At 46.2% G+C, this 121,896-nt stretch overlaps 1 protein-coding gene and 1 non-coding gene across 19 annotated transcripts; one reads left to right on the top strand and one right to left on the bottom strand.

The window, feature by feature from the left end:
• Positions 1-214: 214 nt before the first annotated feature.
• On the bottom strand, positions 215-76,715 carry UBE2F (ubiquitin conjugating enzyme E2 F (putative)). Of its 18 annotated transcripts, none has more exons than XM_065526357.2 (11): positions 76,609-76,715; positions 76,053-76,219; positions 70,202-70,335; positions 55,345-55,374; positions 48,300-48,365; positions 25,911-25,978; positions 17,467-17,537; positions 12,223-12,280; positions 10,582-10,614; positions 6,876-6,938; positions 215-1,519 (listed from the first exon to the last, which is right to left on the bottom strand). In XM_065526357.2, the coding sequence occupies exons 3-11, from the start codon at positions 70,317-70,319 to the stop codon at positions 1,469-1,471; spliced, it is 558 nt and encodes a 185-aa protein (XP_065382429.1). In that variant the 5' UTR covers positions 70,320-70,335; positions 76,053-76,219; positions 76,609-76,715; the 3' UTR covers positions 215-1,468. The 18 variants fall into 18 exon arrangements, 13 of the variants coding, with proteins under 13 accessions (XP_065382429.1, XP_073866748.1, XP_065382430.1 ...); XM_074010647.1 differs by lacking the exon at positions 76,053-76,219 and adding an exon at positions 29,394-29,506; XR_012421633.1 differs by lacking the exon at positions 25,911-25,978.
• Positions 13,501-13,602, top strand: LOC123568127 (U6 spliceosomal RNA). The gene has a single exon (XR_006691352.2). It is a non-coding gene; the product is annotated as a U6 spliceosomal RNA (small nuclear RNA).
• Positions 76,716-121,896: the final 45,181 nt, after the last annotated feature.

Here is a 121,896-nt window from a genome sequence, read left to right as displayed (position 1 = left end):
GGCCCGTTAGCCAGGGGCCACCCTCAAGTCTAATGGGTGCAAAGACAAAGCAAGGCCTACATTCCTCACCTGCTGGGTCTCCGTGACAGAATCTCCGTGACTCAGAGATTCTATAAATTAAGAAAAACAAACTAAACCCAGTAGATGGCAGACAGGGGAATCTAGAGGTCTAAGGAAGCTGGCAGTTAAATCTGAGCGTTAGGCAGGCAGCAAATGAAACTAGACAGACATTTATTTTGCGTTTGATTTCACTGGTTCAAATGTCTACATGCTGGAGTAAATCCACTTGCCTCTCTTCAGGGCTCTTCCTCTGCAGTACATTAACCTGGCCGAGGATGGCATATGCCACTGTTGACTCTTGGTCCTCCAAGGCCTAGGAGGCTCACCCCACAGGCAGGGCCTGGAGCCATAGCAAACTCAGAAGAAGGCCATAGGTACAGTCTCAGTGACATCAGACATTAGGCTGATTCCTGAGGCATCGCTCCTGTCTCCCAGGACAGCAGGGTCTGATGCTCTGGTAAGTAGCTACCAGGTCACAATCACATGACCACTGCAGAAACATCAACCCCAGCTGGTCCAGGTTCCAGCCAGTTTCCTCTGGGCAGCATGTTACAATGGGCTCCCTGCCTTTTTGTTTTGATCATCCAAATCTAGCTTCAAAGGGCTCCAAAACGTCCTCGCCACATCTGGACCTGAAAGCAAGAGCTGATTTTTAAGAGTGAGATTCTCATTGCATTTGGACAAAATGAATAATGTGCCTTTCATATTTTCTTTGTATTTCTCTTCAATAGTTGCTTGACCCAACATCTTTCTGTCTGCTCTATACAATGAAAATACAAACTAAATGAGAATAGAAAAAATAATTAAAGCATTAAATTGTACAAATTACAAATCTGTTCCAAAATATACTTACATTAAATAAAATACGCATTTCAATAAGAGATCTACAGTGAATGACTATGCATTCTGGGAAGCTTCACAACATCTAGGCAGGGCCAACATTCGTGAAAAAGCTAAGAGATTTTGCATCCAATCACAGTTTGTAGCGGGTATCTTATTGCCAATCTGCAAGTTACACTGAACACATCATTAGCATCGCTTGTGCAGAAAACCAATTTTGTTTGGGAAAAGGGAAAGCAAGCTCTGGCCTCAATTTTGAGTTCATTACAACTTCTTAAAAATTTCACCAACAGCCTATACAGTACAAGTTCAAAAAAGTAAACATGTTAAGGTAAGCAGACAACTCTTCAGAAGCCCAAACACATTTTCTTGCTGTATTTATGTTGAATTCTCCATCTACAATGAGCAGTCATGAAGATGGTCTTCTTCAGGGCAACATGGTCACAGGACTGGGGCAATCCAGGGGACTGAGAGGGAGCATGAGGACGGGAGAGGGGGCTACCTCTTGCTGTTTCACGTTAGAGACAAACTGTAACACAGTCCATGGGCCTGCAATCGTCCCCTTTTATCATCTGGCATAACGCTTGATGTAGTCGTCCACTTTATTCCGGAAGTCCTCCTGTGTAGTAAGAGCATTGGGGACAGAAAGAAGAACAGGAAGAGTGAGTGAGTGAGTAAAGCAGCGCTTCAGGGACAAGTCAGATCCACCAGCACCAAGGCCCCCTGTGGTCGCCAAGGTGGTAGAAGGACTGGGACCTTGCGGAGTCTGAGTGCCATTTGCCACGACCTAGGTGCCTACTGCATGCAAGACACAGTGCTGGGTGTGCTGAGCAGGGGAGCATGCGGAAGGCCTGAGTGGGAGGGACCCTCAGGGGGCACCTATCCCTCCTCATTTCCAGACGGGCAAAGTGGAGCCCAGAAAAGTGTGGTCAAGGTCACAAAGCCAAGACTTCTTTGGCCACAATGGGTCTCAGCCACAGCTACTGCTCTCAGGAAGACCCTTGTTTCTGTATTTGTCTTGCTAGAATGATTTCCCTGGATGCTGCTACCTATTTAAAATGTGCCTGCTCTTCACAGCCCATGTACAGCCCCCCATCTCTTCTGGGCAGGATGACTACACCCTGCCCAGAAGAGAGCTGGGTGTGCCACAGAGCTCCATCCTCATGCATTGAAGTACAGGTGGCCAGTGATCAAAGGCGGTGTGGACCTAGGAATCACCCCAGGCCAGTATGGGTGGAACAATCTCAGATCTGGGCCACTGTCAAGTTTATCCCTGAATCTGGTATCCCCAAGGTTACGAGTAAAATCCCATGGGATTGTATGAGCCATAAGAGTGACTTGGAGCTCTTAACCCTCTCACTCCTACAACACAGCTGCTGGGTCTCGGATGTCCCCGCAGGATCACACTGCTTCAGTCACATCAATGCCATGCAGCCCCCACTGCACAGGGAACACAGCACAGTTACCACAGTTCTTAGTGGGCATGAGTTCCATTTCCTTAGCTAAGCCTCAGTCCTCCTGTCTAAGCCTCAGTCTAGCCTCTTTGCTGATTCCACTGCATAATCCCGACACCTGGCAACGTGCAGGGCGCACCCAGGTACTCGGTGTATACCTCGCTGCTGCCACGATGCCCTCTCGCAGGGGAGACCCTGCCTGGAGCATGGTCCTGGCCAGCTGGGCACCAGGTGCCTGCCCTCCTGCCACACCCTTAATTAGCACAGTGACCCTTTCCAGGGCCGGCAAGTTCCCAATTTGAAGCTATGGATATGGTCCCATATTTTCTCTGGTCTCAGGGTGAGAAAGTGGAGTGCTCTGAGTCTACCCAGGTGCCTCTGCCCTGCCAACTTCCCTATTTATCTACAGGATGGCGTTTGGAGCCTCCCACATGGGCCTTCACCCCGCAACAAAGGGGAGCTGTGCAGAAACCCTACCTGCCCTTTTACAAAACCTTCTCAAGGCCATTTCCACAGTCCCCAGAGCCAGACAATACTGTCAGCTCACAAGGACCCTGCAAAAGCTTACAGGATGTAAAATGAAGATCCCATAAATGCCCCGCCTCTCCATGTTTCAGAGGACAAAAGACGCCATGTACTCTTAGTTGCCCTGTTCACCTCACCCAGCATAGAGCCCAGCATCCATGCCTGCAGCAGGCCCCATGCTCCAGCCTCTGCTGCCTCCCTCCTCCTCTTCTACTGCAAGGGACACAAAGCACAGGGCCCAAGTGAAAACCACAGACTCTGGAGCCACACAGAGGAGGATCCAAGTCCTGGGCTCTGCCTCTGACAGGCTACTCAACCATGGCGAATCTCAGCTTCTTGGCAGCTGTGTCCTCAGCAGCAAAACAGGGATCATAATGGTATCCGGCCCAAGGGGCTGTTGTGAGAAACAAGTGCACTCTGTGTCAAGTGCATGGAAGCACGCCCGGCTCCTACTATTCCATTCCTCTGACCTGCGCCAGTCATAATGGCCTCTTTTCTCTGCCCTGACCTCTGCAGCACGTTCCTGCCTCAGGGGCTTTGCACTAGCAGCCAAGGTTTTCTGGAGCGCTCCTCTCTCACCACCCGGCCCTCTGTGGCCCGTTCTCCACCTCACATGCTATGTTTGTTCACCTATTTTTTTCATTTTAATTTTCATCATTTTTTTTTTTTTTGAGATGGAGTTTCGCCCTTTTTGCCCAGGCAGGAGTGCAATGGTGCAATCTCAGTTCACTGCAACCTCCGCCTCCTGGGTTCAAGCGATTCTCCTGACTCAGTCTCCCAAGTAGCTGGAATTACAGGTGCCTGCCACCACGCCTGGCTAATTTTTGTATTTTTACTAGAGACGGGGTTTCACCACGTTGGCCAGGCTGGTCTTGAACTCCTGACCTCAGGTGATCTGCCCACCTTGGCTTCCCAAAGTGCTGAGATCACAGGCGTGAGCCACTGCATCTGGCCGTGTTTGTTTGCCTATGCTCCGCGTCCTCCTGCTGGAATGTGTGCGCCACAGGGACAGGGACTGTCATTCCCAGTCATCCCGAGCACTTCGCACCTCCCCTGGCATATAAGTGGCCACCAGCCAAACAGGTGATGAACGAGTGGACATAAGGAAGCGGCGCTCAACAACTGTGACTATTACTCCGCATGAAGACGTGGGTGGGGCTGCGGCACTGCTTAGGCTTCATGTGGAGGCATCACTGGAGATATTAGGTCCATTTTACTGGGGCTAAAAGTGTATCAGTTGCAAAGTCTTATTTCATACAAATCAGGAATATGAAATCTTATTTCATACAAAGAAAGGTAAAATGGAAGACATCTCTCCACCTGGAGCTGTGGGAGTGCCCCTATTGCCATCACTTTCTATCTGACAAGGCTTGGTCCACAAGGGCTAGTCATCGCCAGCAACAGCAGACAGGAGTGCAGCCACGAATGCCTGCAAGGGGTGGGCCAAGGGGCACATTTGCCCAGGGCTTGTCAGTGCAGCACCAAGCCTAAGGCTTTGCTAGACAACACAAGCCCATCAGAACCACTGACAGACGGCAGGAGTCAGGGACTGACTGCTCTCATGGGGAGCTGTGGGCACAGGGCTGCCTTATACCACTGTTATTTCTCTTGAGGACCCCTGCTGCCCCAGCCCTCAAGACAGAGCTCGCCTCCTCGGCAGAACACCAGCCTCAGTAGATGGTCTGCTCTGCCCGCCTGCTTGTACTGTACCACTCCCTGTGCCCACTGTGCCTGCCACTTGTTTTGTGAGTCTCAGCAGGATGCATGCTGGGTGGCACTTCTCTCGCCTCCCTGTCGGAGGTGCTCCTGCCCACTCTTTGGGGCCGTGGTCAGGCAGCACCTCCTGGTCTGAACTTAGGCTCAAGACTATAGCAAGGACTTGGCAGGGCACATTTCAAATGCCCTATTCGGTCGTGCCACATAGTAGGTCTAACTAACATTAACGGAAGCCAAGGCGCTGAACATTCTGCACGATGTCTACAACTAGCTAGGGGGGTTTTAGAATGGTGTTCAAAGCTACATCAGGTCGGGTGCAGTAATCCCAGCATTTTGGGAGGCTGAGGCGGGTGGGTCGCTTGAGACCAGGAGTTTGAGACCAGCATGGGCAACATGGTAAAACCCTGTCTCTACTACTAAGAATACAAAAATTAGCCCAGTGTGGTGGCGCACGCCCATAGTCCCAGATACTCGGGAGGCTGAGGCACAAGAATTGCTTGAACCTGGGAGATGGAGGTTGCATCTGGAGATAGAGGTGAGCCAAGATTGCACCACTGCACACTCCAGCCTGGGCAACAGACTCTGTTTCAAAAAAAAAAAAAAAGCAACTTCAGCCAAACGAACAACAGTGGCTGACTGACTGCCACAATGGCAAGGCTGCCACAATGGCAAGGCTGCCATAGGGAATCTGGTTCAGGTAATGGAATGTGAGGTTCTACCACCAAATCCAGCCAGAACCCTTCACCTAAGCTGAGCTACCTTGGTGCCAGCCACACATGACCTGCCTCTGCAGGCTCCTGCTCCATGTGCTTTGCACTGGGCCAATGTTAAAGTCATTTCAGACCCCCTTTCCTGACAGCACTTCCCCTCCTCAAGGCTTGTATGCTTTCTTTTATCAGACAGTTAAAACCACTGCTGCCTTGCTACTCAAGCACAGTGGAAAGGTGACATTCACCGACTATAACTCTTTCAGCTTGGTTTTGTTGTATTTTTTTCTTCCCAGTGAGTTTTAATATATTGTTTCTAGGTAAACTGTCTTCCTTAACAGGTGTCTTACTGGAAGACCTCAATGTGGCTCCTGAAATGAATGACCAATCATTTATGCACTGCATTAGAGGAAAAAACCTTTTAGAAGAGGAATTGAAGATTAAAAGTAATGAATAGGGGGAGCTCTCTGAACCTTTACAATCTCAGGGTACTGCCCTAAAAATTAAATAAATAAATAAAAATTAAAAACAATAATGAATAGGATCTCATTATTTTTGGGTAAAAATCAAAGTCAAGTTTGTATGAATGTGTATGAGCTCAGCAAAAGGTGTGGAAGGATAAGGTGGGCCACTGGAGGTCAGGAGGGTGCTGGTGGGTGTGACACCGTCCATTCTCCTTCTCTGTTCCTACCATTTATTTATTTATTTAAAGATGGGGTCTCACTCTGTCACCCCGGCTGGAATGCAGTGGCACAATCTTGACTCACTCAACTTCCTGGGCACAAGCAATACTCCCACCTTAGCCTCCTGAGTAGCTGGGACCACAGGCATGTGCCACTATGTCTGGCTAATTTTTGTAAAGACAGAGTTTTGCCATGTTGCCCAGGCTGGTCTCAAACTCCTGAGCTCAAGCAATCTGCCCACCTTGGCCTCCCAAAGGTTGGGATTACAGGTGTAATCACAATGCCACCATGCTAGTGCTATATCTGTTTTAAATTACTCATACTAAATTCTACTAGGAAATCACATCAAATAAAAAGCATTTCTCAGCTGGGTGCCGGGGCTCATGCCTGTAATCTCAGCACTTTGGAAGGACAAGGCAGGAGGATCGCTTGAGGCCAACAGTTCAAGACCAGCCTGGGCAACAAAGCAAGACTCTGTCTCTACAAAAAATAAAAGTAAAAAAATTAGCTGAGTGTGGTGTCATGCACCTGTAGTCCCAGCTACTCGGAAGGCTGAAGTGGGAGGATCACTTGAGCCCAGGAGGTAGAGGCTGCAGTGAGCCACTAATACAACACTGCACTCCAGCCTGGGTTACAAAGTGAAATCTTGTCTCAAAAAACAAAACAAAACAAAAAACAAAAAAAACAAACACACACCAATTCTCTCTAACCTTGGGTAAAGCATTTTCCTGAGGTTACATACATTTACTATACCATATTGTTTACAAACTGCTTTGAATTCCAGCTTTGCATCCCACCACTCTCAATTTCTCATTTATCCAATCAAGAAACAGTAGTAATCATCTTTGTGACAAGTACATCAACCTAGAATAAGCCTGTTCCTGGCTCACCTTGTCCCGCAAATGATGTTCTGCAGCTTCAATATTCAGTGGATCATCAAAATTCAAAAGATCCTTAAAAAGAGAGAAACTTAAAGTAAACACTGGAAGAATTGCTTTTCTGCTGTTAAAGTCTTCTTTTCATGGCACAGTAAGAGAAGTCTAATTAGCAAATGGCAGACCAAACTGAAGAGCTGAGAATCCCACTAAGAACTCAAGTGCTTGTGATATGGAAGTATCGAACATGTGGGCATTTTTCTCAAAATGGTGACTGACAACTGACTGAAAGAAGTCAGAGATATGTTGACATGCAGTTCTACAAAGTTTGGTGAAGACGGAGTAAACTGCAATCACATTCATTTCTGATGCTATTTGTGATAACTGGAGAATGAAAACCACTCTCATTAAGCATTTCCAAATAAAAATCCCCTTCTTTTCCATAAAAATTATATTTTTCTTTTGTTTTGTGATTAACAGCTTTGACTCTTTGAGCCCATGGGTTCTCTTGGGGCCTTCCCTGGACTTTCCTTTCTCTGCTTCACCAAGCCTCCCATGCACAGTCAGTAGGGACGTCTGGAACCCGAGCAAATTGCATGGCAGTGTCACTAGGCTCATGTCCCCAGACTCAGGAGGGGGTGCCAGACCCATTCTCCCCTAGAAAAACACTGCAACGGCTATGCCCCTCAGCCCCAAGAAGCACTCTGGACTTTGGACCAAGGCCGCATCTTATCTTCACCCTGCTCACCCCTCTTGTTGAGAATCAGAGGGGCTTGCTTGGCCGGGCATGGTGGCTCACGTCTATAATCCCAGCACTTTGGGAGGCTGAGGCGGGTGGATCACCGAGGTCAGGAGTTTGAGACCAGTTTGGCCAGCATGGTGGAACCCTGTCTCCACTAAAAATACGAAAATTAGCTAGGCATGGTGGCGCATGCCTATAATCCCAGCTACCCGGGAGGCTGAGGCAGGAGAATCGCTTGAACCCAGAGGAGGATGTTGCAGTGAGCCGAGATGGCACCACTGCACTCCAGCCTGGGCGACAGAGCAAGACTCGGTCTCAAAAACAACAAAAAAAGAAAAAATCAGGGGGCCTCAATTTGTCCTTATGATGAATCATGGCTTTCTAACGCAGGCTATAGGATGGATCATCGTCAAGACAACCGTATTTCTCTTCAGGAAGGACGTTAAATTTGGGGACAATGTTCCTGGAGATTAATATGGCTGTGACCATTAAAATGTTATAAAATAGCAAAAAAACCCTGTAAATCTCTATAGTCATTCACAGTTGGAAAATTAGATTCCAAGTCCCAGAGAAAGGCAAAAATGTAAAGTACATTATTAGATAGACTGTATCAGACACACAAAATTTCTTATCTTCTTTACTGTATATTAGACCTAAGATAAATGAGTTGATCAGAATAACCATTAAAGACTTAATTAGCAATTTTGATTGGCTTTTTTAGAATTTACTGAGAGCACTTAGAGATGGGAAGTTAGTGTGGCTATAGCAGATTTCTCTTCAATTTTTTTTTTTGATTTGAGATGGAATTTCGCTCTTGTTGCCCAGGCTGGAGTGCAATGGTGTGATCTCGGTTCACTGCAACCTCCGCCTCCTGGATTCAAGCGATTCTCCTGCCTCAGCCTCCCAAGTAGCTGAGATTACAGGTGCCCGCCACCATGCCTGGCTAATTTTTTGTACTTTTTTTTTTTTTTAGTAGCTGTGAGATTTCACCATATTGTCCAGGCTGGTCTCCAATTTCTGACCTCAGGTGATCTGCCGGCCTCGGTGCCTCCCAAAGTGCTGGAATCACAGGCATAAGTCACCGCACCCAGCCAAAAAATTTTTTTTTAAGTCCAAGGAGTCAGTGTTTCTTTCCTCCCATTAATTCCCCTGCAGCAAGTCGCCAATCAAAACCTACTCAGAGCCAAGGAACCTGGGACAGACATGGTGGGCTCCAGAAAAAAATCATCATGGTGGCTGATGATAATGACGGCACGTGGGCCCCTAGAAGCGCCTGAGTTCACACCTGTTCTCTTTGGCTCTCTCAATCAAATCTAGAGATGCCAAGGCTCAATATTACAATGGAGCACAACGGCCAGACAGATTTCAAATTAGGCTCCAGAAATAAAACTTCATTCACTTCAATGAAAAAGCCAAAGACAGAAGCAGAACAAAGTGGCTGAGAGCAGCAGAAACTGAAGTCCAGGTCTCCATCAGGTATGACCTCCCACGGAGATTCAGGGAGATCCTGAAATCACTGGAAGTGCGTGGTTTCTCTGCTTGTGTGACAGACATTCACCAGCTAACATCAGACAGAAAGACAAAAGGTAGGCAGGGACTCAGTTTAGTTTGAGGCTCTGCTTTTGCTGAAGATAAGAACACTGTGCCCTCAGATGATGGGACAAGGAAGAGCAGACCCGCCCCTAGTTTAACTGAGTCCTGCAGGTGCCTCTGCTGTAGGCAACAGCCAGTGACCCACATGACACCGGCTAGGAGGATGCTCCTAAAACAGCCCCCTGGCCTGGGTGGACTATCCAAGATCATAGAGGCACCTTAGGTTTTATCAAAATAGCAAAAACTTTTTTTTCACAAACAGATCTCTGAAGCTTATTTCTTTAAAAGCACCTTTATGAATTAAAAAGTAAAAATTCAAAGGAATGTATAATATTGTATTAAAAAAATCCAACCAACAGCTTTTAGCTGAGTCCATTTAGCCACTTCCTGCACTAGGGCCATTGTCTGAGAAATGCTATTTCCTGAGAACAGCAAACTTCAGCAGCTCATCACTGACAAAAAGACAACAACTCTGAGGTTCTGGACTCGTGAAAAAGCCTTCAAGGCTGGGTAACCACAAAATCATCCACCCCAACCAGGACACCTGGGAGGTGACAGGGCCACTCCTTGGGCTGGCTAGTGTACCCACAGGCACAGACATGGACTGGGCCAAGTGACCCCAGGGTAACAGCCACCCTGCTGGAAGGGGCTAAGGCAAGTGGAACCAACCTCATCCCCTAGAAACTGGGGTCAGCCACCTAAGCAGGGCAGAAGTGAGACTGCTGTGGCCCCTGCCCCAGATAACCTCCCCACGTGTCACTCCAAAGGCCCTTCATTCCCTACCTCACTGTTCTACTTCTGACTCATAAAACAGAAACAGAAAAAAGGGGGGTTATTTTTTCATTTATTATTTTTTTTAGAGACAGGTCTTGCTATGTTGCCCAGGCTGGTCTTGAACTCATGGGCTCAAGTGATCTGCCTGCCTCAGTCTCCCAACGTGCTAGGATTACAGGTGTGAGCCACCATGCCCAGCAAGCATGTTTTTTGGGGGTTTTTGTGTGTATCTGTCTGTTTTTGAGGCAGATCTCTGTCACCCAGGCTGGAGTACAGTGGTGCAATCTCAGCTCACTGCAACCTCTGCCTCCCAGGCTCAAGCAGTTCTCCCACATCAGCCTTCCAAGTAGCTGGGACTACAGACGTGTGACACTATGCCCAACTAATTTTTCTATTTTTTGTAGAGACCGGTTTTGTTACGTTGCCCAGGCTGGTCTCGAACTCCTGGGCTCAAGTGGGGATCCGCCCAAAGTGCTAGGATTACAGGCGTGAGCCACTGTGCCCAGTCCACATTTCATTTTTTAACATGGTTTTGTGTTAACATTAATGTAATATCTAAAACCAGCAACAAGGAAATCGAGAAAAACTTGGGATTTTGATCACTGTACTTACAGTAAACAAAGAGTTTAATCCCCAAACGACATCCTGAAATAAAAAAGAAAACAGAAAACAAGTTTCAGGCCATTGTGCACCTGTATGCATGTGTAAACCCATGATCAAGAAATATGCATTGTACTGTATCAAAACCTGTCTTCAACATGGCTTGTTTTTCTCAAGATAGAAAATTAAAATAACTTGTCTTCAAGTGTAACAACAAACTCTGGAAAATTCAAAGAGGTGAGCAGTCTCAGGTAGTGAATATAAAATCAAAGACAGCATCAGCTGCCCTCCCAGTCAGACCTGACAAGCCTAATCCTGCACGACAGGGCCCGCAGGCCAGTGTCTGCATAGGGGCTCTACCTTGAATCACCTCTTAGCTGTTACCACCAAATATGGTTCTGACTTCTAAAAAGTCACCTTCAAAATAAAGTCTGTTGTTTTTACATCTACTGCCCCTTGCGGTTGTAGATAAGTTAATTACACCTTATCCTATTAAGTTTTCTTAATGATTTTGCATTATTTAAAGAATAATGGAAGATTCACAATTCAAGGATCAGAGATTTTCATTAAATAAAACTGAAAGCCAGAGTTGTTCTATCTGTACTGACTTGCCATCTGTGAATCACAAATTCATTCTCCATTTTCCTCTTCATCAACTCAAGAGTTTCGTCCTTTTTAGGCCTGTTCTCACGCTCCTCCCCTACTCTTTGCTAGTTGGTAATTTTATTTGCCCTTCTCTGTTTTCTCTAGTCCATCAATCCATCCACCCACCCATCTCTGACCTTCCGATGTGAGCCAGGCTTAGGGTTGGAGTGTGGGTGAAGGTGAGCCCTCAGCCTGAGGAAGGGGGATGGACAGGTGGGCAGGTCAGCAGGCCAGCAGGCCAGCACTGCTCACGAGACGTGTTCCCCAGAGCACCCACCCTGGGAGGAGAGGCTCCAGAGGCAATGACAGCCATCTGAGCCCCAGGGAAGCAGGAGTCTGCCAGGGAGAGGGCTGGAGGAGAGGGCCGCCTTCCAGGTAGAGACATGGCCTGCAGAGGGAAAGTTTTGAGAGGGAAGGACATTTCTAGAGCGTGGGGAGAGGCTAAGAAAAGGGTGTGGGTTGCCCATGGTGGCAGAGACTACAGCTTGGAGGAGCTTGGTCAGGACTGCATGCAGTCTGCAGTGTTCCCTGATGCAGGGCCAGGGCCAAAAGCCCCTTCCTGTGCTGTTCCCCTAGGGTCCCTGCTTGGTGTTAGGTACCCAACACCTGACAGTCTTCTCTGGCCATAGGGAGTGGTCTGCACATCAATTTGCTGCTCTTCTCCAACACCTAGTGGGCCAGAAGAGCTCAAGACATTCCTGTTGAATGAATGGTGGCCATGAGGTTTCCTATGTGGCGAGTGGTTTGGCGGTGAAGCTTGCAATTTGGGCTCCTATCTCTGGTTCTAGAATGGTGACTGGCAAAGCCAACAAGGATGCTCATCCGGCCCAAACTGACTGAGGTCAGTGACTGGCTAAGTAGCCCAGGCAGCAGGGAGAAGAGGAGGCAGGCTGTGTCTGGCCATTGGTGTGGATGTGACAGGCAAGGACATGTGCTGCTTTCTCAGGAGGCTGGCTACTGCAGGGAGAGGACCACAGGGACAACTTATGATCAAGGCACAGACTCTACCTTTAATGTTCTTGTGGGAGCCCAGCCAGTGCCATCAATTGAATGTTCTCTCAGTAAACTGAAAAAGACAGACACACAGTGGTTAGTGAGGAGCAGCCACAGGTGCCTACACACTGCCGACTGGTCCTCTCGGTGCGTATTTTGTCTTTAGGCCATGCAGGAGAACTACTTTTTATTAAACCCACCTTTTCCTCTGTGGCTTCTCAGTTTCCTCTTGCTGAGGAAGGCATTTCTACCTCCAAGGTTATATACATTTTCAAGTATAACGTCTTGTGTTATGTTTGTCTATTTGTTGTAATACTTGACATGGAAGTTTTAGGCAGAGGAAAAGCATGTTTAAAACAACACACAAAGAACATCTGTCAATTTAATGTTCAGAAAATGACAATGGTGGCTGGGTATGGTGGCTCATGCCTGTAATCCCAGCATTCTGGGAGGCCGAGGTAAGGTGGGAGGATCGCTTGGGTCCAGGAGTTTGAAACCAGCCTGGGCAACACAGTGATACCCTGTCTCTACTAAAAATTAAAAATTAGCCAGGCATAGTAGTGCACGCCTGTAGTCCCAAAGGCAGGAGGACTGTTTGAGTCCAGGAGTTTGAGGCTGCAGTGAGCTGTGACGGCGGCCCTGTACTCCAGCCTGGGAACAGTGTGAGGCCCTGTCTCCAAAAGAAAAAAAAAAGAAAAGAAAAGAAAATGACAATGGCAACAAAAGAAAAAAAAAAAAGAAAAGAAAATGACAATGGCAACAAAATGACAACATGACAACAAGAGTAACTGAAGCTTAGAGCTTATTATGTGTATGTCAGGCACAATCCTAGGTGCTGTGCCATTAAATTCACTTAATGCTTTTAACCACCTGTGAAGGAAGGATCACTGTTTCCCTGTCTTATACAGGAGGAAACCAAGGCACAGAGAAGACAGGCCCAAGGGCACATGCCTCATGAACAGTGTTGTTCTTCCAACCCAGGCAGCTCACGGGCACCGACATTCTGAAACACTGTTGATGCAGGTTAACAACAATGGGAGCTCTCAGCGTATGACATTTTAATAACTGGGTTTTTTTTTTAAGTTCAAAAGAAAATGCTTGAGGATAAAAGATTAATGCACAATTCTGAATATCAATCACTTCTTAGGTGAGGGGCCCATGCTCAGGGAAGGCACACCAGGATTCAGAGGTCCGGTGAGGCCCCATTTCTGAAGCTGGTACCTGAGAGTCCTGGTCCTGACTGTCTATCAGCTGTAAGGCACACCATATACTCTCATGGAAATGATCATTCCAGTGCTCACTTCCGCAGCACATATGCTCAAATTGGGATGATACAGAGAAGATTGGCATTTTCACAATAATCTCAAAAAGTTAAAAAAAAAATTAAATAATTTTTTTTTTTTTTTTTTTTTTTTTTTTTTGAGACGGAGTCTCGCTCTGTCACCCAGGCTGGAGTGCAGTGGCCGGATCTCAGCTCACTGCAAGCTCCGCCTCCCGGGTTTACGCCATTCTCCGGCCTCAGCCTCCTGAGTAGCTGGGACTACAGGCGCCCGCCACCTCGCCCGGCTAGTTTTTTGTATTTCTTAATAGAGACGGGGTTTCACCGTGTTAGCCAGGATGGTCTCGATCTCCTGACCTCGTGATCCACCCGTCTCGGCCTCCCAAAGTGCTGGGATTACAGGCTTGAGCCACCGCGCCCGGCCAATTAAATAATTTTAAAGAGATTAAATGATCATTCCATACTTCGAAAAAGTATAATTTATTGCCAAACCTCCTTCTGGAGATAAAATTACTTTTGCATTTGTTGAATTATTGTGCTGTGGCTTTGATCTGCACATAAAATATCAGGCTGTATAGGCCATAATTGTTACCTCTGATAAACTTTTTTTTTTTTTTTTTTTTTTTGAGACGGAGTCTCGCTCTGTCGCCCAGGCTGGAGTGCAGTGGCGCGATCTCGGCTCACTGCAAGCTCCGCCTCCCGGGTTCACGCCATTCTCCTGCCTCAGCCTCCCGAGTAGCTGCGACTACAGGCGCCCACAACCGCGCCCAGCTAATTTTTTGTATTTTTAGTAGAGACGGGGTTTCACCGTGGTCTCGATCTCCTGACCTTGTGATCCGCCCGCCTCGGCCTCCCAAAGTGCTGGGATTACAGGCATGAGCCACCGCGCCCGGCCTGATAAACTTTTTTGAATTAGAGCATGTTTAAATTCATGAAAGTCAATTTAGATCAGAAGAAAAATATGTAGAGTTTGAGTCAAAGCTATAATCTTAATTGTCTATGAAGAGCAGTTAAAAAAACAAATAACTAACCTTAAATTGACCATTAAAATTTACTTGTGCCTTAAAAAGAAAAAAGGAAAACTCAAATCACATACCCTACCAACTGGATGGATGTCTTTCTACCCGATAGAGGTACTGGTGACTTGTGGATGTGAATCGTCAACTTCTGAATACCTTTTTTGGGAATCAAGTCAAATCCTAGTGGCTACATTTTGTTACTAGAGTGGAAGAATTATTTCTGATCTAGCTAATAATTTTCTTATATAGATCTTAATGCAACCTTCAGTTATATATTTGTCATTTATTTGTTGAATGCCCGTTTCATCCATAAAAGCAGGGAATTCTAATTCCTCTGCCAGTGCCTAAGCTCAATCAACATTAGCTGAATGAAGGAGAAGGAAGCTCACCCTGAGCTTTGCTGTCAACAACACAGCCAGAGCAGGAGGGCTTTGCATCTGGCAGGGTAGGGAATGGGGAGGCAAGGCCGGCCCCAGCATGTGGTAGCCACTGGTCTGGGCAGCAGTGAGGCCCATCAGGGGTGCAGTGCCCCCAGTCACTGAGGAAGTTCTAGCCTGGCCTCACAGAGGACAGTCCCAGCAACAGCTCAGGAGACAGAGACACTCGGCTATCAGAGATGTCATTAAGCAAGGAGACAGAGGACACCCCAGGAACTGTAATAGAAGCTTAGGCTCTAGGAGAAGCTTTGACTGAGCTCTTGACCTAGGCCCTCCAATCCCACAGACATGGAGCCTCTGACCTTGTGTCAGAGCAGGGGAAGTGTCCCTGCTGGGACAACAAGGTGGAGCCAGGGCAAATCTCTCTAAAAGAGGACGGTGCTTCTGTGTGCCAGAAATGAAAGGCCCGTGGAGCACCAGGCATCCATCAGTCCTGCTGTGGGAAGGGCCTGATTAGCTGCTGTCCAGTGGTCACCACAAACCAGAGGTGTGGCTGGGCTTTTCTTTCCCTTTATTCAGGACACACCATAAAGCTGCCACTGGACACTGTCTGCTTTTCACTAACAAGGTGGTCCCTGTACATCAATCTGACACATTATTTCCTTAGATTAAATCCCTAGAAGTGCAGCTGACAAGTCCAAGGGTACATTCGAGTTAAAGGTAGTCTACATGGCTGAAGGACCAATGAAAGGTGTGCAAATACACACACCCTCCAACGAGAGAGCCTGCTCGCTCTCTATCACACACTCCCCGCCCCACCACCAAGTATCTACCTTTGTGCCTGCCAATCTGATAAGTGGTAAGCCACACCTCATGGTTTTCTGCACCTTTCTCTGGTTACCGATGAGAGTGAACATCCCCTTAGATATTTACTGCCCACTTCTATTTCTCCTTTTATGAATCACCTGTTTGTAGCCAATGCCACATTTTTCCAGAGGAAGTATCCATCTTTTTTTAATGAATAGTAAGGACTATTTACATACCAAGGATTTTAATCCAGTTGATCATTTCTCCTTCCATTTTGTGTTTTTAATTTTTATGTGGTCAAATCTGGCAATCTTTTTCCTTGAGACGTCTGGCTTTTATATCAGAATACCATCTGTTTATCCTTATCAGGCTTTGCTAATCATCTGATTTCCCAGAAGATGGCAAAAAGGACAAGAGAGCTTCCTATTCTGCACCCAATTCTGACTGAGGCAGGGGCAAGACAGGTAAGTAGAGTATGGCCCCCCAGAAAGTGAGCCAGGTGTCCTCACAATCACAGGAGGAAGCGGGGCAATGGGGGCCTGGGCCAAACACATTTATAACCTGCAACCAAAGATGGTGGAATTTTAACATTTCAATACGCAAAGGACAGATACTTCAAAGAGAAGATGCTTTTTTAAAAAGGCATGCCTGGTAAAATGTATAACTATCTGAAAAATGAGGCTGATACTGAAGAAAGGGAGCAGTATATACAAAAATGAAATGGACAAATGGGCACTAACTGTACTTGTGAAGAGAAAGGCATCCTGAGGTAAGATTTCCAGCAGCCACAGTTTACACATTTCCTTTCAAAGGTGATTAGTATTTACTAAGGAGAGAGGAACGAAAGAAAAGAGATACGGAGGTTGAGCATGAGAACTGACTTAGGCCACTAATTGCATTTCATGTCAAAAGTAGGAGAAATGTGCTAAGAAAACATGTTGTGCCGACTTTCCAGACTGGCTAAGTGTGAGGCACATACGGGTCAAATACCTAGCCTAAAGTCCCACAGCTGCCCCGGGTGGCGGGGCGGGGGCAGCAAGCTGGACTCAGGTCCAGGTGGTCTGATATCAAAGCCCCTGCAATCAATCTCGCTGCCTTAAAGTGATGAAAGGGACAAAGCGCAAAAAAAAAAAAAATAAAGCCCAAACGTGAAACTTACTTTAAAAACCAACCAATCCACCCATACATCTTTTCCAGCAGCCTTAGGAGGAGAAATCACTGATCCCTGATGTTCTGCCCAGGCCAGGGATCGGGGACACAAGTCACAGTGGACACGAAGCTCTGAGAGGCTGCCTGCCCTAAGTGCCCTGACACCTATTAGGACCATTTTGGTAGAGAGAAGGCAGCTTAAATACAAGTGCCCAAGGTTGTCTTAAGCCTGCTATCTACATTTTTTCTCCTGGGTATCCATCATTAATCATATTTTCTCATCTTAGCTAAAATCAGCCACATGGAGGGAATGTGGTCTCTCATTTAAATAGGGGGGAACAAGGCAAGGGACCCCAAGGGTCCATCCTGGGCAAGCAAGGAGGCTGCACTAAGAACTTGGTAGGGCTGTGGCCCCCAGAGGGCCATGAGAGGACACTGGTCTGGAGGCAGAAGGTAGGGTAGGGTTTGGGAGCAGGCAGGCAACCGCAGCTACTTCAGCTGAGTTCAAGCTCATCCTAATCTTGGGCATGCCTCAAAATCCTCTCTCAGAGGAGACAACATGTTTAAAAGCCCAATGCTCACACGTGACACTCACGAATGTAGAAGAAAGAAAAGACAAGAAACTTACCTCAGACATATTTCCCCTGTCTCTGTGATGTTGGGGTGCCAGATCTTGGTCAGGCATTTCACTTTGGGAGGCTGCAACACAGAAAGAATGAGAGATCACGCTGACAGTCTCTGCAAATCACATATCCAGGCCAGAGCCTTACCACATACCCTATCTAGACGCTTGTTTCATGGCTTACTCAGTATGTAGTTTGACTCGCTGAGCATGTGTTCAACCTTGAATACTGGCTCACCTCACCCACGAGGCATGTGTTGATGGGCTGCGTCCACAAGGGCTAGTCTCAGCAGCAAAGTCTACCCCATGGGCTTCTGAGCACCTCTCTACAAGCCCCAAATGTCCTGCCAGCTGACAGTGCTGGTGACTGGACCTTTGTCACCTCCCACATCCCCTGGGTTTGGGACTGCAGGTATCCACAGTGCACTCTAGGGAATAGTTCTGCATCCTCTGGGCCCAAATCCAACCAGAAGCCCCAGATTCCTTTGCACTACAAGTTACTATGGCTTAAAGTTACTGCTCCTTGCAAGAACAGCCTGTTCCCTTTGCTGGATTTTTCTGAAGATGCTACTGTCACATACGTTTTCCTAGATGAAAGCCCTAGTCCACTTAATATTTAAAGGAGAGAAAGAGAATGAAAATGAACTTGTGGGGATAAAGTATATCAACATCATTTATGACTTGGCATGTTTGGATAAAGTTCTTTTAAGATTTTTCTAGGTCAGGCATTGTGGCTCACTTAGGGAGGCCACCTAAAAGAAGAAAATATAATTAACAATAGATGCCCAGGAGAAAAAAAATCTCAGCACTTTGGGAGGTCGAGGTGGGAGGATCGCTTGAGGCTAAGGGTTTGATATCAGCCAGGGCAATATAGCAAGACCCTGTCTCTCCAGGAAAAAAAAAAAAGAGCTGGGCATGGTAGCTCCTGCTTGTAGTCCCAGCTACTCAGGAGGCGAGGTGGGAGAATCACTTGAGCTCAGAAGTTGTACGCTGCAGTGAGCTATGATCGCACCATTGTACTCCAGCCTGGGTGACAGAGCGAGACCCTGCCTCCAAACCAGAAAACCAAACCAAACCAAACCAAACAGATTTCGTTGTTACAAAGGCAATCCATACTCAAGAGAAAAGGACAACAGAAATGAAATATGTAAATATATAATAAATTATGCTGTCTTTCACATTTGCTTTTTATGTAAGAATATATACAGTCCATCAAAATGCTACCCAGAAATTATGTGACACCTGAAGTACATGTGTTTTATGCCTCTTTTCTAGGCCACACACATAGTGTGCATGCAGCATACTCATTTTTCTTTATAGAAGAAAGCTGTGCTACATATGTTTTAGCTATTTCTGCCATTGTTTCAGATGGTGTCCTGCATTCTATGGTACACCTGCCCGAGTTTAACAAGCACTTCCCTACCTCTGGGCCCCCAGGTTGCTTCCTCTTCTCCCAACCCTGCTCTATCAATGCAGGGTTCATCCTGGATGAAATGTTTCCTCAGGATGAAGCCCAGCAAGAGGATTTGCTAGTCAGAAACCCTAGCTTCTGATACACTGCTCATGTTCTTCAGAAGACGTGACACCCACCACCCCCACAACCTGCAGTGAGGGAGAGGGCCTCTTCGCCAGGACTTCCCACAGCAAGGTACCCTTGGTTAACATGCAGAAGTGTCAAATCACAGGATCTCATCAGAAAGGTCATCTCAAAAAGGAATCAACCCTTTGTGAAATGGGTAACATTTTCCCCGTGTATCATTTGCTATTAATTTTTATTTATGATGTTTTCTGAGGAGGTTATTTTTGTAATCAAATTTTTATCTTTGATGCCATACTTAGAAAATACTTCACCATCCAAATATCCTCTTTAACTTTCTAGTAAACTTTTATAGTTTCATCTTTTTATTTATTTCTATAAACCAAAAATACTTTTTCAACACTCTAACGAGCATTGTTTCTAATTTCAAAATACCACAAAATCAGTAGACTCCAAAAAACTGATTAAACTGACTGTGCAAATCCACGTGTCTGAGGACAAAGAATTTAGGTTCAGAATGAGTTTAAATAAATTTCACATTGTGCTTTTCTATAAATAAATGGGAATGTATTTAATAGAAAGGAGCAACTGCATCTTTTCCTTCCACTGAGGCATTTGGGCTGCAGAGGGAAGGTCAGACTGCCATGAGGGGCAGGGCTGTGTGCCCCCGCCTGGGTCATCGGATGGTGGCAGTCTAGTGCTAGGCCGAGTCACCAACTCTTTTTGCAGGAACCTAGAAAATTGGCAAACTCACTCTCCCTCCCAAGCAGGTGCCCCTTCTGTGGAGGCCCTCACACATGACCACCCAGCCTGGTGCTACCACATCTCCCAAAGGCTTGGGGGTATTCGCCCTTCCTCCTGTCCCCTTTACACCTTCCATAGTTTGATGTTAACACAGGTACCTACTTTTGTCAATGGTCCTCTTAACTGTGGTTCCAGAACAGAGGGCAAAACTCTGCACCTGGCTTCTCACACACATACTTTCCAAACTGAATTAGGCCCCAGCCCCTTCCCCCCAACCCCAGTGGCCCACAGCTAGACAAACAATGCCCAGCCCTCCCACATTTCCCCTCAGTGCTTGGCATGGCCACCATCACTCACCCTGCCAGGAGTCTAATGTATGACAAATCTGGCCTTTCAAACCAATAGAGAACTGGGTTATTTGGTGGGCCACTGGCTACCCATTTGGAAAAACACAGTGTTCCAGATGCATTTAAATTAAACATAAAAGAGAATTATAGGAGGACTAGAAGAAAATGTAGATGACCATCTTGGGGTCTGAAGGCTGCTTTAAGCATTTCATAACACACAAAACTCAAGCAGTGAAACAAAAAAACAAAACTTGTATAGAACAACAACTAAAGATGGCAAATGCAAAACAAAGAATTTATAGCATAGCTAAAAAACCTAAGAAAAAAGTTTCACATACTTTGCATGTAAGGACTCTAGTAAACCTAGAAGAAAAACAAATATCCCCAATGGGAAACATGGGCAAAAGACATAATAGCAGCTCATAAAAAATATAAACAGCTAATTAGTGGGAAATACTATTCAGCATCCGACTTAAGAAATGAAAATGCAATTGCTTGAACCCGGGAGACAGAGGTTACAGTGAGCGGAGACTGTGCCACTGGACTCCAGCCTGGGGGACAGAGCAAGACTATATCTCAAAAAAAAAAAAGACAACCGGATATTAAATGAGATACCATTTCCTCCCAAAATGGCAACAACAACAAAAAAAAGGCAAACATTCTACCTTGGTAAGTGTTTAGGGAAAGGGAATTTTCAAACACTGATGGTGAGGATGCCAACTGACATTCCTCTTTGGAAGGTAATTTAATAGGATTTATCCAGAACCTTAAAATGGAGCATCAATTACTTAATACCCACAATGCCATGTCTAGGAACTGATCCAGAGGAAAGAGGCAGACAGACATAAGATGCATGCCCCAGACTTACCTCACAGCCCTATTTATTCTGGGGCAGCAGACCACAGCCTACAGACCAAATCCAGGCTGGGACTGTTTTCACATGGTCAAAGACTGGTTTTCACATTTCTAAAAGGTTGTTGAAAAAACAAAAAAGAATATGGGACAGAGACCATATGTGGTCCACAGAGCCTAAAATATTTATTGCTTAGCTCTTTACAGAAAGTCTGCTTTATACTACAAAAGGTTGGTCAGCCAGTGACCAATGATAAAGGACTCGTTTAAATGACACATCATACAAGGAAGTACTCCTATTAATGATGATGCAGTCGTGCACTGACTGACATGAATGTGTACGTCCATCATATTATGATGGGAAAGCCCCGAGTTACCAGACTATGTGTAGCATCACCCCACTGGTATGTAGGATTTATACTGTCTGCAACAGACATTAGAGAGTCATGGTGATCATCTCTGGGTGGAGAGATTACGGGTGATTATTATTCTATTTTTGCATGGCCGTGTTGTCTCAATTCCCTACAAAGTCTGATAATTTCATATGAAGAAGGTGAGTGGGAGTTCAGGTGTCACTTGTGGTCGTCATCACTGCTATTCAACAAGTGTTTCTGGTTCTCCTCCTCCAGGGCCCACGGCAGGACAGTCCCTCCGGGCTGGCCATGGTCATGTTATCTGATTTGGCCAAAAACATGTGAGGAGACGTGGTGTCTTCACTTCCAGGAGGAAACCAGAGCCAAGAACAAAGAGCAGTAATCCTTTCTCCTGCTGCAGCACATAGCTTCCTCCAACCAGTCCTGACTGACACATCCGTGGGCTGTGTGACACCACAGGCCAGCTAGGGTCTGGGCTAAGGCTCTCTCCTCCTCCAAGGCATCCCCAGGCCACATCATGTGCTCCTCCTCTGGGCATCCCCACCAGCCTGAGGAATAGCCGTCGCCCACATCACTACCCGGGCTCCTCATTATCATGTCAGCGTCTGTCTCCCCAGAGACTGAAATTCTTAAAAGGTCACCAAGTTCCCATCCTTGGCCCTCCAGTGTCTGACATGGAGCCTGGCACAATGTAGGAGCTCACTCAATGTCTCTACATCCGTTTGGCCAGTTTCTAAATTGACAAATTACAAGGCAAGCTTTAGGCTGGGAGTTAAACTTCAGAGGCAAAGGGACAAAAACACACAAAAAATTTGAATTTTAGCTGCTGGGATATTGGGTGGGGTGGGGGATTCCAAATAGACATTTTTCTTTTAAAAATTTATTCTGAAATGACGATCGACTTTATTAAAGGTTTTCCACATTCACAGTCTTAATAGACCTTCACTGCAGGAACTATAACTCTTAGGAAAAAAGTCCTTATGAAGTACAGAAATTGTGTCAAGTCAGTCGTGGCAGTGAAGCAGAGAAGCATCTGAGAAGTGCCAGCCCACCCCTAGGCTCCGCACTGGCCGCCGCTGTGTCCGCTCTCACTGACCCACGCGGCGCCTTCAGAGTGTGCCCTCATACTCTGTCCTGAATGCCCGTGCCTATGTGATCTTCCTATGCTGGCTGAATTATTTCATCTCTTTTCTACACTGTTAAGTTTGTGGGGGGCAGAGAGAGGGGCAACCAAAACAATCTGTGTTTTTGCCTAGCATGACAGGCTACACATTGGAAATAGTGTGGGCAAGACGGCTGGCACTCCCTCAGGGCTCACAGCCCACTGGGAAAGAGATGCTCGGGAGAGTCTGTAAGCAATGATTCATTATAAACATGGCAAATGCAACTACTTTTGTGTTCAACCAAGTACTGCACCCTAATGATCTTCTGGAGGGTCCCTGATGGGGACACCAGTGATACACGCTGGCCCCTAAGGAAGTTGCCCCACGCTTGCCTGAATGAGAGGCAGATAGGAAGAAAACATGAGAAGGGGACAGGAGGCCGGGTGCAGTGGCTCACGCCTATAATCCTAGCACTATGGGAGGCCAAGGCTGGTGGATCACTTGAGGTCAGGAGTTCGATACCAACCCAGCCAACATGGTGAAACCCCATCTCTACTAAAACTACAAAAATTAGCTGGGCGTAGTGGTGGGCACCTGTAATCCCAGCTACTCGGGATGCTGAGGCAGGAGAATCGCTTGAATCCAGGAGGTGGAGGTTGCAGTGAGCCGGGATCAAGCCACTGCACTCCAGCTTGGGTGACAAGAGCGAAACTCCGCCTCATTAAAAAAAAAAAAAAAAAAAAAGCTGGTGGGACAGGAAGGAAAGGCTGGGGAGAGGAGAGGAAAGGACCCTACAGAAGCAGAGTAGGAACATGGTTCATGCAGAGTCACCAGCTGCTCTCGATACTTCTGGGTTTGAGAACATGGGGTTTTATTCCTGATGAAATCTGACCAGCCCATCATATACGAAACTTCCAAAAGAGACAGCAGTGGAAATAGAAAAATGTAAGATCATCATTACAGAGTTAAAGGTCAAACACAGCACACCAAACTTCAGAAAGGCTGCACAGGATGATGTTTTCCCATGGGGACTGGGAGTGAGGAAGGGGGGGCAGGGCTGAGGAATAGCAGGTCTGAGAGAAGGCAGGAAAATCACTGGGAAAATTAAAACCTTACCCTCCACCTCAACCTCTGTGCCAGTCTCAAAGGAATAAGGGAAACAAGTCTTCAAGGCTCAGTGGCTTTCAAGTCATTCTTTATTCCATTTTCCTTCCTATTTCTTGAAGTCACAAATGGGACAAGACAGTATGACAAACATTTTCTCACCACCTGGTGTGGTAGGAAGGGCACATGCTTAAAAGCTGGGCAGCCCTGGACATGAAGTGACTTCAACAATTCAGCTGTCTCCATTGGCAAAGCTAATATTTTTAACTTTAGCTTTCAGAACCCTAACTTCCTAATGTATAAAGATATAAATGTTAAGATCATCCACTGACAGGAGGCTAGGGCAGGAGAACTGCTAGAACCCAGGAGGAGGAGGAGAATTGCTTGAACCCGGGAGGTGAAGGTTGCAGTGAGCTGAGATCACACCACTGCACTCCAGATCCGTCTCAGATAACGAACTAAACCAACCAACCAACCAACCAACCCACAGAACTATCAGAAGAATGGAATAAAGTGAGTGAAGACACCTGGCACACAGAGGCTCTCAATCATGCCCATTCCTTACCTGGTATTTTCTCTTAGTTTGCTTTCTTCCTATAGTGAAAACAAGGAGCTCTGCTACTAGATTATGCCAGATATACCTGAAACGATGGTTCTCTGATGCCTCATGACTTATCTGGAAAGTTTATCAGCTTACACTTAACTCCCTGCTATGACATCCAGAACAGTCTGTCATAAATATTTAGAAGCAAATCTAAATATAGAATTTTAGATACTGTATGCCTGTTTGTTTCCAGAAACCACCAAAGAGTCCCCAAATTCTAAATATCTGTACTGAAACCAAGCCTCTGAAACCACCTCGCACTGGACACGGTGCAGTGCTCCGTCACCAGGTTTCTCAGTGTGGTTTGGGAAGAATGGAAAGTCTCAGCAGGTGGTGGATGGACAAAGACTGGAAATGTGTATTTTCCCGTCTTTGTCTACAAATTAAAAAATTACTTGGACTGCCTACTCTTCCCCATCCCCAAAAATTACATTTCAAAAAGAACCCTAAATGGAGTAGTCTGGTAAAAAGTCAATTTCCATAGATGAAGGTTTGGCTTCTCAAACAAGTGTTGCAGCCACTGAATGGAGCCCTGTGGCTGGGGTCAGGGCACCTCCACTCGTCAGGCAGTGGGAGCACACTTCCCACAAGCGAAGTCACAGGCACAGTGTCCCAAATGCCCACATCCTCATGATGGGAGTGAGGCTTCCTTTTCTCTGGCAGCACCATCAGCTTGTGCTTTCCTACTGGATGGGCCAAGAGGGTTAGTTAGAACACGTGAGGAGGAAAACATATCCACGATGCACGCCAATAAAACAAGCACACTGAACTGCCCGTACGCCAACTCCTGGCAGTTTGGGCCTAGACACATCACACCCGTCTCTGAGGCGCAGCCACACCTCCTCTAATACCCCAACTCAGGGGTGTGGAATTATTCAGAATCTCCAGTGGTTTGTCACTGCCAAATCGAAAATGCCCAACCAAACCCACACTTCTGAATTTTCTCATTTTTTCCTCTATTCTTCCCCAGCTCCAATTCTTCACTCGAGTTGACCTGGCCCATCCACCTTCTGCAGGTTGCAAGTTCTCATGTCCACACCTGTCACCACAGTTCACCACGTTTCCATGTCACCTACAACACCCTCCCCTGGTTCTGGGCCACATCAGGGTGACTCCAATTGGATTTCCCCCTAAAAGCTTAACTAGCCCTGACCACTTTCCAAAGTGATCATTACTTTCCCTTCTCTGAATTCTCAAAAACTAGTTTCCTATCATTGATCAGTATCTCTACTGTCCTCTACTTACCATTTTTATCACTTTATCAACTTCCTACACTTTATCTCTCCTAATTGGTCTGCAAGTTGCACCAAAGCAAAGACATAATGTAATGGTATTTGGTATAATCATCGCCTAAAAGGATCTTTGAGGGATTAACATGAAACTATAGGTATAAATTACTTATAGTTTAAACTACAAGTCACCGTTCTCTGAAATTCTAAAATACACATTTTATAGACTCCTGGAATTTTGGTGTCATACCATGAACAAAACTACAATGCTTTTTTTCTTCAGTGCCAGACTGTAACAGATAAGAGTTATAGAAAATACACAGGCAGGCTGCCTGGCACATAGTACTCATAAGTATTTGTTGAATAAACAAATTCTCTACTAACACTCTAAATACTGCTGATGAGTGACATTCATCACAAAAATACTGAAGTGAGTACTCAGTCACACATGGACACACGCAGAGAGGAGTGCTAGGGCCCTGTGCCAGTGGCGGGCCACAGCCACAGGCAGCCCCGCCCGAGAAGTAAAACAACAGGCTCAACGCAGGCTACTCACCACCATGTTGTACGCATCGGGAACTTCAGTTTCAAACTGAAATTTTCCACCCTGGTAGTAACCCTCATCTATCAAAAAACACAAAACAAAACAAAAAAATCCTTTAAATTAAAAAAAAAAGGAAACAAAAAGCAAACACTCTGTTAGGATATGGCAAATACAGAGAATCAGGAGGTTAAAAACAGGCCTGCGGAGTTCCTCGGTTCCATTACCAAATGCACACACACTGGTGGAAGTCATGCCCCCTCCTGAACAGGAATGGGCTCCATGCTGTCACATGCCTGCTGTCTTCTCATGGGGCCAAGCACACCCTCAGGGAAGGGAAGGGACATCCTTCTGGGGCCATCTGCCTTGCCTCCTTGCATCCTACCATCTTCCTGGAACCTACAACCCTCTGAACACATCTCGTGCCTTAAGTGAATTCTTTATCTGCTTACTGCTGGTCTCCCCAAGAGAATGTCAATTGGAGGACACAAGACTAACAGTGACCAACAAACCCTTACTGAGCAACCACCCTCTGCTGGGCATGGTTCTAGGCCTTGGGGACACAGCAGTGAACCTGACAGAATCACTGCCTCAGTGATTGCTTGGCACAGCCTTCAGAACAGAGCAGACCTTCTGGAAATGCGGGCTAATAGGCACAAAGGAGGATGCCCAGGGTCTGAGCATCACTGACATTGCCATCTACATGCTGTGTACCCCCACTCCCTCTTTATCCTGCCCCCCACACCCTGTAGACCCCACAGGGTACTCATATGGTACCCAGCCAGGGGTCACTAAATGGCTGCTGGTGCCAGCAGAGGGCACTCCAGCATGAATGAGCTTGAAAAGCCACTAGAAACTAAATTATTCTCGATTTCCAAATTTGACAGAATTAGCACCATTTTAAAGTTAAAATTCAACTTCTCCTAAAATATTTATCATGAACAAACCAGCAATATTAAATCTTACCACTTTTCTCAATTTTTTATATGAAATGAATGCATAACAGCAAGTTGTTAGCCTCAAACAAATCAACATTAAAAAAAAATTCCATTCCTTAAGAGTTGAGACTGTATCAACATTTATGTCATCTATCAGTTAAAACTGGCATTACCTGGACCCTGACATTTTTTTTATTTGCCAATCTGATAGAAGAGAAATACTAGTTCTCTTTTATTTTACATTCTCTGATGAATACCAGTGAGGCTAAAATTTATATTATTACTGGTCATTTATGTTTTTTCTTTTAAGAACTGAATGATCAATGTTCTGAAACTCTCCTTTTATTACTGAGGTATTCATCTTTTAATTATTAATATAAAAATCTCTTAAGAAAATTAGCCTTTGCTTTTTATATGTTACAAGCAATTTTTCTTAGGCTGCTGTTTGCATTTTGATTTTGTAGTTTCTGAACACTAGTTTTCCATTTTTAAGAAGCTAATCTTTCTTTAGGGTTTCTGTCTTTGGTGTCATGCTTAAAAAAGGCTTTTCCCAACGAAGATTGTATCAATACCTTCTTATGTTTTCTTTTAGTAATTTAATGGTTTCATAGATTACATGTAATCAGCTCATTCATTCATCAACTGATTACAGACTAAGGTCGTATTTTTTTTCCTAACTGGTTGCTTACTCATCCCAACGGCATTTATTATTCTAGCCTTCCTCCACTTCTTTGAGATGCGTATTTCTAAGTTTTATAAACACACTTGGATTTGTGACTGGCAGTATAAAGTCTTTGGCAAAGACACTTGTTTGGGGAAATTTTTAACGCCAGATATAAGAACTTTTCAAATAAGTGGCATCTTAGGTATAAAATACTCAAGAGTATATATCCTTGTTCGTCAAAGCATGTGTGGATGTTGGTGTCTTACACGTATTCTGATATTGACCACTGTGGCACGACACAGAAATCCAACGTCCAGCTTAACGTTACAAACCATGCAGTCTGCTCTGTGACCTGTTACCACAGCTTCTGGACGCTGCTGCTGCACTGTGCTGTCCTTTTTCTTTTCCTTAGGAATGATTACTACCCACGCGAGACACCTTGGACATGGCTGTGCTCTGGCCATTCCATCCTGCCATGCTATGTTTTTTCTCTAGTTGGCTTTTCATTTCATGGATTACAGAGTTTCAACTCTATTGCCTGCCACTTTCAAATATGTTATTTGGTCTAAAATGATTATCACTTTACCTTATTCCCTCTGCTCCAGTCGAGTTCTTACTTAATAATTATTAGGATTATATCTTCTCTTAACTCATTAAAAAGTGAGAACAGACTGTTCTATTTTTTTCTCTTTCATGAAACAAATCTCTCTCAGGAAAATGATCTGCTTCTGCATCAGTACTTCTTTTTCCCTCTTTGAAGTTGCACAGCTTTGAGACCTGATCCAAAGTTGCTTATTTATTATTGAATTTGCCCAGAAATTCCACAGTCCAACTTAAAAAGCAGCTTGGGAGCAGACTGGACTGTGATGAAACCCAAGAGCATCTCTTATTTACAAGGTCTCCTTCATGATGTCCCCAGCTTAAGAGTTCTGATTCACCTTCTGCACCTGGCTCTGGGAGGGCCTGGCCCAAAGTGGAGACGGTTCAGGGAAGGCCTGCTTACTTCCAGAGCTGGCAGGTAGAGGACTCACTGAGTATGTCTGTAACTACACATGCACCGTGGCCCAGAGCACAGTATACAAGTCCAGGACGGGCCAAATATATGTTACTATTGTCCACGGCTGCTGGGGCTGAAAACATTGTACTTCTCAGACAACTAGGTTTTAAAATACAATAATGGAATGCAACTGAGGGAAGTTCCTGGCACTCAGCTCTCAATCAGCCAGCCTGGCCCCTGCCCCACTGTCACAATTAGAGGAATTATCCTCCTCTTTCCTTGTGCTTTAGAGCCCACTCCCCACTACCTTTGAGGAACCATACTCCAGTGTCTTCAAGACTACTGGGAGCCCTGGGAAAACAAACTGTTTGAAGGGGTATGTCGGCACAAATCACTGTGACAGAATCCATTTCTAGATTCTAGATGGCCAACATCCACATATGCTCTGTCTGGTAACAAATCTGTGGACAACACCCTTGAGGCCAAGGAGTCATGCCAGCTCTCCATCCCACCTCCTCTTTTACAACCTTCTTCCTCCCTGCAAAAACGCCTACCTCCCATCTCTCCTTGTACTAGAATGAACTGCCTTGAGGAGTGGACATTCCTAGGGGCAAAAGTACCCGTGACACACTAATAACGGTAAAGCCACCTCAAAGCGACGCATTAAGGTAGGGTCTGCGTCTCCATTTGCTTTTCCCTATCTATACCCATTTCTTCCTTTTTAAAAATTATTTATTTCTGAGACAGCGTCTCATTCCACTGCTCAGGCTGGAGTGCACAGCTCACTGTAGGCTCGAACTCCAGGACTCAGGTGATCCTCCCACCTCAACCACCCAAGTAGCTGGGACTACAGGTGTGCACCACCGCCCAGCTAATTTTTTGTAGAGATGGGGTCTCACCATGCTGCCCAGGCTGGTCTCAAACTCCTGACCACAAGTGATCTGTCCATCTTGGCCTCCCCAAAGTGTTGGGATTATAGGCATGAGCCACCACGCCTGGCCTATGCTCATTTCTGTAAAGGACAAAGCATGGTATTATAAATAGTATGTCCTGGTTCATGCTGAAGTGTCTTGGGTTCAGACACTGTGGAGTCTGATGGCATGGATGATGAAAACTTCATTTAGTAACTTCAAACCCTAAACCACTGTAAAAGCAGGCATCGCCCCTTTGAGAGCCAAGCAAAGAGGATGCCAAGAAACAACAGCCATGGTGCCTTCCTCTACCCAGGGCACCGGCTCCACGCCTCACCCATCTAACTAGGAACAGGAGCTCAGAGTGAGATGGCTGTCAGAGGCATGTTGTTAGAATGAAAATGAAGTGACTTTCGTCTGAGGGAAAGAGTCTGATTTCGCTGACTAGTTTGACAATTAATGTATATGGCAGATCGTTTTGATAAACTGAATGGGCTGAATCTGGAGCTCCAAGTTTTGGGTGAAAATAGGAAGAATGTAATAAGATTTTTAAAACACTACACTGGTATACATATTAGTATGCTGAAATTAATAACACTGCTGTTGGCCGGGCGCAGTGGCTCAAGCCTGCAATCCCAGCACTTTGGGAGGCCGAGACGGGCGGATCACGAGGTCAGGAGATCGAGACCATCCTGGCTAACACGGTGAAACCCCGTCTCTACTAAAAAATACAAAAAACTAGCTGGGCGAGGTGGCGGCACCTGTAGTCCCAGCTACTCAGGAGGCTGAGGCAGGAGAATGGCGTGAACCCGGGAGGCGGAGCTTGCAGTGAGCTGAGATCCGGCCACTGCACTCCAGACTGGGCGACAGAGCGAGACTCCGTCTCAAAAAAAAAAAATAATAATAACACTGCTGTTTTTCTCAACTCTTCCTCAGCATTTCCAGCAAAAGCCTGCAAAGCTGCTCTGAAGTGAGGGGTGACAGATGTAACTATTCAGGGCAAAAAAGCATTCTGATGTCCCTGCAGCTGACAGGGATTGGTAAAGTGATTCTGGTGGACATTTCAGAAACTGAAGCAAAGGATTCCAACAACTGAGTGACAAAGTCTTCTCCAAGTCAGGTGGCTTCCAATTCTCTACTTTCAACAAAATGGAAGAAGGAACCTAATCTAATAGTCAGTGGAAAAATCATGAAAACACTTTACATGAGGACGGGCAAAGTGGCTCATGCCTGTAATCCCAGCACTTTGGGAGGCCAAGGCAGGTGGCTTGCTTGAGCTTAAGAGTTCGACACCAGCCTGAGCAACATGGCTAAACCCCATCTCCACAAAAAAAAGAAAAATTAGCCGGGTGTGGTGGTGTGCACCTGTAATCCCAGCTACTTGGGAAGCTGAGGTGAGAGGATTGCTTGAGCCTGGAAATTTGAGGCTGCAGTGAGCCACGACTGCACCACTTCACTCCAGCCTGGGCAATAGAGTGAGACCCTGTCTCAAAAAAAAAAAAAAAAAAAAAAAAACTTTATGATCTTTGGCCTTTAACTTGGAAGTCCAAAGACAAAATGGCACAGCCATAACATGACAACTTCCATCCCCATCTATTTATTTATATGAACAAGAAGTCCTGAGTGTTTATATCTATAAAGACAAAATAATGGAAGAAATCTGGTGTTGGACCTTTGTTTCTAGCATAAAATAATATTCATTTACCAATGCATCAATTTAATCAGCGAAAATGCTAATAGTAACCCCATCATCATTTTCAGAGATACACTGCAGGTGAAATGTTATTTTATGTTTAATTATCATCAGAATTTGCTTAAATTCATCATTCATTACACAAACAGTTGATGACTGCCCACCATGTGCCACACACAGTTCTATGCCCTGGAGACACATCAATAAGACATAATTCCCGCCCTTATGAAGAGTACATTCTAGTGGAAGGGAGAGAAAATACATAAATTACATAACAGAAGGAGTAGAAAGTGGGGAGAGGCTGCAATTTTAAGCAGGGAGGTCAGAGAAAATGATGACTTGAAGAAGGAGAGTACTGGGGTGAAGGACACTCCACGTAGATGAAACAGGGTGGGTATGGTAAGAGGCCTAGTATGTTCCGTGAACCCTGCAGAAGCCAGTGTAGTCAGAGAGTGAGGTGGGGGAAGAGGATCTGAGCCCAAAGAGGGAGCAGATGCAAAGGGTGTTGGGCCCTGCAGACCCCTGCAGGTAGCTGACTCTGATTTAGAGTGAGATGGGGCCATGAAAGGGGTCTCAGTAGGGGAGGGACAGGAGCATATAAACGGATCACAGAGCAGGAGCCCAGTTGTGGGTATCTGTTGTAATCATCCAGGTGAGAGATGGTAATGGTTAGGATCAGGGTGGGAGCAGGTGAAGTGGACAGATTTTGAAGACAGCAACACCAGAATTTGCTGACAGATTAGGCATGAGGGGAGGAGAGAAGGAGTCAAAGAAGATCTTTGACCTTGCAATGGAAAAGGCAGAGTTGCTACCATGAAGATAAAACGACTGTAGAGGGCACAACTGTGTGAAGTTCAAATCAGATACATTAACTTGAGATTTCAAGTTGGCATCCCAGTGGAGGCGTTGAGTGGGCAGCTGACAGATCATTCTTGAGTGCTTGGAGAGGTTGGACAGAGAGGGCAGCTTGGGAGCCATTTGGGGTATAAAAGCATTCTGTCACAAGATAGCCAGGACACCAGGGAACTGACTATACAGGTCCAAAGACAGGATGAAGCCTTGAGGCTCCCTCACTTCGAGGGGCTGGGAGATGAGGCAAAGGATAGGCAGCCAGGACAACGGAAGAAAAACCAGAAGCAGGAGCCTGTACAAATAACAACTGCAACAATCGTTCAAAAGCAAATATTTAACACTTAAGAGTCTTAGTTACAGGAACTTTTCAAATAGTGAGTTCTGGGCCGTGCCTATAATCCCAGCACTTCGGGAGGCCGAGGCCCGTGGATCACAAGGTCAAGAGCTCGAGACCAGCCTGGCCAACATGGTGAAACTCGTCTATACTAAGAATACAAAAATTAGCCAGGCATAGTGGCGGGTACCTGTACTCCCAGCTACTCAGGATGCTGAGGCAGGAGAATTACTTGAACCCGGGAGGCAGAGGTTGCAGTGAGCTGAGATGACATCACTGCACTCCAGCCTGGGCTATAGAGCAAGACTCTGTCTCAAAAATAATAATAAAAAAAGCTCAATCTATCTACCTGTATATCTAGTTACAGAAGAGCATAAAAAATCACAAATACAATACTTATAAGCATAAAAATGTTTACATTATGGTGCAATTCGAGGGAACAAGTGGAATGAAAACATGAGCGCTAGGAGAAAAAGTAGCAAAGGTTTTCCAGTCAGTGACGTAGAGCTTATACACATCAAAAAAAAAAAAAAAAAGTGTGATGATGGGCATATCTGTGGTGGTGGGCGTATCTGTGGTATTTAGATTCTATACTGGAAACATTTCAAAGAGTAATACAATATTTTCATTTTCATTTTTATTTTTTATTTATTTATTTTTTTGGAGACAAAGTCTCGCTCTGTCGCTCAGGCTGGGGTGCAGTGGCCGGATCTCAGCTCACTGCAAGCTCCGCCTCCCGGGTTCACGTCATTCTCCTGCCTCAGCCTCCTGAGTAGCTGGGACTACAGGCGCCCGCCACCTCGCCCGGCTAGTTTTTTGTATTTTTTTAGTAGAGACGGGGTTTCACCGGGTTAGCCAGGATGGTCTCGATCTCCTGACCTCGTGATCTGCCCGTCTCAGCCTCCCAAAGTGCTGGGATTACAGGCTTGAGCCACCGCGCCCGGCCCTATTTTCATTTTTAAATGTCAATATTTACAGCACACTGGAAGTTACATCCTATGCAAACTTTAAACTTAAAAGGCTCTGATCCATCTCAAATCAGACTGTTGAAAGAGACAGAGACAGAGACAGACGGTGGAGAAGAGTGAGTGAGTGCGAGTGGAGGCAGGAGGCAGGAGGCAGGACAGACACGGGCACAGGGAGCAGGCAGGACTCTGGGATGTAGGGCTGCAGACAAAGACACAATGACAGCTATTATATAGAGATGCTGAGACTTAGAGGAAAACATGAACATAATGAAGCAAGAAATGGACGGTTAGGGGGAAAGCACCAAATGGAATGTCAACAGCTAGAAAATACAGTATCTGAAATGAAAAATTCACTGGATGCGCTTAACAGCAAATGAGACATTGCAGAAAAAGAAATTATCCAAAATGAGTCACAGAAAGAAAAGCGAACAAAGCCTTGTGACCCAATGGAGGTACAATTTACACGTAGAAGTAATCTATATGTAAGACATATATGATATATATATGAACTAGAGTGCCAGAAAAGGATCACAGAAAAAATATTTAAAGAAATGTTGGCCAAATTATTTCTAGATTGGATGAAAACTATAACTCACAGATCCAAAAAGCTTAATAAATCCCAAATGTGATAAAAAAGAAAAAACCACTTCAAAGCACATTATAATCTGCTGAAAACAGTGATAATCTTAAAAGCAGCCAGAGAATAAAATGCACATCGCATGAAGTGGAACAAAGAACCACCACTAACTTCTTCTAAGGAAAAAAATATGAAGGCAGTAGAATGACATCCTTAAAATGCTGAAACTGTCAACTTAAGAATTCAACCTTCAGCAACACTGACAGAATTCGTCACAAGCAAATCTGCACTACAGAAAAATCTTCTAGGATGTTCTTTAGGCAGAAGGAAAATAACAGAGAGAGAAACCTAGATCTACAAAAGGGAATGAGGGTCATAAATGTAAAGTATGTGGAGACATATATTTTTAAAATACACTGTGTAAAGCACAGATAATATATTCTGGGTTACAATATACGTAAAAGTGAAACAAATGAGAGCTATAGAATAAAGGTTGGACTGGGAAATGGAAACACACTACTGTTTGTCTAAGCTTCCATCTTAAACATCAGAAAAAGAGCAAATTAAACCGGAAATAAAGAGGAGGCAAATAACAAAGACATGAACAAAATTCAAAAAGTAACAGAGCAAAATCAATGAAACTAAAAGTAGGTTCTTTGCAACGATAAAAAAGACAAAAATTACAATATCAGTAATTAAAGAGAAGATACAACACAGACTCTACAGAACTTAAAAGGAGAAGATGATACTAAGAACATTATATCAATAAATTAAAAAATGCAGAGGATATGAGCAAATCCCTTGAAGGACACAGATTAGTGAAACCCACTCAAGAATAACCTAGGCAGCCCTATATCTATTAGAAATGTGTTTATACTTAAAATCTTACCACAACAAAACAAAATTCCAGAGACAAGTGGCTTCACTGGTGAATCCTACCACTGAATAAAGAATTAACAGGCCAGGCACAGTGGTTCACACCTGTAATTCCAGCACTTTGGGAGGATCGCTTGAGCCCAAAGGTTCAAGACCAGCCTGGGCAACATAGTGAGACCCCCGTCTCTACAAAAAATAATTAGCTGGGCATGGTAATGCATCTGCCCACTACAGATGGTGGGCATCTGTAGTCCCAGTTACCTGGGAGCCTGAGGCGGGAGGACTGCTTGAGCCCAAGAGGTTGAGGTGGCAGTGAAGCATGATCATGCCACTGCAATTCAGCCTGGGCAAGAGAGTAAGACCTTGTCTAAAAAACAATTAATCAGCTAATTAATACTAATTCTACACAAGCTCTTCCAGAGACTAGAACACCTCCCCATTCAAAGACCAGAATACATTACCTTGACACCAAAATTAGGCAACTCATTATAAAAAAAAATTACAAATATCCCTCATAGACAGGTAAGAATTTGTAAAAATTATTAATAAAATACTAATATATCAAACTGAGCAATATATGAAACCATTAACACATAATACATGATGAATTATGGTTTATCTCACAAATGCAGCTTTGGTTCAACATTTGAAAAATAATCTATCAATGTAATTTACCTTATCAACAGATCAAAATAAAAAAACCATTATGATCACCTCAGTAGATGCAGAAAAAGCATTTGGCAAATTAAGCATCCATTCATTATTGACCATTTTTGGTTTGGGGCAAAAAAAGCATCCACTCATGATTTTAAAAAATACATATATATACACACATATATATATGCAAACAAGAAGTAGAAAAGAACTTCTCAACCTGATAAAGGGCATCTGCAAAAACCCTATAGCAAGGCCAGACTCAGTGGCTCATGCCTGTAATTCCAGTACTTTGGGAGACCAAGGCAGGCAGATTACCTGAGGTCAGAAGTTCAAGACCAGCCTGGCCAACATGGTGAAATGCCATATCTACTAAAAATATAAAAATTAGCTGGGCATGGTGGTGGGCACCTGTAGTCCCAGCTACTCAGGAATCTGAGGCACACGAATCGCCTGAACCCGGGAGGCAGAGGATGCAGTGAGCGCAATCACACCACTGCACTCCAGCCTGGGCGATAGAGCAAGACTCCATCTCAAAAAAACAAACAAAACCCCTACAGCAAACCATACACGTAATGATGAAAGACTGATAACATCCCCCTAAGATCAGAAACAAGCTGGCTGGGTGCAATGGGTCACGCCTGTAATCCCAGCACTTTGGAAGGCAGAGGCGGGCGGATCACCTGAGGCTGGGAGTTCGAGACCAGCCTGACCAACATGGTGAAACCTCATCTCTACTAAAAATACAAAAATTAGCTGGTTGTGGTGGTGCATGCCTGTAATCCCAGCTACTCGCAGGAGAATTGCTTCAACCTGGGAGGCGGAGGTTGTAGTGACCCGAGATCGCGCCATTGTACTCCAGCCTGGCAACAAGAGCGAAACTCTTTCTCAGGGAAAAAAAAAAAAAAAGGAACAAGCCAAGGATGTCCCTCTCACCACTTCTACACATGATTGTACTGGAAGTCTTAGACAAGAAAACAAGGCAAGAAGAGGAAACAGAAGGATACAGACTGAAAGGGAGAGATAAAATTGTCTTTATGCACAGATGGCATGATAGTTTACATAGAAAAGTCTACAGAATCCACAATACAACTACTACCATGAAAAGCAGGTTTGTCAAGATTGTAGGACACAAGGTCACTATACGAAAATCAGCTGTATTTGTATGTACTAGCAACAGAAAACTCAAAATAGATATATAAACCATATTCATGGATTAGAAGATGTGATAATTAAGATGACAATTATATGGTTTGGACGTATGTCCCCTCCAAATCTCATGTTGAAATGTGATGCCCAGTGTTTGAGGTGGGGCCTGGTGGGAGGTGTCTGGGTGATGGGGGCAGATCCTTTATGAATGGCTCAGTGCCATGGTAATTAGTGAGTTCTTACTGTTAGTTCATGCAAGAGTTGGTTGTTTAAAAGCGTCTGCATCTCTTTTGCTCCCTCTCTCACCATGTGACAAGCTAGCTCCACTTTGCCTTCCACTAGGATTATAAGCTTCCCGATGCCCTCACTAGAGGCAGATGCCAGCACCATACTTCCTACACAGCCATAAGCCAAAATTAGCCTCTTTTCTTTACAAATTACCTGGCCTCAGGTATTTCTTTATAGCAATGCAAATAAACGAACACAGCAATTCTCCCCAAATTGATTTACATTAGAGTCAATGTAGTCCTAATTAAAATCTCAGCAAGTTTTTTGCCAAATTTGACAGGCTGATTCTAAAGTGTATGTAGAAAAGTAAAGGAACAAAAAATCACCAAAATAATTTTGAAAAAGTAGAAAAATGCTGAAGGAGTCAGAGGTCACATGATGGGATTTCAAGACTTACTATAAAGCCATAATAATCAAGCAGCGGTATTTGTACAAGTGTAGACATACAGAACAATGGAATGGAACAGAGTCCAGAAATAGACCCACACACATATAGTCATGTAATGTCAACAAAGGTGCCAAGGTAAGTCAATGAGAAAAATCTTCTTCAACAAATGGTGCTAGAAATGGACAATGCAAAAAGAGATAGCAAAATAACAGAAACTACACTCTTTTCTTGTATAATATGTGAAAATTAACTCAAACTGGATCACACACCTAACTAAAACCTAGAGCTATAAAACCTCTGCTTTAAAAAAAATAAAGCCAGGCATGGTGGCTCCTGCCTGTAATCCCAGAACTTTGGGAGGCCAAAGTGGGCTGACCACTTGAGCCCAGGAGTTCAAGACTAGCTTGCGCAACATGGCGAAACCCTGTCTCTACAAAAAATAAAAAAATCAGCCAGGTGTGGTAGCATGTTCCCGTGTACCCAGCTACCTCAGGAGGCTGAGGCGGAAGGATAACTTGAGCCCAGGAGGTGGAGGTTACAGTGAGCCATGATCGTGCCACTGCATTCCAGCTGGGGCAACAGAGCAAGACCCTGTCTCAAAAAAATAAAATAATTTTAACAATAAGAGAAAATCTTTGTATTTCTTAGACAAAGATTTCTTAGGACACAACAAACACAAACTATTCTTACCAGTTTTGCATTGCTGCTATAATAAATTTTCACAAACTCTATGCCTTGAACAATACAAATTTATTATCTTCTGGAGGCCAGAATACCAAAATGGGTCCCACTGGGCTAAGATCATGACTTTGGCAAGGGGGCACTCCTTTCTGGATGCCCCAGAAAAGGCTGTCTCCTTGCACTAGCAGCAGTCAGAAGCTGCCCACAACCAGGGGTCATGGGCCCTTCCTCCATCTCCAGAGGCAGCAGTGGCAGGTGAGTCTTTCTGCCAGTGCATCACCTCACCTGCTTCCTGCTTCCATTGTCACATCACCTTCTCTGACTCTAACTGCTTCTCTCTCCCTTTCCACTTTAAGGATCCCTGTAATTACATTGGGTCCACCTAGAAACTCCAGGACAATCTCCCTGCCTTAAGATCAGATGACTAGCAACCTTAATTTATCTGTAACTCTAATTCCCTTTTGCCATGTAACATAACATATTCAACAGCTTCCAGGAATTAAGACATAGACATCTTTTAGGGCCATTATTCTGCCTACAACATTACCACAAAGAAAAAAATCATAAGTTGGATGTCCCCAAATGAATTTAAAATACATGGTCTTTAAAAGACAGTATTAAGGAAATAAGGATGAGCCATAGACTAGGAAAAAACATTTAGAAAACACATCTGATAAAAGACATATCTAGGGTAAAGAACTCTTAAAATTCCACAATAAGAAAAAAAAACTTATTTTTTTTTTTAAATGAGCAAAACAGTTGAGCAGATGCGTCTCCAAAAAAGAGATAGTCATTAAGAATATGCAAACTAATACCACAATTAAATACCACTATGTAACCATTACCATGAGTAAAGTTTTTTAAACTAAATGCTGGTGAAAATGCAGAGCAATTAGGATTCTCATACAGTGCTGGTGGGAATGCAAAATAGTACAGCTACTTGGAAAAAACAATTTTGTAGTTTCTTATAACTTAAGAAAACTGAGAGCAACTCAAATGCCTGCCATTTGATAAATGGATCATCAAACTGTGGTACATCCATACAACTGAAATAACAATACATGCAACAACATGGATGAATGTCAAAAGCATTACGCTAAGTGGGAGAAGCCACATACAAAATGTTGCATACTGTTTGGGTTCATCTAAATAATATCCTGGTAAAGGGAAAACTATAGGGAAAGAAATCAGGTTGATGACTGCCAGGCGCTGGGGATGGAGAGGGGATCTACAAAGGGGGTCGAGGGAACTTTTTGAGGTGATGGAAACTTCCTGTATCTTAATTGCAGTGGTGGTTATGTGACTGAGTAGGTCTGTCAAAAGGCAGAGAGCTGTCTACCTAAGAATGGTAAACTTACTGTATGTAAATTATAGCTCACTAAACATGATTCTTAAAAAAGATAAAAAGCCTGTGCCACATAAAAGACACCATCAGGTGGAACAGGAACCTTAAAGAGTGGTGGTAATTTTTTAAATGCTAAAAACCTTAAGATTTAAATACTATGTCATTTTTGGAGATTTTATACACACTATATACATTTTTACTGGAGACCACCAGAATCTATTTTTGCCCATGGAAGCGAATGTTTTTTACAACAATTCCTGTCATATTCGCTTCAGGAAGCTTGAGCATCCCACGAGAGAATATGACTTGGAGTTACGTTTAAGGCAGGGGACAGACCAGCATGAGAACAGATCAGGTGTCCCTGTATCAGATGATGGGGTGGCCTACTCAGTAGGCACAGTAAGCAAAGAAGCATCACATCAGCCAAATTCTTGGAAGGGGCAAGGAGAAAGCAGTGAATGTTTTCCTGATGAAAGTCAAGAGAATGCTTTGGCAGATAACTGACATGTTAAAAGCTCACATCACATTTCTATTCTACATCACAAGAAAATTGGCATCTGTATTTTTAAGATTATTTGAAAGAAAAGATTCCACACACACACACAAAAAAACACCTGTGCTTCTTTCAACTTTATCCCCCTTATAATGGTTATTTCCATACTAACACTAAAAATCAAGCTAGAAAGAACCAGGGATGAGAGTATAAATTTTATGTGTCTGAAACCTTTACATATTAACAATAAACTACATGTAAACTACTACATGGTCAGGATGTTGGTCGAGGCAATAGGACTGTTCCAGTGCTCTGCTCCATTTCCTTATCTTCTTACATGTCTATGACTATGTAAATGTTGTTCCAAAATATTCATGTGTCAGCCAGGCATGGTGGCTGATGCCTTTAATTCTGGCACATTGGGAAGCCAAGGCAGATGGATCACTTGAGGTCAGGAATTCGAGATCAGCCTGGCCAACAGGGGAAACCCTGTCTCTACTAAAAATAAAAAAAATAAATAAAATAAAAATTAGCCAGGCGTGGTGGTACACACATGTAATCCCAACTACTCAAGAGGCTGAGGCAGAAGAATCGCTTGAACCTAGGAGGCAGAGATTGTAGTGAGTCAAGATCATGCCACTCCACTCCAGCCTGGGTGATGGAGTGAGATTCCGTCTCAAACAATAAAAACAAAATGTTCATGCGTGGAACCAACTCGGGTTTCAGGTTCACCAACTTTAATTCTTTGCTTAAAGATTGGGATATTCCGGTTGGGTGCGGTGGCTCATGCCTATAATCCCAGCACTTTGGGAGGCTGAGGCAGGCAGATCACCAGAGGTCTGGAGTTTGAGACCAGCTTGGCCAACATGGTGAAACCTCATCTCTACTAAAAATATAAAAATTAGCTGGGTGTGGTGGCACATGCCCATAATCCCAGCTACTCGGAAGCCTGAGGCAGGAGAATCACTTGAACCTGGGAGGCAGAGGTTGCAGTGAGCTGAGATTACGCCACTGTACTCCAGCCTGGGCAACAGAGCAAGACTCTGTCTCAAAAAAAAAAAAAAAAAAAAAAAAAATGGATATTCCTTTATTACACATTCAGAAACTTCTCCTTCCATAGCTCCAAAGCTCTGAAACAAACCAAAAGTGATGGGGATAGCAGATAAATCCATTAAATGTTTATGACTTAATGTAAGCTGCACATTTACTATCATGTATCAGGGAGTTTTTATAAATTACATTTTCAAAATAAGAAAACATCAAAATCTAATGACATACATTCTAAAACAAATTTAGAGAAATACATACATAACTACATAAGATTTATAATCTAGCTATAGAAGTCTCTAATCAGAATTTTTTCTATACGTAATATCAATAAAAACCCTTTAAAAAAACACCACATATCTGATAAAGGATTCATATCAAGGTATATAAGGAAAGCTGACAACTTAATAAGACAATCAGGCCGGGCGTGGTGGCTCACGCCTGTAATCCCAGCACTTTGGGAAGCTGAGGCGGGCAGATCACCTGAGGTCGGGAGTTCGAGACCTGCCTGATCAACATGGAGAAACCCTGTCTCTACTAAAAATACAAAATTAGCCAGGCATGGTGGCGCATGCCTGTAATCCCAGTTACTCAGGAGGCTGAGGCAGGAGAATCACTTGAACCAGGAGGCAGAGTTTGCAGTGAGCTGAGATTGAGTCACTGCACTCCAGCCTGGGCAACGAGAGTGAAACTCGATCTTGAAAAAAAAAAAAGACAATCATATTTTTAAGTGGGCAAAATATTTGAAGACTCACTTGAACAAAGAAGATACACAGATAGCAAACAAGCAAACAATAAGATCACCATCACTGGTTATTAGGGAAATGCAAGTTAAAGTTATAATGAGATATACACCTACTAGAATGGCTAAAATTGAAAAGAATGACAATACCAGTTGTTGGTAAGAATATAGAGTAACTGGAATTCTCATTCATTGCTAGTAGGAATGTAAAACTTTGCAAAACTTAATGGTGGTGGTTTTATAAAGTTAAACTTACTCTTACCATATGGCCCAGTAATTCAACTGCTTTGTATTTATCCAGAAGAAATAAAAACATACTGGCAAATGAGGACCTGCACATACTTTAACAGCTTCATGTATAATAATAGCCCCAAAGTGGAAACAACACAAAGGTTCATCCACTGGTGAATGGGTAAATAAACTGGTATGCGTTCATACAACAGAATACAACTCATCAATACAAAATACAGAATACTGATTAACAACATGGGTGAAACTCAAAAACATGACACTAAGTAAAAGAATATAACTTATATCTCAATCAACATTACTTTTGAAAACACTAAAATAGATATATACACACCAATGATCTAGGTTCTACTTTAAGAAGCTAGAAAAAGTAAAGTAAAATCAAAGCATTAGGAAGGAAATAACAAAGAGTGGAAATAAACGAAATGGGCAAACAATTGAGAAAAAGTCAGTTCTTTGCAAAAACCAACTGCATAAACCTTTAGCTAACATGATCAAGAGAAATGAGAAGCCACAAATTATTGTATCAGTAATGAAAAAGGAGACATCAATATAAGTCTTACAGATATTAGTAGACTAGTAAGAATATTCTGGGCTGGGCACGGTGGCTCACACTTGCAATCCCAGCACTTTGGGAGGCCAAGGTGAGTGGATCACAAGGTCAGGAGATTGAGACCAGCCTGGCCAACATGGTGAAACCTGTTTCTGCTAAAAATACAAAAATTAGCTGGGTGTAGTGGTGTGTGCCTGTAATCCCAGCTACTCAGGAGGCTGAGGCAGGAGAATCGCTTGAACCTGGGAGGTGGAGGTTGCAGTGAGCTGAGATCGTGCTCCTGTACTCCAGCCTAGGTGACAGAGCGAGACTCCATTTCAAAAAAAAAAAAAAAAAGAATAACATCAAAATACTTACACTATGAATTTCCAAATAAGTACTATATAAAGCTATGACAATTAAAACAGTGTGGTACGGGCCTAAGGGTAAACACAGATCAATGGAACAGAATCAAGTCCAAAAAGGAGAACTACACATATACAGTCAATGCTTTTTGGTCAAGGTATCAAGGTAATTCAATGAAGAAAGGAAAGTCCTTTCATTGAAACAGTTGGGTATCTATATACATAAAGTAAATCTCAACCTCTGTCTTACTCCATACACAAAAATCAACTCAAGATGGATGATGGACCTTAACATAAAACCTACAATCATAAAGCTTCTAGGAAAAAAACATAGGAGCATATATTTATAAGCTTTGGGTAAGCAAAAATTTCTTGGACAGGACATAAAAGGCACAAACTATTTAAAAAATTGATAAACTGCACATCATAAAAATGAAAATTTCAGCCAGATGTGGTGGCTCACACCAGTAATCTCAGCACTTTGGGGGCCAGAGTGGATGGATTACTTGACGCCAAGAGTTTGAGACGATCCTGGCCAACAGAGCAAAACCCTGTCTCTACTAAAATTACAAAAATTAGCTGGGTGTGGTGGTGCACACCTGTAACCCCAGCTACTCAGGAGGCTGAGGCATGAGAATCACTAGAATCCAGGAGGCAGAGGTTTCAGTCAGGTGAAGTTGCACCACTGCACTCCAGCCTGGGTGACAGAGCAAGACTCTGTCTCAAAAAAAAAAAAAAAAAAAAAAATTCCTCCTCAACGAAAGACAGCATTTTTAAAAATGAGCAGAGAAGTCACAGAATGGGAGAAAATATTCACAGCTCGTGCATCTGACAAAGGACTTGTATTCAGACCACAGCATAAAATAAAAAGTGTTTTTAGGGCAAAAGACTGGGGCACTTCAGAAAGGACGATGTATAAATGGCTGGTAAATACATGAAAAGATACTCTACATCATCTGTCACTGGGAAATGCAAATAAAAACCCCAATGATATACCACTTCACACCCAAATGTTGATACATATGTAGAACAATGGAAAATTCTCATACAGTGCTGGTCAGGGTATGGCATAACCACAGTGGAAAGTTTCTTAAAAAGTTAAACATGTTATCTTTCCTATGACTCAGAAATTCCACTCTTGGGTAGAATTAAAGAGAAAGGAAAACAAAGAACATGAAAAGCTTGTTAAAAAAAAAGCTCACAGCAGTCAAACCTCATTGCTTTTGGTTTACTAATATTAGCCAAAAACTAGAAACTACTCAAATATCTATCACTAGGAAGATAAATTATGGCATATTCATTAAAATTCCATAAAAGGGGAATAAAATGATTCACACGTGTAAATTTAAAACTATGTTAAGTGAAAGAAGTCAGAGACAAAGAGTACATATATAGCATTCCATTTACATATAAAAAATTCAAGAATAAGCAAAACTAATCTATGGAAACAAAAATCAGAAAGTAATTTTGGATGGTGGTGTGGGGGGGCAAGGAACCGGCTACAAAGAGGCAGAAGGAAACTTTGGGAATGATGGAAATGTTTTTCATATTTATTGGGGTTATGGTTACGTATGTGTATACATTTTGCAAATGTAAGCTATACATTTCAAATTAGTACATTTTATTGTTTATACTTTTATACTTCACTAAAACTGATTTTAAAAATTTAAATTTAAGGCTGGGCGTGGTGGCTCACGCCTGTAATCCCAGTACTTTGGGAGGCCGAGGTGGGCGGATCACAAGGTCAGGAGATCGAGACCATCCTGGCTAACATGGTGAAACCCTGTCTCTACTAAAAATACAAAAAATTAGCCAGGCGTGGTGGCGGGCGCCTGTTGTCCCAGTTACTCAGGAGGCTGAGGCAGGAGAATGGCGTGAACCCAGGAGGCAGAGCTTTCAGTGAGCCGAGATCGCACCGCTGCACTCCAGCCTGGGCAACAGAGTGAGACTCCCTCTCAAAAACAAAAAAAATTTAAATTTAAATTTAAAAAATTGTCATTGTTATTTAAACCCATGTTCCCTTCAGTCTAAAACCATCACCACCATCACAGCAAGGCAGGCTAAGGTGACCTCCATCAACATGTCAGCCAGGCCACTCACTGAACAGGTCCAGTTTTTCAAACTGTCCCACTAACTTCACAGAAGACTCCATGGGATATTTCAGGCTATCTTTTAAGTTTTTGTTTTGTTTCACTTCACTTATTACTACTTTTTCTTGTTTTGTGAGATGATGTGGACACTTTTTTTCTAAATTCGGTCCCTTTCTTTTCCCCATCACCAAATTACATTTCCATGTTTGTCTCTAAAGAGTGTATATTTATTCCCAAGCATGAGCAACCATTCCAAAAACAAACAAAACTATGAAAATGTTAGCAAGTGTGAATAGGAGCCAGATAAAGAGGTGTGAGCTGAAAACGCAGATGCAATTCTTCCACTCTTGACCATTCTAACCCCCAGATCATAGATACTAGTGAGTTTTCAGCCCTAGCCCCAGGATTACTGGCTACAAATAAGTTCATTTCAAAATTTTTATTTCATATATTGTTAAAACTTCACAACTTAGACATATCACTGTAATTTGTTTTCAATATGAAGAGGAGCATGATTCCAAAAAACTTTTTAAAAACCATGATATTGGCTGGGCGCGGTGGCTCAAGCCTGTAATCCCAGCACTTTGGGAGGCCGAGGCGGGCGGATCACGAGGTCAGGAGATCGAGACCATCCTGGCTGACACGGTGAAACCCCGTCTCTACTAAAAAATACAAAAAACTAGCCGGGCGAGGTGGCGGACGCCTGTAGTCCCAGCTACTGGGGAGGCTGAGGCAGGAGAATGGCGTGAACCCGGGAGGCGGAGCTTGCAGTGAGCTGAGATCCGGCCACTGCACTCCAGCCTGGGCGACAGAGCAAGACTCCGTCTCAAAAAAAAAATAAATAAAAATAAAAAAATAAAAAAAAAATAAAAACCATGATATGTGGCAAGTTTTTAGGGTTGGCATATCTTGGCTACACTTCTCTTAATAATTAAAGAGCAGGCATCACCACAGCTTTCTAACTCACAGACATCACAAAATAGGGCATATACACTATCTAAAAAGCATGCTGTGCACAGCTCAATGTTAATGTCCCTGAAGAACACTTATTAAAAATATGAATGTTCAGGCATTAAGTATTTACAGGTACCAAGACACAAGTTACTTTTTATTTGTTATTTATTTATTTTTTTTGAGACAGCTCTGTCGCCCAGGCTAGAGTGCACTGGGCTGATCTCAGCTCACTGCAACCTCCACCTCCTGGGTTCAAGCTATTCTCCTGTCTCAGCCTCCTGAGTAGCTGGGATCACAGGCATGAGCGACCACCACGCCGGGCTAATTTTTTTGTATGTTTAGTAGAAACAAGGTTTCACCATATTGGCCAGGCTGGTCTCGAACTCCTGACCTCAAGTGATACATCCACCTGAGCCTCCCAAAGTGCTGGAATTACGGGCATTAGCCACCGTGCCCAGCCACAAGTTACTTTTTAATCTGATGGAACCGTGAATAGAAAAACTAACAATTATGTTCCATTTTCAAGGACAATTATAAGACCAACATCAAAGATGCTATCATATATATATAATCTCGATAATCACAACATTAATGTGATTCAGTAAAAAAATTCAGTTAAAAAATAAGGGGGGCTGGGTGCAGTGGCTCACACCTGTAATCCCAGCACTTTGAGAAGCTGAGGAAGACAGATCACCTGAGGTTAGGAGTTTGAGACCAGCCTGGCCAACAGAGTGAAATTCCATCTTTACTAAAAATACAAAAATTAGCTGGGCCTGGTGGTGCATGCCTGTAATCCCAGCTACTTGGGAGGCTGAGGCAGGAGAATCACTTGAACTGAGAAGGCAAAGGTTGCAGTGAGCTGAGATCGCGCCACAGCACTCCAGCCTGGGTGGCTCACTCCGTCTCAGAAAACAAAAAAGAAAAAAAGGTGGAGGAGAGGTGGGGAAGAAACATTTATCCAGCAGTTAGACCTGCCAGAAACCCAGTCATGTGACAGTGAAGAGCCTGGAAAAATCAACAAACATCTTTGAGTGGCCAAGGACCACAAAGCCCATGCTTGGGATGGGCAGAGCCACAGAATCCCTGATAGCCATTGAAAATGCCCTAGAAAGGCAGATGAAAGAAAATATTTTACTATTAACACACAAGTCTGAAATTAGTAAACAGAGAACCAATCTTAATCACTACAATAATTTCTGAGAATACTCTACATTACTTAACAGAATAGTAAATGATGTCCATAACAGTGACCCTGAGTCACCAAGAAAGCATTAGAGTGTGCTCAATACGTCTCGTCAAAAACAGCGCAATATGCAATGTGTAGCCAAAGGCAGCCAAAGAATCGTGAGAGTTTTCATCATTTCACAGTTTAAAGTCCTTCACTACATTTATCTATAGATGTCAGGCATGTGGAACACTCCGCTTTCTAATGATGGTGTTCTATTTGGCATAAAGTACGGCTAACAGAAAAAACAAGAAAGAAAAGAAAAAAAAATATATATATATAATGATGATGTTCTAGTATTAACTACTATACCCAAGTACTCTCCTTATCTTAATCAGTATCAGATTGATTTACACTTCCAGAGCCCCTTGTAGAACCATCACATAGATAAAATGGAATTTTTTAAAGTTTTCAAGCATATTTTGAAACCAGGATTTCTTGTGCTATTATTATCAAACATCTTCCACAGAAAAAGCCCATCCTACCCACAGAGAGACAAGGCCAGGACTTATTAGTGGGTTCATTGCCACCTACCAAAATCCTGTATTCTTTTCCACATTTTAATTTAATTTCCACATTTTAATTAACTAGTGACTAATAATTCTCAGTTTCTCACTACCTTTCCATACCCCAAATAAAATAATACCCTATATTTCCACCACCAAACATCCTTCCCTCTTGTTAATTCCCCACAGCAGCATCGACTGGTCGCCACTCACTGTCCAACACAAACACCAGTGGATTGTGAAGTGTGGGAATCTGCAGCTCTTGGAGCTGCATTGTAACTAGAAAATATACAAGTCCTCCTCTTGCTGTCTACTTTAACCAAGAAGAAACATGTTGCCATGCTGGGGCAGCTTAGGGATTAGACACTTATCAGTCTTTCTGAGGTCAGCTGGTAATCTTCTTTCTGTCTGCTTCGGTGTGCCAGACCCTGGGCTTAAGTGCTTTACCCACACTATCTGTTTAATCCTCACAACTGTCCTATGAGATAGGTCCTGTTTGACCCCACTTTGTAGATAGGCAGGCTGTGGCTAAAAGGTCAAGCAACTTAACCAAGGTCACACTATTCCTATGTGGGGGAAAAGGATTGGAACCCACTTACAACTTCAAAGCCCACACTCTTCACTATACACCAACTGCTTCAGCTGTCATTAACTTTAGTTACATTTATACATCATTGAGAGTGTACACTGAATGCCTCAAATTCACTTTACTATGCTTTATTTCATTCACTATGAAGTATGTATCTTATCTTCATATGAAATTGTTATTAATGTGTTAATTTTTTAAAAGCTAGAGGACAAATGAAGGCAAAGAATACAGGTTTGGGCAGCCTTTATAATTTGCTGTTTGAAATAACTTTAATACTTAAGTATGTAAGAATGTTACCTGGGGTTACTGTTAGCTGAAAACAATGAAGCTTGTTTGGATCAGGAAAATGCACTTTACATGTACCTGCAAAAGAAACAGCACATCAGGAAGGCCTGGCAGTGAGCAACAGTCCATATGATGAGGCTAACTTTTGAACACATGTAAAGTTAGCGGTGCTAGAGGGATTTGTATGGTTTATGGAAAGCTGGTAGATCTCCCTCCCTATTTGTCTGATAATAACTGTGCCAATAAAATTGCAAACCAGTGGTTTTTGTCATGTGTTTTTCTCCTTAGTCTTTTACTAGTTAATCCCAAATAGAGATGTTTTCCTTCAACCTTTAAGTGGTCACTAAACCATTTATTTCAAAAGAATTATGCTACTGTACTTTGACAAGAAGAAACCATATCTCAGGGACATTAATATATGCAGGCAAAGGCTAACTAAACACAAAAAAACCAGGAAGGAGCCCAGGTCAACTCTGTTCCCCTGGCACCACAGACATTCAGTCACCATGGTAAATGGAAGTTCTTTATAAAGAAGGGTGCTGGCTGGGCGTGGTGGCTTATGCCTGTAATCCCAGCTACTTGGGAGGCTGAGGCAGGAGAACCACTTGAACGGGGGAGACGGAGGTTGCAGTGAGCAGAGATCGCGCCATTGCACTCCAGCCTGGGCAACGAGAGCGAAACCCCGTCTCAAAAAAAAAAAAAAAAGAAGAGTGTGCACAGGACTTAGCTCCCACCAGCCAGAGTTTACCATGATATTTTGTCTTTTTAAAAAATACCTTTACTACCTAAGTGGTAAAGCATCTTGCTTTGTTGGTAAAATAATGCTCTACTGACCCAGATGGCAATGTTCTGTGCCCACTGGTCCAAGTCACAAGAGGCCTAAATCAGGACAAAATGTTCCCCTGGGAGAGGGGCTACTGGCTGCTGGTGCAGGCCAGGGAAGTTGACTGCACCCCACCCGTCTCATTCAAACAAATGGCACATGGCTAATTACCCATGGAAAAAATACCCAAGGAATCTGGAAGGAATATATATAGAAATTTTCTACATCTATAAAATCAGAAAATACTATGCTAAACTTTTTTTTTAGACAGGGTCTCACTCTGTTGCCTGGGCTGGAGGACAGTGGCATGATTCCAGCTCACCGCAACCTTTGCCTCCAAGTCTCAGGTGATCCTCCCACCTCAGCCTCCTGAGTAGCAGGGACTACAGGTGCACACCACCACACCTGGCTAATTTTTGTATCTTTTGTAGAGACAGGTTTTTGCCATGTTACCTAGGCTAGTCTCGAACTCCCTTGCTCAAGTGATCCACTCACCTTGGCCTCTGAAAGTGCTAGGATTACAGGTGTGGGCTACCACACCAGGCCTATGCTAAACTTCTCAGTTCACCACTGGTGGTGAACCAAACATGGAAAAACCAGGAAACAACCCAGGTCAAATTTCTACTCCGTTCTCCTAGTACCATAGACATTCATAGTCACCACGGCAAATGGAAGTTAAAAAGAGTGTTGGCCAGGCGCGGTGGCTCACGCCTATAATCCCAGAACTTTGGGAGGCCAAGGTGGGCGGTTCATGAGGTCAGTAGTTCGAGACCAGCCTGGCCAACAAGGCGAAACCCCGTCTCACCTAAAAATACAAAAATTAGCCGGGCAAGGTGGTAGGTGCCTGTAGTCTCAGCTACTTGGGAGGCTGAGGCAGGAGAATTGCCTGAACCTGGGAGGCGGAGGTTGCCATGAGCTGAGATCATGCCACTGCACTCCAGCCTGGGCAACAAAGCGAGACTCCATCTTAAAAAAAAAAAGAGTGCTGCCCAGGAGTTAGCTCCCACCCAGAGTTTACTATGGATTTTGTCTTTTTAAGTTTTTAAAGTTTTTTTAGAAGACTTTTTTTTTTTTTTTTTTTTGAGATGGAGTCTCGCTCTGCCGCCCAGGCTGGAGTGCAGTGGCCGGATCTCAGCTCACTGCAAGCTCCGCCTCCCGGGTTCACGCCATTCTCCTGCCTCAGCCTCCCGAGTAGCTGGGACTACAGGCGCCTGCCACCTCGCCCGGCTAGTTTTTTGTATTTTTTAGTAGAGACGGGGTTTCACCGTGTTAGCCAGGATGGTCTCGATCTCCTGACCTCGTGATCCGCCCGTCTCGGCCTCCCAAAGTGCTGGGATTACAGGCTTGAGCCACCGCGCCCGGCCTTAGAAGACTTTTTTAAAGTTTTTTTAAAGTTATCTTACAAGTTCCACCAAAAGTATTTGCTTAGTTTGACAATGATAAAAATTTTTATCGAAAACAGGACAATTCAAATTTCTATCAGAGGTGACCTTAGAGACGATCTAGTCCAACGTCCTCAACTAGGAGACATAAGTAGAAGGTCCAGAGAGGTTTGGTGACTAGCCCAAGATCATACAGGTTATCAACAGAAGCAAGGTTAATTCCTACATTAATAACTAGTTCATGACTCCTTCTCCTACTGCATGCCTCATTTCCTTTCAGTACGTAATGAACATGTTAAGACATGGGACACCTGTACATACAAACAACAAATAACACAGGACTGTTAGTGGGGTTTCCTTTCCAGAGTGAAACTGCCTAGAAAAGCAAGAAGCAGGCCGGGCGCGGTGGCTCATGCCTGTAATCCCAGCACTTTGGGAGGCCGAGGCAGGTGGGTCACGAGGTCAGGAGATCGAGACTATCCTGGTTAACTAACACGGTGAAACCCCGTCTCTACTAAAAATATAAAAAATTAGCCGGGCGTAGTGGCGGGCACCTGTAGACCCAGCTACTCGGGAGGCTGAGGCAGGAGAATGGCGTGAACCCGGCAGCAGAGCTTGCAATGAGCTGAGATCGCGCCACTGCACTCTAGCCTGGGCAACGAGCGAGACTCCGTCTCAAAAAAAAAAAAGCAAAGCAAAGCAAAAAGCAGTCTTAGAGATGACAATGTCACAGTCCTTACTTTAGAAATAAAGAAACTGGAGCCAAAGAGTTCAAGACTTTCTCCAAAATTACACATTGAGAACTATGTGTGAAATACTTAAAATGGACTTTATTCTTCCTAATCTTAACTTGCAAAGATAAATGCCATCCTTCTAGTGAGTTCTAAGTAACAAAAACATATGATTATGACTTGGGATGTTAATCATGTTAGTCATGTTTCGATGATTAACAGAAGTTGGCATCATGTATTTGTTTTTAATATCTAGCATTCTCCTTTGTTTTAATAGACAGATGAGGAAATCAATGGCTCCAAAAAAGCTGGCCCACCAAGAATAAAGAAATTATCGGCTGGGCGCAATGGCTCACGCCTGTAATCCTAGCACTTTGGGAGGCCAAGGCAGTTGGATCACCTGAGGTTAGGAGTTCAAGCCCAGCCTGGCCAACATGGTAAAAACCCCCTCTCTACTAAAAATACAAAAAATTAGCCAGGTGTGATGGCGCATGCCTGTAATCCCAGTTACTCAGGAGGCTGAGGTGGGAGAATTGCTTGAACCTGGGGGACAGAGGTTGCAGTGAGCCAAGATTGTGCCACTTCACTCCAGCCCGGGTGAAAGAGCGTGACTCTGTCTCAAAAAAAAAAAAAAAGAAATTATCAAAGTGGATTAAAAAGCAATAAAACTATGCCAGGTGCAGTGGCTCATGCCTGTAATTCTGGCAAAACCCTGTCTCCACTAAAAATACAAAAATTGGCTAGGCGTGGTAGCAGGCATCTCTAATCCCAGCTACTCAGGAGGCTGAGGCAGGAGAGTCACTTGAATCCAGGAAGTGGAGGTCGCAGTGAGTCGAGATCGCACCACTGCATTCCAGCCTGGGTGACAGAGCAAGACTCCATCTCAAAAAAAAAGAGAGAAAAGAAAGGTTAAGTTTAAAAAAAAAATGTTAACAGTCAGGTTTTTGTTCTAGTTCAATTCACTAGAATTAAGCTTTTTATCTATATGTAGGCATGCACTATCTAAGCCTCTAATAATATTTCAGTCTATCTGGAAGAAACATTTTAAATCTTTTTGCAGAGAAACCTCTACAAACTTGCATGTAGAGCTCTAAACTAGTTATGAATAGTTACTAAGTGGTACTGATACAAGGCAAGTTATTTTGTTAGCCTTTGTAAATATGTTAGAAAGATAACTAAACAGATAGTGAAGGGCTATGCATTGGTGGCTTCTTGTTTTCTCTTTAGAATAATGAGACATACTTTTGGAAAGCATGGCTTTTAAAATGATATAATTTCCCCCCTCTTTGATTAGGAGAGAAGGTAGGGAGAAAGAACGAAAGAAGAGGCAGAGAACATGCTGTCTTTTTATCTGACACCATAGCCATAGGGCTAGGAAGATGTGCCATGGTTCTTTCAAACCTAAGGTATGCAGTTACAATCCTGATTTGAAAGCCAGTCATAAATTTTCTTGTTTTTAAAGTACACTCTATGGGTTAAAAATCAACAATCTCTGTAAGATACATATCAAGGATGAATGAACCATTTATAAGTGAGACCTTTTCTGTGATTTTGATTAAATGTCTGTATGTGTTGGCCATGCACAGTGGCTCGTGCCTATAATCTCAGCACTTTGGGAGGCCAAGGTGGGAGGATCACTTGAACCCAGAAGTTTGAGATCAGCCTGGGCAACACAGGAGACTCCATCTCTACAAAAAAAATAATAATAATTAAAAAAAATTAGCTAGGTGTAGTAGCATGCACTTGAGGTCTGAGGTCTCAGCTGCTCAAGAGGCTGAGGTGGGAAGATCACTTGAGCCCAGGAGGTTGAGGCTGCAGTGAGCCACACTCATGCCATTGTACTCCAACTTGGGCAACAAAGAGAGATCCTGTCTATAAAAAAACAAAAAAAAAAGTGTACATATACATACAGGCTCAAGCTGGGGGTCTGTGGGAAGATAAGATGGGAGTGGAAAGCAGAGGAGTTATTTTATTTTTATGAGGCAAATGTCCTAATAAAAGAGAAGAGTATAATGAACCCATCCCCCAGCTTCAACATTCTGCCAATCTTGCTTGTCTATCCTGCCCCCCCACAGTTACTTGTTTGTCTTCCTGTAGCATTTTAAAGCAAACCACTTCATCTGTAAATATTTCAGTGGGTAGAAAGATAACCTTTTTGTGTTTTGTGTGTGGTTTTTGGTTTTTTTTTTTTTGAGACAGTCTCACTCCGTTGCCCAGGCTGGAGTGCAGTGGCATAATCTCAGCTCACTGCAACCTCCACCTCCTGGGTTCAAGCAATTCTCTTGCCTCAGCCTCCCAAGCAGCTGGGATTACAGGTGCACACCACCACAACCAGCTAAATTTGTACTTTTAGTAGAGACAGGGTTTCATCATGTTGGCCAACCTGGTCTCAAACTCCTGACCTCAAATGATCCACTCATTTCAGCCTCTCAAAGTGCTAGGAATACAGGCGTGAGCCATTGCACCCAGCCAAAAAGATAACCTTTTAACAGAATCTCAAGATATCGCCTCATTTCTGAGTTGAAGAAAACTTTGAGGTCAAGCAATCCAATGTCTTTCAAAACACCTTCAACTGAGATCCATAGTAAGAAACATATTTTATACCACAACTCACTATACCTACCCATAAGTTTCATGTTGAAAATTATCTTTTGGCTGGGAGCGCTGGCTCACGCCTATAATCCCAGCACTTTGGGAGGCCGAGGCAGGCAGATCACTTGAGCCCAGGAGTTTGAGAACAGCCTGCCCAACATGGCAAAAACCCATCTGTGCTAAAAATACAAAAATTAGCCTGGCATGGTGGTGCGTGCCTGTGGTCCCAGCTACTCGGGAGGCTGAGACACAAGAATTGCTTGAACCTAGGAAGCAGACTCCAGCCTGGGTGACCAAGTGAGACTCCGTCTTGAAAATAATAATAATTTTTTAAGAAACATTACATACTTACCCTCTCCAACTGATTTCACAACCATGTAGAGGTTGCAACCCACCATTATCTTTCCAACTTCAGATGGAGACTGGAATGGGCTCTGCCCTGCCCCATGTCAGAGATACCTCCACATTCAACCTTAAGTTCTCTCTAGCACTCACCCAAACCAGCAGACCCACTTATAAAATGCTTCACCATCATCCACAGACATCCTCAGCCTCAGAATTTTAAAGGAAGTATGATGACAAAAAGTTGTAATTAAAAAAATACTAAAATGATCAAATCTTTCAGGCTTTAATGATCTTTTGAAATAATCAAGGGTTTGGAAGAAGATTAATGATAGGGAAAAAAAATATGACATATATTACAAAAGTGAACTGCCTGATAAATGGGCTTTCCAAACGTACCGTGCTCATGAGTGAAGACTGCATGCTGACCTTGTGTGTCTAGGGCAGAAACAATCAAGCAAGATGGACATCCACTGACAGCAAGGCAGTGCAGCCACCCCTCAAACATGCAGACGAGTTACAAATAAGCACTTTGCCAAAAAACTGGTATCATCTCTAACAAAAATGGAACTATTATTGATTTATATACTTTTTCACTCAAAGTGGATGTGGGACAGAATGCATGTGTAAGAGGCAAAAACCTAACCAAATGCACCTCTGCTATGCTAAGGAGAGATAGAAAGCACTCAAAAAGATGGCAGAACCTTGCTCTTCTTTTTTTTTTTTTTTTTTAAGACAGAGTCTCGTTCTGTCACCCAGGCTGGAGTGCAACAGCGCAATCTTGGCTCACTGCAACCTCCGCCTCTTGGGTTCAAGCGACTCTAGTGCCTCAGCCTCCCAAGTAGCTGGGACTACAGGCATGCACCACCATGCTCAGCTAATTTTTGTATTTTTAGTAGAGACAGGGTTTCACCATGTTGGCCAGGCTGTTCTTGAACTCCTGACCTCAAGTGATCCAGCTGCCTCCACCTCCCAAAGTGCTGAGATTAGCGGCATGAGCCACCATGCCTGGCCTACCTTGTTCTTATTAGATATTTGAAAAAATCCTACCTTTTCACAGAAAATTAAAATTCATTCCTAACGTACATGAAAAATAGGCTTTTTACTATACAAGGTTATTAAGACATAAAAAGTTTTCTTCATGCAATTATTTCACAGTACTTAGCGTTTGGGGATGCTATACTTACAAGGTAAATTAGCTTCAAGTTCTGCAACCTCTGTAGAAACAAAGAAATTATTATTATTAATATTAGTCGATTACTCCACATAAAATCACCAGTTTTAAATTGGCAATTTCCTCTAGAACACTGAAGAAAAAAAAATAAACTGAATGAACTGAATAAAACCTAGTCTAAAGTTTAGACTTTAAGCCATTTAGCTGCTTTCGATATACAAAGTGACCTGCAGAAAGCCAACAAATTCAGTCAAAAGTCCTTGAATATTCACTTTAATGTAAAAGAAAAACATTTTAAATTAACACAGAAATGACCTACAGGTAGCCAGTTACTACAGTGTTTTTAAAAGTGGTTCCAAGTACTGGAACGAGTCCTCTCAAAATCTGATCTATATGCACCTTGTGTCTACGTCTGTTCCCAATGCTATCTTCTAGTTATCCCCTCATAGCTGCATTTCTTGGCCCCTGTCCTCTGCCAAAGGGCCTCAGACGTCCCAGTTCCTCTTCTACCAGCCACTCATTTGGTGTTTAAGCCCAGCACCCCTCTGTAGGACAAAACTGCAAACCCCCACCACAATCCTGCTCACCACTTCTAGTTAACACAGTACTAGAAGTCTAAACCAGAGCAATCAGACAAGAAAAAGAAATAAAAGGCATTCAAACTAGAAAGAAAGAAAATTATCCCAATTTCAGGTGACATGATCCTATATGCAGAAAGCCCTAAAGAACCGGCCCCCCCCCCCCCACACACACACAGATACACACACACTTTAGAATAAAACGCTTGGGAATAAATTTAAGGAGATAATAGATCTGTATACTGAAAACTGTAAAACATTAATGAAAGACATTAAAGAAGACACGAATAAATATATGGAAAGATATACCACGTTCATATATTAAAAGAATTAATATTGTTGAAATGTCCATACTACCTAAAGCAATCTACAGATTCAATGCAATCCCTATCAAAATTCCAATGGCATTTTTCACAGAAATTTTAAAAAAAATTCTACAATTTGTCTGGAATCACAAAACACCCTGAAAAACCAAAGCAACTTGAGAAAGAACAAAGTTGTAAGCATCATACTTTCTGATTTCAAGCTACAGAAATCAAAACAGCACAGTACTGGCATAAAAATAGACACATAGAACAGAAAAGAGAGTCCAGAAGTAAACCTAAGCATACACAAGTCAACTAATTTATGACACAGGTACCAAGAAAACACCATGGGGAAAGGATAGCTCCTTGAATAAATAGTGTTGGGGAAAGTAGATATTCACATGCAAGGAAATAAAACTGGCTCCTTATCTTATACCATACACAAAAAATCAACTCAAAATGAATTAAAGACTTAAATGTAAGACCTGACAGTATATAACTCCTAGAAGAAAAGATAGGGAATAAGTTCCTTGACATGGGCCTTGGCAATGATTTTTTTGATATCACACCAAAAGCTCAGGGAACAAAAGCAAAAATAAGCAAGTGGAATTACATCAAACTAAAAAGCTTCTGTACAGTAAACACTCAGCAAAATAAAAAGGTAGCCTATGTGCCAGGCACGGTGGCTCACGCCTGTATTCCCAATACTTTGCGAGGTCAGGTGAGTAGATAGCTTAAGCCCAGGAGTTTAAGACCCACCTGGGCAACACGGCAAAATCTTTTTTTTTTTTTTTTTAACAAAATATACAAAAATTAATGGGGCATGGTGGCACACACCTATAGTCCCAACTGCTCAAGATATGAAGTGGGAGGATCATCTGAGCCTGGGAGGTCAAGGCTGCAGTGAGCTGGGACCACACCACAGCATTCTACACCACTCACTCTGGGTGACAAACTGAGACCCTGTCTCAAAAAAAAAAAAAAAAAGAAAATGAAAAAGAAAAGGTAGTCTATGAATTGGGAGAAAATATTTACAAATCATATATTCAATGAGATTAATATCTAAAATATATAAGGAAATCACACAACTCAATAGCAAAAAAAAAATTTTTTTTAAACGGGCAAAAAGCATGAATAGACACATCTCCAAAGAAGAAATAAAAATGGCCAAGAGATATATGCAAAGGTGCTCAACATCACTGAACATCAGGGAAATACAAATCAAAATCATGAGAAATCACCTCATACCTGTTAGAATGGCTGCTATCAAAAAGAGCGACAAATGTTGGCAAGAAGGTGGAAAAAAGGGAACCCTTGTATACTGATAGCAGGACTGTACACTTGGTATAGCCATTATGGAGAACAGTATGGAAGTTCCTCAAAAAATTAAAAATAGAACTACCATATCACCCAGCAATCCCACTCTGGTTATCTACCCAAAGAAAACAAAATCAGTATGTCAAACAGATATCTGCGCTTCCATGTTCATTGGAGCATTATTCACAATAGACAAAATATTGAAATAACCTAAGTGTCACTGACTACTGGATAAAGAAATTGTGGTATACATTGTATATATGTTGGAACACTGTTCAGCCTTTAAAAAGAGATCCTGCCATTTGCAACAACATGGGTAAATCTAGACATTATGATATATAAAATAAGCCAGACATACAAAGACAAATACTACATGATCTTACGTATATGTAGACTCTAAAGTCAAAATGAAGAAACAGAAAACGGTGGTGACTAGGGCATGGGAGCAGGGAAGGGGCAGAATGGGGGGATACAAAGTTATAGTTATGTAGGATGAATAAGTCTAGAGACCTGAAGTACAGCATGATGACTATAGTTCATAATATTGTTTTATATGCTGGAAATTTGTCAACGGAGTAGATTCAGGTGTTATCATTTTTAAAAAGGTAAACTATATGAGAAGATGAATATATTAATTCACTTGACTGTAGTAAACAACCTACTATGTTTATCAAAGCAGCATACTGGACCAGGCACTGTGGCTAATGCCTGTAATCCCAGTGATTTGGGAGGCGGAGGCAGGAGGATTGCTTCAGGCCAGGAGTTTGAGACCAGCCTAGGCAACACAGTGAGACCACGATCTCTGTCTCTCTCTTTTTTTTTTTTTTTTAGCCTTTTTCCACAACCTCCTAACCTCTTAAAACAAAAAAACAAACAAAGAGTGAGGCATGGTGGCACATGCCTGTAGTCCCAACTACTCAGGAGTCTGAGGTGGGAAGATCACTTGAATCCACGAGTTTGACGTTATAATGAGCAATCATCGCCCCACTGTGCTCCAGCCTGGGTAACAAAGTGAGATCACCTCAAAAAAAAAAAAAAAAAAAAAAAAAAAAAAAGTCTTCTTGTATACCTTAAATATTTATAATAAACAACTAATTAATTAAAAATAAAAACCTGCAGTTTAGCAGGGCATGGGGAAGGGTACACTCTGAAATAACTGACCTGGCAAAGTCCTCTGTGCCTCAGACAGAAAGTAGTGTGCTCTGGGGTCTTTGGGCCAGGGAGATTCTCTCCAGCTGTGGGAACTAAGGAAGGAGGAGGTTTCTGGGTTGGGCTTTGGCAAGTAAATAAAATTTAGTCCTGCAGAGTTAGGGGAAGAGAGGAGTATTCCAAGCCGACAAATTAGCAATGTGCGAAAGCACAGCGCATGGAAAAGCACAGAAACCAGACAGCATCCAGTGTGGCCAGAAGAAAGGTCCCAAAACAACAGGTGAGCACTGGGAAACAAAGTAGAAAGATAGAAACAGGAGCGTGGAGAGAGCTATTGGAGATTTCTGAACAGAAGTTTCTAACCTTTGCCTAAAGAGGACAACCTTAGAAAGGGCAAAGTGCAGGCCAGGTGACCTAAGAGATGGGCAGCAAGCACTTGGCAAAGGCAGAAAAGCTTGGGGGAATTCAGAGCAAACAGAATGGAGAGGTTCTGGCAACTGTAAGCGGGTGGAGGGTGTCAAAGATAGCACCCAGGGGTGATGAGCTGGGATGTGGGAGTGCCAGAAAGCCACTAGAGACAAAGAGAAGGAGTAGGGGAGGGGGAGGAAGAGGAGTAGCATGGGAGGGGGAGGAAGAGGAGGAGAACAAGGCTGGGGGCACAAAAAGGGCAAAGGTGAGGGGTACCTGCAAAGTGATGCCACCTGTCATCACGAGACTGTGTAAGGTCAACAAAAGGGAGAAAAAAGAACCTTGGAGAAAGCAATGGCCAAGGAACGGTGGAAGTGACAGATGAGAAACATGCCGAAAAGCAGAAGAGCCATCAGGAACGTGGTGATTCAGTGAAAGAGCACAGGGCGTCCAAGGGGAAAGGCCGTCGGAAGTGGATCAGACCTTGCTGACTGGCATTCAAAATAGCAGGAAAGCAGGAAGAGAGATGGAACCCAGAGTATCAAGTGAAGAACCAAATGTGTGGTCAACATAGCTGCAGCACAACAATTCCTTCAAGAAGTGAAGTGGGGAAAGGCAGCAAGGGGAAGGGGTAATGGAGGCCAGAATGCTTGCAAAGCTGACCACCGAGTGGAGGAGTGAGAAGGCTGGCTGAGGGCTCTACTCCAAGGCTGGGGGTTGAGGAGACCTGCAGGCCTCTGATCTCAGCTATTTATATGCAACAACTAAGCACCTGTATAGAGGCAAGTGGCCCATTAAATGCTCTCATTCTTAGGCCCAGGTATGTGGAAGGGGCACCAAAGGTGAAGACAATGGAGGAGCTAGAGAAAGGGAGAGGCCCACCCACAGTAGCTCCCTCTCAGGGCCAGGACATGTTCTGGCCAGGGCAAGCCTTCTCACACTGAGAAAAAGGGCAGATCTCCTCAGCGAAGCTGAGTATGGGGAGAAGAGGAGAAAGAGTTCATCACCCACTTGCCATGATTAGAAATAGAGCAAGTTCTGGCAGGGCGCGGTGGCTCACGCCTGTAATCCCAGCACTTTAGGAGGCCGAGGCGAGCAGACCATGAAGTCAGGAGATAGAGACCATCCTGGCTAACATGGTGAAACCCTGTCTCTACTAAAAATACAAAAAATTAGCCGGGCGTGGTGGCGGGCACCTGTAGTCCCAGTTACTCAGGAGGCTGAGGTAGGAGAATGGTGTGAACCCGGAAGGTAGAGCTTGCAGTGAGCCGAGATCGCGCCACTGCACTCCAGCCTGGGCGACAGAGTGAGACTCCGTCTCAAAAAAAAAAAAAAAAAAAAAGAAAAAGAAAAAGAAAAGAAATTGAGCAAGTTCTGTGACTAAATACAATCCTGGGAGTCTATCTTCCTGGCAGTCTTATGTAGTGGCCCCTACATTAAAAAATATTCCCTTGACTGTGTGCGGTGGCTCACATCTATATCAGCACTCTGAGAGGCTAAGGCAGAAGGATCACTTGAAGTCAGGAGTTTCAAACCAGCTTGGGTAATATAGTGAGACTGTCGCTACGAAAACTTAAACTATATACATATATTAACAAAATACAATGATGGTGATCCTAGGAAAGGTTCACCATTCTTCTTCTCATGCCCACACTGATACACAGCTGCCTTTCCAATGGGCCAGATTTTGTCCTTCCTTAGAGCGATGTGTGGGAAGGGCAGAGGGTAGAGGAAGACAACAGAGCCTCAGACCACACCACCCAACGCTGGTCACATCTGATAGGTGTGACCTACACAGGTGAAGAGCAAATGAGTTGTTCATAGTGATCACTTTTAAATAAGGGTTACCTATATAATTAAACCTGATCTTAAAGCAAATACTAACATATTTTATTCTGTATTATTTATATTTTGTTGATTGGAATTTACAAGAAACTGTTCTTTAGGGCCCTTCTTTTGAGAGATTGATGCTGGCCACTGGAATCCAGCTTTCCCTGGCATGACTCTGTGGCAGTGGCCCAAGCCACCTCAGTAGAGAGTCATAACTCCTGTCACCCAGCTTTTCCTAAGGGAATTTAGAAATGTGTCCAGAGGGCATGGTAAGCAACTGTGGATTGCAAGCAGAGGGGCCAGCATGACAGAAGCAAATGGTTCAAGAGGACAGTCTAGTGACAAGGGAAGGGCCGAGGTCTGGACACAGAGGGACAATGAGGAGTGAGGCCACTGACCAGTGCTAAACACTGTGATGTGGTAGGACGGAGGAGTGGGAAGAAATGGGCAACAGAACCAGGCCCCTTCTCCTATGGGGACAGGGGTGCGGGAGCAAGAGGCACTCAGGAGCTAGCAGAGTGACAGCCAGAAAGATGCCAGACAACACCTGACGAAGAAAGGAACGGAAGCCCTGGCTGCACATTCGTCATCTGGGGAGTGTTTTGCTGGTTTGACATTTGACAACTTTGTCAGGGACCAATTTACATACTGTAAAATAGATCCATTTTAAGTAAGTGATTCAGTGAATTGTAGTAAATTTTGGAGCTACGTATCCATCACCACAATCTAGTACCTGCTGAGCTTTTAAAAATCCTAATGCCCCATCCCTAACTTTGACCAATTGTATCAAGAGTTTCAGGTAGAACTTAGGTCTCTGAATTTTTAAAATTCTCTCCCAGCGCTGGGCACAGTGGCTCATGCCTATAATGCCAGCACTTTGGGAGGCTGAGGAGGCCAGATTGCATGAGCTCAGGAGTTTGAGACCAGCCTGGGCAACATGGTGAAACCTTGTCTCTACAAAAGATACAAAAGTTAGCCAGGTGTGGTGGCATGCATCTGTAGTACCAGCTACTCAGGAGGCTGAAGTGGGAGGATCACTTGAGCCAGAGAGGCAGAGGTGACAGTGTGCTGAGATCGTGCCACTGCACTCCAGCCTGGGCGACAGAGTAAGGCCCTGTCTCCAAAAAAAAAAAAAAAAAAAAAAAAATCAAATTCCAAGATGAGCATCAGGCTCACATTTGCACGTTTGGTGCAATTCAGTCACAGAAGGAGGGCAGGCTGAGGGAGCTCTTGGACCCAGCCTACCAATGACCCCACCACAGTCAGAGTCCCTGCAGGCTTCTGCTCCTAAAGACAGTGCAAGCAAGGACTACAATCCTGGGGCAGAGGATTTCAATACAGATGCCTGGCATTTTAGTTCCACCGGGGCAGAATATAAAGTAAGCCAGGCACACTCCCACAGTGCTCCTCTCAGGGAGTTGTCACAAATGACAAGAAGTTCTGCCGCACTTCCAATGAGGGCAAATTAGAATTCACTAACATCAACAGTTATCACCTTAGAGTCAAGGTACAGTAAGACTATAAGCAAAGCTTGGCAGCCTCTGGGCAAAGCAGCGGCCCTTCTCTGCACACCGTCACCACCTGAAGAACGCCACCCACCTACAAGGTAATGAGAAATGAAGATACTTTTAAAATTGCTCAAGTCTTGCCTATCCCAAGATACTAACACGTCTACCACTCAGTGGCCTGGCATTTCTGGGAGGCACCTGGCTGACACCTTGCACAATTCTGTGACTGCATAACTTCCTTCTGATAAATTAGACTCTTTTCCTTTCTAACTAAAGATCAAACCACAGGACCCATTTGAAGCATGACTACACTGAAATATCAGATTGCAAAATCCACCTGATCACCACAAAGGCCCCCACACAGCATGTACTCACCTCCTGCCCTGACCCTTACAACACTGGGCTCCTGCTGGCTCCTTGCCACCTGCTCCCTGACCGTGCACACCTGTGGGCAGGGGCCATGTAACCTGCCCCAACCCTATGAGCTCAGTAGCTGGCACTGTGGCTGGGCACACATGGAGTGCTCGGGAAAAGGGGGACACATAAGCATACTTGCCTACAGGGTGGCAGTGCCCCTGCTGTGAGTTTCCTCTAAGACCCAAGAATGTTTCTCTTCACATAGCTGGGAACTGAGGAGGCATTCCAAAGGCGCTGTGGAACGGAATTTATGCTCCACCCCCAAATTCATGCTGAAGCCCTAACCCCCAATGTGATAGTATTTGGAGGTAATTAGGTGTAGATCAGGTCATGGAGGCGAAGGCCTTGTGATGGGATTCATGCCATTATTTAAAAAAAAACAAAAAACAAAGAGGGACCAGAGCTCGCCTTCTCTCCTCCATGTGAAGACACAGCGAGGAAGAGGCCATCTGCAAGTCAGGAAGAGAGCCCTCACCAGGAACTTGATTGTGGCCTTCCAGCCTCCAGAAGGGAAACACATGCCTATTGTTTAGGCCAAACCATCTATGGTCCTTTGTTACAGCAGCCCAAGCTGACAAAGACAAAAGGCTGGTCACACAGGCAGATGACTCTTGGCAAAAGCCAGCTCCAAGCCCCATCAGACAACACCAGGCAGAGCTGCCAAGCCCTTCAACCTAGGTAGAGACAGCTGCCATTTTCCAGGTGACCTGATTACTTCCTTAAACCTGAATCACTGCCTCAGATTTCTAGAACTAGAACATTATTTCTTAGCTTCCCACTGCCTCTATGCATTAAAATCCTCAAATCCACCTTTTCTGCATGCCTCACGTCTGGGAGACGACTCACACACAGGGTTTCAGCCCCTCCAGAGAGAGCACCACCACGGCTGAGGCCTCACACTACAGAGTGCAGGCCCACAGTGCTCATGGTCCCCTCCATGCTCCAGAGGAGCAAGGCTGTAATCCTGAAAAGCAGTCACAGCCCCTGTAGCAGAGTCTGGTATCACTAAGAATGGAGCCCACAGGCCTCCTACCACTGACTTTGAACACAAATGCAGATGTTGTCAACTTCAGCCCTCACCTATGCTTCCATAGGGTCCTCCCTGCCCACTGGGCTATGTGTACACCTGAGGGGCTGCCAAGTTTCCCGGGGCAGCTCCACTGGCATTTAACCCTCCAACAAAGCATGTAAAGGTCAGCCTATGGCCAACTGCCTTACATCCACACTAGCTGGATTCCTCCCCTTGGGCCACTGCTCTAGTTTTAAAAATATGTATTGTAGCACAGAACCTCCCAGCTGCACACACTGCTAAATGCTGTGACTACCCTGACAATGTGGCATGCCACACCCTGAGCCCGCCCTGCTAGAGTTCCATGCCAGGACACGCTGGAGACAGCGGTTCCAGAAAATAGTAAATGCTTCTCTTTCTCCCCCAACACTGAAATGGGGACATGTGGCAGACCTCATACAGGAAGGTGAGGGGTCCCACCTGTGACTGGACTGCTCAGGCAGACACAGACGCCCTCACAGAGGGAGGCCCCTGCACCCCTAGACACTGGGAAGCTCAGGTAGATGGGCAGCCAGACCCTCCCACTCTGCAGTGGTCCCAGCCCCAGCCCCTATCAGCCAAAACAAGAGAAGGTCAGAAACCACCTGGGACTCAGGGGCTGACTGGGACAAGGGGTACACACAAAATCAACCCTGTTTAGCTCCCCTAACTCCAGACTTGACCCTGAAATGGCTCAATTCCAAATCCCTATATTTAACAAAGACTGACACAGGCAAAGGGTCCTGTCAGACCTCCTGGAGCCCCTTGAGGTCTTTGGGGGTCACTAACTGTATGCTGAAACTATGATGTGTGTTGGGTGAACAAGTGAAAGAACAGGGAGACAGACAGGCATTCGGCTATTAGATGGAAACAGTGCCAAACTTCAGACAGACAAGAAAGTAATTAATTCTGCCCTGAGGGGTGTCTGGGGGATAGGGAGCACCATGGACTCAGACCCTGATGGACTCAGTCACACACAGGTTCACAGGGAATGCCGACAACACTGACAATGGCCAGCCCTCCAGTCAGGCCTGGACCCAAGTCAGGGCCAGCTCAAATGCAGATCTGACTCTCTCTCCTCAGTGACCCCAGCTTCTGGGGTCAGGACAGACAGCAGCCCAAAACGCTCATCGTTCCACACCCTCCAGGTAATGCAGCTACAAGCATCACTCCAGCACCAGCCTGGAAGGTGCCCTCAGAACTGGACTGAGGATGCTGAGGAAATATGGGTGTGGCTGAGGGGGAGCCCTTGTGGGCATCTGGAGGCCTCCCCATGGCCAGCCACTCCAAAGCCACATGTTTCCAGAGACCTGGAATCGAGCCAGGACAGCTGACTCTGGCCTCCATTACTGTTCAGACCCGGGCTCACGCTTCCAAAAAACGAAGAGGCCTCTGTTGTGCGGATACCATGGCCCCTCCCCCGCCAGGGCCAAGCTCCTGCCTCCCGCAAGCTCAGCCCTACTGCCATCTGCACCGCACCAGAGCCCACATCAAAGGCCAGCAAGGTGATGAGCCAGGTGCTGCGACACAGCAGCACCCAGATCCCCTCAGTGAGGGCTGTGGGCAGGCAGGCTTCAGCAATCAGCCCTTTCAGGGATTTGGTGGCTGCACAGACCTGCACTCCACACGACACCTGTCCCAGGCAACCCTCATCTAACGACTGATGGGTGCCGAGCAGGAAGACCTGACTATCTCACCAGACTGGAGACGGCTCTGAAGGGCTGTGCTGTTGCCTGCTCTTGCTCCAAAGCAGAGGCTATCGTGGGGCCTTCCTCGCCACTTGAGTCTCCCTCTGCCCACTCTTGCTTCCCACGCCTACCCCACAGGTGTTGTCCCAAAAGTATCCCTTAGTAAGGATCCTGCATGACAAACTCTCTACCTCCTCTTCAGGAAACCTAGCCTATGGCATAAAGTCCCAAAGACAATATATATTGACACAATTTTCTGCCACCTATGGATGCTCGTGAATAACACCCTTACATAAGCCACAGTACCAGATGACAGCTCTGACTATAGTAATCTTTCTGAACTCCAACACCCCACTTTTCTCAAAGTCCCAAAAGGGAGCTTGGATTTCACCTGGAAAGGATTCTCACTTTATCAGCCCTCAAAGTACCTTGCCATGACCTCCAACAGCCACAGACTCCGCCAGCTTCCATAGCACCACTTCCGCCACAACTCCCCAGAGGACAGAAGGCCAGACTGCCACCAGGGTCAACAAGCCACCCACAGGGCGAGCTAAACAAAGGAGCACTCTAGGTGCCGAGCCCACAAGCATGAACCGTCAGGCACTCTTGCTGCACTCTGTGTGTACAGCCACCTCTCTCAGATCAGGCACACCCTTCTCTACCCAACCTCCACCACAAGCCCAAACTACTCACCACTCAGCCTGGCCTGCAGCCCCTGAGGCAGGTGGAGTGAAAGGCCATGAGAGGGGAGGTTACACTGAATTCTTACTGCCATTTATGGCCAGTGCTTTGGACTCTGAAACTTAATCGCCACCAGTGCCTGGGGAGGATGGAAATGGTGGCCTCAAGAGTTGGCTCTGCACCTTTCCTTGTGAGACCCTTCTTGTTCTTGAGGGGCACACAAAGTCAAAGAACCTCAGCTGGGCCCTGTCAACCCAGACAAAGATACTTCCTTCCTTGGAGCTGGAGGGGAGCCCAGGTTGGTGGGTCTTAGTGGGCTCTGTCAGGCCCTGGAGCCAGCAGAGAGCTCCAGGGTGAGTTCCTGAGCAGGGCAGGAGACACAGAGACGCAGAGCCTCCTTGAACTCTCTTTTCTGTGGACTTGCACTTCTGTTCTGCTACTTTGGTTTCTGCTGGTTGCATCTGCTCCCCCGGAGCCTGTCCTACCCCAGTATGTGGGTCTGGCTGTCTTGCTGCAATAAAGCCACAAACTGGGCAAGTTTCTTAACCTGAGTCTCAGCAGTTCATGGGTAAAATGAAGCATCCATCTGGCAAGGCTTTGAAAAGTCAAACAAGAATTACCCCATTAAGTGCCTACTATGGCTCAAATGGGGAAATTCATGTTGAAGCTCAATCCCCACTGTGGTAGTATTAAGAGGTGGGGCCTCTAGGGAAGTGATGGTCACCAGGGCTCTGCCTTATGAATGGATTAGTGCCTTATAAAAGGGCAGGAGGAAACTAGCTTAGGCCCTTTTTGCCCTTCCATCTCTTCTGCCATGTGAAGACACAGCAACAAGGTGCTATCTTTGAAGCAGAGTACTACCTGTTCCAGATACCAATCCTACTAGGATCCTGGACTTCCCAGCCTCCAAAACGGTGAGAAGTAAACCTCTATTGTTTATAAATTACCCAATTTGTGGCATTTTGTTACAGCAGCACAAATGAACTAAGAAGGTGCCCAACAGAGGGCCTGGCCCTAAGTGCTCAGTATACAAAAGCTACTATTAGCTACTATTAACCATGATGACGATTGGGTAAAGAAGATGGGACAGTCCATTTGTCAGCTTCTACCCACTCCTCCTCAGCTAACATCCAGGCCCTCCTCGCTGCAACTCCTTAGTCACCAAAGCACTCACTGTCTACTCCAAGTACAGCAACAACACACCATTTTCCTGGCTTATGCTGCAAATGGAGCCCAGAATCTGAGAAGACATTCAAGTCCTATCAGGCACACCTAAGTAAGGTGCTCCAGCTCTTGCCCCACCCTCTGGGCCTCTTAGGGTAAAGCCTCCAGCACAACGGACACTAAATACAGGCTTAGTAGGTAAGGCCAAAATGTGAAATACCATTCTCACTCCACTTTCAACCAATCATCCAACAGGCTGGATAATCCAAAACTAAGTCCAAACTCAGGGGCAGAGGGAGAATAAGAAAAAGAGTACAGGCCAGGAACAGTGGCTCATGCCTGCTACCCCAGCACTTTGGGAGGTCGAGGCAGGCAATCACTTGAGGTCAGGAGTTTGAGACCAGCCTGGCCAACATGTTGAAACCCTGTCTCTACTAAACATAAAAAAATTAGCTGGGCATGGTGACGCATGCCTGTAATTCCAGCTACTCAGGTGGCTGAGGCATGAGAATCGCTTGAACCCGGGAGGTGAAAGTTGCAGTGGGCCGATATCGTGCCACTGTGCCCTCACACTTCCCATTCCTACCCCAGTTTAACAGTGATTTGTGTCTGGGAAGGCCAAGCACAGCACATTTATATACAGCAGCTCTTCTGCTGTTAGATTCCTTCAGGACATGTAAATGCCTGTAATCTCCATGTTTTCAACCTAATACAACATGAAAACAGGGAGTGCAAATACACTAATCAACTATTTGCTTTCTAGCTGCTCTATATGTAGGAAATGTAAACACTTCTCAGGTGCGGTGGCTCACACTTGTAATCCCAACACTTTGGGAGAGCCGAGGTGGGTGGATCACTTGAGGCCAGGAGTTCAAGACCAGCCTGGGAAACATAATGAAACTCCATCTCTACAAAAAAATAAAAATAAAAAATAAAAAAGTTAGCTGGGCATGGTGGTGCAACCTGTAGTCCCAGCTACTCAGGAGGCTGAGGCGACAGGATCATCTGAGCCCAGGAGGTTGAGGCAGCAGTGAGCCATGATTGTGCCACTGCACTCCAGCCTGGTGACAGAGTAAGACTCTGTCTCAAAAAAAAAAAAAAAAAAAAAAATTAAAGAAATGTAAACACTTGTTATAAAGTAAAGCTGGGCACAGTGGCTCACGTCTGTAATCCCAGCACTTTGGGAGGCCAAAGCAGGTGGATCACCTGAGGTCAGGAGTTTGAGACTAGCCTGGCTAACATGGTGAAACCTCGTCTTTATTAATGGCTGGGCGCGGTGGCTCAGGCTTGTAATCCTAGCACTTTGGGAGGCCGAGGCAGGCAGATCACCTGAGGTCAGGAGTTTGAGACCAGCCTGGCCAACCTGGCAAAAACCTCATCTCTACTAAAAATACAAAAAATTAGCTGGGTGTGGTGGTGGGCGCCTGTAATCCCAGCTACCAGGGAGGCTGAGGCAGGAGAATCACTTGAACCCCGGGGGCAGAGGTTGCAGTGAGCCAAGATTGCACCACTGTACTCCAGTCTGGGCGACAGAGAGAGACTCCATCTCAAAAAAAAAAAAAAAAGAATACAAAAATTTGGCCAGGCGTAGGGGCTCACGCTTGTAATCCTAGCACTTTGGGAGGCCAAGGCGAGCAAATCACCTGAGGTCGGGAGTTCAAGACCAGCCTGACCAACGTGGAGAAACCCCGTCTCTACTAAAAATACAAAATTAGCCAGGCGTAGTAGCGCATGTCTGTAATCCCAGCTACTTGAGGCTGAGGCAGAATTGCTTGAACCTGGGAGGCAGAGGTTGTGGTGAGCCGAGATCGGGCCACTGCACTCCAGCCTGGACAGCAAGAGCAAAATTCTGTTTAAAAAAAAAAAAAAATTAGCTGGGCGTGGTGGTGGGTGCCTGTAATCTCAGCTACTTAGGAGGCTGAGGCAGGAGAACTGCTTGAACCCGGGAGGTGGAGGTTGCAGTGAGCCAAGATTGCTCCACCGCACTCCAGCCTGGGTGAGAGTGAGACTCTGTCTCAAAAAAATAAATAAATAAAATACAAAGCTAACCTTTTTATAATTAAGCAAATTATAATCTCCTTAAAGGCTGCAACTGTTTCTTCATCTTTCATAAGTCTTATGACCCCCAAGAAACCGACTTCAAAGCACTTGAAAATGTTGAGTTTGCTAAATGAATAAATGCAAAATTTACGCTCAAACATACAAATGAATGCATATTTGCATGCACACATACTCTCACACATTTTACCAACCCTTCTCCAGGATAAAGTTTCTCCTCACCAACATGGATAGCAGAAGTCAACTAAAACTGTAGAATACTACGTGTTATTAACTCCGTGAAGAGAACTAATTTTTCACAAGACTCGCCGTAGGCTTTGACCTGAATAAAACAGGAAAAGATCCTAAGAGATTACAAAATTTGACTCCTTCCCCTTTACAGAGCAGAAACTATGGTGCTGCGAATCAGAAAGAAAGGAAGATAATGGCAGCTCTGAAACCAGTCTTAGGCCTTGCCGACTCTCAGCACCTTATTCTTTCTGCTAGCATTTTGGCAGACGTGACAAAGAACATCCCATACCATCTCCCTGCAACAGTGTGCTCATATCATCTGCATGGTACAATGTCCTTCCACTATAAGAGACAAGCAATTATATTTTAAAATCTTTTTAAACAGGTATTTCTATTCAGCAGTGGGTTGCTTTATATCCCCAAAGACCCTCCAGTCAAACTTCCTTTTGTTACAGGATACAAAAACAGTTCACACGAATGATCATTACCTTTAACAAGCAATTTGTCTCTCACAGAAACCCTCCGAGTCGAGTCGGACGCTGTGGCTGCCGTCCGGGACCCTTTGAGACCATCGTCACGCTTCAGTTTGCTTGCTAGCGTTAGCATTACTGCTGCCTTTACCCTGAAAGACAGCAATGAAAGCAGGGTTAAGGACCAGGTCTCCAGAGACTAATTAGACATTGAGGAAAATGTACAGGTGCTTTTGCATTTTGATTTTTTCCCATAATTTAGTTATGGAAAAAATTTGCACACATTAATAAGATTGGATTCCTTCATAATACATTTGAAAAGCTCTACGCCATCCTCTATAAGCCTAACTTTTAAAATTATGAATTAACTTTATTTATTTTTATTTTTTATTTCTTGAGACGGAGTTTTGCTCTTGTTGCCCAGGCTGGAATGCAATGGTGCGATCTCAGCTCACCAAAACCTCCGCCTCCCAGGTTCAAGCAATTTTCCTGTCTCAGCCTCCTGAGTAGCTGGCATTACAGGCATGCAGCACCATGCCTGGCTAATTTTGTATTTTTAGCAGAAACAGGGTTTCTCCATGTTGAGGTTGGTCTCAAACTCCTGACCTCAGGTGATCTGCCCGCCTTGGCCTCCCAAAGTGCTGGGATTACAGGCATGAGCCACCGTGCCCAGCCATGAATTAACAGTTTTTTAAAAAGAGAGTCATGGCTGGGCGCGGTGGCTCACAAATACAATCCCAGCACTTTGGGAGGCCAAGGTAGGAGGACCACTTGAGCCTAAGAACTCAAGACCAGCCTGGGCAATATGGCAAAACCCTATCTCTACAAAAAATACAAAAAAAATTAGCCAGGGGGTGGCATGCGCCTGTAGTCCCAGCTACTCGGGAAGCTGAGGTGGGAGAATCCCTTGAGCCTGGGAGGTTGGGGATGCAGTGAGCTGTGATTGTGCTACTGCACTCCGGCCTGGGTGACAGAGCGAGACCCTGTCTCAAAAAAAAAAAAAAAAAAATTAAAATTAAAAAGTCATGCATTTCACATTCACTGGTTATCCACTAGGTGCCAGGCCCTGGGATGTGGCTGTGACGAAGCTCCCGTGGAACACAACGTCTAGGGTGCCTCCACAGCTTCTCAACCAGCATGCCCTCACCAACGGGTTCCACATGGGTCCATTACTGTCCACTAGTAAGTCTGCCCTGCCCTGCTGCAGGGGATCATGCACACACATGGTATGGTCCCAGGGTCTGGCCCATCACCAACTGAAGCAGCACAGCCTCTGGTGGAAGAGGAACACCACTCTTTGCTCTCCTTCCTCCTTTAATAAAGGTGTGGCTAGAGCCTTAACAAGCATCTTCTCATTTATTCATGCTGTGTTGCATTTACTTATGTTTGTGTTTTATTTATATTTTTTGGCAATTTCAACATCAAGACCGAATTAAAATTAATGTCCCCAGGTAGATTATGTTCATTGGTGGCTTCCACCCCATCTGTGTTGCAGGTTCCCCTGCTGCAAGCTCACTGGGAGGGACAACAAAGACCAAACACAGGTGACGCCACTTGCTGCCTGGGAGCCAGTTGAAGAAATGCCACAATTTGTTTAAGATTTTATTTTTTAAGGGCAGTTTTAAGTACACAGTAAAATTAAGAGGAAGGTACAGAGATTCCCCATATGCCCGCTGCCCCAACACACGGAAATCCTTCCCTATTACCAACATCTCCCACCAGAGGGTACATTTGTTACAATTAATGAACCCACGTCAACACATGATAACTCAAAGTCCACAGCTTACGTTATGATCCCACTAATTATACAGGGTAACTATCCTCTAGACTCTGCCTTCTATTTCTAACATAAACTGACATTAATCTTCCTCCTAACTCTTACTTACTTTGCCATGGTCAGAGAGGGTCTCTGGAACTTCTTTTGACTGAGGACAAATATTTGTCACTAGGGCCGGGTGCTGTGGCTCACACCTGTAATCCCAGCACTTCAGGAGAACGAGGCGGGAGGATCACGAGGTCAGGAGATTGAGACCATCCTGGCCAACGTGGTGAAACCCCGTCTCTACTAAAATACAAAAAATTAGCTGGGTGTAGTGGCGCACACCTGTAGTCCCAGCTACTGGGGAGGCTGAGGCAGGAGAATCGCTTGAACCCGGGAGGCAGAGGTTGCAGTGAGCTGAGATTGTACCACTGCACTCCAGCCTGGCAACAGAGTGAGACTCAAAAATAAAATAAAATAAGATAAATTGTCACCAGTTCAATACTTCTACAATTTCCTTTGTTGCTTTCATATCATTTTATTTCAATACCACTCTGATCATTTCAACAGAAAATGATCTAAAAATTCCACGTGAAAAGCTTGACATAAGCACAGAAATTTTAGGTTGAGACTAAGATCCTGAAAGTCAAATAAGAATACTCCTTTCCTCATTGGCATTTGAAACCATTTTTCACCCAGGTCTCTTACACAGTTTCTCACACCATCTTCTGCCTATCTCCTAAAGGCTGTCAGATTTTATTTTCTATTGTTTGTATCATGAAAACAGTATAGGCCGGGCATGGTAGCTCATGCCTGTAATCCCAGCACTTTGGGAGGCCAAGGCGGGTGGGTCACCTGAGGTCGGGAGTTCTAAACCAGCCTGGCCAACATGGCGAAACCCCATCTCTACTAAAAATACCAAAAAAATCAGCTGGGCCTGGTGGCGGGTGCCTGCAATCCCAGCCACTCAGGAGGCTGAGGCAGGAGAATAGGTTGAACCCAGGAGGTGGAGGTTGCAGTGATGGTGCCATTGTACTCCAGCCTGGGCAACAAGAGTGAAACTGCATCTCAAAAAATAAAAAAATTTAAAGAATTTTTAAAAAATGAAAACAATATGTAGAATATGATCTTCTGAACTGCACAGTCTTTTCCACTCAGAGGACACAGACATACGCATACCATAAACCCCTTAAGAAGTACTGGTCTAAAGGCTTCCAAGACAGCTCTGCGCTTCCACAGTCAAAAGCTCTTAGAATTGTAAAGTTGGAATGGACTTCTCCCACTCCCATTCCATTTTACCATGTGGACCCCAGGACAACAGGGGCCCAGAAGGCAGCCTGCCCAAAGCCACTCAGCTGCTAGAAGCAGTCACCAAAGACATACTAGTTTCCCTCTTGTGGATGACAGCAATGTTTTTTGTTTGTTTTTTGAGACAGGTCTTGCTCTATAGCCCAGGCTGGAGTGCAGCGGCGTGACTTGAGCTCAGTGCAGCCTCAAACTCCTAGGTTCAAGAGATCCTCCCACCTCAGCATCCCCCATCCCCTAAAGCAGCTAGGATTACAGGCACGCATCATTACGCCCAGCTAATTTTAAATTTTTTGTAGAAACAGGGCTTTACCATGTTACCCAGGCTGGTCTTGAACTCCTGAGCTGAAGCAATCCACCTGCCTCAGCCTCCCAAAGTGCTGGGACTATAGACGTGAGCCACCACGCCCAGCAGGACATGTTTTTAACTCGATTGTGGTCATGGTTTCAGACTAATCAATTACACAATTTAAATATGGGCAGTTTAGTGTATTTCAATTACGCCTCAATAAAGTTGACAAAAATGTGAAAATAAGCCAACATTAGTTTCTTCATTGTTACGCTACTGTGCCATCTCCTCAGGTGGACCTCCATAAGAGCACATCTTCACAGCTTCGCCCAGGGCAAAGCAGCTGGGTTCAGCTGATGAAGTTACTTCACAGGAGAATAGTCACAAACACCTGTAGGGTCTTCAGCTACAACAGACAGTAGCACCATCTAGAGCCAAGCTCTCCTGCTTCAGCCCCTACCTGGAATGATCTTGTCAAAAATCCCTCACAAGGATTCCTTGTCATAGAACAGTGTTTCCCTTCCCAGCCAAGTCTGCTGCCACGTGTGCAGACTCAATCACATCAGTCCTGCCACATCATCAGGGTCACCCAATTATGGACCAAGACGTGCATCCATCCATCACCTGAGGGTCAGCTGGATGCACCAGATGCCCTACACAAGGACTACCAGGTCTCTGGCTGACCTTGGGAATGCAAATGAAGCAAAGAGTAAAAAATAAAAGCACAACATGCTTGAACATGAGTTCAGCAGGCAGTAACCTAGGAAAGCCAGAATGAAGAGTCCCATAGAACAGCAAGCACCAGGGCCACACCCAGCTCCCCGAGAACCTGCACTGAAGGAGGCTCAGGGGAGCCTGGGGAGACTGATCCCTCACATACTGAAAGGCTCACCACCAAGAAACTCTTCTGTAACACTACAGTCCGCAGGCTATGCTTAATGCTTTTATACCCCCAATCACGCCACGACGAAATCCTCTCTGTGGGCAGAAGATGCTAATATTCAGTTCCACTGGAAGAGTCAGATTGCTGGTTTACTACCTTCAAGTTTGTGACTTGCGAGATATGAGAGAATGTTTAACACTGGTGTTTTGTTTCCCATAGAAAGTAATAAAAAAATGTACTTCCCTAACATTCTAAGAAATCTAATACAGTGACCATCTCTTTTTCTGTCATGTGTATCATTTTCACATGCCACTTTAAGGATAAACCCAAGGCCTAATTTGGGAATGTTTCCATAGCTATAAAATTAAATCTATATCAAAGGATTCTAACAAAAAATAAGTATTCAGACTGTCAAGCGGCTAGCTGAATACCTGCAGTTGCTTCAGAATTCTTTTCCTTCTTCAATGTTTCAACTCTTGAAGATTTGGTTTAAAACAAAACTTCCTCTTTCCTGCAAATTACACTCTAGGGCAGCATTTCAGTAACAGATCAGCTATTCTGAACAACATTCTCAGTCTCTAAATTCCACAAGTTGTAATTGGCCCAGTTAGGTTCTTCCTCTGGGTGGGACCTGCTTTCTGACGGCCCAGAGAAGAGTATCTTGTGTGCAATGTATTAGTGCCATCAAGTGATATTTACTCAGCATCCCTGCAAGCAATGGCAAAACCAGGCCATGTCACTTTGTGCAGGGACGCCAGGGGCCAGTCAGCTCAAGGTGAGGGGCTACTTATTTACAATTCCTTCCTAATGGAGACATCTCAATCCAAGCATAAAGGATGGGCCTGCGGGTCACTAGGGGACACTCAACTTCCCCGGTCAAAGGGGCCCAGATCAGGGCACAACAAAGTCCATATCCCACTCTTCCACAGAATGCCAGTGCCCAAGAACCTCCCGCTTGGCACAGGAGTACGCTGGTTGACTGACCATCTTTGGAGCCCAGCCCCTTCTACTTTCAGCAGTAAACCTGCCTCTTCCTGCACTGCCTACTACCTGAAAGGCAGGTATGTCCAGGTGGGGGGACAGCACTACACTTGGTGTGATTCTGCCTCTCAATCTCTCTCTCTCCCACCTCTATGCTCCCCCTTACCTTCATCTCACTCCTCAGCCAGGATTCCTCTGCACCAGGCAGGCCAATTTCCTCTTTATTGCTTCATAACACCCTGCTCATTTCCAGAAGCTTCTATTCAATCTGATACCCAGGTCTGGAATGCCCTCCTTCCTTCACAAACGAATCCTACCCCTTCCTTAAGGGGAAGATTCCTACCTAGATTCCAACGTCTCCTCCTCCAAGAAGCTTTCTCTGGCTGTTCCAACCCTTCCTGCCCCCACTTCCAGGCGGTCGGGAATGCAGGGTGGGGGGCCCAATTATCTCCTGTGACAGATGAGGAAACTGAGCCCAGGGAGGGGAAGGACACACCCAAGATGACACACCAGCAGAACCAGGTCTGGAACCAAGATTCTGCAGCACTAAAACTGCTCCAAGATGCCCTTCCCTCCTCGTCTCCTTTGCTGTGGTAAAAATTTTTCAAACTAGCCTGGCCGCCCCCAATTGTAGGTAAGTGCCCGTACTTACTCTTCCCGCTGCAGGTACACGGACGGGGCGCGAGTTGTCACTCCCCTCACCTCCCCCGCTCCTCACGGCCTAGCGTGACTCCTGCCGCGATCCGGAGTCCAGTCCCGCTTTCTGCGGCCACGTCGGGCCGGTGACCTTGGCCAGGCGCTGGACGCCCCGCTTCCTCCCTACAAGGCACGCAGCCGATCCCGCGAGTGGGGCGTGAGCGCGGCCTGGACTGTGCCACGCTCGACCCAGGGCCTGGTTCACACTAGGTGCTCGGCGCGGGTCGTCCCTAGCCGCCGCCGCGGTCACTCACTGCCGGGCGAGGCCAGCGCCCCGGCCACTGACGCCGCCTCCGACCGCCGGCTCGCTGCCCGCGGCCCGCGGTCCCTTCCCATTCACACCGCTCGGCCTTGCGTCCGGGTGCCCGCGCCCGCCCGGCCCCCGGCGTGAGGAACCCGGTGGGCCTGAGGCGGCCCCGCCACCGCCCGCGCCCTCCGCCCGGCCCGCAGGCCAGCCTGTGCACCGGTTTCCGCACCTCGCCCCGCCGCAGAGCCGCGCGGTCGCTCCTCACCTGGGCTCCCCGAGACAGGCGAGGCGGGTCCGGCGCCCAACACCATGCCCGGCCCGGGCGGCTGCTGCGAGACGCGGCCCCTCACAGCCGCACCGGCTCCCGGCGGCGGGACCGGAAGTGGCGGGGCGGGGACTCGGCCGCTCTCGCCCGCGGCTGCAGAGACAGCAGCGGGCGCTTTAAAAAAAAAATTCAAAGTGGCGAAAAACTTTATTGGAACCAGACACGCGAACAGCGGCGTGCGCCGGTCGGGACTGGGCTGGGCGACCGGCCGCTCGGACCTCGCTCATTGGCAGAGGGCGCGGCCGGGGGGGCGGGCACGGATTTCGCGGCCGTCGCTGATTGGCGAGTAGCGTTAGGGGCGGGGCTTCCGAGTTGGCTCTAGAGTCCGAGCGCCCGAGGGCTGGGGATTTAGCGTCCGGTTCCAACCCGGTTTCGCTTCGTGGTCTTCAGGATTTAGGGGCTCGGAGGAGCCCGGGCTATTCTTCCCTGAAGGAGCGGCCTCCGTGGCTGGAGCTCCCGCTGTCCAGCACCGCACCTGGAGTGCAAAGGACTGGATCGGACCCCGCAGCCTGCAGTGCGGGCGGTGAGGGAGACCGGGCGGTCAGACGCGCAAACCGCTACCAACCCCAAACCGTGTGCTGCGCCCGCAGGCCCCACTGTTCTTGTCATGTCTCTTCTATTCCTTATTTTCTCTCTTAAATGTGTATAAAGTGCCTTAAAAATCGATTTCAACTTGTCCTCTTTTAGGAGCCCAGATTCATCCCGCGCTCATTAGCGTCCTGTGTGATTGACGAGGGGCCGCCCTGGGCGTCAGGCAGGCCCCTGGAGGAGTGGACCATCGGAAAGATGAGATTCAGCATGGAGACGGTCAGAAGGAGACAAGAAGTTAGACTTTCATTTCCAAAAACCCCACTGAGAGGTTTCTAACAGTGGAGTGACAGTATCAGGTTTTCTTCCTAAAAGAGGCTGGCGGGCCCGGTGGCTCATGCCTGTAATCCCGGCACTTTGGGAGGCCAAAGTGGGAGGATCCCTTGAGCCCAAGAATTCAAGACCAGCCTCCTGATGGTGGCAAGACCCCATCGCTACAAAAAAAAAAAAAAAAAAAAGCCACATGGTGGAGCGCGCCTGTAGTCCCAGCTACTCAGGAGGCTGAGATGGGAGGATCACCTGAGCCCAGGAGGTTGAGGCTGCAGTTAGCCGTGATCACACCACTGCACTCCAGCTTGGGTGACAGGGCCAGACCCTGTCCCCATAATAATAATAAAGGCTTTGGCTCTAAGAGAGTCTGTGGGAGGGGAGTCGGGAAAAGTGGTCAAGAACAACTCGGCCAGGCACAGTGACTCAGGCCTGTAATCCTAGCATTTTGGGAGGCCGAGGCAGACCACTTGAGGTCAGGAGTTCGAGACCAGCCTGGCCAACATGGCAAAACCCCGTCTCTACTAAAAATACAAAAAAGCCGGGCTTGGTGGTGCGCCCCTGTAATCCCAGCTATTTGGGAGGCTGAGGCAGGAGATTTGCTTGAACCCGGGAGGCGGAGGTTGCAGTGAACTGAGATCCCAACACTGCACTCCAGTCTGGGTGACACAGCAAAACTCTGTTTCCAGAAAAAGAAAAAAGAACGAACGAACACAACTCGTGTTATTTCTTGTGTTTGAGACCATGTCTCTCCCTTTCTTGCCCGGCTAACTCTCAAGTTTTTCTAAGCTAAGACACCACCTTCTCAGAGGCCTCAAAGTCTGGGGGTGGAGTGGGGCAGTGCAGATGTCCTCTGTGTCTTCCTTGGAGCCCTGCACTTCACTCTTCCTTATTGTCATGGCCTGTTTCCCTGACTAAGCTCAGCTCCTCAGCCCTCCTCTTCCTTCTTCCTCCAGCCTCACCTCCTGACACCCCCTTTCCCATCCTGGGACATGCAGGTGATTAAAACACATCTGCTGGATAGAGATTGCATGAGCTGGTGGCGTGAGTCCTGGTGAGAGGAGATAAGGGCTTGAAGATTGCAGTGTGTGAAGGTGCAGCCGGAATGGCATGAGCACTTGCCTTACTCATAAGCATCACTGTCTGCAGAATGGATTGCACCACACATTGGCCCACGTAGGCCCAAATTCCACCGCCATGGATGAATGAAGTCATTTCTAGCTCCATTTCATGAGGCTGCCTAATTCTTTCACTAAGACTTATTTAGGACTTCCTAGTTTATTAACTCAATCCAAACAATAACCCCATGAAACAGGTATCCCCATTTTATAGATGAGGAAACTGACATAGAAGTTAAGTAGTCTGTTGACAAAAAAGGTCAAACTGTAAAATATTTGAAGAGATTTTATTCAGGGCCAAATATGAGTGACAAAAGCCTGAGTCACAGCCTCAAGAGGTCCTGAGAACATGTGCCCAAGGTGGTTGGATTGCAGCTCGATTTTTATTTTTATTATTTATTTATTTATTTTTTTTTTTTGAGACGGAGTCTCGCTCTGCCGCCCAGGCTGGAGTGCAGTGGCCGGATCTCAGCTCACTGCAAGCTCCGCCTCCTGGGTTCACGCCATTCTCCTGCCTCAGCCTCCCCAGTAGCTGGGACTACAGGCGCCCGCCACCTCACCTGGCTAGTTTTTTTTTGTATTTTTTAGTAGAGACGGGGTTTCACCGTGTTAGCCAGGATGGTCTCGATCTCCTGACCTCGTGATCCACCTGTCTCGGCCTCCCAAAGTGCTGGGATTACAGGCTTGAGCCACCGCGCCCGGCCGCAGCTCGATTTTTATAAATTTTAAGGGTGTCAGAGGCGTTTGAACCAGAACAACTCCATCTTGAATGGGGGCTGGATAAAATAAGGCTAAGACCTACTGGGCTACATTCGCAGGAGGTTAGGCATTCTAAGCCACAGGATGAGACAGCAGGTTGGCACAGGTACAGGTCACAAAGACCATGCTGATAAAAGGATTCCATAAAGAAGCCAGCCAAAACCAAGATAGCGATGAAAGTGTTCTCTGCTCATCCTCACTGCTCATTATGCACTAATTATAATACATCTGTGCTAAAAGACACTCTCACCAGTGCCATGACATTTGTAAACTGTCATGGCAAAGACATCAAGTTATCCTATGTGATCTAAAAATGGAAGGACCCCTCAGTTCCAGGAATTGCCCAGACCTTTCCTGGAAAACTCGTGAATAATCAACCCCTTGTTTAGCATACAATCAGGAAATGACCATAAAAGTGACCAGTCAGCAACCCTTGGGGCTGCTCTGCCTACGTAGTAGCCATTCTTTTATTTCCTTACTTCTCTAATACACTTGCTTTCACTTTACTCTATGGATTCACCTTGAATTCTTTCTTGTTTGCGATCCAATGACCCTCTCTTGGGATCTGGATCGGGACTCCTTTTCGGTAACAGGGGGACAGAAGTTACAGGCAGACACCAATCAATACATGTACATTAGTTCAGTCTGGAGGGGCAGGACAACTGGAAGCAGGGAAGAGTAGGTAGGGGTTTCTGGATCATAGGTAGATTCAAAGGTTTTCTGATTGGCAATTGGTTGAAATAGTTCTTGTCTAAAGAACTGGAATGAGTAGAAAGGAGTGTCTGGGATAAGAAAAGGTGTTGTGTAGACCAACGTTCTTATGCAGATGAAGCCTCCCGGTAGCAGTAGCAGGCTTCAGAGAAATAGATGGTAAGTATTTCTTATCAGACTTAAAAAGATGCCAGACTCTTGGTTAATCTCTCCTTGGATCAGGAAAAGACCTGGAAAGGGAAATCTACAGAACGTAGATTTTCCCCACAAGAGACGGCTTTGCAGGACCATTTCAAAATATGTCAAAGAAGTCCGGGCACGGTGGCTCATGCCTGTAATCCCAGCACTTTGGGATCACGAGGTCAGGAGTTCAAGACCAGCCTGGCCAACATGGTGAAACCCTGTCTCTACTAAAATACAAAAATTAACTGGGTGTGGTGGCGGGTGCCTGTAATCTCAGCTACTCAGGAGGCTGAGGCAGGAGAATTGCTTGAACCTGGGAGGCGGAGGTTGCAGTGAGCTGAGATTGCGCCATTGCAATCCAGCCTGTGCGACAGAGCAAGACTCCGTATCTCTCTCTATATATATATGTCAAAGAAATATATTTTGGGGCCGGGCGCGGTGGCTCAAGCCTGTAATCCCAGCACTTTGGGAGGCCGAGACGGGCGGATCACGAGGTCAGGAGTTCGAGACCATCCTGGCTAACACGGTGAAACCCCGTCTCTACTAAAAAATACAAAAAACTAGCCGGGCGAGGTGGCGGGCGCCTGTAGTCCCGGCTACTCGGGAGGCTGAGGCAGGAGAATGGCGTAAAAACCCGGGAGGCAGAGCTTGCAGTGAGCTGAGATCCGGCCACTGCACTCCAGCCTGGGCGACACAGCGAGACTCCGTCTCAAAAAAAAAAAAAAAAAAAAAAGAAATATATTTTGGGGTAAAATATTTCTCTTTCTTTCAGGGCCCGCTGTCATGTGATGCTGTACTACATACAGTCCATTGGAATTTGGCATCTTATTCGTACAAAGAGCCTCTTTTGTCAGTCTTATGATCTCTGTTTTAATGTTAATGCTGGTGAGTTGTGTTTGAATGCCAAAGGGAGGGGGGCATAATGAGGCATGTCTGACCCCTCTTTCCTATAATGGCCTGAACTAATTTTTCAGGTTTCTTTGGAATCCCTTTGGTCAAGAGGAGGGGTCCATTCGGTCGATTAGGGGGTTTAGAATTTTATTTTTGGTTTACATGTCCAACATGACTGTGAGGAATAGAGAAGTTCTTCTTCAAAGTTTTTTAAAACCATAAAGAGCTTGTCATTTATTTGGTTTATGCATATCTATGTATGTTCCAATGCAGCTGCTGTGACTTGGCCTGGCATGCCTGGACAGGGTTAAGTGAGCCCCAGACCATAGTGCATGCCACTCCTTATTTGGAAACCCTCCTGACCCTCTCATGAGTAGCTTCCTCTTTTCTTTGTCCTCTTTCCCCTTTACCTATTTAGAAAAGTTTCAAGCTGCTAGCCAATCAGGTCCAGCTTAGAGTGTGAGGTCCCATTCTGGCCAATGGAAATGGGACACAGCCACAGGACGATTGCATCAGGTTACAAAGATGATAAATATCCCCATCTCCTTTGTTCGGGTGTGCTCTCATGGCAAGACTGCTAGCGAGCAGCACCCTTTCTGCAGAAAGTAAACTAGCCTTACCAAGTGATCCTTTGTCTCAGTGTTGATTTTGCCACATCGAACACCCATTTCCAACAATGGCAGAGCTAGGATTTAAAACCGGGCAGTCCGACTCTGATATTTGCCCTTAGCCAGCACACCTTGAGGCAGCTGATACAAAGAACTTGAGGTTAGCTCTGGGAAGCTGGAGATAGTGCCATGAGTATATTGCCTGCAGGCCTGTCACCTGAGTCCTGGCCTCTGTGGGCTGGCCTTGCCCTCCCAGGTGCCTCCAGGAATCTTGGACCTGGGCTAAGACATCTTCACAATCCAGGACATAGAGGGGGCTGGTGTCCCTAACTCTGAATTTCATGTTCTCTGGGAGAGACTGGCTCTACTGGAGTCACAGAGTCACTGTGTATGTATGTGGGAGTGGGGGGGAGTGGGGGGGGAGTGGGGGGGAAGTGGGGGGGAATGGGGTGGGAGTGGGGGGAGTGTGGGGGAGTGGGGGGAGTGGTGGGAGTGGGGGAGAGTGGGGTGGGAGTGGGGTGGGAGTGGGGGAGAGTGGGGTGAGAGTGGGTGGGAGTGGGGTGAGAGTGGGTGGGAGTGGGGTGAGAGTGGGGGGGGAGTGGGGTGGGAGTGGGGGGGAGTGGGGGGAGTGAGGGGAGTGGGGTGGGAGTGGGGGGAGTGGGGGGGAGTGGGGTGGGAGTGGGGTGGAGGTTCAACCGTGAGCCCCACAGAGGGGTCTTGTTGCCCAAGGAAGGGCAGGGGGAGACAATGTCCTTCGCATCCCTTCCTCCTTTACCCCTTTAAGTTCAACCCCAGAGGCTTCCAGCTAGGATGTGGAAGGTGAGATGGCCTGGGCTATCTATCTTTCCAGCCTGGTCCAGGGCCGTGGGCACTTTGGCCTGGACTGGTGCAGGGACCTGGGAACCTGCTGGGTGAGGGAAGGGTCTCCTAGGCAGGAAAAGTGGCCTCTGCCAGCATCTTATTCTGCTTAGGCTGCCATAAAATACCATAGACTGGGTGGCTTACACAACAGATGTTTATTTTCTCACAGCCCGGAGGCTGGGAAGTTCAAGATCAAGGTCTGGCAAGGTAGGGTTCATTCTGAGGCCTCCTCTTGCTTGTAAGCAGCCACCATCTGGCTGTGCTCACACAGCCTCTATGTGCTGGGGGAGAGAGAGAGAGAGAGAGAGAGAGAGAGAGAGAGAGCGCGCGCGAGCATCGGGGTAGTCATGCCTGGCTCTGGGCTTCAGTGGAGGATTGGCCTCCAGAGGTAAAATCTGCAGTCTGGGTGAGCTGGCATCACCAGGCCCAGCAGCTCCAGTGCTCATGCCCCTTCCTCCAGACACAGTGTCCTTACCCCAGGCAAGACCTTAGCCATGTTCCAGGTGCAAGCCCTTGTTGTGTGAATTGGGAAACAGCTCAGGGGACGCTAAACTTGGAGTAGACATGGGAGAAAGGGTGCAACGCAGCCCTTGGCCAGCCCTTGCTCCACTTGTTCTGTGCTGTTCTAGATTACTCCCAGGTGTGCATCTGCCCTCTAGCCTCATCTGGTGCTCCTGGGGAGCAAGGCCCAGGACACTCAAGCGCAGGCCTCCCCATGTCCCTGTGGAGTCTTCTCAAACCTACTTCAATCCAAGTCAGGCACTATAAGAACCTGTCAAGGGCTGAGCGACACTGGGGACAGACCCTGCCCTCCAAAAGCCCGAGCTCATGGGAGAAACAAGCATTTAGTAAACCACTACAGAATAGGGGCAGGGGTGTGACTGTGGCCGCTAAGCTTTGTTCCAGATAGGGGAGAACAAAGCCTCCACTGACCCACGTGAGTTTAGGGATCACTGGGGAAAGGAGGGAGACAGAACTGTGCTGACGGTAAGCTTCACCTTAGAATTCAACTGAGGAAGCTGAAAATAAATGCCAAAAATCCCATGTGCCACTAGCTCATTCTCTTGCTAAAAGGGGAGACAGGTAAATGGTGTTTCTGTTAGGAAAAGCTTTATTGGGCCTCTTAGGGCCTGGGGTCTAACCTGGAGAGGACAAAGGCGAGACTACAAAGCAGCCGGAGGTGGTGTGGAGTGCTGTGAGGCTGTCTGAGGGGCAGAAGCTGAGAAGTGATAGCCAAGTGCCAGTTCTGGGGTCCCCCGTGGCATGAGGGAGGGATGAACTTCCTGTAGCTGGGGCAGACAGGGGCTCACATTATCATCATTGTTATTATTTAGTAAGGGGCCATCCAGGAAGCAGACAATGGACAATTCTAAGTAGTATAATTTTAATTACATATCTGGTATAATTAAGTTTTGCTTTTGCAACTGGCCCCCAGGGAATACAGCTTGTTGCTTTTTATTTCTTAAAATAATAATAATAATAATACAGTGGGCTGTGACGGCTTTGTTGGAGAGGGACTGAGTCAGAGTGGTGTTTTAAATCTGATGATAGGATTGAGATTGTCATCATTCACCCTACAGCAACACTGGGCTCCTTTTAATAAGGTCTGTGCATGGGGACTGGAATAGGGACATGGTAGTCCTGTGGTTCTTCTTCCTTCCTGGCTGCCCGTCAGGTGACCCCAGAACTGGCAAAGCCCTACAGGACCATCAAATGTGAGAGAAGCCACCTTCCTCCGGGGTCTTTTTGCTTTTACTTTCTTGCAGAAATGGATTTAAGTTGTCTGCCTTCGTCACACTGTCTCCCATTTTGTATTGCATGTTCTTTTGGATTAGTCACTAACCAAGGTTAGTTCAAGTTTTCAGGAGTTTTATTTATTTATTTATTTTTTTGAGACGAAATCTTGCTCTGTTACCCAGCCTGGAGTGCAGTGGCACAATCTCAACTCACTGCAACTTCTGCCTTCTGGGTTCAACCGATTTTCCCACCTCAGCCTCCCGAGTAGCTGGGATTACAGGCGTGTGCCAGCGCGCCCAGCTAATTTTTTGTATTGTCAGTAAAGATGGGTTTTCACCATGTTGGCCAGGCTGGTCTCAAACTCTTGACCTCAAGTGATCCGCCCACCTTGGCCTTCCAAAATGCTGGGGTGACAGGCGTGAGCCACTGCGCCCAGCTAAGTTTTCAGGTGTTTCTATGCAGCTAAAGAAAAGTGCCGCCTTTTATGGTTTAGCACTGTAGAGGCCTTACGTGGGAGGTGTGTGTGGTATGACAGGTTATAACCACATGCAGAGGGCTGAATAATGGCCCCCAAAGATGCCCTCATCCTGATTTCTGGAATCAGTGAATATGTGGCTTTACATGGTAAAAGGGACTTTGCAGATGTGAGTAAATCCAGGATCTTGAGATGAGATTATCATGGATTATCCAGGTGGAGCCAAGGTAATCACAAAGGTCCTTATGCCAGGAAGGCCAGAGATCTGTCAACAGGAGATGTGAGGATGGAAGCAGAGGTTGGGGGCATTCGAGGAAGGGGCCCAAGCCACAGAATGCAGGTGGCTTCTAGAGGCTACAGAAAGCAGGGAAGCGGGTACTCCCTTGAAGCCTTCGGAAGGAATGCAGCCCTGTCGTTATGGGCTAAATTGTGCCCTCCCCCAAGTTTATACATTGAAACTCTAACCCCAGGACCTTGGAATGTGACTTTATCTAAAGAGAGGGCCCTTAAAGGTAATTAAGTGATCCATGAAGCCTGGTATTCGAGAAAAAATTTTAAATGTAAAAAGTAAATAAATAAAAATGTAATTAAGTTAAAAAGAGGTCGTTAGAGAAGGCCCTAACCCAGTACAGACTGCTGTCCTTATAAAAAGAGGAGTCTAGGACACAGACATGCGTGGAGAGAAAACCAGGTGAAGAAACAGGGAGAAGACAGCCACCTACAAGCCAAGGAGGGAGGCCTTGGGAGAAACCAGCCCTGCCAACACCTTGATCTTAGACTCCAGCTTCTAGAATGGAGAGAATTGATTTCTGTGGTTTAAGCTGCCCTGCCTCTGGAGTTTTGTTATGGAAACCCGAACAGACTCACACGCCTGCCAGCACCTTGCTCTTAGATTTCTGATGTTCAGAATGGTAAGAGAATGTCTGTCGTTTTGGGCAACTGTTTGTGATGGCCCCCACGGGAAGTGAGTGCACCATGTCTCCCATAGAACATTCCCAGTGGACAGTGGCTGGGGCCGCAGCCTGGGGTCTGGGCTCAGGAAGGCCTGGCTGCAGGGAGAGGCACTGCCATCACCCGAGGGCACATCAAGGTGCTTTTCACAGGCACTCAGGATTCTGGAGCCACTCTTGCAGGGAAGAACTGCAGCCATACTTTCATTTAGCATGGCCTCTGGAGTCTTCATTGTTCTCACTATCTGACATTGTGCACTTCAGTGGGTGCTGTGTGGAAAATGCCACAAAACACTTTTCCCTAAAAACCCAGCTGAAAATGTATATCTGCGAGTTCATGGGAACACTTGAGTGCACAAGGCAGAACATGATCGGGAGTAGCCATTCCGAATTTGGAGCATCAGTGATGGTTGAGACGGCATCCATGCTGTTTGCATCTCAGGCTGCCCCCGCCGGGGCCCTACAGGGGCCACCTAAGACAGTCACCTGGCACATCAAGGCAGTCCCTTCACCTGCAGCCACAACTCTTGCTAGAGACTTAGGGGGAACCAACATTCCATAACTCCTTTCCAAACCCACATGACTGAAGTCCAGGAGAATTCAGGTGATGGTGATGCTACAGGTCTTATTTGTAAAGAGCAGGAGCTGCCACTCAGAATGGGCCTGCCAAGCGGAGGAACGGGTTCAAATATCCTATCACTGATGTATCATCAGCAGCAACATCCCAGCCTCTGGAATGGCTAGGACTAGAGGTTCACGCCACCACACCTACCTAAGTTTTCCTATTCATTGTGGTAGAGACTAGGTCTTGCTGTGTTGCCCAGGCTGGTCTCGAACTCCTGGGCTCAAGCAATCCTCCCGCTTCTGCCTCCTAAAGTGCTGGGATTACAGGTGTGAGTCATAGAGCCTGGCCCTACTTATTTTTTCATTTTATCATATGTGATGGATACTTTTCCAGCTGGGAATGTGTGTTTACCTTGTTTTTAGAGCAGCTGTGTAGACTCTCACTAATGCCCCATCACCTATTCCCCAGGGCCCTATGGGGACTACTTAGCTTGCTTTTGGCTGCAGGGAGAGGCACTGCCATCACCCGAGGGCACATCAAGGTGCTTTTCACAGGCAGAGAGAGAGAGAGAGAGAGAGAGAGAGAGAGAGAGAGAGAGAGAGAGAGAAGAAAGAAGAAAGAAGAAAGAAAATGAAAGAAAAAAAGAAGGAAGAAAGAAAAAGAAAAAAGAAGGAAGGAAGGAAGGAAAGAAAGAGAAAGAAAGAAAGAAATAAAAGAAAGAAAGAAAGAAAGAAAGAAAGAAAGAAAGAAAGAAAGAAAGAAAGAAAGAAAGAAAGAGAAAGAAGGAAAGAAAGAGAAGCCCTCCCAGGGCTGCGTGGAGATACCGCCAGAGCCAGGGCGGGATGTGGGCACAGGGGGCGCCCCTTCTCAGCTCCGGCCCCAACTCCCAACTTGGTCCTTGGACTCAGCGGCGCTGCGGGGCTGAATCCTGAGGCCTCGCATCTCCGCCTTGCCGGAAGGGCCAGGTGGCCGCGCCCAGGGGGCACAGCTTCACCAGGTTGCAGTTACACGGGACCGGGTTACCCAGGGCGCGGGATCCCAGGACACGGGGCGCGGTTACACTCCGCGTGGGGCTACAGAGGGTGCGGGGGTCCAGGGCGTGTGGTTAGTCAGGACGCAAGGGGCATCGCCGCCGGGGCTGGGGGGACCCCTCCCTGTCGCCCTTTGGATTGTGGGAGCTGGTGGCCTCGCCCGGGGTCTAGGGGTCCACGCAGGGGATGACCCAGGCGCCGCAGGTTCCCCAAAGCCCCGAAGCCCGGGCGTCCCGGGGCAGGAGAGTTGGGTGAGGGCGACACTCTGTCATTGGGCTGCGAGTGAGGCTCCCCCTGCAGGGGGCCTGGCTCCGCGGGTCCCGCAGGCAGGTGGTCCTGGCAGTCCCTGGAACTCGCTGGGCCCCCGAAGGGCTGAGCACCGGCAGCGGGGCAGTGCCCGGCCTTTGAGGAAGCGGGAAGAGCTGACTGTAGGGTAGGGCCAGCCTCCGAGGGGGAGCATCTCCAGGAGCCAAGGTCAGAGCAAAGCAGGGGAAATTAGTAAGGGGAGACGCTTGGTACACTGGAGGGCAGGGCTGCCTTTGCACGGAGTGGCCTGCTACCCCCATCCCAGCCCCCTTCCACCACTGCGCACCACCTTAAAGGAGAGATTACAAAGGAATTCAGATTCCAGATGAATTGTAGCTCTAAATGTAAAAGGTAAGACTACACTTCTATTAGCGCTTATAGGAAAATGGTTCCTTGGAGAAGACAAAGCTTCTTTAGGCAGAACACAAAAAAAGGACTAGTCATAAAGGACAAAAAGGATATATTCGAGTACACTATAGCTCAGGACCTCTCTTGATCAAACGACACCATCAAGACAATCAAAAGACAAGCCTCAGGGTGGGAGGAGGTATTTGGCACACATATCTCACAAAGAATTCATAGCCAGAACTGTAGTCTATAAGTCAGCAAGAAAAGGCAGAAATTCCCCAAGAAAAATCATCCAGTGATTTGATTGGACACTTCACAAATGAGGTTAGCCGAATGGCAAGAAGCCTGTGATCGTGGGAGGGGTGGCGCCTGAAGTCCCAGCTACCTGGAGACTCAGGCCCAAGGGTCTCCTGAGACCAGGAATTCCAGGCTTCAGCCAGTCATTGGTCACTCTCTAGTCAGCAGGAAAAGAAACCATCCGACGTTGCTTCACACCTGTCAGGATGGTTACAACGAAGAAGATGGCAAGGATGTGGAGCAAATGCAACTCCTATACTCTGCAGATGGGAGTGAATATTTACACATTGGCTATGGAAAATAGGTGGCGTCCACTAAAGTTGAAGAAATGTTTACAATCCAGCAATTTCACCCTTAAGTATGTATACATATATTCACCAGAAAAAGTACTTATTCCACAACTTAGTTCTTTAACTTAATACTATGGCTTTGAAATCTATTCATGTTGATATATAGAAATCCATATTATTCATCTTTTTTTTTTTTTTTTTTTTTTGAGACTGGGTCTTACTCTGTCACTCAGGTTGGAGTGCAGTGGTGCAATCACAGCTCACTGCAGCCTTGATCTCCCGGCCCAAGCAATCCTTCTGACTCAGCCTCCAAAGTAGCTTGGACTACAGGCATGTGCTACCTGGTTAATTTTTTTAAATTAATTAATTTATTTATTTATGAGACAGAGTTTCACTCTTGCTGCCCCGGCTGGAGTGCAATGGCGTGATCTCAGCTCACTGCAACCTCTGCCTCCCGAGTTCAAGTGATTCATTCTCCTGCCTCAGCCTCCTGAGTAGCTGGGATTACAGGCATGCACCACCACACCTGGCTAATTTTGTATTTTTAGTAGAGATGGGGTTTCACCATGTTGGTCAGGCTGGTCTCGAGCTCCTGACCTCAAGTGATCTGCCTGCCTCGGCCTCTCAAAGTGCTGGGGTTACAGGGGTGAGCCGCCACACCCAGCTAATTTTTAAACTTTTTGTAGAGATGTGGTCTCTAACTCCCGGATTCAAGCAATTCTCCCACCTCGATCTCCAAAGTGCTAGGATTACAGGTGTAAGTCCCTGTGTCTGGCCATATTATTCCTTTTAATAAGTGCATATGTTATTCATTCATAAGAATATTTCACAATTGGCCACATGCGGTGGCTCACACCTGTAATCCCAGCACTTTGGGAGGCCGAGGTGGGTGGGTGGATTACTTGAGCTCAGGAGTTTGAGACCAACCTGGGTAACATAGTGAAATCCCATCTCTATAAAAAATACAAAAACTGGCTGGGTGTAGCGGCACACGCCTATGGTTTCAGCTACTCAGGCGGCTAAGGTGGGAGGATTGCTGAGCCTGGGAAGCCAAGGCTGCAGTGAGCCATGATTGTGCCACTGCACTCCAGCCTGAGTGACAGAGGGAGCCCCTGTCTCAAATAAATAAATAAATAAATATAAAAATTGGCTGGGCACAGTGGCTCATGTCTGTAATCCTAGCACTTTGGGAGGCCAAGGTGGGTGGATCACCTGAGGTCAGGAGTTTGAGGCCAGCCTGGGCCAACATGGTGAAACCCCATCTTTACTAAAAGTACAAAAATTAGTCAGATGTGGTGGCAGACGCCTGTATCCCAGCTACTTGGGAGGCTGAGGCAGGAGAATTGCTTGAACCCAGGAGGCATAGGTTGTAGTGAGTCGAGATGATGCCACTGCACTCCAACCTGGGCAACAGAGTGAGACTCCATCTCAAAAAAATTACATATATATAAAATATATATAAATTAAAAATAAAAAAATAATTTTTTAAACAAAGAATATTTCACGATTGTTTGTCCAGTTTCCTATTTCCATTTCATTGCTTCCAATGATTTGCAATCACAAACAGTGCTGCAGCAAACACGCTGCCTGGTGAAAGTAACCTGGAGTAAAGCCCAGAGGAAAAACTCCTTATCTGAGAAGCTTAGAAGTAAATTAGACTTCCTTGTTATCTAAAGCCAGCATCCGGTTCCAGGCTTCTTCCCCAAAAATGTATACGTAATTCAAATTTCTAAATCACAAAACTCATTGTGCAACCCTTGCTGGCATTAAGGCATCAAAATGTCTACAAAGGTAATCATTTATCTGTCATGTCTTATGTGGCTAATATGGTCCAAATTACCTTTAAGCTCCCACTTTACAGTCCATAAATAGCCCTAAGGAAAATCCACTGCAGTGTGCTGTCCTCTCTTGCTGAAGCACCCACTGCACTCTTCCACAGCATATTTTTTATCTAATAAAACTTTCTCTTTCCCTCCCTCCCTCCCTCCCTTCCTTCTTTCTTTCTCTCTTTCTTTCCAGAATCTCACTTGTTGCCCAGGCTGGACTGCAGTGGTGCAGAGTCGGCTCACTGCAACCTCTGCCTCCCGGGTTCAAGCAATTCTCCTGCCTCAGCCTCCCATGTAGCTGGGATTACAGGCATGCACCGCCACACCCGACTAATTTTTGTATTTTTAGTAGAGATGGGGTTTCACCATATTGGTCAGGCTGGTCTCGAACTCCTGACCTCAGGTGATCCACCCACCTCGGCCTCCCAAAGTGCTGGGATTACAGGCGTGCGCCACCGCGCCTGGCCTCCTTTTCAAGCCTATACTATTGGTAAATTCTTCTTACTACCTGAGAGCCAATCACTTTCCTTTGCCTGGCCTCTGACACCTCACCTGACATAAGGTAAGGAATTTCTCTAAAGCCTGCCCCAAGAAGTGAAATAGCTAGATGATAGAGTATACACATTTCAGCTTCGCTAGAATTGCCACATTGGTCTTTAGAGTGGCCATATTACTTAACATGCCTACAAGCAGTATGTGAGGATTTGCATTTCCCCGTAACCTCCTGGCACTGACAGGCTGATTTTGGCAATGTGATGGGGATGAAATGATATCTCCCTGTGGGTCTCCTTTGCACATCCCTCAATGGCAAGTGTGTGCAGCTTTCCTCTTTTCTATTGGCCATTCACAGTTTTCCTTCTGCGAATGGCCTCTTCATATTCTTTGCCCATTTTTTCTGTTATCTTTTTCTTATTGATCTGTATAAGTTCTTCATGCATTCTGGAATAAATCCTGTGTCTAATACATAAGACATAGTGTACATAGTACAAAATCTTCTGTTCTGTGGCTGGTTCCTTAGCTTTGTTTTTTTGTTTTGTTTTGTTTTATTTTGAGACAGTCTCACTCTGTTGCCCAGGCTGGTGTGATCTCGGCTCACTGCAACCTCAGCCTCCCAGGTTCAAGTGATTCTCCTACCTCAGCCTCCTGAGTAGCTGGGATTATAGGCGTGCGCCACCACGCCCAACTATTTTTTGTATTTTTAGTAGAGACAGGGTTTCACCAGGTTGGCCAGGCTGGTCTCGAATTCACCTCAGCCTCCCCAGTAGCTGGGACCACAGGCACTTACCACCACGCCCAGCTAATTGTTGTAGTTTTGTAGAGATGAAGTTTTGCCATGTTGCCCACGCTGGCCTTGAACTCCTGAGTTCAAGCAATCTGCTCACCTTGGCCTCCCAGTTTTGTTTTGTTTTGTTTTGTTTTTTTGAGACAGCATCTTGCTCTGTCAGCCACAGCCAGGGTGGAATGCGGTGGCACAATCTCAGCTCACTACAGTCTTGACCTCATGGGCTCAAGTGATCCTCCCACCTCAGCCTCCTAAGTAGCTGGGATTACAGGCACGCTCCAGAATGCCCAGCTAATTCTTTGTATTTTTTGTAGAGAACGGGTTTCACCACATTGCCCAGGCTGGTCTCCAATTCCTGGGCTCAAGCCATCCTCCTGCCTTGGCCTCCCAAAGTGTTAGGATTACAGCTGTGAGCCACTGGACCCGACCTATAGTTTTTTGTTTTGTTTTTTGTTTTTGTTTTTGTTTTTTGAGATGGAGTCTCACTCTGTCACCCAGATGGGAGTGCAGTGGTGCAATCTTGGCTCACTGCAATCTCTGCCTCCCAGGCTTAAGCAATCCTCCCACCTCAGCCTCCAAGTAGCTGGGACCACAGACATACACTACCACACCTGACTAAGCTTTTGTATTTTTGGTAGAGATGGGGTTTCACCATCTTGCTCAGGCTGGTCTCAAACTTCTGAGTTCAAGCAATCTGCCCACTTAACCTCCCAAAGTGCTGGAATTACAGGGGCAAGCCATGATGCCCAACCCGGCCTATATGTTTTTATTAGTTCATTCCCACATTGCTATAAAGAACTACTGGAGACTGGGTAATTTATAAAGGAAAGAAGTTTAATTGGCTCTGTCTCCCAGGCTGGAGTGCAGTGGCATGATCTTGGCTCACTGCAGCTTTGACCTTCTGGGCTCAAGTGATCTTTCCACCTCAGTCCCCCAATTAGCTGGTGCTACAGGTGTGTACCACCATGCCCGGCTAATTTTTGTAATTTTTTTTTGGGAGAGATGGGGTTTTGACATGTTTCCCAGGCTCTTCTCGAACTCCTGACCTCAAGTGATCCACCTGGCTCAGCCTCCCAAAGTGTTGGGATTATAGGCATGAGCCACTGTGCTCAGCCTTTTGTTTTTTTTAAGTCAATCTCTGACAAATAAACAGTCACATTTTCTTTGGAAAAAAGCTCTTCTACTCCAGGACAGATCCAGTTTTGTGGGGTCTCTGTCTTGATGCATAGATGAGGAGTCCTCTTTAAGAAAGAACATAATTATATAAAGTTATTATACAAAGTGCTATATACCTGGCCGGGTGCCGTGGCTCACTCCTGTAATCCCAGCACTTTGGGAGGCCAAGGTGGGCGGATCACTTGAGGAGTTTGAGACCAGCCTGGCCTACATGATGAAACCCCATCTCAACCAAAAAATACAAAAATTAGCTGGGCGTGGTGGCATGTGCCTATAGTCCTAGCCACTCAGGAGGCTGAGGCATGAGACTCGCTTGAACCCAGGAGGCAGGTTGCGGTGAGCCGAAGTCGTGCTGCTGCACTCCAGCCTGGGCGACAGAGTGAGACCCGGTCTCAAAAACCAAACCAAACCAAAACCAAAACTAAAACAAGGTGCTGTATATTCAAAGAATGCACAGTCGGGGTGAAAGTCAATATTTATTTACAGTGAGAAAATAATAAATAGCACAAAAATGACAAAATACAGAAAAATATAATCACATTACATATGATATGTAATATTATTTACAAAATAAAAATTATATTGTATTAGTCTGTTTTCGTGCTGCTAATAAAGACATACCTGAGACTGGGAAATTTAGAAAGGGAAGAGGTTATATTACTCACAGTTCAGCATGGCTGGGAGGCCTAAGGAAACTTATAATCGTGATGGAGGCACCTCTTCCCAGGGCGGCAGTAGAGAGAATTAGAACCCAGTGAAGGGAGAAGCCCCTTATAAAACCATTGGATCTCATCAAAACTCACTTACTATCACGAGAACAGTATGGGGGAAACTGTCTCCATGATTCAATTATCTCCAGCTGGCCCCACTCTTGACATGTGGGGATTATTGCAATTCAAGGTGAGATTTGGAGGAGAGACCCAGCGCCAAACCATATCATATATACAATATGTGATGTATATAATATTATCCTTTTTTTTTTTTTTTTTTTTTGAGACAGAATCTCGTTCTGTCACCCAGGCTGGTGTGCAGTGGTGCAATCTTGGCTCACTGCAACCTCCGCCTTCTGGGTTCAAGCAATTCTCCTGTCTCAGCCTCCCAAGTAGCTGGGACTACAGGTGTGTGCCACTATGCCTGGCTAATTTTTGTATTTTTAGTAGAGACGGGGTTTTACCATGTTGGCCAGGCTGGTCTTGAACTCCTAACCTCAGGTGATTTGCCCACCTCAGCCTCTCAAAGTACTGGGTTACAGACGTGAGCCACCACCCCCTGCCAGTTTGTAGTATTCGTGATTTGCTTTCTCACCACCAGTAATATTTACTTTCATCCTTAACTTGTCAAAATTGAGTGTATTTTTTCTTAAAGGAACTCTCCCCACTCCAAAGCTGTATAACAAACCTCTCCAGAATTTTCTATGGCCACTGACCATTGTCGTGGGCAGAATAATGCCCTCCTCCCAAATGTCCACATCCTGATCCCTGGAACCTGTGAATATGTTACCTCACAATGCGAAAGGGACTTTGCAGATGTGATTAACTTAAAGACCTTGAGCTGGGAGATTATCTTGTGTTATCTGGTGGGTCCAATGTCATCACAAGGGTCCTTATAAGAGTGAGGCAGGCCAGGCATGGTGGCTCACACCTGTAATCCCAGCACTTTGGGAGGCTGAGGTGGGCAGATCATGAGGTCAGGAGATTGAGACCATCCTGGCTAACATGGTGAAACTCCATCTCTACAAAAATGCAAAAAATTAGCTGGGCATGGTGGTGGGTGCCTGTAGTCCCAGCTACTCGGGAGGCTGAGGCAGGAGAATGGTGAGAACCCAGGAGGCAGAGCTTGCAGTGAGCTGAGATCACGCCACTGCACTCCAGCCTGGGTTACAGAGCAAGACTCAGTCTCAAAAAGAAAAAAAACAAAAAGAGTGAGGCAGGTGTGTGAGGACATCTTTTTCCTCTGCTCATCTTAAGTTTTCCAGCTGGGGTCCTGAAAATTGGGCTAACAAAAGACAGACTAACAAGAGAAAAACAAACAGATTGTTAGAAAGTGCAGCACACATCACTTGGGAGAAACCTTGGTTTTGAGTAACTCAGAGGGATATTTAGAACTGGGTTTGTGTAGGCGGGGCAGGATGGCTCACGCCTGTAATCCAAGCACTTTGGGAGGCCGAGGTGGGTGGATTATTTGAGGTCAGGAGTTTGAGACCAGCCTGGCCAACATGGTGAAACCCCGTCTCTACTAAAAATACAAAAATTAGCTGGGTGTGGTGGCATGGGCCTGTAATCCCAGCTACTCAAGAGACTGAGGCAGGAGAATCACTTGAGCCCAGGAGGTGGAGTTTGCAGTGAGACGAGATTGTGCCACTGCACTCCAGCCTGGGTGACAGATCAAGACTCTATCTCAAAAAAAAAAAAAAAAAAAAAAAAGAAGAACTGGGTTTATGTAGCATTTTAGCAAAGAAACAATACATTTTTAGAGAAGCGATGATACAAAGGAAAAGGGTTTTATGTTTCCAAGGGTGACAAACTGTGAGAAGGTGACCAGATGAGGGAAGCTAACAGAAGAGTAGGGTTACCTGGGCAGGTCCATCTGGATGCTGACTTTCCATCTTCTACATGGCCATAAAGCTTCCGTGGGAGAGGGAATTTATAGCAATCCTCATTCCCCAGAAATTTCTGCTTTTTTGTCAGGTAAGAAAAGCACCAAGAAGATGTTTTTCTGCATCTACTGATTATCGTTTGCCTCTAAGTCAAATTAATCATTATGCCAACATAGTGTATTTTGGGGTGGCATATTCCTATGAGCTACACAGGAAATCAGAGTCAGAAAGAAAGAGATGTGAAGGCTGGGTGTGGTGGCTCACACCTGTAATCCCAGCACTTTGGGAGCCCAAGGTGGGAGGACTGATTGAACCCAGGATTTTGAGAACAGCTTGGGTAACATAGCAAGACTCCCGTCTCTACCAAAAATTGAAAAATTAGCTGGGCATGGTGACATACACCTGAAGTTCTGGCTACTCGGAAGGTAGTGATCCCCTGAGATAGGGATCACTCGAGTCCAGTGGATTCATATTGCAGTGTGCTATGATAGTCTGGATGACAGAGTGAGACCCTGTGGAGAGAGAGAGAGAGAGAGGGAGGGAGGGTGGGTGGGTACCCTGAAGATGCCCTTCTGCTAGTGAAGATGGAGGAAGTGGCCACAAGCCAAAGAACTCGGGCAGCCTCTGGAGGCTGAAAAACATAGGAAACAGATTCCCCTGAAGCCTCCAGAAGGAATGCAACCCTGGTGACACCTCGATTTTAGATGTTTCACATCCAGAATTATAAGATAACAAATGTGTGCTGTTTTCACCAGGTTTGTGGTAATCTGTCACAGCAGCAATTGGAAGCTAATATAGCCATGTGTTCATAGCTGCATCTTGAACCCTTTCTCTCTTTCTCTTTCTTTATTTTTCTTTTTCTTCCCTTTTTCTTTCTTTCTTCTTTCTTTCTTTCTTTCTTTCTTTCTTTCTTTCTTTCTTTCTTTCTTTCTTTCTTTCTTTCTTTCTCCTTCCTTCCTTCCCTCCCTCCTTTCTTTCTCTCTCTTTCTTTTTCCTTCCTCCCTCCCTCCCTCCTTTCTATCTCTCTCTCTCTTTCTCCTTCCTTCCTTCCTTCCTTCCTTCCTTCCTTCCTTCCTTCCTTCCTTCCTTCCTTCCTTCCTACCTTCCTACCTTCCTTTCTTGACAGGGTCTGGCTCTGTTACCCAGGCTGGAGTGAGGTGACACATTCTTGACTCACTGCAACCTCCACCTCCTGGGCTCAAGTGATCCTCCCAATTCAGCTTCCTGAGTAGCTGGACCACAGGCATGTGCCACCAACCCTGGCTTGTTTTTGTATTTTTTGTAGACATGGGTTTTTGCCATGTTGCTCAGGCTGGTCTCAAACTCCTCAGCTCAAGCAATCCACCGCCTTGGCCTCCCAAAGTGCTGCAATTACATGCATGAGCCACTATGCCTGGCCTATTAAGGGTTAATTGAACCATTTCGTACCCAAGTGGGATCATATTCTACGTGAGTTTTGTCACTTGCTCTTCTTATTTTTCCAATTAACAGCAGGTCTTGAAGCCCTTTTTTGTAAGTGCGTGTGGAGCCACGTCACTCCTGTTAAAGGCTGTTGGAGGTGGTGTTGCTCACTACCTTCCTTCTGCTCCCCATGCGTCCAGCCGTCTGCAGTCAGCCCCATGCCTAGCTACGGCTGTTGGGTTGTGAGCAGAAATGATATGACTGGCTCTGATTTACATGGAAGAGGGAATTAGAAGTCCAGTTTCATCATCCAGGCCTAAGAGTCCTACTCAGGCACCCTGTTCCCAGGGGGGCATCTCATGGGGAGACACGCAGCAGACAGAGGAGAGTGGCAGACAATGCTGGTTGCTATGCCAACATCTACCCTTCCCTTTCTTCTCTGTAACAAAGCTCTGGCTTGAAGCTGGGCACATCACTTGGTCTCCCTCGATGCGAAGTGTAGCCTTGTATCTCAGTTCTGGGTGGGAAGGCAGCTCAAATGGGGATGACTCATGTAGGGGGCACTGCTTTGCCTCCTGCGCTCCCTGCGCTCTCCAAAGTGGTTTTAAGAAGCAGGCACTTGAGAACCCAGAAGATTCTCTTCATCCATCACTTGGCTTAATTGAGGTGGTGGTGGGAGGCCACAAAGGCTGCCCAGCCCCTCAGAACCGCTGTCATGTCTTTGGTTGAACCTTCCTTGATCCACGTTGCTCTAGCCAAGAGTCTTTGGTAGCAAGCTTACTTCCGCTAAAAGTGGGCAGGCCAGGCAGCAAACTTCAGATTCCAGAAGGCTTCAGGAATAGAAACTTCTCTCTTCTTTGGAGGCCTGCGTCGCTCCACAGCCCTGCCTCTGTCTATTGCTGTCTTACTCTCCATTGTCTCTGAGGCTGCCTCAGGATCCTTAGGGTGTTGCTTTTGCAGTTGGAAACCTCTGTGGCTGCTGGTGCCTTTGCCCGAGTTTTTGCTTGGACCTGCTTGGCTCATTCTGCCCACTTGGCCTGGCAGGCTACACTCAGCTCGTGCTACTGGCCTGGATCTCATACCTGCCAAGGGTGAGCCAGTAGCAAAGTGGAGTGAGCGTGGGGTCTGACCACTGTGCACAGCCAAGTGAACTGGCTGCTGCTATGGGACAGGCAGCTCCAGGCGCTGGCACAGGCACTGACTCCATGCAAGGCTGCACCTGGATCAGGTGTACTGCAAGCAGCTTCCTCTGTGATTACCTGTGTCTGGACAAGGGGAGCATGGTGGTATCTGGAAGCTTGGGGATGCCAGGAACCACAGAGCCCCAAAGAAGGTGTCACAGCCCTGGCTCAGGGAGCCCCTAGGTCTGGGCTTCCTGAAGGGCCACAGCTCTTCTCTCCTTCTTGTTGCCCACAACATGGTGAGTAGGGGGTTGGGGGGCATGTTTCAGCCCTGTTTGTGTTACAGCTCTTTCAGTCACACCATGTGGTGAGTTCTTGTCCCATGTCCAGGAAGAATGTGGTACGTGGATGACTGGAGGCTGAGCAAGATGGACAGGAGTTTTATTGAGTGACAGAACAGCTCTCAGGAGACCCAAAGTGGGTAGTTTGTTTCCACAGGGAGGTAGTCCTGATGAATGCAGCCCTCAGCAGAGAGGAGATCCGGAGTGGGTAGCTCCTTTCTGAAGGCAGGGCATCCTGATGAGTGTCCGGCTCTCAATGGAGAGGAGACCCACAGTGGGTAGCTGCTGTCCACAGGCAGGTTGTCCTGACGAGTTAAGGAGACCCAAAGTAGGTCATCCCTTCCTGCAGCTGGTAGTCCTGATGTCTGTGGGAGTCTGGGGTTTTTATGGGTTTAGAAGGGAGGAAGTGTGTGCTGACCATGGGCAGCCATAGGTGGGCCTGGAAAAAGTGCCATAAGTTCTCACTCCAGACTGTGGACTCCATCTGTAACTGACAATCCAGCCCCTAGGCTTCAGGCTGTCCCTTGCTTGAATGTGGGACTTCACTGGGGACCCTCCTCTTCCCACTCAGGAGCCTGTCTTCCTCCTGCTGCCATCAACGTGCCACCTACGGCCCCCAAGCTGTTCATGTTGAGGGGCACCTGCAGGCCCACACTAAGCTGCCCTCAGCACCCCTTTGGCTTCCCTCCCATCCTGGCTGACACCCAAAGTCCAGAGGGGGCAAGGTGCCAGGGGGCTGGCATGTCAGCACCATCCCAAATGCAGTCACTCAGCCAGGTCATGACAGTGCCCAGACTTGGCCACAACTTTGCTGTACCCCAGAGTGGGTACTGGGAGCAGGGAGAAGCCAGGCAGCAGGAGCAGACACTTTCAAGCCTGCAGGGGTAAGGGGCTTCCTGGGTCCCCAAGAGTGCATGGATGCCAGGGGTCTGGAGCTGAGGCTGAGCGGCTGCAGCTGCGCCTGGGAGCATGGAGCTTCCGTGCTGCTGACTCTGTAGGGGCCAGGGCTCCCGCCTGTTATGCGGAGTGTGCTGCCCTGTCCGCACCTCCCCCACTGCAGCTGGCATTTTCACAGTGGCCTCTCCAGATGGGCCACTGTTGTCATCAAAGCCAATGATGTCTACTTGCTCCCTGTCCACATGACTGGTGTTTGCTGTGTCTCTAGAAAAAAAATACGTCAACCAAGAGGAGGCTTAATACCCTATGCCAGGCCCTGTATTAGGACTGGCCAATATCTTGATTAGAAAAGACAAGGTATTAAATGTACCTCCCCTTAAGGAAAGCCATGGGACAGGCAGTTTATGTACTTAATAGGAGCTTGGCAGGGCAGATGAAAATCAAAGAGGGGAACATATATTCAGGGCAACTTGACTATGTGTCTCCTGGGTTGCAGTCTTCAAATTTGGCCCAAATAAACTCTCTAATTATACTTAAGAAAGAGAGAGGAAAAAAAAAAGAAAATCACAGAAGACAAGAATGGGCTGCACACAAACTTCTTGGTTCAGAGGGGCTTTGTTATCCACCATTACAAAATTAGATAGGAAACCAAAAGTCAGCTGAAAATAATCTCTGAAGAACAATCTACTTATAGCCAGGTGTGGTGGCTCATGCCTACAATGCCAGCACTTTGGGAGGCTGAGGCAGGAGGATCACTTGAACCCAAGAGTTTGAGACCAGCCTGGGCAATATAGTGAGACCCCCATTTCTAATATAATAAAAGGAAAAAAAAGAAAAAAATCAATACGGCAAGTGATGTTAGTGAAACTACAATAAGGGAACCCTGAAACCTTGTGCATTCTAAGAAGCCACAAAACATTGGCCCAAACTGCTGGAGTTAACTTCTTGGTGAAACTAGGCCGCATAAAACTTAGAAACTAGGCCTCATAAAAAAAGAACTTAAAAAAATTAACACCAGGTGGCTCTGGATAGGGTCCCACCCTGCCTCAATAGGGTCCCACCCTGATAGGGTCCCACCCTGCCAATTCCGGGAAACAACCTCATGGGGTCCCACCCTGCCAATTCCGGGGATCCCACCCTGCCTCGAAGTTCCCGGAATCAACAACTCCAGGAAAAAACCTCATAAGGTCCTGCTCTAACCAATTAGAACAAGACACCTTGCTCAGGCCATAGACAGACCCAATTACCATGCGCCTAAAGCTTTGTTTGAATTTCGCGCCCTAAGCTGTGTTTGAACTTGTGTTTGCCTATATAAACAGCCTGTAACAAGCAGTCAGGGTCCCAGGGCCAACTTAGAGCTTGGGACCCTAGCGCGCTAGTAATAAATAACTCTCTGCTGTGAATCTCGTGTCGGTGATCCTTCGTGGCGACCCCTGCCCAGGAAGGGATCGACAGTTCGGTTCCAACATTTGGTGCGTTGGCCGGGAAGTGGGGTCATCCGAGGACCCCCGACCCATCTGGCGGAGACCCATCTGGCCCGGGCCACACAGACTGCTGACTGAACGGACCTACCAGGTACTTTCGTTTTGTTCTGTCTTGCCGGCTAACTCTGAACTCTGGGGAGTACTCCTTCTGAATTAAGTGGGGAAGGGGGACAGACGTGTCCGGCACTGTCCCACTTACGCCCCGGGGGACGCCCTGGCGGTAGTCTGGGAGAAGGCTGACGACTCAGTCAGCCTCTTCAAATCTGTAGGCAGGCCGCCCCTGCTGTCTGAATATTTTGTAAATCTTGTGGCGCCACTCTCTGGCCGCGCAGCTTCTCCTTACTTGTCTGATCTTTGTTTTTGTTACTTTCGTTTTGTCCTTGTTATACGTGGACGAAATAAGACAGACGTTGACGACTCCTTTGTCTCTGACCCTGACTCACTTCCCTGACGTTCGGGCTCGAGCCCACAACCTCTCCATAGAAGTCCGTAAGGGACGATGGCGAAAATTCTGCTCGTCCGAGTGGCCTACCCTCCATGTTGGGTGGCCCCGGGACGGAACATTTGACCTCCCAATTATCTTACAGATTAAAGCAACAGTGATGGATCCTGGGCCACACGGACACCCAGACCAGGTGGCCTACATAATTACTTGGGAGGATCTGGTCCGAAACCCTCCCTCTTGGGTGAAACCCTTCCTCCATTCCCCTTCCCCATCCCAATCTACCCTCCTTGCCTTAGAAGCCCCAAAGAATCGGAATCCGGACCCGCATAAGCCAGTCCTCCCAGATGAACCCCAGAGGGACCTCCTCCTTCTTGATCCCCTGCCTCCTCCACCTCAAAACCCCCTTCTGGGACCTCCACCTTACGCTTCACCCTTGCCCCCTGTCTTGTCCCCAGCTCTTTCCTCTACCGCCTCGGCCCCTACCCTTTCTCCAACTTCTCCCTCGGCCCCTCCCTCCACCCCGTCTCCTTCTCCAGCCCCGCCCAAACTCACCCCTCGGACGCCGCTGCCGACACCTCCTCGTCTCCGCTTGCGGCGGACTGAGGACCCAGAAGGCCCTTCCACTTAGCAATCCTCCCTTTTTCCCCTCCGTACTGTCAATCGCACGGTCCAGTACTGGCCCTTCTCTGCCTCTGACCTCTACAACTGGAAAACCCATAACCCTTCCTTTTCCCAAGACCCCCAGGCCCTAACCTCGTTAATAAAATCCATTCTCCTCACTCACCAGCCCACTTAGGATGATTGCCAGCAACTCTTGCAGGTCCTCCTAACCACTGAAGAAAGGCAGCAAGTCCTCCTGGAGGCCTGGAAAAATGTGCCAGGACCAGGAGGCCTCCCAACCCAACTTCCCAATAAAATAGACGAGGGATTTCCCCTCACCCGCCCAGACTGGGACTATGAAACAGCACCAGGTAGGGAGAGTCTCCAAATCTATCGCCAGGCTCTGTTGGCGGGTCTCAAAGGGGCAGGAAAGCGCCCCACACATTTGGCCAAGGTAAGGACCATAACTCAGGAAAGGGATGAAAGCCCGGCAGCCTTCATGGAAAGGCTTCTGGAAGGGTTTCAAATATATACCCCATTAGACCCAGAGGCCCTAGAACATAAGGCTACCGTAGCTATGGCATTCATAGACCAAGCTGCATTAAATATCAAAGGAAAACTCCAAAGACTAGATGGAATCCAAACCTATGAATTACAGGAATTGGTTAAGGAGGCAAAAAAAAGTATATAATAAGAGAGAAACCCCTGAGGAAAGGGAAGCCAGGTTAGCGAAGGAACAGATAGAGCGAGAGGATCGTAAGAACCGAGTGAAGGATAAGCATTTAACAAAAATCCTGGCGGCAGTTGTAAGAGAGAAAATCTCAACAAAGTTAGTTTAAAAATTAGTACAACCAATCCCCTTGGCTTAGCACCCTAATCTCCACCATCTTAGGACCCCTCATCCTGCTCACACTCATCCTGACTTTCAGGCCATGCATACTCAACCGCTTACTCACCCTTATTAAAAATAGAATAAACATAGTACATGCTATGGTTCTGACCCAACAATACCAGACCCTCAGGACTGAAGAAGAGGCTCAAGATTGAGCCTCTGACACAAAAAGAGGAGGAAATGAAACTAGGCCGCATAAAACTTAGAAACTAGGCCTCATGAAAAAAGAACTTAAAAAAATTAACACCAGGTGGCTCTGGATAGGGTCCCACCCTGCCTCAATAGGGTCCCACCCTGATAGGGTCCCACCCTGCCAATTCCGGGAAACAACCTCATGGGGTCCCACCCTGCCAATTCCGGGGGTCCCACCCTGCCTCGAAGTTCCCGGAATCAACAACTCCAGGAAAAAACCTCATAAGGTCCTGCTCTAACCAATTAGAACAAGACACCTTGCTCAGGCCATAGACAGACCCAATTACCACGCACCTAAAGCTTTGTTTGAATTTCGCGCCCTAAGCTGTGTTTGAACTTGTGTTTGCCTATATAAACAGCCTGTAACAAGCAGTCAGGGTCCCAGGGCCAACTTAGAGCTTGGGACCCTAGCACGCTAGTAATAAATAACTCTCTGCTGTGAATCTCGTGTCGGTGATCCTTCGCGGCGACCCCTGCCCAGGAAGGAATCGACAGTTCGGTTCCAACATTGGAACTCTGGAAATTAAACAAAGACTTGTAAGAAGTCAGGAAGCACTTGATAAGAGGAACAGCTGAAGGAAGGGCTGGGGTCTCTGTAAGAGCAGTAGGCATTGTGGCAGTTAACTCTATTCCTCTCCCTGGCTCCCCAGCAAAGCAGGAAACTTGAAAATGAGAGGCCAGTTCAGGGACAGTGGCTCATGCCTGTAATCCCAGCACTTTGGAAGTTCGACGTGGGTGGATCACCTGAGGTCAGGAGTTTGAGACCAGCCTGGCCAACATGGTGAAATCCCGGCTCTACTAAAAATACAAAAGTTAGCCTGATGGCATGTGCCTGTAATCCCAGCTATCCCAGCTACTCAGGAGGCTGAGGCACAAGAATTGCTTGAATCTGGGAGGTGGAGGTTGCAGTGAGCTATCACGCCACTGCACTCCAGCCTGGATGACAGAGTGAGACTCCATCTCAAAAAAAAGAGACAGACCAAATATACAGACAATGGCCAGGCCATACATACAAACAGAACTCTAACCCACAACCGGTAACAACAAGCCCAGGAAGGAAGCCAAACCCTTATCTGCATAACAACTCAGGAAGCCAGCATGCTACAAGTCAGACTTGTTGGAGGTGCAGTTGCTCTCTCTAGAAACAATTCACAAAGTAAAAACAATTACTTCTGTGACAATTGCCCCCAAGTAGCCAGTTGACTGATTAATAACTAGCCACTTTCCTAATTTTTGTGCCTGCTTCCAGCTTAGGACCAAACAGAGAAAGCCAATTTGCTCCCCAAGCAATCATATAGGAGCTCCATTTCTCGTGAGCCTTCCAGCTTCCCTAGGTCAATAGCCTCCAATCTGCACACACCTGAGACTTCCCTTTTTTCCGCCATGAAGCTTCCCCACTCCCCTGCCTGCTTTTGAGTCTCTGCCGAAACACAGGATAGTGGCTTCCTCCCTTGTTAAAGCAACCTCTGAGTAGATAAATAGCCTTTGCTTCTCTCTTTGTTTCCATACAGGTAACAGCACACATCCCCAGCACCAGAGAGAGCAGAACAGACCTCATTCTCAAAGAACTGTCATTATTTGACCTGTCTTCCCTGGAAGACCAGCTCAAAACACTTGTCTTTATTTTTTTTGACCCAGAACTTTCCCAGAGTTGAAGACTTATGCAGGGAATGTTTGTCGAAAACACAGCCAAAGGCTTTAGTTGTTGCTGCCTGAGGCAATAGATAACAGTTGAGAAAAATAATAATTAATTGAAATTGTTCCATTAATTGGAAATGGTGTTCAAAACCAATATCTGAGTGCTCAGTGTGCTTATTGCTACTAAGGTGTTTGTGTGTGTGTGTGTATGTGTGTGTGTGTGTGTTTGAGATGGGAGTCTTTTTATGTTGCCCAGGCTGGTCTTGAACTCCTGGACTCAAGTGATCATCTGACCAGGTAGCTAAGATTACAGACTCATGCACCATTCCCAGTTCACAGTATTGGTTTTTAAATGCCCTTTCAGCCTGCAGGGTAAAAAATAGTCATGCACCACATGACAATGTTCGGGTCAATGATGGATGATATATATGATGGTGGTCCCATAAGATTATAAGACTGCGGAGGCTAAAGCAATTCCATCTTGGATTCTAATCCACCATGGTGACTTCTCATTAACGCTTGTTCAGGGAGGCCTCTAAGATTTCTATTTCATCTGCTATTACCATAAACTCTGGCCTTGGGTCAAAACAACCTTGACCATAAATCCTGCCCTTAGGCAGATTCACGTAGCATTCTTGCCTTTCCCTAGGGGATCAGCTTCACTTGTCCTACAGATTCCTTCCCCGTGGTAGGAATGGTGTGAGGGTCCACCATCTTTTGGCCACCTGAGACATGGCTTCTGTTCATAAGTCTTTATTAAATGCTTCTTTCTGAGGAGCTGGATTCGTCAGCCTCTTCTTTAGCCCTCAGCTTCCTTGGACTTTGGGGGTAGGTTTGCATAGACTGGCCTGCTATGGAGCAAATACCATGTTTTTACTGTACTTTTCTACGTTAAGATATGTTTAGATACATGAATACCACTGTGTTACAATGGCCTACACTCTTCAGTACAATAACATGCTGTACAGATTTGTGGCCTAGGCACAATCGGTTATACCATACAGCCTAGGTGTGTAGTGGGCTACACCATCTATGTTTGTGTGAGCACACTCTATGATATTTGCACAGTGACAAAATCACCGGACACATTTCTTAAAAGGTACCCTGACGTTGAGACAAGAGAAAGAAACAGATCAGGCAGGCAGTTAGGGTGGGTCCTTGGTTGAATTCTTTCAAACGAGAGAACAGCCTGCAGGCATAGATAAGGGAACTTACACAGGGGAGCTTGCCTAAGACACGCCCACAGCTGCACAGATAAGAAAGGCCAGCAGATCACCTGAGGTTGGGAGTTTGAGACCAGGCTGATCAACATGGAGAAACTCCATCTCTACTAAAAATACAAAATTAGCTGGGCATGGTGGCGCATTCTTTTAAAACCAGCTACTCGGGAGGCTGAGGCAGGAGAATTGCTTGAACCCAGGAGGCGGAGGTTGCAGTGAGCAGAGATCTCACTGTCAGGCCTCTGAGCCCAAGCTAAGCCATCATATACCCTGTGACCTGCACATATACATCCAGATGGCCTGAAGCAACTGAAGATCCACAAAAGAAGTGAAAATAGTCTTAACCGATGACATTCCACCTTTGTGATTTGTTTCTGCCCCACCCTAACTGATCAATGTACTTTGTAATCTCCCCCACCCTTAAGAGGGTTCTTTGTAATCTCCCCCACCCTTGAGAATGTACTTTGTGAGATCCACCCCCTGCCCACAAAACATTGCTCCTAACTCCACTGCCTATCCCAAAACCTGTAAGAACTAATGATAATCCACCACCATTTGCTGACTCTCTTTTCAGACTCAGTCCGCCTGCACCCAGGTGAAATAAACAGCCTTGTTACTCACACAGAGCCTGTTTGGTGGACTCTTCACATAGACGCGTGGAACACTCACCATTGCACTCCAGCCTGGGGAACAAGAGTGAAACGCAGTCTCAAAAAAAAAAAAAAAAAGAAAGACTACATAGGTGACTTTCCCAGACATGCCCACAATGGAAAATTCCGTGCCCTGACACGTGCACAGTAAGGGTTACAAAGCAATGTGGAGTAACTCAAGCCAAGGGCACAGATGCACATTAGGAGGATGGGGTAGACCTACCAGAAGTTTGCACCTTAAGCAAATGAGACACCCAGCCCTCTCCAGTTTCTTATGAAAGCCTTTGCATTCAGCTGTGAAAATGGCAATGCTCTTCAGGTCCTCTCTCTGCAGCAGAAAGCTTTCTTCTTTCACTTATTATCCTTTGTGTCCACACTCCTTAATTCTCTTGGTTGTGAGACAAAGAACTCCGGGTGATACCTCATAGTGAGAGACTGCTCCATTGTGGTGCATTGACAAGACTGTAACACCATTAAGTGACACATACCTGTATATGTGTTCATACTAACTCATGTCACATATGTAACCAGCAGCATGTATCTACAACTATTTCTATATGTAGCTATCTGCATCTATAGTAAGCTAAGAATGAATTCATACTGATGTTTAATCCATCACCACATGGATCATTCTAGCTTTCTCCCCTTGCTTTTGTGTAAACACACTGAGAAATGTAGCTTCTGCCATCTGCCACTATTTACATAATTGCTGTATTCTAGTATATATGTATAGCAGTATCTGAATTATTAGCTCATACCTCCATAGCAAACAAATTTATTAAGTAGAGTACAGTGCTCATGTGCAATTCCTTCTGTCTTTAGTCTTAGAGGTGCAACTCATTTCCAAGTTACTTAGCTCAGCAACTTCCCATGCCCTCCACCCCTCACACCTCCATCCCCTCCAGCAAAGTTGTTGCATGCATTTGTAATACAGTTTGTTGTGTAAACCAAAAAGACAATTCTAAGCCCCCAACTGACTGAATAGACCCCTCCTGTCTACCAAGGGCATCCAAAGAAACCTGAAAAACTACTTCATGTGATGACAGGAAAGAGAGGCCAGACATGCCTCATTATATTCTCCTCCCTTTGGAGTTCAGGCACAACTGACCAACATTAACATTAAAACAGAGGTCTTAAGATTGACAAAACAAGACTCTTTATAGTAATAAGATACCAGATTCCAACCTGACTCTAGTATAACATCACTTGACATATAGTGTGCCCTGAAAGAAATCAAAATATTTATCCATATATATACACACACACACACATATATATATGTTTTTTGTTTTTTTTTTTTTGAGACAGAGTTTCACTCTGCCATCCAGACTAGAGTGCAGTGACACAATCTCGGCTCACTGCAGCCTCCGCCTCCTGGGTTCAAGTGATTCTCCTGCCTCAGCCTCTCGAGTAGCTGGGATTATAGGCATCCGCCACCACACCTAGCAAATTCTTGTATTTTTAGTAGACATGGAGTTTCACCATGTTGCCTAGGCTGGGCTCGAACTCCTGACTTCAGGTGATCCACCTGCCTCAGCCTCCCAAAGTGCTGGGATTACAGGCATGAGCCACTGGGTCTGGCTCCCAAATATATTTCTTTCTTTTTTTTTTTTTTTCTTGAGATGGAGCCTTCCTCTGTCGCCCAGGCTGGAGTGCAATGGCACAATCTTGGCTCACTGCAACTGCTGCCTCCCAGGTTCAAGCAATTTTCCTGCCTCAGCATCCTGAGTAGCTGGGATTACAGGTGCAAGCCACCATGCCCAGCTAATCTTTGTATATATATATATATTTTTTTTTTTGAGATGGAGTCTCGCTCTGTCTCCCAGGCTGGAGTGCAGTGGCACAATCTCGGCTCACTGCAAGCTCCACCTCCCAGGTGCACGCCATTCTCCTGCCTCAGCCTCCCGAGTAGCCAGGACTACAGGCGCCTGCCACCATGCCCAGCTAATTTTTTGTATTTTTAGTAGAGACAGAGTTTCACTGTGTTAGCCAGGATGGTCTCGATCTCCTGATGATCTGCCTGCCTCGGCCTCCCAAAGTGCTGGGATTACAGGCGTGAGCCACCGCGCCTGGCCATTTTTTCTTTCTTTCTTTCTTTTTTTTTGAGATGGAGTCTCACTCTGTCGCCCGGGCTGGAGTGCAGTAGCACGATCATGGCTCACTGCAACCTCCGCCTCCTGGGTTCAAACAATTCTCCTGCCTCAGCCTACTGAGTAGCTGGGATTACAGGCACATGCCACCCAGCTAATTTTTGTATTTTTAGTAGATACAGGGTTTCACCATGTTGTCCAGGATGGTGTCGAACTCCTGACCTCGGTGATCCACCTGCCTCAGCCTCCCAAAATGTTGGGATTATAGGCATGAGCCACCATGCCCGGCCCTCTGTCACCTAAATTCTGACAAATTTAGAGAATATTGATTTGAAGGGATGGCAACTAATTAACATGCCCTTACTGCCACTGGGTCCCAGAATGACTCAGGATTCCAGGGGTGCCAAGCACATTGGGGTCCACGCAGAGCATCTAGTGGCCCTGGGAATCTGCCCCCACTTATTTGTCATCTTTTTTTTTGTTTTTATTTTTGTTTTTGTTTTTTTGAGACTGAGTCTGGCTCTGTTGCCCAGACTGGAGTGCAGTGGCGTGATCACAGCTCACTGCAACCTCTACCTCCTGGGGTTCAAGCAATTCTTGTGCCTCAGCCTCCCGAGTAGCTGGGATTACAGGTGCCTGCCACCAAGTCCAGCTAATTTTTTGTATTTTTGGTAGAGATGGGGTTTCACTGTGTTGGCCAAGCTGGTCTGGAACTCCTGACCTCGTGATCTGCCCACCTTGGCCTCCCAAAGTGCTGGGATTACAAGCGTGAGCCACCGCGCCCAGCCTGGTATGTTGCATTTTCATTTTTATTCAGTTCAAAATATTTTCTTTTCTTTTTTTTTTTTTTTTTTTGGAGACGGAGTCTCGCTCTGCCGCCCAGGCTGGAGTGCAGTGGCCGGATCTCAGCTCACTGCAAGCTCCGCCTCCCGGGTTTACGCCATTCTCCTGCCTCAGCCTCCCGAGTAGCTGGGACTACAGGCGCCCGCCACCTCGCCCGGCTAGTTTTTTGTATTTTTTAGTAGAGACGGGGTTTCACCATGTTAGCCAGGATGGTCTCGATCTCCCGACCTCGTGATCCGCCCGTCTCGGCCTCCCAAAGTGCTGGGATTACAGGCTTGAGCCACCTCGCCCGGCCGAATATTTTCTTATTTTATTTTTGATTGACTCATGAATTATTTAGATGTGTGATATCTAGTTTCAAATACTTGGGGATTTTCCAGAGATCTTTCTGTTTCTGGTTTATCATTTGATTCCACTGTGGTCAGAAAACACACTTAGTACAGCTTGCATTCTTCAAAAACATTTTTGAGACTTGCTTTATGAACTGCATTCTAGGACACAGGGGTGTCTAATCTTTTGGCTTCCCTGGGCCACTTTGGAAGAAGGAGAATTGTCTTGGGCCACACATAAAATACACTAACACTAACAATAGCTGATGAACTAAAAAAAAAAAAAATGCAATAAACATATTATTATCACTATTACTATTTTTGAGACAGAATCTCACTCTGTCACCCAGGCTGGAGTGCAATGGCGTGATTTCAGTTCACTGCAACCTCCACCTCCCGGGTTCAAGTGATACTTGTGTCTCAGCCTCCCAAGTAGCTGGGACTACAGGCCCCCACCACCATGCCCAGTTAAGTTTTGTGTTTTTAGCAGAGACAGGGTTTTGCCATGTTGGCCAGGCTGGTCTTGAACTCCTGACCTCAAGTGGTCCACCCACCTTGGCCTCTCAAAGTGTCTCATAATGTTTTAAGAAAGTTTATGAATTTGCATTGGGCTACATTCAAAGCCATCTTGGGCCACGTGTGGCCCACAGGCTGCAGATTGGATGAGCTTGGCCCAGAATGTGGTCTACCTCTGTAAATGGGTCCAGATACAAGTTCAGCAATTGCTGTTCTGAAATTCTGCACCTTCTATGTTTGTTTGTTTGTTTGTTTATTGTTTGAGACAGTCTCCCTCTGTTGCCCATGCTGGAGTGCAGTGGCACAATCTTGGCTCACTGCAACCTCTGCTTCCTGGGTTCAAGCAATTCTCTTGCCTCAGCCTCCTGGGTAGCTAGGACTACAGGTGTGTGCCACCACACCTGGCTAATTTTTGTGTTTTTAGAAGAGACGGGGTTTCGCCATGTTGGCCAGGCTGGTCTCGAACTCCTGACCTCAGATGGTCTGCCCACCTCAGCCTCCCAAAGTGCTGAGAGTACACATGAGCCACTGCACCCGGCCAGCACCTTCTACATTTATGGTTCATTGTAAAACAGTCTTGAGCTGTGCCAAGGATGCCTGGGGATGAACTGAACTGTTTGGAATGTATACCTAACCTGTAACTGTGGCACTGCAACTGCAATGCATTGTTGGGGGTGGGCTGTCCCATTACATGACAACTATGACAATCATTGCTTTGGAAGAATCAGGTTTCTCATTTGAGATTCCAGCTGGCTTTGATGTTTCGCTTCTAGAGACCCACCCAGCAGTGTAAAAAAATAAACAAACTCCGAGAAGCTGTGAGTTTTGAATTGCATAGAGCCAAAAGTTCCAGAGAAAATATTTCAAGCTTTGGGTGTGTTTGAGGAACTGAGAAGTCACAGAATAGCTGGAAAAGAGGATGTAGTGTAAAGTAAACTCAGCTGCACAGACATATGGTCTGTTGGTGGAACTGGAGTCTGACCAGATAATGATCATCAGTGAGGTAGTGCTCTGAAGAAGCCTCTCATCCACAGGTGGGGGTCAGGGCTGCTGTGAACAGTTGTGCAGGTGTGCACTGCACAACTCAGGGCCAGTGTTAACATCACACACAATGGCACATGACAAAAGCTCTGGCTAGGTACAGCCCTGTGGCTTTACCATGTTAAATGCCTTTCATCTTTCTGGGCCAGCCACTGTGAATCTGAGTGTCTGTGAGGGCACAAACCCTGCACAGTTCCTCTGCTCCTGGCAGTGTGGCATCCCATAACTCCTCCCCAGGGCCATGCCAGTGCCAGCTCAAAAATCTCCCTGTGGGAGGGTGTGGCAGACAGACCCGAGGGTAGCCTCCAGGTTCATGCCCTGTATAATCCCTTCCTCTTGAGTGTGAATGGGACCTGTGACTTGCTTATAACCAGTAGAATATAGCACAGATGACAGGATGTCACTCCATGACTTAGTTACTATAAATACCTAGACAAGCCTCCATCTTACCAGCACACATTGGAGATTTTCCTTCCTGGCTTAATGAAATAAGACCATGTTATGTTTTAAGTTCACCTAACAAAAAAACCACTAACAAGGACCTGAGGGGGACCTTGAGTCAGCAGGCAGCAAAAGCCAGGGCCCCTTGGTCACATGTCCCACCCATTCAGTCCACTGGGCTGCACTGAGCTTGTGCACCAGCTCAGCCCATAGCTGAGCCGTGTGTGCCTCAGCCTGCCTGTGTTACAGCTCCAACCCATGTTCAGTGTTCCTGAGCTCTTGTCTCATGTCCAGGAAGAATGAGGTTACCCTGACCATCGAAGGGTGAGGAGGGCAGATAATAACTTTATTGAGCGATGGAAAAGTTCTCAGTGGAGAGGGGATGCAAGGGTTGTCCTCCACTCTAAGTTGGGTGGTCTCTCCCTCAGTGTTGCTGGGTCTGAGGCTTTTACAGGCTCAGAGTGGGGAGTGTGTGCTGATTGGTTTGTGAGTATGCAAGAAAGGTTAAAACAAAGGCACCGCTCAAAGGTGGGCATGACGGTATAAAAAACCAATTAGGGTAGGGTAGGTTTCTGTAAAATAGGTGAAGGGTGGGGATCAATCAGAGGAAAGTGCACCAAAAGGGAAGACAGGTTCTCAATCCAGTCTGCAGATTTGACTTGTAGCTTGGCTTTCAGGTTTTAAACTGTCTTTGTCTTGGAGATAGGGTTTCACTGGGGTTCCGCCCCATCTGCCTAGGCATTTGTCTGCCTTCTGCATCTATCAAGAGGAGGATATGACCCAGCGGACACCTGATGACAGCCTCATGAGACCCTGCCGTCTCGGAGGACATAGCTGGACTATGCTGGGACTTTTCACCAGCCAGGAAATATATTACCCAGCAGTAGAAATGAATGCAGAGGGTCTTGAGAAATCAGTCCAGTTGGAAGCAGAAAATAGGGGACTTGTCTTCAGATGGTGAACATGCAATTTGTACTTCAATTCTGTGTTTATTTGGGGTGGCTTGGGGGTGCTGGTGGAAATTACAGTAGGCAAAGTCCCTGTGGGCCACCCCAGGACCAAGCAACTAGCTCAGCAGCCTGGAGGAGTGGGAGGCAGGGCTGGGCCCTGGCCTGGGGAAGGAAGGGGATATTTGCTTGGAACATTCTAGTACAATCAATGGGAAAGAAAGGGTTGCCATTTTAACTTTCTGACATAGTTTGGTTAGGTTAGACTTTAAAAATCATTATGTGGCCGGGCATGGTGGTTCATGCCTATAATCCCAACACTTTTGGGAGGCCAAGGTGGGTGGGTCACTTGAGGCCAGGAGCTCGAGACCAGCCTGGCCAACATGGCAAAACCCTATCTTTACTAAAAAATACAAAAATTAGGTGGGCGTGGTGGTGTGCGCCTGTAATTCCAGCTACTCAGAAGGCTGAGGCACGAGAATCACTTGAACCCAGGAGGCAGACGTTGCAGTGAACTGAGATTGTGCCAGTGTACTCCAGCCTGGGTGATAGAATGAGACTGTCTCAAAAAAGAAAAGAAAAAGTATAATGTAATGCATGTAATGTTACATGATACACAAAGTAAAACTTCAATACTTAAGAGGGTACACAAATTTCCTTCCTAACCAGTACCCCAGTAACTTTCCTCTGAGTCAACCAGTATTGTTTCTGGTTTGACCTGCTAGAAAATTTCAGTGGACAAATTCAATTATTTTTATGTTCCTTTCACCTAACAGAATTTTGCAGGGTTAATTCCACATCAGTATTTACAGATCTGCACTGTTCTTGTTAGTGGCTACGTGATTGTCTTTTGTACTGGTGGACGCATGGTTCCCCGCCTCGCCTGCCCCAGCAAAACATTCAAATGATCTTCCAGAACAAGCCTCGGTTCAAGGTCAAGATGGTCTCAATTCATGCACAGCTGAAGCTATTGACCCTCACTTTCTGTGGTGACAAAGCCAAGTCCCTGTCAATCACACCCCAGAACCTGGAAGGCTCCTGCTGAAACCCGCCCAATTGTCCCATAGAACTGATGTTTATAGGCCAGGTGCAATGGCTCACACCTGTAATCCCAGTACTTTGGGAGGCTGAGGTGGGCTTGAGGCCAGGAGTTTGAGAACAGCCTGGCCAACTTGGTAAAACTCCGTTTCTACTAAAAGTGCAAAAAAATAAAAAAAAAAAATTAGCCGGGTGTGGTGGTGCCTGCCTGTAATCTCAGCTACTTGGGAGACTGAGGCATGAGAATCACTCGAACCCAGGTTGCAGCGAGCCAAGATGGTGTCACTGCACCCCAGCCTGGTCAACAGAGTGAAACTCTGTCTCAAAACAAAACAAAACAAAACAAGACTGATGTTTATAGTTTATTTTGAGTAAACATAGAAATTGCCCCTCCCAGTTGTGAAATTTGAGAAAGTTATGTTTGTCTTTTCTGAGCTCCTTTCTCAGGAGACCAACCAGCTGGCCTCCCAGATAGTATCAAGAAGCTGAAACTCATCAGTCACTGCATTTGGACAATGAGAAGCCAAACCCCTCACCTCTGATGATTGCCTAACTGGCCACCTGCTCCCTGTTAACCGACTCCTCTTCCTTACCCCTCCCTAATTTCTGCTTTCCTGCATGTGGTTACGTTTCTGCTGTATCATCCCCTAATTGTAGTCAGTCAGGAAGGATTTGAGACATATTCCCATCTCCTTGGCTGCAGCATCCAATTAAAGCCTTCTTCCTTGGCAATAATAGTGGTTTCAGGGATTGGCGTGGCAAGCACTAGAACCTAGGCCAAATTCCTATTGTTTCGGTAACACTGCCAGCCATGCCAAAGTTCCAGTTTGCCCAAGAAGACTTGTAGGAGCAGCTTTGAGGGTTTGTAACCCTCAAAGTGGATCTCCCAAAGCACAGAAAGAGGCTGCCCCAGAGCTAGTTCTCTGCTTCCTGGAGAGAGATCCACTGCTACTTGCAAAAGATGGACTGCCCTGCCCTTCCCGCCTATTTCCCCTAGCCCCCATCCAGCCCCTTTCCTGTTCCAGCCCCCAGCGGGATCCGGTGTGGGGTACACACCTGTAACCATGGAGTACCCTGAGGAGAGCCAGAGGTATCAATGGCTTTGGTCCTCATGCCGTGGGTTTCCACTTAGAGACGGGTACCATCTTTTAGCTCTGGGGGTTTGGGGTCCTGGTGTTCCTCCTGATCCCTCCTAGGAAGAGTACAGGGTGCTCATAGGTTGCCATAGGCTGAGCCAGGTTGTCATAGGCTGAGCTCTGGTGCAGCTCCAGGGATCAGGACCCATCATCTTCCTGGTGCCACCTGCCCATTCTAGAACAAAGAATCCATCAGGTATTGATCAGGGTTTCAGCAGCCAGGAGGCTGGACAGCTCCACGTGAACTCCTACCCAGCGTGTTTGGCCTTCTCAAGAAAGAGGGTTACTTTTGTGAGAAAGTACTTGATCAGTTTTCTCCAGTGCTTCTCTGGAACCTTTGATATTCAAAGCACTGTCTTTTGAACCACCTCCACAATCATCTGTGTTGCGTTTGAATTTCAGTGTTGGGTATTTTCATTCTACAACCTACAGGGACACTGACTCACCAAACTGATGGAACAGGGACAGCCACTGTTTTTATCTTTTTAAAATAAGGTTTTATTTTAGAACAGCTTGGGATTTACGGAACAGTTGCAAATAGAGTACAGAGAGCTGCCATATATGCCACACTGTCAACCCTATCACTAACAGTTTATGTGAATAAGGTACATTTGTTACTATTAATAAACCAATATTCGAATGCATTATTGTTAACTAAAGCTTATATTTTATTCCTACTTCCTTAGTTTTTTCCTAATATTCTTTCTATATTCAGGAGCCCATCCAGGATACCACATGACATTCAGTTGTCATGTTTCCTTGGGTTCCTCTTGGCTGCAACAGTTTTTCAGACTTCTTTTGTTTTTATTATCTTGACAGTTTTGAGGATTGCTGGTATATATATGTATATATATATACACATACATATATACATATACGTATTTTTGAGACAGGGTCTCACTTTCTCACCCAGGCTAGAGTGCAGTGGAGTAATCTTGGCTCACTGCAACCTCCGCCTCCAGGGCTCAGGTGATCCACCTCAGCCTCCCGAGTAGCTAAGACGACAAGCACACACCACCACACCCAGTTAATTTTTGTGTTTTTTGTAGATATAGGGTTTCACCATGTTGCCCAGGCTGGTCTCAAACTCCTGAGCTCAAGCTATCTGTCCGCCTCGGCCTCCCAAAGTGCTGGGATTACAGGCGTGAGCCATCGCACCTGGCCTTTTTACTTTCTTTTTCTTTCCCCCTCAGCAGCTACACAGAAATACTCTCTTAATGGAGTCATTGGATGCAAAAAAGTTTTAAGTTTTGATGAAGTCCAATTTATCTATTTGTTCCTTTTGTTGCTTGTGCTTGTGGTTTCATACTTAAGAAACCATTGCCTGACCCAAGGTCACGAAGATTTACACCTATGTTTCCTTCTAAGAGTTTTAAATTTACATCTAAGCCTTTGACCCATTTCGATTTAATTTTCACATATGGTGTGAGGTAGAATATACATTCTTGACCAGGCGAGGTGGCTCATGCTTATAATCCCAGCACTTTGGGAGGCCGAGGTGTATGGATCACTTGAGTCCAGGAGTTTGAGACCAACCTGGCCAACATGGTGAAATCCCGTCTCTACTAAAAATACAAAAAAATTAACCAGGAGTGGTGGCAGGCACCTGTAATCCCAGCTACTCGGGAGGCTGAGGCAGGAGAATTGCTTGAACTTGGGAGGCGGAGGTTGCAGTGAGCTGAGATCACACTATTGCAATCCAGCCTGAGCAACAATCCAGCCTGAGCAACAAGGCCAGGCATGGTGGCTCACACATGCAATGCCAGCACTTTGGGAGGCCAAAGCAAGAGGATCACTTGAGGCCAACAGTTTGAGGCCAGTCTGGGCAACACAGTGAGACTCTGTCTCCACAAAAAAAAAAAAAAAAAAAAAAAAAATTAGCCAAGCGTGGTGGTGTGTGTCTGTAGTTCCAGCTACTCAGGAGGCTCAGGCAGGAGAATCGCTTGACCCTAGGAGTTCAGAGTTACAGTGAGGTATAATCTCGCCACCATCCAGCCTGGTTGACAGAGTGAGACCCCATCTCTTAAAAAGAGAAAACTTGAATATACCAATAGCTATAGGAGAGATTGAAAAGGAAATCCATTTCAAATAGGCACTATGTAGATAGATAGTTTAATGAACCTGTTTTCTCAAGTTCTGAGAGTTAGATAATTTTATTCTATAATTTAAGCTTTTGATAAAAATAAAATATTCTCATTAGAAAATCTCCCATCAATACTGAAGCACATGGCCAGTCACAGCCTATAGTCCCAGCACTCTGGGAGGCTGAAGCAGGAGGATTGCTTAAGGCCAGGAGTTTGAGATCAGCCTGGGCAACACAGCAAGATCCCATCTCTATAATTTTTTTTTTTTTTTTGAGACAGGGTCTTGTTCTGTCGCCCAGGCTGGAGTGCAGTGGCATGATCTTGGCTCACTGCAACCTCTGCCTCCCTGGTTCAAGTGATTCGCATGCCTCAGCCTCCCAAGTAGCTGGGATTACAGACGTGTGCCACCATGCTCAGGTCATTTTTTGTATTTTTAGTAGAGATGGGGTTTCATATATTGGACAGGGTACGCTCTAACTCTTGACCTCAGGTGATCCACCCATCTTGGCCTCCCAAAGTGCTGAGATTACAGGCGTGAGCCACAGCTCCTGGCCTCTGTGAGAATCTTAAGATGATTGTCATAATGGATTTTATCACTCTCTTTTTAATTTAATTTAATTTTATTTTGAGACAGGGCTTCAATCTGTTGCTCAGGCTGGAGTGCAGTAGCGGGATCTCAGCTTACTGCAAACTCCGTCTCCCAGGCTCAGGTGATCCTCCCACTTCGACCTCCAGCATAGCTGGGACTATAGGCGAGTGCCACCATGCCCGGCTATTGTTTTTAGAGATGGGGTTTTGCCATGTTGCCCAGGCTGGTCTTGAACTCCTGACTTCAAGTGATCTGCCTGTCTTGGCCTCCCAAAGTGCTGGGATTACAGGCATGAGTTATTGGCTGGATTTATCACTCTTTACACATTTTGCTAACATTATATACAAAGAATGGTATCTCCTTTTAATTTGCATTTTTCTGATCATCTTTTTATATATTTAGCAAGCATTTCTGTTTTCCTTCTCTGCATTTCTAATGCTCTGTAAACCATTCCAGGGCATAGAATAAGATGGACATTTTCCAATTCATTTTACAAAATCACAGAAACCTGATAGCTCACAAAATCCTGATCAAAAGAGACTCCTTCCCTGCAGAATAACTACAGACTGGCTTATGAATGTACATGTGAAAACACTCAGGAAAACAGAGGCCTTTTGCGCCTGAACTTGTGGGGGCAGAATGCTATTGTGAAGAGCGTCGTAACTTATACATGGGCCACAGGCCTGCGCAGTAATTCGCCAAAGAAGACTTCCTATGGCCCACACCCCTGGGGAAAACATTGGCCTTGATGTGTGTAATGAAAACTGCAGTTGAGAGCATCTTTTCCTGATCCAGTTGATAAAGTTAATACCCTGTTCTGGCCAAAGTGTGAGTAAGTAGAAACTTGAATCAATGCTGGTGTGTCGGGAAGACGCAAACATGCGTGAAGGATCTGGCAACAGCTACACAGAGCCTAGGGATCTCCTTGACCCAAATATTCTATTTCTAAACATTCGTATTATGGAAGTGCACATCAGGGCATTATTTATAAATAGCAATAAACAAAACAGGCTGGGCATGGTGGCTCACACCTGTAATTCCAGCACTTTGGGAGGCCAAGGTGGGTGGATCAATTGAGGTCAGGAGTTGGAGACCAGCCTCGCCAAGAGGGCGAAACCCCGTCTCTACTAAAAATACGAAAGTTAGCTGGGCATGGTGGCAGGCGCCTGTAATCCCAGCTACTTGGGAGGCTGAGGCAGGAGAATTGTATGAACCCGGGAGGCAGCGGTTGCAGTGAGCTGAGATAGTGCCACTGCACTCCAGCCAGGGTGATAGAGTGAGACTCTGTCTCAAAAAAAAAAAAAAAAATTAATAAAAATATAAACAAAACAGATGAACCCCCTGCCCTTCAGAGCTTATACAAACTGTGTAGTCATTTTCCAAAAAAGTAGTAATTTTTAAATTGATAAAGCCATTTACAAAAGAGTATGAGGCCATTTTAATTAAGTAATTTTTTTTTTTTTTTGAGACAGAGTCTCCCTCTGTTGCCCAGGCTGCAGTGCAGTGTCACAATCTTGGCTCACTGCAAATTCTGCCTCCTGGGTTCCAGCGATTCTCTCACCTCAGCCTCCTGAGTAGCTGGGACTACAGGCGTGCACCACCACACCCGGCTAATTTTTGTATTTTTAGTAGAGACAGGGTTTCACCACGTAGCCACTGCACCCAGTAAGCCTTTTTTTTTTTTTTTTTTTTTTTTTTAATACAAGCATCTATCATCTATGTACTTAAGTATAAATTAATGCCAAAATGTATGTTAAATATTATCTGAATGGTTGGAATTAAGGCTGTTTGTTTTGTTTACCTGTATTTTCTTTTTATTCTTTATTCCTTCTTTATTATTATTATTTTTCTGAGACTGAGTTTTGCTCTGTCTGCACTGGAATGCAGTGTCATGATCTTGGTTCACTGCAACCTCAGCTTCCAGGTTTCAAGCGATTCTCCTGCCTCAGCCTCCCGAGTAGCTGGGATTACAGGCTACATGGCGCATGCCACCATGCCCAGGTAATTTCTGTATTTTTAGTAGATACGGGGTTTCATCATGTTGGCCAGTCTGGTCTCTATCTCCTGACCTCGTGATCTGCCTGCCTTGGCCTCCCAAAGTGCTGGGATTACAGGTGTGAGCCACTGCGCCGGCCTTGTTTACCTATATTTTCTACAATGTACTTCTATAATAAAACAAGGTGACAAGACATGGGGGGGAATTGGTAACAAGCTTCATGTCTAACAATAGAGGATTGGCTGATGAAGTGTATGTCGCATTTATTTACAATTAATGACACCAATGAATAGTTTTCTTCAGTACCACGTGCTAGGTATTAGATATTCTTTGGCTGTTCTAGGCTGTACATGTGACTATGCTTTTTGTTTAAAAAAAAAGAAAAGAAAAAAGGAAAGGGGAAAAAAAGGAGAGGAGAGAAAAGGAAAAGAAAAGAAAATTTAAAAAAAAGAAAAGAAGGCCGGGCGCGGTGGCTCAAGCCTGTAATCCCAGCACTTTGGGAGGCCGAGACGGGCGGATCACGAGGTCAGGAGATCGAGACCATCCTGGCTAACACAGTGAAACCCCGTCTCTACTAAAAAATGCAAAAAAAACTAGCTGGGCGGGTTGGCGGGTGCCTGTGGTCCCAGCTACTCGGGAGGCTGAGGCAGGAGAATGGCGTGAACCCGGGAGGCGGAGCTTGCAGTGAGCTGAGATCCGGCCACTGCACCCCAGCCTGGGCGACAGAGCAAGACTCCGTCTCAAAAAAAAAAAAAAAAAGTAAAGAAAAACAAAAGATAGAAAGAAACAAAGGGTGGGGAGTAAGAGCAGGAGAACTCAGGGTGTCCTGGGCCTGGCTGCCGCCTCGCTCCACACAGGGCCCTTGTGGAGCCCCTGGCTCGCGCGCGCCCCTAGCGGGCGTCCGGCGTCCTGCGGGCCGTGCGGTCCTGTGTCCATGCTTTGCACAACCCCAGGCCCACAGGGCAAGCTGCGCCCGTTTTCTTTCCAGAGTCCCCTGCCCTCCAGCGAGCTGAGTTGAGCCCCAGCTGGACTCCAAGTCGAACCTCCACAGCCAGGTGTCCGCCAGATGTCTTCCAAGGCCAGCAAGGGAACTGCCTGGGCACGCGTCAGTCTGGCCTGTTTCCTGATCCAGAAAATTATTTTCTGCTGCGCGTGACCTTCCACGGGGCCAGGACTGGAAAACTAGACAGCGGTGATCTTTTTAAGACCGTGGAATCTATGAACTAGGTAAGTCCCCTCCAAACCCGTCAACAGGAATTTACTGCTTATTGGTACCAGTTTGAGAAATCATTGCTTTTTAATTAAAAATCGGGGGGCTGGGAGGAAAGGAGGGTCCCCTGGCAGCCTTGGGTGGGCTGTAGGGCTGCAGAAGCGTGACAGCAGGGGCAGTGGGGCTGCCCGTGGGGCCAGCTTGTGGTGGGCTGGGGACTGAGCTGTGCCTGGAGACACACAGATTCCTCCCTGGGCTGGGTTGCCTTATGGTCCCAGCGTTTTCCCACAACTTGTCCTGGCTGTGGGGCTGAGCTTGCCAGCCTTCCTGGGGGAACAGGGGGCCAGGGCGGGACTCCATCCCCAGGAAGCACAGGTGAGGCTTACGAAACAGGTGCAGGACTTGCAGACACAGCTCCCCTTTCTGCACACCCTGCTGAGAGGCAGAACGGAGGAAACAGGAGGTGCCCCAGTTTCTTCTCCCGGGTAAGACTTAGACCTGTCCTTGAACCTGATGGGCCAGAGAGAGTGCCGAGGAGAACCAGAGCATCCCGTGGGGTTCCCTGGGCTGGGCTCCGTCAGGAGGGTTTCCCAGGAGATCGGCCGTGACAGCTGCTGTGTTGGGCACTCCTCCAGGGCAGGGGTGGCCCCGGGAGAGCTTGGGCAGGAGGGGGCATGAGTCACGCAGAGGGTGGCCCACTAGGTTGATGGTACCCGGAGTTGCAAACACTCAGTTGTGAGCCACCCAAGTGTACACATGGCTGGAGGCACACAGCCTCCCTTGTCCTCCCCTCCTCGAATCCCGGTTCCTGATGGTTCTGCTCTCTCCTGTGCCAAGGAGGGCCGCACAGACTCGTTAGCGAACCGGGGGTCCTGGAGTCGGAGAGCTGGCTTCCAATCCTGGCTCTAGTACCTGCGCTCAGGGACACTGGGCACATGTTGTCACCTGCCTGTGCCTCAATCACCTTAACTGCAAAGTGGACATAACCTCCAGGCTGATGAAGACTAGGAGAGCAGAGGTCAGGGACAGGCCCCTTCAGAGGGGCTCAGTGCCTTTCTGTTCCTCCATTGCTTTCTCCCGGGCTGGCCTGCTGTGTGAGGCTGGCCGGCAGACATCTGTCTCTCTCAATGTAAAAAAAATTTTAGTAGGGACAGGATCTCACTGTGTTGCCCAGGCTGATCTCAAACTCCTGGCCTCAAGCGATCCTCCCACCTTGACCTCC

The sequence above is a fragment of the Macaca fascicularis genome, chromosome 12, assembly GCF_037993035.2.
Source record: "Macaca fascicularis isolate 582-1 chromosome 12, T2T-MFA8v1.1".
In the NCBI taxonomy this organism is placed as follows: domain Eukaryota; kingdom Metazoa; phylum Chordata; class Mammalia; order Primates; family Cercopithecidae; genus Macaca; species Macaca fascicularis.
The sequence above is the reverse complement of the archived record's forward strand: the minus strand, read 5'-3'. Positions and strand labels throughout refer to the sequence as shown.

Bases quoted from the DNA above. Each gene is read 5' to 3' on its own strand.
- UBE2F (XM_065526358.2), bottom strand. From the start codon at position 70,319: ATGCTAACGCTAGCAAGCAAACTGAAGCGTGACGATGGTCTCAAAGGG. The intron at 55,375-70,201 runs GTAATGATCATT...TTGTTTCTACAG, and splicing joins AGACAAATTGCTTGTTAAAG to AGGTTGCAGAACTTGAAGCT. The intron at 25,979-48,299 runs GTAACATTCTTA...GTTTTTTGATAG, and splicing joins TCAGCTAACAGTAACCCCAG to ATGAGGGTTACTACCAGGGT.